At 38.5% G+C, this 144179-nt stretch overlaps 2 protein-coding genes across 2 annotated transcripts; both read left to right on the top strand.

The window, feature by feature from the left end:
- Positions 1-1716: 1716 nt before the first annotated feature.
- MSANTD1 (Myb/SANT DNA binding domain containing 1) lies at positions 1717-35056 on the top strand (the record flags this gene model as incomplete). Its single annotated transcript, XM_082315470.1, is given in 5 exon segments — positions 1717-1788; positions 1790-1982; positions 15399-15663; positions 25039-25323; positions 34816-35056. Coding segments are annotated over 5 exon segments (1056 nt in total).
- Positions 35057-48730: 13674 nt separating this feature from the next.
- On the top strand, positions 48731-137867 carry RGS12 (regulator of G protein signaling 12; the record flags this gene model as incomplete). Its single annotated transcript, XM_082316018.1, has 18 exons — positions 48731-48919; positions 55189-57131; positions 72940-73059; positions 93943-93964; positions 101779-101948; positions 104912-105004; positions 106144-106287; positions 110672-110851; positions 112105-112258; positions 113570-113649; positions 115428-115628; positions 116561-116634; positions 119425-119551; positions 120511-120607; positions 122135-122211; positions 122732-122885; positions 125500-126117; positions 137506-137867. Exons 2-18 carry the CDS (start codon positions 55275-55277, stop codon positions 137865-137867), a joined length of 4530 nt encoding a protein of 1509 aa, XP_082172144.1. The 5' UTR covers positions 48731-48919; positions 55189-55274.
- Between the last annotated feature and the right edge of the window lie 6312 nt (positions 137868-144179).

The following is a 144179-nucleotide window of genomic DNA, read 5'->3' as shown; positions in this document are numbered from 1 at the left end:
ATAGCTGCTACTCTTCCCGTCCCCATGCCAGCTCTCATGCCGCGTTCCGCAAGCGGCTCCCACACTGCAAGCTCCAAACCTGGCCAGGGGAGTCAAACCTGCCCCTGTTGCCAAGGCCTCGGCTCACAGCCTTGCGCTTGCTGTTTAAGATACAAATGATTGGTGTGGTGGTTTTCATATAATAACTTAATGGTTATAATACTTGTCTCAGAAGTGGTCGAGCTTGGGTTTGGGTCCTCCTTCTCCCAAGGGATATTCAAATCCACCTGTCCCTTCCCAGGCTGTAGGCAACCTCTCAGCCCTTCCTATTGAAGTTGTGCCATGGTGCGGAGAAGGGTTTGCAGAGCCGGAGAGGAGAAGCAAGTGGGAGCCTGACTGTGGCCTCCTGGTTGGGACCTCCCCTGAAGGGAGGTGGGGAGCAGGTATCTGGCGGCTTTCCCAAGGCTGCTTACTACACGCTTTGCATGAAAACATCGCTGGATAAAAATCAAAACCGGCCCTGGAGGCAGAGTCCAAACCCAGCACTCTCTCCACAGGGAGAGGTTGCCACCACCTTGCCCTGGCGGCGGGTGCTATTTTTGTGCCACCCCAACCACACCCTCTTCCTCCAGCCACGTCTTTAAATGAAAGCCGGAGCGGCTGCTCCCTCGTACTGACGCCAGAGCCACGCTGAGGAGCGTTAGCCGTGCTCGCAGCTTCCCAGTCTCGAGTGGGCTTTCACGGGTGTTAGTGCTAAGAGGTTCAGCTCAGCCAAAATGGCGGGATCACAGCACGGAGGAAGAAAAACTTGAGGTACCCAAATACCTTCTTTTGGTGAAAAAAATGTGTTCCTGTGGACCGTTAGGCACCTAATCAGTTATTTTCTTGGAGGAGCAGAGAAGTTATGGCTAATTTAGCTCTGCGTCTTAGGCCTGGAAATTGTTTCCCGTTACGATACTCTTTAGGTACCTCTGTGGCTTTGAGGACGTTGCCTTCAGTGAATTGAAAGCACGTTTCATTTTGAGATGTGACTGAAGGACATGCAAGGTTGACTTCAGCTCTGGAGTGTCCAATTCTCTTTTGAAAATTACTTCAGTTTCACAGTCATTTAGAAGCTTTTGAAATTTTTTTCTCTTGCTATCTCTGGCTTCTCCTTGTGTGAAATATAGATAACAATACCTTCAGGACTCACCATGTTTTAAAAAAGATTTGCGATCCTCTGAAGGACGGCACACTGAGCATTGAACATTAACTCACTAATGGAAGAGTTTGGCAGATGAGAAAAAAGTAGGGAAAAATCGCGTCTGCTGGTGGCCTGGGTGAGGCTGGGATGTCTTTTAAAGAGACACCTTTTGCTGGCACTGGTAAGAAGTGTGGACGAGGATGTTTGTCATGTTCTTTTGGCTTAAACTGAATAGCTTTCAGCACACAGGAATGAGGAGACTGAAGGCTTATGGACCAAATCAAGTCATTTATGATGGGACTATATAGCACGGGGAATGTATTTGCGCTATTCAAAAGGCTAGAGTTCGCAAACTAAAGTAAACTAAACCCACCTCACCTAGACCTTTAAGAGATAACCTGGGCTAAGCACGGCTGACCTTCCTCCTCAATTGCTCTGAAATGTTTCCTTGCTCCCCCCCCCGTTGTTCTGCCAAACTCTCTCTCCCCCAGACACGAAGTTCTGCTCCGGGTCGGTGGTCTGCTGTGAGGACTCCTGCGTTGACTTCAAGGCTCATGGAGGATCTTCTGTTCCTAGGACAGCAGGTACCAAACATTTTCTTCCACACCATAAACCCCCCAAAGCTATAAAAATGTGGGTTTGTGTGTTGAGCCTGTGCTTCCCTTCTGCTCCACCTCTCAAAAGCAGGGCAAGGGAACGGGCCCGAGTGTTTCAGGGCTGCAGTTTCTGAGTGTGGAGAAGTTGCTGTGTTGTCTTCTCTTCAGCCAGAGGAGGCCGAGCTGGTCACTGTTTCAGTCCCTTGTAAGGAGTCGCTTCACAGGTTTGTACCTTGTGGATAGAGGAGTCTCTGTTACAATACCTGCTTTCCGTGGTGATTGCTGATTTGGGTTATTATAGGGCTTAACTGATCAGTACTTTGTCGCTGAACGCGTTTGCTTTCTCCTGATGCACTGGCTCTGAGGTTGCTGTGTGACTGAACCATTTCAGAGATATTAGCTAGTAGCCTGGGAGGGGTGTATTTTAAAATTTGTTTACTTTTAACATTTCTTCACAGTTTTGAGAGTCCAACAACTTTTTGTGTCTCATGGTGGACATGCCTTCTTAGAATCCCATATTGGACTGGCAGTCGGTCTTATTATCTCCCCAAGCTTTTACATGCAGAATTTTCTGATGAGACTATTGCTTAAAGAAAGACAAAATAATTTCTCTTTTTGGTGATTCTTATGTAAAACTACAGCATACAGAAAAATAACTTGTGGCATCCAACCGTGCTTTTGATTTTTAGCAGTCTTGGATTTGTCCTGAGACAGTGCGGAGTCTGTAGGGACATGCAATGCATTTCTGAATTTTTGGAGGGAAAATACGATGCTCTTCCATGTCCTGAGGGTTATTCTGCACGTAGTGAGGCTTCCCTGGGCTCTGCTGTGAGGCCTGGTCTCCCTTCAGCTGTCCCTTCCTCTCCTCTTCCAAGACTTACGTTGGAATAGTTGCTATTAGAAATCAGCCAGATAAAATAATGCATGCGTGTGTGTGTGTATATATATATATAAAAATATATAAAAAGCATGTGTGTGTATGTATATATATGTGTGTGTGTGTATAAATAAAACTGGCAACAGCACACATGTTGGCTCTCTGACAATAATTAACACAGTCAAATGTAAACAAAAACCTTATTCGCAAGATTTACTTACTGTTTTACTGTGGTTTCATACAGAATTGAGCATTTGGGACTGAGAGTGAGTTGATTTTTGACCACTTCTGAGTGCACTGCAATCATATCATGTTAATAATCTACAACAAAGCTGCTCTTGCTATCCCATTGTAGCATGTTGAAAGTAGTGGGAAGCATCTAAATTATTTTAAAAGTGAGAGTGATTCCAGAAAATTTGACTGATAACTCACACCACCTGTAATATTTTAAATGCTTAGACGGGAACTTGCATGTCATACCTGCCTTGAAGGAGTTCTACATATGGAGGCAGAGTAGAATAGAGCACAATAATGTTTCTACAACTTTTACAGTAATGAGATGTATTAACTACTCGCAAAATATTCCCAGTAGTTGTGGTGACCAGTGTTCAGGATTCTCTTCTGCCTTTACAGTAGAAGAAACCTGAAAATGTGTATTTCTGTCAAAGCAAACACTAGTAAGGATATATCTGATCCTGCTTTTGGGACCATGGATTTTATTACTGAGTGAAGCGTCTGGTTCTGACATTCCAGAGGGTACTTTCTGTTGCTTCAAAACATTTTTGGACCTTTCTTTCAGCTTTCATCTCTGGTTAAATGACTCCTTAACCCTGCAAGGCACTGCAGAAAAAGCACGTTAATTTTTTTTTTTTTTTTTTTGTCTGGGGTCTGCCATGACCCAGCATTATGGCTTTTACCCGGAGGCTAGTGGAAGTCTGGATGTCAGTTGTCGTTATCTGATAGCCATGTACAATACCCAGAGAGGCGCTGTGCAGATCAGAGGTCAGGGATGGAGCTGCAGATCGGTCGATGAAAGGATTTGGTTATTGTGGAAGCAGGTTAAAGCAGGGATCGACACGAGTTATGGTAGCTGGGTTTTGGCTGGGCATCGTGGTATTCTCCAGATTTCAGGAGGCAGAGAAGATCAGAGAGTCTGACAGGAATATTTCATGTAATGTCAAACAGCTCTTGTCAGACTTGCTTCTTTGTTTTCAGAAAGGCCAGATGATATTTTGGAAAACGTTTACTATTGTGGTTTTGCTAGACTGGTTTTTACAGCCAGAAGAAATGTATAAGGGTTTGTCTTGTCCCATTTATTAGGCATGTCCCAAGTCCTCACTTCTCAGATGTGTGTGGGGTTGTCCAGCCACTCCAGCTCGTGTGTTCAGTGGTCCTGCCAGATCAGCACTTCACCGAGGTTCTCCATAATGTATTCGCAAAAAGTGATAAAACACACTCCGTAAGAGGCCTCAAGGAATGATTAGTTTAATCTTCAATTAGTTCCTGCTGAGACTTGATGAGAAATCATTTGAAAAGGTATGCATGAGCTTTAATATAATCTGCCCGTCCAGTTGTCATGAAGCATAGTGTGCAGAGAGGAAAGATGTTGCAAATGGAGAAAACCATGGCATTAGGATCGAATATTTTAGACTGCTGCCTGTGATGCATTTGTGGTCTGCTTGAGTGTCTTCAGCCGCTGGGATATTGCTACAGGGCGTTAAAGACAGCGTCGGGGAAGAGTCAGTGCAAACAGTATGTTCAAGCATGCAAGCCATCACTGTTGGGTTACAGCTACGGTATATTAGCAGAGAAGAATATTTTCATTTATATGGCTAGTGAGATGCTGATGAGAAGCAGTCGTCCTTGTTCCGCCCTTGGCTGGGAAGGTTTGTAGATCAGGCGGCTGAGCTCTTTTTAAATCCACAGCAAAACAGGAGCTAAAGCCAGTCCAAGTAGTTTTTACAATACCCCTTTACAGTAAGGTGAGTGAGGTGGGGGGAGAAGAGCAGTAACTTCCTAAGTCCTTTGGAGTTGGCCGATTGCCTCTGGTAAACAGTTGCACAAGAGTGCTTCCCTTGGGAAATGCACTATTGCTTTCTGTTTGCACAGCAAATGAAAAACACTGGCCGGTTTTATTAAAGAGAATGAGATACTGTGTTGTGAACTGGCTTGTTTTTTTGTAAATTGTTTAGTCTTGTTTCTCTGCAATCAGATGGTGGTTCCTTGTTGCTTTGTTTAGAAGGTCCCTGGTCCTACAGTCATTAAGGCTGTTTTATATAACCAAAAAATCCCAACCTTCTGAGCAATTGAAGATTTGCTTAGAACACGGGGATCCAAAAGTGCACCTTCTGGCTATGCAGAAATCTGTCAATTGAATGTTTAGGGATGAAACAAAAGAAGAATTCCCTAGTGCCATTCACATCTGCCACGCACTCCCGTCGGACAGCTTGTCTGGACTTGCATCTTCATGCTGGAAGTCTCCTGCATCTGTGTGGTTTTAGGTTCCATACATTTTCTGTCCAAATCCCCCCTCGGACATCTGGGTTAGGTTGCTTGTTTATGCTGGGTATGCCCAGCCCCCTGTGGAGCTTGGCTCGAAATAGGTAGGCTCTGCTGTACCGAAAATCAGATCTGTAGCTCTTCAGTTTTGTTACTATTCAGAATAATTTTTGCTCACTTATTGGAAGCAGCTTTGCTGCCAAAAAAGAGTCGTTTGAGTGCTCGCTAATCTGCTGCAGGCAAACTGAGTCCGCTTAATCCATAATTTAAACTAATCTTGTTGATTGCACTTGCATGATCTACTCAGCAGAGAAATAGATGGTGGCAGGTACTCTGTCACTCCTTTTGCTAGCATTAGCTTTGCTTGCCTCCAAATCTGTGTCAGGGGAAGTTCAGATTGGATGTTTGGAAAAGCTTCTTCACTGAGAAGGCAGTCAGTCACTGAACAGGCTCCCTAGGAAAGTGGTCACAGCACCAAGCCTGTCAAGAGTTCAAGGAGCATCTGGACAATGCTCTTAGTCATATGGTTTAGGTAGCCCTGTGAGGAGCAGGGAGTTGGACTTGATGATCCTTATGGGTCCCTTCCAACTTGAGATATTCTATGAATGCCCACGTTGTGGTGAGTATTAATAGGCAAGCAAATCATACTGCTTTTCCCTGCACAGGCCTACACTTGGGGCACATCATCTGGTTTACAACACGGAATGCCACAGTGAATGAAAAGCAACAGGGAGGATTTTAAAATCACTGGTGGTATTGGACAGCTGGTGTTGGACGTGGAAAAGTTTTGCATCCAGAAGTGGTTTGTGGGTTGCATTACTTCAGGAGAACTTACGAAAGGAGGCAGACAGACTTCCTCAGGCTGGCCAGAATGTTCCTGTATGCGACAGCTAGAAAATGTTTCTTTGATCTGTAGGCTGATGGGTTTGCTGGCAGCATTTCACTGAGGCCAAGAGAGGAAGCAAATAGACACTCCTTGGTTTAGCGATAGCCGAAACAATAGAAGCTAATGCCCAGATCGGAGGAGCATGCTTAGGCTGGAACATAAACTGAACTCTGGGGGCTGGAGAGTGGTTGGAGCAGAGCTGTGTCTGATAAACAGCAGAGAGCCATGGACAGGAGAAAAAACAGCTGGAAAAAGCCAGGAGTCAATGAGGAGCATAAAAGCAATTGCAGTACAGCCTTACGGTGAAGGCAGGGAGAGGAGACGCGGCATGCCTGGGCAGCAGGCCGGGCCGGGGGGCACGCTTGGATGTGGGAGCGGGAGATGACCCCTCCTGGCTGTCCCTGGGATGTCCAGGGAGCAAGACTGTGCATGCTGTAAACCAAGAGGAATCATAAGACCCCATGTACTGCCAAACCACTTTGTGTTAAAAGGGGCAACGTTATATGCATATCACAATAAACCTTCCTACGCTGAGACAGGTCATCCTCCTGCCTATCACGAGATGTGAGAGCTAACGCTTAAGTTCCCAATACTGTGTTTGTCCTGGAGCTGCAACTCAGTGTCCCAGTAGCTTGCTACTTGCATAGATCGTCTGCACAAAGGCAGAAGTCATCCTTTCAGGGGAAGCATTTGGAAACACAGACAGTGCAGGACTTCACAGGCCATATGGCTGCACAGTCTCCGTGGGACGACATGGAAACACGTGCTTCTACTGAAAACCCCATGTGTTTTCATTGGGAATAGCAGTTTTTTCATGTAGCTCTCTGACAGGGTACTAAACACCCCTGAAACACTTTGAGCACAGCATTGGGAATAAAGTCAGGACCAACTGCAACCTGCTGTGTGATGCTTCCAGTTCGGTCCCTTGAAAGCCGTATGTTTCCCATGCAAGGAAAGGGAGATACTGTGGGATGGCTGACATCGCTGGCAGCCTGTCCCCGAAATGGCAGCTACCCCTTGTACCATCTCAACTTCCATTAGCCACTACTTAAGCAGATAAGCTCTTTGGCTATCGCAGCAGTGCTGGTGAATTTGGTTTTACTTATCTTTCTGGCAGCTCTCAGATCAGGCAGTCTTTTACGAGTATCGTCTGAACTTTATAGGTTGAAACACTTTTCTTGAATTTCCATTCCTGAGGCTGCCTCGCAATAATACCCAAAACACCATTTACATTTTAGTATTTAAATCTTTTATGAACCGATATGAAAATCTCCTGTGTCCTAAATATTTTATCTGAAAAATTTTTTTTTTAAATCTTGTAAATTTTCCTCTGTGGGGCTGGAGAGCGGAGCGAAACCTTGCAAAGGGAAAAGCCTGCAGTTGTGGGTAGTCTGGAGTCTCCAAGCAGAAGTGCAGAAGGAGAGTCGGAGAAGCTCCTGCCTTTCTCGACTTGGCAGGCATCTTTGATCTTTAATACTTTTTATTTTCAAAACCTGTGGCTGATTAAACTGCAGAACAGCAGGACCTAATCCTGCCGCCATCCCCCACCGAGACGCACGGGTGCAAGGTGTTACCCCGGCTGCCTTGGGGTAACTGCTGGGCTTGCCTGGAGCGCGGCTGCGGGCGGAGGGCACGGTACGGCAAGGGACCAGAGCCTTCCCACATCCATCTCCCGTCTCCTCCGCGTCCCTTGGCAGGGAGTCGGGGAGAAGCAGCGTGGGGATGCAAACAGCTGCTAGGTGGATGCAGCAGGCTGCCAAGCTAGTAGCAAGCTCCAAGCGGCGAGGCTGGGCTTCTGGCAGGGAATTGCCAAAGACTTGCACTGCAGTTTCTCTGAGGTTGCTGGAAAAGGGCCCAAACTGCTCTCCTTTCTGGAAGCACAGCAAGCTAGAACCCATTTATGCAACATATCTCTAATGCTTGCTACCACAATGGTGCAAAAACTTGCTTAGCTGGAGTCCTGTGCCAGTGCCAAGCTCCCTGCGCTTGGCTCGCTCTCATCTGTTTGAATCCGAGAGATGGCTTCTCGCTAATGGATCAATGAATCAATAACCTCCTTCAAGCATTTATTTAAATATTGCTACCTTTTATGCGGCTGTTAGCAAGGGATGACACCAGCAGCATTAATTCTTCCTGGGGCAGAAACGATGCTGCGTGCAGCCACGACACCACCACAGTCAAACCAGCTGCCGTCATCTGGTTTTTCGTGACATGGCGTTTTTTCTCCTGCCCCGCTGAGTCGTGGGAACGTCCCTCCGCACAAGGCAGACTTCTGCGCAACAGGGATTATTTTTCTTCTTTTGTGATACGTCTCAAATCCAAACTGGATTAAATCATGGTCTACGTCTAAAGTGAACTGTTTGGAACAGGTTTTCAGAGGAATTTACTTCTGAAAGAGAAATATTTGCATAGCATTTTAGGAGCAGTTTTTAATGAACTAGACACTTTCCAGCATGTAGCTTGCTAAAATGTGCTAAAACCTGAATATGGGCAGGAGGACTTATTGACTAACCCCCGTTAGTCCAGGAAAGGAGTATGTCTGATACTACGTACTGCAGGGTTGTTCTGTATGCTAAGGACCTGCAAATGATTTTTTAGGAGGAAGCAAATCTCAGCAATGATCTGTTTGCTATAAATTGAAAGAGGAGTGCAACACGTGTAGAACTGATGTCTTTGCTCTCTGTACTATATAACTAAATTTTTAAGAATATTGCCTGTCTCTCGCTCTACACCTGAAAATTTAGGAACATGTGTGACTTAAAGTCCATCTAGTCTGCCGTACTGCCTCCATATATTTAAAGTGCCAGATGGTTTGGGAGTGGTTATTTGTAACATTTGGACAGAAGGGATGTTCTTCCCCCCCATGTGCTAAACTAGGGTCTGTAGCATGAGTGTTCGTGTTTCTGCTAAACTTAAAAAAATACAAAGTAATTAAAAAATTCTTAATACTGTCATTTTTAATCTAATTACTACCACAATACCAGTCTATACCTGGTTTCTCCAAGGAGTGAATTCCTTGGGTTCCCTGCAGTCCCTGAGCTCCTCCTTCTAAAGCCCCACACAACTCCAGTTCTCCCCCTTGTCTGTGCTGACGCTTCCCGGTCTGACCATGAAGACTGCTGAAGCCCCGTTTCCCAGCTTGTCTGTGTTCACCTCGCTGTCTCTCGCCATCCTTCTCTCTCCGACTGAATGTCTGTGCAAAGCTGGCTTCCATGGTTACTACTAAAATAGGCAAAGGAGATATTTTTGGTCAGAATCTGCCAGTTCAGCAAGATCAAAATGCTTTTGGGAAATGTTCTGATTACAGTGAAATTCAAGCAGGATGTGGTCTAGCAAAATGAAATCAAGAACCTCTCCAGCTTCCTCCAGCTCACCTGCATCTTCTCAGATCACTGTCCTCCTGGGCTGGCTGGTGCCCCGCTCTGCCATCAGGGAAACCTGCCACACAGATAGCCTCGTGGCAGGGCATTTGTGTGGAAATGTTCATTTTTCTTGTTCTTTTTGTTCCAAGAATTGACATATCAAAATCTTCTCTGCCCCGTGTCAGCCAGGATGCCTTCCCCTCAGCCAGCTTCCTCCAGAGCACCCATTTCTGTTGTCAGACTTCTTTGCAGGTATTATTTATTTTAGATGTACATAAAAGCTATTCAACCATGCGATGGGCTTTGCTCATTAATACATTACTGTCACTTGTCCCTGTGGTCTGTCCTGTTTGTTTCCCTTATGGCATGTCCCACTTAGGTTGCAGACCTTCGGATGAAAGGGACTGGGCTTCTTTTATGTACTGTGAGACACCTACTATAGTTCCTCAGCCTGAATAACTTTTTCTTTTTGTCTTTGTAATAGGACCTCCTACATTTTAGATAGCTTTTTGCTCCCCTTACAAATGGTGTGGTACTGTTTCTCTGTTAAACTTCCCTCACAGGTATTAGGACAGCATGAGCTGTGGTTCATGTGCAGTTTTACAGGACTGACCCGATGTCTCCGTGCTCACAACCCTTATGGTTTTCTAAACCTTCTGAGCCTTTACAAACCCATGCGACTCCATCACCCAAGGCGACCGGCAGACCAAAGGCTGCATGGACCTTATCAGAGTTCCCAAGCCCAGCTCCGTTGTCGGGAAGCCCCTTGCAGACCTTAGGGTGAGCTCCTGGTTTCCAGCACTCTCCTGAGCACAATGGCTTTGCTGCCGTGGACCTGTTGGTTTAATGGAGTTGAAAAGAAGTCTGTCTCCTCTGGCCAAGCTTTTCAGAAGCAGTGGAAGAGTATTGCTTCTCTCATATTTATCTCTCTTTGCAAATTGCAGTGTGCGGTGATCAGAGACACTAAAACCATCATTTTTAGTAAGACTTTAGAAAGTGGGCATTTTAGCCCAGTGGATGGCAAAATGTGGGGCAGGAGACAGCCTCCCAAGGTGTGCAGACAGCTGTTTTTGAACTTAAAACATAGTATCCTACTGCAATGCAAAACCCGAATGCTTTGGTTTTAGACACATACATACTTTTACACCCTTTTAAACAGAGTTATCAAGGTGTGCCTGCACTGACATAACCGGAGGATGAACACGTGCTCTGCAGCCACCATCCAATTTCAAGATTTGTTATTGCCCGCACATGTGTTACGCTCCTGGTGGGCCAGATGGGAGGATTGCAAGGAGCAGGGACAAGCCTGTGCTTTGGACAACCTTGCTTTCAACAGCTTGCCCCAAACACAAAAGGGTGCAAGCAGCTTTGGTTTTTGAGTTATATGTAATCAAGACGTTACAGGATGCTCTACTGAAATACCCATGTGTTTTAGAGAGTTGGACCTGTGTCTTTGAGGGGTGATGCGTGCTTCTGATGGCCTTCCAGTGGGGACCTCCTCCTTCCAGTGTCACTGCCCAGAGTTGTTGCCTGAAGTGGTGTTTGCTGCCAGTAGTGCTAAAACTGGGACCAGATCAATTGGTTTCAAGACTTACCTGAACCAAAACTAATGTACTTCCATTTCTGAAATCCAAATAGGCAGTGACCTGTGTGTCAGCACCTCAGCAGCTGCCCATCTGGGTTTCAGAAACAGAAGCACATTTAGGAGAAGTTGCAGAAATGTCTTGCATCCTAATGGAATAAATTCTGATTTGCCAAGGAGGTAGTGCTTGACTTCTCCTACCACAATCCCCATCAGCAGGATCAGACACGTTCTTCTGTAATCAGAGTTTAATGGCTTACAGTTTGGGGGTTGAGCTCTGGTAATTGACTGACTAGAGTCGTTATCTCCCTGCAAATGCAAGGGAAAACGCCTTTCCCTAAAACTTGGCTAAAGGAAGTTTTATTTGGCATGTGTTAGCCCCCACTTGCAAAGCTGAACACTGTGTACGCAGTCGGTTAGCACAGATCACTTGAAGTATAGTCAACAACTATGTTAGGATTAATGGAGTTGTCTGGACTCTGTGACAGAAACATCTATAGGCGAACTTCATTAGATCCATGTCTGCAAATTAGAAACCCTTCTACCCCGTTTGGGGTTTGTTATCTTTAGCAATCACCATGAAAGGTGGAACAGCTGTGAGAGCTATTATTCAAGCTGATATATAATGATTGCAAAAAAAAGGAAGGGTGTTTAGACAGATGATATACAGAACAGATTTGCAAGAGGATCATTAAATTCATGTTCCTCTGAGCTCTTAGGAGCAGGTGTGCATTGAACGGAAGGGCATGAGTGAGATCCTCAGGCCCGCTGAGGTTGGTGTTCATAGGAGCATCTTCTAGATAGTCATTGCAGTGCCCGTCAGAGGAGGGAGTGGGGTGAGCAGGAGAGTGGAGGAGGAGAACAGCTTTCTCCTACAGAGAGGTCATCTACAAAAGTGTCCTCAGAAATACCATTATGTATTTCAGTGGTTTCCAAGAGAAGTAGCATCCGTATTGAGGAGAACAGGAACAGCTTCAGTTGTTTGTGAGGTACTTGGTGCCAGGCTGGTCCTCAGTCTGGAGGAGGCTGACGCTGGAGGACTCTGCCATCAGCAGAGACGTCAGAGCGGAGTGTGTGAGGGATGTCAGTGCCAGGTGCATCAGTGCCTTGGGTCTGGCAGGGGTAGAGCTCATCATGCCAGCAGTTATTCTGGGTTTGGTGACCAGCCAGTCTTAATATAGATGACACATCGTGTCTGGCCTCTAGCTTGAGAGGGGCAAGAGGCAGCTGAGTGCTAATGCAGTATCTCCTCCGGACGCCGTGGTCCTGGGGAGGGACAGGTCTCCTGCTGTGGCAGGGCTGCTCTTCCCCCAAAGGTTTGCTGGTCCTGTCTTAGCTGTTCCTCCTAACTCAGGGGCCGGGACAAGGGGTTAGCGACTCCCAGGGACTGTGCAGATCTGCAGAACATCAGCAGAGAGAGGCACAGCCTGGAGAGGTGGTTTTTTTCCTCCCCTGGCTCTGGTGAGGACTGCAGGGATTATTTGGGGGTAAAAAAGCTTTCCTTGCTTTCAGCTCCGTGTAGGAAAACAGTCACTTTATCAACCACTTGGCCCATGTGCTTCAGCGAGGCAGAGGAGGTATGTGGAGTCTCCATAATTGATATCAACGACTTTCTCAGAGGAGGGGATAAAACTTGAGTCGTGGAAACTTAGATTCCCTTCTGGTGCTGAGGGAAGGGGAATAAGGGAGGTATTATTAGAAAGCATTTCTTTTATTTAACAGATGTTAAATAGCACTATACCACTATATCAATCTGTCAATTACACTAATAGGAAACAGTGTATAGAAAAGTTGAGATGTGAATTGTACAGGGAAACAACCTCCCCCCTTTTGCAGGATGCCGGGTTCAGGGCCGGGCACGGCCCCAGCAGAGGCTGCGGAGCTCAGGGAGCAGCCGCACATATGCCGGGCACATGGGGATGAAAAGGGGAAGGAATAGTTGCAGACCATCGCAGAAAGAACTGGTGGCAGCTGGACAGGTTCTCTCCCACACTGCCCTGGGTTGTCGTCCTTGAAGCCGGATTAAAAAAAACCTTTAAAGCAGAGACCATCTTCGTGTTTTTTACAATGTATATATTTCATGCTATAGCTTTCAGTGGTGTTAATCAGCGTTTTCAGAACCTAGGTGGATTAGAGTCTGGAGGGGAAAACCAAACCTCTAATGGATGATTAAAGGTTGAAAAGCAAGCTTGGCTTTGCATTGGTCCCAAGTAGCGTGCATTGGTCCCAAGTCAGACCCAGCACCGTAACAAGACAGACCAGAGGTGTTTTTCTCTAGGACGCTGTATTGCTTCCTTAAACTTGTCCTGGTGATCCCCGGCCCCTGCAGCCAGCCGAGTCTGGTATGGTTTTATTAACATAGCTGCATGGAACCCAAGGTTAAGTGATGGGAATTTCAAAACAAAATAAAACAATAAATTAATAAAATGAACGTGTCACCAGCTGATCCTCTTCTGACCACCATCTGTCCCCGGATCATGTGATGTCTCCCAGCTGGCCACCCAAGAGACAAACCATGCAAGATCATCATCACAACATATGCTGCTATTTACACATTTTTAAAGGTAATAGTTGCTAGGCTGTCATATTAGTAGTTAAAAGTAGTTGTTTTGGAAGCTAGGGGATTTTTTTCTTTTTTTTCTTTTTTTTTTTTTTTTTTTCTTTAGGAAGCCAGTGACTCAGCAGGTATATTTCTGATAGAGACATGTTCAGGGTTGGAGCAGTGGAAGTTCCTATGTATAGTATATGTGATTCCCGCCCCCCCCCCCCCCCCCCCCCCGCATTCTATGGTATGCCGTTGTGCCTTTTGTGATAAACAATAGAATAAATAAAATAGAAAGACGACAACAATACTACAAATTTTACTAGTGTACCTTTTAGGAACATTATGTGCTCTCTTTGCCATCTTCAGGATGCAAACCAAGCTGTGCATTTTTAAACTATTGTTAAGATCAAGGATGTGGTTATGAGAAGACTTACAATTTATAGGATACTTAAGCATTAAGGATTGAGGCACAGAACATTTCCTGGGGATTAACGACTGACTGGGTGAGCCTCAGGCCATTAACCCCTGCCTGCCATTAATCTTCAGGAAAGGCCCTGCAGTGAGGTCCTTATTGCTGTTATATGCTGAAACAGAAAATAATAATAATAATAAGGTCCGTGGTTTATTTATTTATATTTTACATAACAGGGTTATATTGGGACTGTAGGAAATTAACATCTTTCTCTTCAGCTGCCAGCACTGCTTGGATTGCTGCAGTTCCTGCATCTCACTCTTTTGTGAAAGATTATTGTCAGATTGCACGAGTGTGAGCGGGGGCAGAATTTGGCCCACTGCTTGTGTTGCACAATGTTTAATACGATTAATAAGTGGTGCTTCTCTGGTATAACTGCTGGCAGAATTTAGCCCTATGTAGAAACCAGCTCCAAATGCTTGTTTTACAGCAAAGCAATTTATTCACAGTTCTAAGCATCTCGCAGCCTTTTTTTAACTCATTGAATAATCCTTTTAGGTTCCCCATAAAGCAGGTGAAATGCTTCTGCTGCAGTCCTAAGGCAGAACACAGGCTGCATAAATAGCATCTAAATTACTAGGAATACAAAATACACATACAGTAATACATACCTACAAAGGCAAATTCATACTGACAGGACTGCAGTGTGTGCTTATCAGCAGCAAAACATCTCGGGGGAAAAAAAAGTGGCTTTATATTGAAATCGTATATACATTTCTCTCTATATTTAAACACTTAAATACTATTTTGTGCATGTTCTTAAACCCAGATGCAGGCTCCTTTTTAATGAGCCTGCCTGCTTAAACATTTATTAGCTTAGAGATGTATAGTTTTCATAAAGCTGGCTGAAGCTTTTTGCAGAATATCTTTGCAAAAAAAGCTTTTTTTTGTGTACATGGCCTCAGTCCTTGCAACCTCCTAGAGAGTCTGTCAAGGCGCAACTTAAAAGCTCGTTCAGGCGACCATGACCCCCTGCCAGCAGATTGTCTGCCTAAAAGGTAAGGGAAAGCTAAAAAAGAAGTAGAAACTTAAAAGTAGCTTCTCAAAGGCTGCATAGATCTTTTTTTTGTTAAACCTAAAGTGTTTAAAAGCTTTAATATTGATGGCCTGTCAACTTTGTCCTGATTCTTTGGCTTTCAGTTAAAAGGTTTTTGTTGTTGTAGCTTATGCAGTTGCTCTGTTGCTATGGAAACGTGACATCAAAATGACGTTTCTCTGTTTAAAAGCTTTTAACTAAATTCCTGCCTGTCAGATGTAGGCCCCATTTTGTGCACTCAAGCTTCAAGCTGTTGCAAAAAGGTTTCATATGTTCTGTTGTCATTCAAATTCTTTATCCACATATGCATGTCTTGCACTACAAAAAACCTCAACTAAAAACTCAATCTATATTAAGTGTCCTCTTTTAAAACCCTTTTAGGTCAGTCAGCAATGGCTGCAGCAGAAATTCCCAGTTACATTGTCTCTTCTCAGACTGAGAAACACAGGAGGGCCAGAAACTGGACTGATGCAGAAATGAGAGGTTTAATGCTGGTTTGGGAAGAATTTTTTGATGAGCTGAAACAAACTAAAAGGAATGCCAAAGTTTATGAGAAAATGGCTAACAAACTCTTTGAAATGACTGGAGAAATTCGCCACGGAGAGGAAATAAAGATAAAAATTACAAATATGACATTCCAGTACAGGTAAGCTTCAGTTAATTCTTTTTATTTTAAGAGATTTTAGCAGGGACAACGCAGTGATTTTTGCCTTTCAGAAAGAAGTCTCCTAGAGGAAATCTGTCGATAAAAGATTAAAGATTGTTCATATCGCTTTTAAAATTCTCTCTTGCCAGTGCTGTTACGTCATTGTTAATTTTTTCCCCCATTTCATGGCAAACTCCGGGACAACTTTGTTTCTTTATAATTAGCTACTGTTGTTATGATGCAGAGGGATGGAAATGTATTTAGTGGGAAAAGAGATTTATTTTTTTTTCTCTTTGCTGAGGGGACTGATTGTGTTAGCTTGGCAGCAGTTCCTTGCAGTGAAACTCCTGCAGTTTGAAGTGGCCAGTGAGAATCGGTATTGCAAGGCAAAGTTAAAAAGAAAAAAAACAGCAGAATAATGTTTTGGGGGGCTGAAGCTCCTAGATTTGGGTCTCGTGAGTTGAAGGGTTACACTTCACGGGGCCAAGAATAATTGAATGTCTTATTACTGAGTGACACACATTGCTATAATTATAAGCAGCAGCAGGGAAAGAACTATTCTGTCTGCAGAGAGAGGATCAATGTGCACCGTCAATACTGCTCCAGAGGAGCCGGGGGGAGGGCGGAGGTGTCTACAGGGGGATGATAAAGAACAGGCAGTGGCAGTCAGGAGGGGAAGTTGGCTTTAGAAAATGCCAGGCGTTCGTGCATTTGTTGTTTGCAGGGGAAAAAATAATTAGAACTTAACAGAAATATTTGCATGTCTTTTTTTTTTTTTTTTAAATTCTTATCTCTGTGAGGCACAAACTGCCTCATACTGTAAATCCTGAGTGGTGATTTTAGCTATGTGCTTGTAATGCAAGAAAATCAAATATGTGACTCTCTTATTTAATCTCTCCTCAAAGCTCGTATTAATAATAAAAAAGGTTATTACAGCAGGCAACCATGTTAAAACTGCTCGCTTTTCTGTAAGGCACCCTCACTGTATTTCATGCAGAGACTACTCATCAAACAGAAAACTAGGGAAAATCCTGTAAACCCCTTAACTTTGAATGTCCTTCTTCTACATTTGTATGATCCACAAGCGTAATCTTTAACATCATTTCCCATAACATTAAACTTGATGTTTTGTAGCAAATGCTGATCTCTCCAAAATGTTGTACTAACCCTGCTGTAATCCTTAAATTTTCTTCACCCAGACTGTAAATGAGAAAGCTGGAAATAAGATAAATTTTTGCCCAGCATCACCCAGCAATCACACTCGGATGCAGATTGAGAAGTCGGGAGTTGTTGGCTACCAGGCCTTTGCTTAGTCTGCTAAATCTGCAGTCCTCCCTGCTGAGAAACACATCGCGTGGCACCGAGATTTTACAGGTGTCTAGCAACACTGCACGATATTTAAGTGCCGTAATTGCCAAGTGGAATAGGTTATTTCTGTCAGCCTTTGTTCTAAATTTTCAGTGTTGTCATCAATCAGACCGTCTCAGTTTTTCTAATTAATGTTTTTACTTTAAAGTTGCATTGGGGGAAGGGAAGAAATAAAATCACTCACATACGCGCACTCGGGGGGGGGGGCGGAATGCAGCACTTTTTTTTTCACATTCTTCTTATGTTCTGTGAACTTCTAAGATTGCTTCTGTTACGTGTTGTCATGCTGCTTTATCTGTTTTGCAGTGCATTGCAGCTCCCTGCGTATTGATTAAGATGCTAATTTAGGAGGGTTAGAAAACTGCCTTGCGCTGTCACGGTGCTGTTTCATTTTGTACTCTTGAATATGAAATGCATCTTTCTTATTGTTTGTTCTTATCCAAAGCATGACTCTGCTTCGCTTTCAAGGCGAGGTGATAGAGAGAACAGGGACAAACAAAAGCTATGACTTACAGTTTCTAGTTTTCTGAGTACTTTTTGCTGGTGTGTGAGGATAGGAAACGTTGTGATGAAACTGTAAATGATGTGAGTTGCCACCGACTGCTGGCTTTGCTGTGAGGCAGCTGAGTTTTAATGCACGTTTTGGTGCCTGGAGGGTACTTGAGGAAGATGCTTTACCTTGGTGTATCTCTGGGCATCATCGCTGCACTGTGGCATAAACTAAAAAAGAAGATCCTGAGAGTGGGAAAACGCTCTATTTTGAGATGATGTTCTGCAATGATTACGTGGGGTTAGTAAGCGTGACGTGGGAGAACGTAGCACCAGCAGCAGGAATGAGGGGGGTGTTCTGCACCCGAGCGGTTATTTCTTCCCACCACTTCAGGACCCTTTACTTTTTTAGGCAACTGTTTACAGTGTTGCAAAGATGCTATGGTCTGTAGCCTTACTTTGATAGTCAGAAATTAACTGCATTGGAATATTTAATCAGATAATAGTATTATTTAGTGATGTGCCACAATTTCATAAAGGAAAATAAAATTTCTGTCCTACAAATTGCTGTACATGTGTATATGCATGTATACATATATTTTTTTTCTATAAAAGAAAAAGCAGTACTTGAATATTTCTACTAGGCCTTTTAACCAAGTTCAGTGTTAGAAGTGGCATGTCTTATCTTGGGACAACTCTTGAAACAGATATTAAAGATCTGAAACATTAAAGGATATAAAATAGAAAGCAGTGCACATGTTTGTAATGGTGCTTTCCAGGCTGAGGATCCCATAGCATTTTAAGATGCAGTTCTGTAAATATCGTTTGCTTATTTTGCTCAGTGAAAGCCATTACCCACTGTGCAGAAGGAGTCAAAGTCTGCCAAACATATACATAGGTAGGGGAGGAGTGTTTCTTAGCCAGTAATTATTGCTGTTGTTGCAGCTAATACAACTACCTGCATGCTTAGGGTGGCACGGAGCTCCGTACAGGCTACCAGCCCAAGTATTCACCCTGGTTCTTGGGTACGTTTGGATCCCACGTGGAATTTCCGCTGCCAGATAAGGTTGGTTCAGGTGTAGTTCAGTGCACGTGAGCATCTGTCACAAAAGCAATTTTAGGGTGATCATATCCCATTCCTCCGTATCTGAGGTAAAAACATTATTCGAATGTTAAAATGCCATTATATAAATCTATTTTCTGTCATTATTTCCTCCTCGAATTCTTGTGTTTATTTCTGACTGCCCTGTATTTCAACGAGGTGACAAGAGAATGAGAAGATGTTTAGAAAACACAATTAGGCTGAGATGTGGGAAGCTTGCTTTATTAAGAGAAATGGAAAAGTTTGTGACTCGCTTGGAAAGAGGGCAAAGAAATATAAAGGAGTTATAGAGGTGCATAAAAATATACAGTACTATTTTTCAGAATATAAAGCAGATATTTCTTTTGCTGTAATACAAGAAGTTATTTATTGGAATTGCAAGGCAAGAAACGTAAAACTAGTTAAAGTCATATAAATTTGTATTACACTGCATAATAAGCATGTGGAACTCATTACCACTGAAAATCATTGACACCAAGAGAGCGGTAGGTTGGTTTATTATTATTATTTTTACTAAAGTTTAGATTTATTAAATGAAAATACAGACATTGTTTGTCTTCACATTAGAGTTATAAAAGACAACGGGATTCGGGATATTACTAGCTGTCAATGGAAAAGTAAGCGAGTGTCTTTATGGGTGAATGGCCCCCAAAATATGTCCATCAAAATGATTCTTGAAGTATTTAGCACTGACCTTTGTCAGAAGTGAGGCAGCGGGCTGATGGGCTGATGTGGGAGCAGTTCCTATATTCCTCTGCATTACTGTGGTCCAAGGGCATTTGGAGGAAACTATTCAGGGAAAAATATACCATGACCTGAAGTAATTCTTGCTGGAGTCTCAGTATATTAAAGGATCTTTTCATCCACTGTGGAAATTGGCTGGGTGGAAAATCCTGCACAGCACCATAGGTGGAAGGAAAATTATTTTGCAGGTGCATTTGAGTAAAATTCTGCTTTTAGGACTTGCAGTAGAGCTTGAAATGTCTGTTGTGGATAGATCAGCCACCAGGTTTTTAATATTCGGTTTTAAAGACACCTGTGCGTTGAGCTGCGTGAACCTGCCTATTTAGCCGTCGTGGAAGGAGGAAGGGCCGAGTCGAGCCTGCTAGAATTCGAAGTTAAGCTTTCTGATGTCACCAAGAGTTTTGCTGAGATTAGCACGCCAGCTCTTGCAGTTTAGCATCACTTGGCATATGTGCTGAATTCTGTCTATTATGTAGGCTACTTGGGGCATTCAGCACATATAAACCTATAATTAGTCCTTCTAGAAGAAAGCACTGTCCTGCCACTGCTAATACGCTGATCTTAATGTGTAACAGTGCACCGTATCTGTTGTTACAATATTTCCACTGACATAATACACACGGGCTTAAAAAAAGGAAGCAGGGTTTGTAAAGCCTGCACAGTGGTCCACAGTTTTGACTGATTCCTTCTGATGTTTAAAAATAAGAACTGTGTGAATGCAAATTTATTATTTTCAAAAACATCACCCTCCCCAAAGCCTAGGAAACAGGATGCAGCTGTTGCTTTTTGATTTGAATCGCAGTCAATTAATGTTAATGATTGGTAAATTTGAATCAGTCTTATGATTTGAATAAAAGATTAGGCTAATTTTTTATTTTCATGTGTACATGATAGCAATTAAACATTGTTGCTTGTGTAATCCCTTGCTATACTCTATGACATTAAGCAACTGGAATATTTGACCTCTGCTACAGCAAATGATAAAATGTAAGTGCAGCCAAATTACTGCAGAAAGTTAAATTTGAATATTTTACCAGCTTTCTCTTTAATTTCAATAATTTATAGCAGATGCACAACTTAGTACTGTACTTTCATACATGTTTCTTTTCCTCACCATTGATTGGTTCATGAACAGTTGCTATTTATTATTTATTTTGAAAGCTTTTCTCAGAAGCCCCAGGAGATGGATCTTGTATCCATTCCTTAAGGCACGTAGTAATATCAAATACTGTAATAATAATAAAAAAGCAATAGTGTTTTGAGCAAAAAGTAAAAAAAAAAAGGCAAGTTAAGGGTTGCTTGCTTTTTACTGACTAGATAATGACAATTTAAAAAAACTCTCTAGAACATAATATTGTAATAATTTTATTTTAGAAGGTGGATTAATAGGCACGGAGAATAAAGTCTGAAGAAAGGTCAACGGCAGCACAAATTACTCAACTGGTGTCTCGGTCCATTCAGTGGAGCGTTTTGGCAGTAGGATCTCAAAGCCCATTAATTTATTCACTTCTCTGCAATAACAGAGGCAACCACCTTTCAGATTAACCGAGTGGACAGTGTATTTCATACTTCAGATACCACTGGAAACTCGACTTTGATCCCTGAGTTTTTGGAGAGAGTTCTCAGTTGCCTCTGCCCTCAGCTGGATTTTAATAGCGCCTCATGAACCAGCAACAGGTCTAGATAAACTCAGTGTGAATTTATTTTGCAAGCTCTGCTGACTTTCTCACTTATCTCTTGTTTCTTACTTAATTTTTCTGCCTGGCTTGTTCGCTCAGGCAGTGATTTGCCCGAGTTCAAAGCATTGAATGTTTGGCCCATCTTCCTCTCTCATTTCTGGACTATTGCATCCCAGCCTTACTAGTGTCCTGTCTCTTTTTAACTTCTTCATTTTTCATTAAAACAAACAGACAAACCAAAACCACAGAGAAGCAACAAACAAAAACCCCAACTTTACATTTTGGATGCAACTAAGACCTGCTGTGATGAGTTACAGTAATGACTGACTTAGAGCACTAAATTCATCTTTGCTTTAGGCTTCAGTTCTGCCAGGGTTATGCTTACCTTGGTGCAGGCAAAACCTCTCAGCTGTCTCACTAGGTTTTTTGCTCTTCTAGCAGTTGTAGAAAAAAATATTTAAAAAATCAGTGAATCCTGAAACTTGGTATTAGTATTACCAAGTTAGCTATTTGGTTTGTTTTTACCAGAAAGCTAAACCATCACCACTATGCCAGTGACTGTTCTCCGTGTTTGCCTCCACCTGCAGCGTTCCTACTTCTTTTCCAAAGGACTGACACTCCCTTCCCCCTTATCTTCTCATCTCTCCATCTATTTCATCCTTTTTTTCTTTATGTGTGAGCCAGACTCCATGCAGGTAGATGGTTGCTGCTGGTGCTGCTTTTAAGCTAACAAAGTTCTCTTGTCTACCTCCTGGTAGTGATCCCTTTTTTTAGCCCAGAGCTATGGTAAGCAGTCAGAAGTGGAAGAATTAGTATCCATTCAGTGCATTCAGAGCCAAAGAAATGTCTGGTTTTATATAGCTGCAACCCTACAGCTGTGTGGGCAGATAATAAACTACAGCTTTTCCTTCAAAATCATGATAGTTTTGTCAAAATGGGGTCCGGGTACACAGCTGAGCTCAAACATCAAAACCAAGGTGCTGACCTACTCGGGCAAAATACTTACTCCTCAAAACTTCTGCTAAGCAGTAAAACAATAAACATGGAAGATGTGGGCCTGCTGGTGACTGGGGTGGGTGATGTAGTGACAGCACATGCAAGTAATTAGGGTGAGGATACTTGGTGCCTTTATCTCGGTCTTCATGGCCCAGGTCTCTCGGGCTGGTGTGCCTGGAGCAGCGCTAGAGGAAACACCAGTAGTGGAAAGGATTCAGTCAGGGATCATCTCTGAAAGTCTGAATAGCGAGGGAGGTCCCTGGTGACTGAAGAAAGGCTGTTGTTGAACCCATCTTCAGAAAGGGCAAGAAGAGGTGTTAAAAGTTGATCAACTTCCCTTCAACTCCTGGGAAGATCATGGAGCAAAGCATCTTGGAAGCAATTCCCAGTCACCTGAAGGAGGAGGTGGTGACTGGAAATAGCCAGAATGGATTTGCTAACAGTGAATCATATCTGACTGATCTGCTTGCTTTCTGTGATTAAATGACTAGATCTGTGGATGGGTGTAGAGCAATGGATGCTTTATAGCTTCACAGTAGAAAGCCTTTTGACATGGCCTCCAAGAACATCCTTGTATCCAAGTTGGGATGTTATACTCCAAATGGACAGACTACCAACTGGTTGAAAAACTGGCTGGATCACTGGGCTCAAAGAGTAGTGGTTAATGGCTTGTGTTCTACCTAGAGGCTCATTCCAAGTGGAGGACTGCAGGTGTTTATACTGGGACATGCCCTGTTTAATATCAACAGCCCAAAGGAGGAGATGGTGGAGTGCACGCTCGCTATTTTGCAGGTGACGCCAAAGTGGGTGGGGTGCAGTCTGCACATGCGAGGGCAGGGCTGCCATTCAGAGGGACCTCGACAGGCTGGAGGAACGGGCTGATAGGGACCTCAGGAAATTCAACAAGGACAAATGCAAAGTCCTGCTCCTGAGATGGTCAAATCCCCTGCACTGATACAGACTGGGGATGGACTGGCTGGGCAGCAGCTCTGTTGAGGACTTGGGGGTCCTGCCTAATGCTAGGCTAAACACAAGTCTGCCCCCAGAGCAGAGTCGGCAGAATACCAGCTTTGAGCTTTTCCTATCCTTTCTGGCACAATGTTTTGCAGTCCTCAAGGCTCAAACCGTGTCTGGTGAAGTCTTAATGCAGCTGCTGGACTTTGCACTGGCACGGCTGAGACGTGCTCACGCATGGCTTTTTGCTCTCTCGCCCGTGGGGTGACCGACCGTGGTGAATGCATTGCAATGAGCGGCTGAGGATGGTAACGTTTTAAACCCCATTGCTTGAATATACTGGGGGTTTCAACATGGGCACACAAATGTGAAATGTAGACTTGCCTAGTAGCTTATAATCGTTTAATTGATATGTTTTTCATGCAAATAGCCTAAACAATTGAACTAAAAATAATCAATATCAAGTGATGGTTCCTGTCAGCCCTGTATTTAGCTATTTTGTATCTGTGCTTGATGGATATGCATGTATTTGCTAGATATGCTCTGACTATGAAATTGCAGCAGCAGGTTGTGAAACATGTATGAAATTAAAATTTTGAATGCATAGAGGGCATAAAATCCGGATGGCTGTGGAGGCTTTGCTATGCAGGACTATGATGTGCATTTCTAAATAGCTGGAAAAGCTCATCAGACCTTGCAAGGACAAGGAAAAAAAAAAAAGAGGAATCCTTCAATGGCTTTAAAATCTAAGCAAATCTTTCTGCCTTCTTTCCTCACTGGTGGATTTCCCCTTACCCTAGGCTGAGAGCTGTTTAAAAGGAAGAACTTCAAGTTCTCACTTTAAAGTTTGGCACCCTTTTTATCGTGTTTACATGTTATTTAATTCTATCCTTTGCAGGACCAGTGTGGGCACGATGGATTCTGAGGAGGAAAAACCTGAAAGGCTTCAAGAAAAGGGGGTGGGCCAGGTGTCCAGGAATAGTTTTTGTCCTTTTTTCTGCAAATGGAAGGCTCTTGCTAGCTGGGAGAATCACATTTGGTTCAGCTTTTTGTTCATTTGAATGAATCCGGTTTATGAAAATGAAGCATAGTCTTGCCTTTCCTGTTGTGTTCCCTTGCTGCATTTTGATTTAGAGTAACAAGATCCCAACTGGGAAAGGCAAATGAAAAGAAAGTTTGGGACTGTAGCTGGGCACTGGAGTTTCCTTGAGATGTATAATTCATCTATACACCTCAGCTTTATATTTCTCAGTAAAAGTAAATAAAATGACAATGGGTACCAAGTGGGATAGCAGTGAACTTTGTGTTAGGACTGAATAATAGATCTCATGATTAGATGCATGTGAAAGACAAAGTCATGGTTGATAGACCTTTCACTATAATGTTTTTGTGCATGCTGTTTATAATGCATTATTAACTTGTTTTGTTGGTGGTTTTTTGTAAATTAATGGAATTCTATACTTCTTCCTACACTGATCTTTATTCTGTAACAGATGAACAGACATCTACATCTCATGGTTTTTACTAGGATGTTCACCTGGGCAATTCAGAGCTTTTAGGCAGTATTAGGAAAAGGATATGAATTATATTTATAGCCACTTGTATTCATCATGGAAAATAAATATTCATTCTTCAAAGCATGGAAGGACAGGGCTGCCCGTAGTTTGGTAAAGGCTGCGGTGTGTTGCGTGCTCTAGTTGTCAGGGACCACTGTCAGATTGATTAGTCTGGCACAATGTAAGGGGAAGAAAAATTATTTTGCAACCAATGTACTGTTTCCATTAGAAGTTGTAATGTTCTTTATTTGTGTTGAATTTCATTTGGGGTTTACATGCAACTTTTAATCACAGGTCAAAACTAGGAAAAGAAACTGAAAGGCTTCATTGGAGATTAAAAGGAAAAAAGTGTCTAATTTTATTCTCATTTAAAGCATTCAGTTCAACTCCTAAATGTGACCAGAACAGATGTATTGGGATAGAAGATCTGTATGAAACGTACTTTTACAGGAAAGCAAACTTTAATGTTGTATGCCTTTTCTTCCAGGAAATTAAAATGTATGACTGACAGTGAAACTGTTGCACCTGACTGGCCTTACTACAAAACCATTGATAGGATCTTATCCAAAGTGACAGACCACAGCGATGTGAAAATGCATGAAAATCAGCAACCAGGTCCTTCTACATCACAGACGGAGGCCTCGCAGTCTCCATCAGCTAAGTCTACACCTCTGTATTTGCCATATAACCAGTTTACATATGAAGGAAGGGAGGAGTGCTTTGAAGATGAACATTCAGAGAGCTCGTCAAGCTTACTTTCTTACAAGCTGAGGTAGCATCTGTTTTACCCCCTTTCTTCTATTTCACAGAACGAACTGGATCTGCTATGTAAAGGGGACACCCTAGCACATTTTTCTCTAACAGCTGTTGCATCTTTTCTGTAAATCACAAATGAGATCTGTTCCCCAGTCTCAGCCACTTTGCTGAATTAGGGGTATTTTCTTTATTCCTTTATGAGAGGCTGGAAGGGAGTAGGAAGACTGGGCAAAAAGTTGTATAATATTGCCAAAACTCAGCATGCATGTCACTGCTCACATGAGGTGGAGTGTTTGTAATAGGAGTATAGGCATGTTCAAGAGAGCCCTGCCGTGCAATCAGAGATATAACATACTGCTTAGATGATTTTTGGCTTGCTCTAGTTTTGCTTTTGGTACGAGTATGAAATTTCTCTGGCTTCAGCTATTATTAAAATGGTGAAAAGATGCAAACTAAATATTTCTGTGGACACCAAAATGCTATTCATGCAGTTTGAAAGTACATTGCAACATTTTAAATACAATTGAGAATGTCACTTTTTCAAAGTAAATGCTAGTTTGAGAATGCAAACATGTGTTTCCTTTTTTGATAATATTGGAGTTCTCTGGAAAGCAGGATTTTAACAAAAGGCAGGGTTGTACACTTGATACAAATTGTAGACTTTACTGGTCTCATTTTTCATCCAGAGTGGTGTGAAATAAGGGTCAATTACAGTTTTCTGGCAGGAAAAAAAGTTGGTCCTAGAGATCCTTAGCATGAGTCTGTGAGGCTTTAACTGTAACAGTAAAATTATCTGTCAGTCATGCAACTGAGAAGGTGTTGAGCTGGAAGAAGAACCAACCTAACAAGTTCGGATTATTGTTTCCAGGCTTGCTCTTAGATGAATAAAACTAGGGTAAATTCATTCAATCATTCAAGCAAATACCCCTTGAATAGCTGATTATTTTTTAAAACTTGTTTTTTTAGCCTTCGGCTATATATTAGAGTGTATAATTCTTGAACTGTAGCAGCCTTTTTTTTCACAAGCAACACTTTTTTTCATCGTAGTTCATTGTAAGGGGTTGATGCCCCTGATATGCACAGTCTCTCTTGATTTAGGATCCACAGACTCCAAGATCATATTTCTGATGCAATAACTTTTTTCCCAATTCATAATTTGATTTCCCATAATATTATTTAATATTTAATTAGAAGGTCACTTTTCCACAAACGTGAGGTATAGTTTGTTCACTGGACTACTTGATAACATCAGACTTTTTAAAAATGCCAGATGTTAAGTTTCTTCAGCTTAAGGACAACACAGATTTTGTACCGTAGGTGACTGGTAGGGGAGGACAGAGGTCACCACACCAGGTTTCATTACAGAGTGTAGACAAGTCACCCCAGAAGTCAAGCTAATCCACCACAAATACTTATCTATTGTGCTTACACTTTGCACGTGGACTCCCACTCTCATGTAGATGCTTTCATTTACAGCTAAACTGGACTTAAGCCACTCTAACTGAATTATTTCCACAGTGATAAGATCTGGAAAATTTAGGCTAGAATGCATTTTAGCCAGCTTCAGGTTCAGTGTTTTTTTTACTTTGTCCAAAGTAATTACCTAACCTGTTCTAGTAAAAAAGATTTTAACTTTACTTGGCCGATTTAGAAACTGCAGATCATTTAAGCCTAGCCTTTAATGGCACAGGCTGGCTTTCAACTGGCTGCAAGTCCATATGGCAGGTAATGACGCTTTGTCCTTGCGGTAGCTCAGGCTGCAGTGCTGCTGTTGCCTGGATGGCTGTGCAACAGGGTTTGGGAGCTGGAGGGAAGGGCAGGCCAGCTCTCGGCGCGGCAGGACCTCCGTCATACGTTGCTCCCTCACTTACGAATGCAGCCATGCTCTCGCAGTCTCTACTGTAAAAGAATTTTGTGCAATAGAATATTGTGCATGCCATTTAATAGCAAGATCTGTACATATTCACAAGTTAAAATACAGTTCTGTGTTTAAAAAAAGAAAAAGTTGAGCGGTAGATACCACTTGAGAGATTAGTATAACATTTCAGGTGAGCATTGTGATCAAGTTAAAAATTAGAGGGTGCTTGTGATATTAATGGGGCACGTATCTGGAAGGAGGAAAAGTGGTATTACAGTAGACATAGGGGGTTTTGAAAAGCTTGTACAGCTTTGACCTGTTTAGTTTAGCCTGATGAATGAGAGAAGAGTAGGGAATGCTTTTTTGGCTAGAAGGAAATACAGCACTTGCTAATGATATCAGACGGGTTAAAATCACTTAGAGCTGCCATGGTAAGACATGGAAGATAATTCTTTTAGAGTTACTAATGGAAAACTATGAACTGAGAAGCAGTTTTCAGCTTAAGCAATTAGTGTGTCATCCTGTATTTGAAGAACACTTTGAAATAGCCAACAAGAGAAAAAAGAATTAGCATACAAAATTTGGGTGCATCTTGGCTTTTTTGTAAAAGCCCTTGCCTCTAAACGGTACACAGGTGATCTAACAGATTCAAAAAAGGAACTAAAGACAATACTGGGATTTGAAATTGAAAGAACATTTCAGGTCCTCAATTTCCCTCTCAATTTTCATGCTTCATGGCTACGTAAAACAATTATTTTGAAACATATTTTGAAAAATATACGCATGTATCTATATGTAAATATAGATGCACTTTACAGCTGTATATTTTACAACTGTATATTCCTTATTTTTCTGTGAAGCAGGCCATACACAGAGCAGTCAACTGTACAAGGTAAGCTTATGCTGTGGGATTTTTTTCTTCAGTAATAAAAATCATGATGTTATGGCAACAAAGGATAGCGAAAAAAACCTCAAACGGTAACTTTTTTTAAGTCAACTTTTAAAATTCTGAAAACTTTACTGTTATTCCCTGAAACTCTCAAACACAGCTTTTGAGTGTCAGTTTGTATTTTCCACAGTATCCTTGAACATAGCACGAGGCTACTTGGCTATATAAATTACAACTTAAAAAAAATTATTGAATTTAATGTTTAGCTTTCATGATAGAGAAAAATGTCAAGATTTATACTTCAACAAATACATACATAGTCTCAAGCTAAAAATAGTTGAAACTGGGTTTGTTTGCATTTTATTTGAAATTCTTTGAGTTTGGAACCTTCTTACAAAAAACAAATTTTGCTAGTTAGTGATATACAATTAACTTGGGATAAAATTAATTTCTATTTTTGTTGCAACTTGCAGATGAGAAAAACGTTTGGAATCCCCATTTCCCTTTAATGGGGCATCTGCTATTTGTTTAGTATTGTTCTAAAACTGCTCTTGGGCTTCAACAAAGCTTGTATTATTCTGCAATGTCCATAAAACATCTGACCATAGTAGAATTATTCTGTTATGGTCAGATAATATAAGGCAATGTGGTGGAGTCTTGTACTGCAGCTTAAACTTTTAAAATCAAGATTCCTGACACCACTACAAATGACTTTTTATCTAATTGAAAATGGTGTTTTTTCACCATATGGATTAATTTATACTCGTTATTTTCATTGTTAAATTAATGATAGAACATAATTATACAGACTGTGAATGTGGTTCAGACTTCATATGTTCTGCCATTTCTATTGTACTGAAAATGGGGGTGAAAGAGTTACTTTCATAGATTAATACACCATAATAAAACCACCATGTCATCTAGTCTGACTTCCTGTTAAATAGCATCCATGTATTTGAATTCAGTTATTCTGGTGTGGAGCCCAGCAATGTTATGGAGAGGGTTCTGAGACATGCTTCCCTTCGGCAGAGGACTATTGCACTCAGGAGCCCCGTGTCTTGTTGCCCTCCTCTTCTCTGTTCCTGTGATCCGTTTGAGTCTTCGAAACTTTTTACTAGATATCCAGTCTAGATCTGGTATATTTAGAAGATGGAGAATTCACTCTTCTCTACAGGACTCTGTTGCAGTGATTAATCCCTTGCTTAAACCAGTGTCTTGTTTCTAGTGTGAATATAGTGAATTAAACTTTCAGATGTTACTTCTATTTATCTTTCTTTTCACTATATTGGAGACCCTTTCAGTATTTTTCACTTTTTGCCTCAAGGTAGTTGTGTACCGTGATCATATGGTCTTTGGTATTCTTTAATTTTTAAATGTAGATGAAATAATTTGGTATAGAAGGTTTACGCATGGAGAAAGAGTAAGAATTAGTAACGTGAATTAACCAAGGTATGAGTTGTTTAATAGAATTGCATTAAAACTTGGTGAGGATGCTAATTCAGGAAATAACAGTTTTGGCAAAGCCTTTAATCTTTCTAAAATTATGCCATGGCTATTTAAAATCTGAATGGGCAGCATCTACAAAGAAGTTCGAGCTTTAGGCTATGCGCATTATGTAGTGCATCTTAACTCATTATGCAGACTTGTTATCATAGCAAGATGTTTTGCCCAGCCTCCAAGACATTTTTGTGGTTCTTTTCTACACTTTACTTCAAGGATAAGCCTCATTAATTCCTGAATGCATTTGGCTGTATTTGAATGAGCCTAGTTTACCAGAAGATCCAGGTTGCCTGATCCTCAGTCCTCAAACTCTGAAGATATTTGTGCCACCTCTACTGTTAATATTACTTATTTCTAGATCATTGCTAATTATTTTCCACAAAGATATGGGTTACGGAGGTCTACTCAGATTTGTACATAGCTAAAAAAGCACAACCAAGTCAGAAACAGCTGTTAGCTGTTGAAAGCCATAAATTCCAGAAACCGATGGTACTGGAGATCCATTTGCCATGAAGTAATCAGAGAGGAAGAATTGTTTTTATGGTTTTGAGGAGGTAACACATTTTGGTAGACAGATTACTCTCTGCATTCAACTCCTGCTTCATTAATTATTCACACATATCCCTGAAATGAGCCTTATTGGGTGAGTGTAGGCAATCAGTGAAGGAACTTCTAATTGAACAGTGAATTAAATTGATCTTAGGTAGACAGCCAATGTGTTTGAGACTTGCCTAATATCTTGCCTAATTATATCTGGAAGTTTTGCTTTGTTCCCCCTGGTCTCCAATATATACTGTCATCTCTGCTCAGCCTCCTAGATGAGAGGGGACATTTTTTCCCTCGGTGTGCTTCATTTGAACCCTGCTGTCTGTTTTAGAGCATAGTGTGGAAATAGCTTTGCAAGGTTCTGCTTGGAACATGGTCCCAATTCCAGAGCTCTTCCACACTTTGTTTGCGTGGTCAGGGGAATACCAGTGCCAATTCTCTTGGAGGGTCCCTGCCGTAGACACTGGAGGCCCAAGAATATCAGCAGATTGTATTTGAGGTCCTGGATTTCCTAGACCCCTCTTTCCTCCAGATTTCAAAATCTACCTTCAGAGACTAGACTTGGCAAAGCGTGGAGATGCTTCCTTGGCAGAGGCTGTGGATGCTGTCAGGATTTGTCGCACCCCTATTGTCACAGAGGTGTTGGCTGCACAGGAATACAACATGGAGAATCAGCAACAGGAACCGACTGGTGTTTGCTACAGCAAACATTGATCATTTCTTATGCTCATGCCTACAGATTGGCAAACTAGACATACTCCTAGCTGAAACTATCTGAGGATACTGATGCTGGTGGGTTACTCAGTGCTGAACCCATATTCTTCTCTCTGCTTCCCTCTTGACTTTGTTATAAAAAGTTACTGACACTGGAGAGGTCTCTCTGATGTGCTACCTAGGAGACCTAGAACTTCTCAAGAAAGATGGCTCAGTATCTGAGGAAACACTTCAGTATTCAAATAACTCCTTCAGGCATCACTGGACATTTTACATTGTTTCATGTTGCTGAGGGTTCTTTATTCATAAATTAGATTAATGAGATCCTTCTTTTGTAGACCACTTCTCAAGAGCTCTCCTTCAAGAGCGATTCTGCAAGAAGAGACTTGGATTGTAAATTCCAAGTCCTTACTACGGACTTGTGAGTGATCATAAAACCCTCTCATTGATAGCCACTATGGCTGGAGAGAAAAGGAGATTGGGAACACCACCAAAGCTAGGGGTGTCTGAAATAAGTATTTCTTTTCAATTAAGGCTGTCTAATTACCAAGTCTTGTTTGTTAATTGTAAACAAACCTAGAGAGTACTTAGGAGACCTTGAAGAATCCTTGTGCCCTGGCTTTTGGGGGGACTTCTCTGTGCTGAAACTTGATTTTGAGCAAGCACTTGTCAGCCGGTACTGTCTCAGTCATTAGCAGACCGCAGATACTGCTGACGCAGTTCCCCAGGTAGCTGCCATCACCACCAGATGTTTTGCCCCTCTTTCCTCTCTGGGGCTGCACAAGACAGTTATTGTCTTGGACGGAAGGTTATACGTCTTACAGGTTTTTGATGGACCACATTTGTTTAACTGAAAAACAGATAAAATCCTATACAGACTCTAGGACAACACTTCAAAGATTTTTTTTCTTCTCTTAAAAATAAGGCTTATTTTAGATCTTTCAATCCAAATCACTCCATCTCCTTTTTTATGGCGTTTGTTTTTTTTTTTTGGTTTTTTTTTTTTTTTTTGGTCCCAATTGAAATTAAAAACCAAATGGCAGCACAATTGCCAAGAAAGTCAGGCAATACTCAGTGCAGCTCAATGCCATTGACATGCCTCAGATTTTCTCTCTCATTCCTTATTAAGGACCACTCTCACCAGGGCTTACTTTGACAAGACGTAAGCCCTCTTGTGGCTCTAGGAGCCAGTTCTTACTTGTTTCAGACGAGGTCTTACTGTAGCAACTTTCTAGTACTGTATAGGGAAGAGGATAGAGATCCATCGAGTTTTCAATAATTAAATCCTCTGTGAAGACAAGTTTAAACTCAAAAGGTGACTTTGGCTAAAATAATACCATAATATCAGAAAGTTTCTTGCTCTGCCTACCAGAAAGCATGCATTCTTTGTGAATATGAGTGCAGTGATGGGAACCTTGGAATAACAGATTCAGTGCTGTCCTTAGATGGCTGTAGACCTTTTCCACTTGCTTGACCTCTTTGAGAACCACATTTCAAATAATTCTGGCCCTTAGAGTTAATGGAGGCAAACAGAATTTGCCATCAGCCAAGACCCATTCTTGCAGGATTGTCTGGCTGTGATAATCTCAGTGATCAGCTGCAAGCTTGACCCGCAGTTTGAGCAGAGCAGCATGTATTTATTTGATGTGCATTTATTTGATGCCCCAAATCAAATACGATATATAGAATCTGCAAAGGTGAGTTTATTTTCTATATCTTCCAAAGTTGTGTTTAGCATAAAGATGATGACTTCTCCTTTCCCTTAGCATCATTGTAGCAGTGTAGTGGTGATAAAGCCCTTTGAATTGTACAAGTAACTTTAAATTCTTGGATAATCTGAAAGCCAGCGGTCTTTGTTCACTATGTTAGTGTACATTTATTAAGGAAGATTGTTGTTCTTTCTTACCTATGCACAGGGGAACGGCACATTTAAATGACTAAACAGTACTCAGTTTCCCTCAAGACCAATTCTAAATTTTTTTCTCTAAGATTTTAATAGCATTTACTTTAATCCACTTGTTTCTTTTCACAGACCTCACCCTTTTTGGGTCATTGTGCTCTTAAATGTCAAGGGGATTGTGTCTTTTTGTTATATTTTCATTAAGTCTTTCAGGTGCTTAGGATTGTTTATTTCTCTTGCTGAGAGATCTGAATGTCACAGTCACTGTTGCATAAAGCCTGTCAAGTAGGATAAGAACATGAATGAAATTATGATACAAATCTGCCACGCCTGAGTGACCTCCCTCCCCGCTCCCCTTCTTCACATTAATAAAACACGTTCCTCGAGAGTTCAAGTTATCCGTATTCAAGGATGTCTTGAAATCTGCAAGGTGTTGACATGGCATACTACTCACAACTGTGCTATCTCGTTATTGAGTTTCACCTGGAAAGCACACTGTGTTTGCAGAGCACGACTGAGATTGCTGTTTGTGTGAAGGGACTTCAAGACCCATTATCAGATAACTTTGATGTTGGGGACCCCAGTCCGGAGTTACAAACAGTATGAATGGACACGGGGACTGTCACTTGAAGTTAGAAAAGCAGTTATCCGGCTGTACCCGGAGGTTTTTAAGATGTGTAGTTCACTTGCACATTTGCCTTCTACATGCCTTTCTTCCTCCTTCACAGTTCAGCATGCTTCTTTCTGAGATTACAGGTTAAGAGAAACAGATCTCTGTGAGTGTGTTCTGACTTGCAGGCCGTGTAGGCTGGTTTTGAATTCATCCATTGCAATGTCACCCCAAGTTAGGACGGCCATCTTGAGAATGCTGTCTTTACTGCTAGGTTTATCTCTTTCTTCCAAAACAGAAACTCAGCATGATGCAGCATAGAGAAAACTCTTAAAATATTACCCAGATTGCACATGGCAGTTCTATAGATTTCAGCTGAGGATGTACAATTTGATACATGCTTGTCTAACTGTTATACCCTGAGAGAGCTTAGAGGCGTTCTGCTAGACTCATCAACATGACTGGATACATAGACAGCCTTGGCTTCGGAAATCTGGTGTTCTCCAAGGGCTACAAATATTCTTTTTGAATTGCAGAAGACCTTTTTTTTTTAAACCCAAATAGCAATTAATTACTACATCAAATACAGAGTCTTGCCTTTATGTTATGGTGAAAACAAAACTATTGGCAGAGGGTTATAGTGTGCTTCAAATTGTCGTTAAAATGTTAGGAGTTTGAAGGGAAGTATGGTTTGGTTTGTTAGCTGTCCTACTTGATAAAACTTGTCATTAACCTAAATATGAGAAGAAGGTAGCCATAGCATCCTGTGTTTGTGACAAATACATTTAATTAAAAAAAAAAAAAAATCTTAAAGTGCAACTGGCAAATGCCTCTAAAAGCAAGTATGAAAGGTGATCAGTCTGTGACCTGTAAGAAAAGAAGCTTGTAAGCTGTATTGTGCTAATCTTTTAGGTTGTTTGTAATGTTTTGTGATGGAATATATAAATAAGTTGTCAGTGCAACTGCTGTGTCTCCGTGCAAGGGCAAATCCTGAGACTACTGTGCTGTAGTGGGATCAGCCTTACTGATGCGATGCTTTAAAAAACAAGCTGTAACTTACCACCGCACGTAACAGTGCAGCGCTTTCTCCGGATGGGACGGTTATTGCAGCTTTAGAATTGGAGTTTTAACGGCCAGATGAGCAAAATGTCTCTCCCAATACAGTTTATAAATTGAATGCGTAAGAAATGTCAAAATTAAAAAAAAAAAAAAAAAAAAAAAGAGATGCCTGGTATTCTGTAGGGAAAATTCTCATTAAAAAGAATGAGATTTAAAAACTTCTTTTTTTACAGTCTGTAACACTATGAAACAATACAGTAAATACTTATGTTTTGGCTTGAACTTGAGAGGGAATTTATTGGAGAACATAGCGGGGTTTAAAAATAGGACTAGGTTGTAGCTTGGCCAAGAATGTAGTATAGAATTCTAGGTTCTAACATAGTTTTTTTTTATAAATATGAGTTTAATTGTTAACAAATATTCACATTTCAGAGCTGAAGAAAGACCAGTTAAGAAAAGAAAAATGCAAAGCTGCAGCTTCCAAAAGAAGAAGCTAAAATTAATGGAGGCCATGTTGGAAGAACAAAAGAAGTTGAGTAGAGCTATGGAAGAAACCTGCAGAGAAGTGCGCAGGATTCTGGATCAGCAAAACATCATTCAAGTTCAAAGCTTACAGTTACAGGAGAGAATGATGAATCTACTGGAGAAAATGATCTCCAAATCTAATGTGTAGTTTCCTTTGTGAATGCCTCTGAGATTACTATTGATATTATAGATATCCCTTTATTGCACACCATATGTGTGTCCGTTGCCCTATTCCCAGGTTTTCCATGGAAATTAAAACCCTAGTGTCATCTTAGTTAAGCAAAGAGAACAGATAATGCAGGGTGAGAGCTATCCAGTGTGATAAAATTAGTGCAATATATGCCCAAGTTGAATTATTTTTGTACGGAAAGGTTAAGGGATGAATAGCTCTGGGAACTTCAGTACTATTTATGCCTAGGTCAGGTATTGTTTTACAAACAGCGGTGTTGTATATTGCTTCACATCAAGGACTGTAGCTTGACCTGTTGTAGGAGAACGAAATAGTGCATTTCTAAACGTGGTAATTGCATCTTGACTTTGCTGATGATTAAACCCTGTTTTGAAACATACGCCATGATTGTACAAGTGACCTATGGTTCTTGTGAAGAGCTAGCTGGGACCATGAGATACATCATTTTAAACTCCATGCCTGATATGCATAGTACTCTAAAGTATTAGGGTAAAAATAGTCTATTCAAATACACTTTTGATATAAAAAGAAAACCCCCAAACCACCTTACTATATACTGAATACTAAAATGTATAGAAGATACTTGAAGTTGCTTTTGATATTAAATGTTTAATTTTTTTCATTATTAACTGGAATCTGTTGACTTAATGAACAACCAGCAATGAAAACTCCATTTATTCTCTATCACAAAAGAAAAATATTGTACTGTGTGTATATACAAATATATATAATCTATCAAATGAAATAAAGAAAAAGAAGAAACTTATTTATTATTGCTGGGCAGATAGTATGCTTTGGGACAGTGAAAAATACTGGGAGAGATAACCACTGTCAAAGGCTTTTAATTCTTAATTGCAGCGTAAAGATCTCCTCTACTGATGCCCAAAATATAGAGATGGCAGTCATGAAGAACATTCAGCACCTCTACAGCAGGATTTGCTGGTGGCACAGCCTCGGTGTGCAATTGGATGTTTCAAGGTGGGGTCTGTAAGGCAGATCAACATCGGTACACCACAAGAGGGAGCCGGAGGCATAAAGGATGGTATTTAAGTCGTTAAGATGAAGTACCAGCAAGCGTTCTTCAGTGAAACGTGACATTGAAATAACCTTTAACATAAATTAAAAAAATTCGTCAGCTGAATTTCCTATATACTATTTCTTTTTGCGTTCTCCTTGAAAAACATATTTCTGCTGCTTTCACTGTATTTCATAGAATCATAGAATCGTTTAGGTTGGAAAAGACCTTTAAGATCATCAAGTCCAACTGTTAACCAATTATTTTAATTCGCAAGACCGAAGGTTAGATTCAGATATAAAAGTACAGAAAGTATAGAACTAGTGTTAGTACTGGGAACTCAGGCCGTTTTCCATTCCAACTATTAAATAATATCCCCTCCTGGAGCTTTGTTTTTGAGGGCATTTGCATTTTCCGATATAATTTAACATATTGTTGTCTAAGCTAATGTTAGCTAAACTATTTTAAAACCCAGACCCAACCAATTAATCTGTAATTATGCTTGGTGTTATACTCACCAAGCAAATTAATAATTTGTGGAAATATTTCTTAGAAGATCCTGCAGGTATGAAGATTAAGAATGATTAAGTATGTAAATGTGGCCCATTCCTTCAGAGTTTAGTTTGTGATAACAGGATAATGCACATGGAGTAGGAGACTGAACCTGCAGAAAATGGTGGCTGCTGAAGTATAAACGCAATAACTTTCCTTCACTCCGCCTTTACTACAGTGATTGGGTGACTGGAAAAAGGGCAAGAGTCTGGTGTCATTCTGCAAAGACAGGGTGACAGCTGACATTTAGCAAAAGTGAAATTCCAAATACTTTTGTGTATGTAAACTGAATTAGTCATATCTGAAAGAGAATCATGAAACCTTACTATATCTCTGCCTGCAGAACTACTGGTAGCAGCAGGACTGTTCCTAATGTCATATAGGTGATCGGAATACTTGCAAGAGCATTGCCATGCAGGCATATACGAGAGAGGGAATACGTCTTCCGTGCTTTGTCATGGTTTTGCACATTCCAAATGTAGATCTGTCACAGACTCAGGCAGGCTGATGTATCCATGTTGTAGCGCTTCCTGACACTTTAACTTGTTTACAGTAAGATATAAAGAAACTCTCCCCTGACTCCACGGGAATTCATAATATTTACTTATATTATCTACTTGAACCTTATAGCAATTAAATCCAATTAATGAGCAATAACAATGGCAGCATATTTGAACTTTGTATCGCAGAGTAGGTAGCCCCTGGAGGAAATCCACTGATTCCTTGCCTGCTACCACAAGCAACTGTGTCATATAATCCCTTTTGTAACTGTGTGGGCCTCTATCCTAAAATGAATTAGGTGTTTTGTCCCCAGAATTATAAGAAGAGCTGCATTACAGATGGGTAAGCTGCAATTTAGAAGATTGCTTCTAGGATTATTTCTGGTGAATTTATACCAATTTCTTCTTGTATCAACACTGTGATTTTGCCGCTTTCTGTAGAGTTTACTCTTGAGAGTCAGAGGCTATGTCCTGTGCAGCCCTTCTTCAGAAGACTAACACTCTCTTACAAAGTAGGGATTATTCTGATGACTGTTTGGCTAATTTTGCTCTTTGAGTTCATCCTTTTTAAAGATGAATGACCAGAACGATATACAGCATTCTCGATGAGACTCTGAACGTTGTCTTACATAACTGCATTAAAGGAAGTGGTGTTTTCTGGAGGTTGTGAGATTTTATTTCTACATAAAATGTCATTTTCTTAGTAGTTAAATTTAGAAGTTCAATCGTAAAACCTCATCTCTTTAACAAAAGGCTTTATTCCCGTCCATTCAGATTATCTGTGTTGTAGCTCTGTGTCCAGAGAGTGAACACAGCACTGCTCTAGACAAATATAACTAGTTTCATCTATGACAGAATTTTTCTAATGTTCTTTTTGACAACAGGTTGAAAATTCCTTACCTACCCATAGTTTCTTTGTGCTGCTGTTTCATTTGTTTTAGTAAAGAGCTAGCATTTACTTGAAAAAATAGGTTGAGTGATTTTTCTGTTTGGTTTTGTGGTTTTGTGTTTTTGTTTTTGCTTTTTTAAGGTAGGCACAGATTTCTCATCTATATGGGACAGTTAGCTGCAGGTGAAGATACTTGAATGCTTGAGATATTCAGACTAATTACAACTTGAAAGACCTGCCTGGAATTAAAATGTTTGGTAGAATTCCTGGTTTTGCAAAACTGAGACACTGCTTCTGTATCTGTGTGAGTAGGGAGTTTAGAGTGTAATAAGTATTCAAGGAGAGCAGACCAGGGGTTACTCAAGTTTATCACTGTGACTATGACATTAAAGGAACTCCCTCATGGCTTCTAGAAGTGTAATCAACAAATAAACTGTAGCACAGGAAAACAAATTTCTTATTTTCAGGGCAGTAACGGGGTCAACACAGTACGATACCACTTCCACTAAATGAAGCGCCTGTATTACATATACACACACAGATGGTGCAAATGGTAAAAATAAATAGGGGAGGAAATACACTGCCTGGAGGCAGGTGACTTTGAAAGTGAGGTAAAAATAGAATGAAAAGGAACCTGAGGAGGCAGATGAGAAAATGAGAGAGTGAGAAACATCCAAGCAATTGAGGAGCGGATTGTGATGAAAGGAAAGATGGGAAAAAAATATGTTGGGCAAAGGGGCAAAGTAAATGCCTCCAAAGAAAGCTAGTAATTACAGGGAAGAGAAGGAACACAACCTTTTAAAAGACAGAAAAGTGCAAATGGAAGAAAAAACATAATGTTGAAGGAGAAAAGTTATGGTATGCATATGAAGAGCTAACACAAGTGAAATTCTGTATATTTTGAATAGACAGCTCCTACAGATAACTTAGTCAAGTTATAAATAGCATACAGCAAGTACTGACCTTTTTTTTCCCACCAGAGGAAAATAAGTCTCTGGACAAATATTTCAAAGCAAGAATGTTTTTCACAAACTAGAGAGGTTAAGTAATTTGTAGGAGGATCCATTATAATTAAACAGCATTTTCTCATGTTGGTAGTAACAATTTGCTGGTTAAAATAGTTTGTAAGTATTTTTTTTTTTTCCTTGACTTCTAGTTGGAGAAGCATTTCAGTTTATTTCGGGCCTTGCCAAGTTTATCAATTATCCACAAAACCAGGCAATACATTTATGGACATGTCTTTTATCATTTTCGCCATAAATGGCTCTCTCTTTTGCAAAGTACAAAACCAGCAGAAACACACACTGTATTGGGTTTGTGTGGCAAGGTTTTGGTAGCGGGGGGGGGCTACAGGGGTGGCTTCTGTGAGAAGGTGCCAGAAGCTTCCCCTGTGTCCGACAGAGCCAACGCCAGCCGGCTCCAAGACGGACCCGCTGCTGGCCAAGGCCGAGCCCATCAGTGATGGTGGTAGCGCCTCTGGGATAACAGATTTAAGAAGGGAGGGAAAAAACCCATCCTGCGCAACTGCAGCAGGAGAGAGGAGTGGGAATATGCGAGAGGACCAACCCTGCAGACACCAAGGTCAGTGAAGGAGGAGGGGAGGAGGTGCTCCAGGCGCTGGAGCAGAGATTCCCTGGTGAAGCCCATGGTGAGGCAGGCTGTCCCCCTGCAGCCCATGGAGGCTGATGGTGGAGCAGAGATCCACCTGCAGCCCTGGAGGACCCCACACCGGAGCAGGGGGATGCCCGAAGGAGGCTGTGACCCTGTGGGAAGCTTGTGCTGGAGCAGGCTCCTGGCAGGACCTGCAGACCCATGGAGAGAGGAGTCCAGGCTGGAGCAGGTTTGCTGGCAGGACTTGTGACCCCGCGGGGGACCCACGCTGGAGCAGTCTGTTCCTGAAGGACTGCGCCCCGTGGAAGGGACCCACGCTGGAGCAGCTCGTGAAAAACTGCAGCCCGTGGGAAGGACTCGGGCTGGAGAAGTTTGTGGATGCTGTCTGCCATGGGAGGGACCCCAGGCTGGAGCAGGGGAGGAGTGTGAGGAGTCCTCCTCTGAGGAGGAAGGAGCGGCAGAGACAAGGTGCGATCAACTGACCGCAACCCCCATTCCCCGTCCCCCTGCACTGCTCAGGGGGAGGAGGTAGAGAAATGGGGAGCGAAGTTGATCCCGGGAAGAAGGGAGGGGTGGGGGGAAGGTGTTTTAAGATTTGGGTTTATTTCTCGTTACCCTACTCTGATTTTGATTGGTAACAAATTAAATTAATTTCCCCAAGTGGAGTCTGTTTTGCCCACGACGGTAATTGGCGACTGATCTCTCCCTGTCCTTATCTTGACCCATGAGCCTTTTGTTGTATTTTCTCTCCCCTGTCCAGCTGAGGAGGGGGAGTGAGAGAGCGGCTTTGGTGGGCACCTGGCGTCCAGCCAGGGCCAATCCACCACACACACACACGCGCATACACACACACACACACACACACACACACACACACAGAATTTTTTAATTGTTTTTCCACACTTAGTCTGCCCAATTCAGGGCAGGCAAAAAGAGTTTACAACTCTGTAGACTTACCCTAAGCTGACAGCCTGGGCCTGTGAACAGTCTCCTGTACTAAAGTTAATGGGACTGCTCAGGTGAGTAAATTTATTGAACTGTGTATGTATATGTTTGCAGGATCACTTTCTGCGCTGATAATGTAATGTGAAAGGCAAATTTGAAAAAGAAATTTAGGAACATTTGGTGGTGTTATGTCAGCAAGTAAATACTAACCATCTGGTCTCTAGATTGCTAATCTATTTCCCCTGATTTTATGGGTAGCATACTTCCTGTGTGTGCAAGCTTGAGACTACATCATTAAACTTTTGTATTGATCTTTTTTAGTGTTTTAACAGAAACATTTAAATTACTTTGCCATTTTTGGGGTGAAATTTTGTTTCTACGCATAATTTTTCTGGTTGGAAATTTTTCATTCTCCTACAGCTTATTTTTTAGGGTGTTTTATTAAAACACATTTCTAATAAAGATGAATAATTTCAGGTATGTTCTTTGAAAAACAGGTCAGTCATCTGCAGTGAACGACATCCAGTTAGCTAGAGCTGACTAATTACTACTGATAAGATCTCAGTTTGATCCTGGGTGAAAGTTACATCTTTGTAAAATATCTGCAGTGTAGTGAAGGGTGTTACTTGTATTCCAAATTTCTTGTTCAATACTAAAATATTTTTTTAAAGTAGCTCATATAAAAATATCTTTCAAAGTAGCTGCCTTCAGTCATCTGAAAATGAATCCTTTTATAATTCTGTTTTCTTAAACTGTGCTTCTTCTATCGGGTTCTAAGATTTTGGTAAGTAAATAACTCTTAAAATGTTTAAGATGCTAAACCATACGTATCTGAATTTGGATTTGTAAATGTGTTGTTAGTAACATTTTCAACGCAAGTCCAACTTCCTGACTGTATGTTGTTATCTGAGGGGTAAGATTGCTATGCATTGCAAGAAAAAAATGAATTGGTGCATACTATTAAAGGTATAAAATTTGCTACATGCTTCAGTGTTGAGAAGTACTTATCACAGCTTGAGGAAGGCTTGTTTCACTGAGGGAAGCTATAGGAATATCAATTTTCTATGAACGGCAAAGTAAACATATTTAGAAAATTAATTAAAACTACTTTAAAAACTCTCCATGATCCTCATTCTTCCCCCTACAGGTTTAACTATCATTTATCTTTAATTCAATATAATTAGATCAAATGCAATCTCCTTTATGGATGCATAAAACCTTGCCCACATGAATTTGTGTGTTGTTAACTATAACAGTATACGTTCTTTAAACTTATATGAATAAGATTCTATATACTTCTTTTTCAGTTAGCTTAACTTGGAACTTCACTAGATGAAGATGAAATACATCACTGTTAAATCGTTCACAAAAATAAAACTGTCCACATAGGGTTTAAATCTACATCTCATCTGTATTCAAGGATTTAAGCCTATTTAGAGCTGGTTGACACGGGTTAACATTCAGTGAAAACTACGACTGGATTTTACCACAGTTCAAATGGCATAATGCAGATTACAGTGCCTCCGTGCTAGAAGAAAATTCCTCTCTGATAGTCCTTATAGTCAGTCATCTGTCTCCAGATGTAGCTATGCCTCTGAGTCTCTCAGCTGGAGACACAGCTAAGTCTTGTGATCTTGTCTTGCCCACTCCAAATAAAAAGTAAGTATACTTGACGTGTAAGGTATGTGGTGCAGGCTCAGTCTTAAGAATAGTAGGGCTTATGAAAAAAAGCATGGGCTCATTTTCTGTTTCAGATGAAATTAGGATGTTATGCTAGGCAATAACTTGGAGTAAGCCAGCTATGAAGGAAAGGGTGTTTCTGGAGGATCAGCCACAACGACCAGGATTTCAGCAGGAACCGCCTGGGTCACCTGGCTCACGAAATGGCCACCACAAATGTTGTATCCCCAAAAAGGTGAAAGCGGAAGTTGGCTGCCACAGGTTCAAAGAAATAATCCATCAGCGTTCGACTTTTGCCATGGAATAGAAATTTCAGTAGGAGGCAAGACCTTAACCTAGTTCTGAGAGGAACCTTAAGAAGCGGTGGTGAGGGCACTGAGAAGACTTCCACACATGCTGTCAAGGCCAAAATGACTCTTAACAAATGCACTTAATGGAGAAATCCATTTCTTTTCAGTCCAAAAGGTCATTTAGAATAACTGCAAGGCTAGTCTTAAATGAAACCAAAGTTTTGGTGGAGCACAAAGAAATTATTCTACTTGATGTAGGTATATCTTAATGAGTTTTTATACTAATAATCAATCATGAGGATTTTTACCCAGAATGAGCAGGTATCTTCTAATCTTAAAAGCCATTCAGAATCTAGTTATGAGGTGGAGGAAGATGAAGTCAGCCTGAGTTAAATCAGATTTGAGAGCCAGGGCAGAATCCTGTCATTCTGCGTTATTAGCCATGGAAGCTATTAGCACCAAAACCGCCTCTGCCGAGGTGGACCTACGCGTCACTGCGGTCATGCCGCGCCTTTCCAGCTGAACTTCGGGAGAAGAGATTGCCACAAGCAGAGCAGTGCCTCTGGCAGGGACCCTAAAGACAGGCTGAACTTGGTCCAAAAGGACCTTCTGTTTTCTCCAAAGTTTGGAGATAAAAAGCTTGGATGAGGAAATGGGAAAATGCTTGGACTTGACCTTGTCACATCCCAAGTGGAGAGGTGGTAAAATGCATTCTCCCAGGGTTAACTACCGGGAGTAGAGGATCCCTCCTCCTCAGGCTCTCATTTTCACTCCGTTTCTTTTCATGGAATCCTGTGTGAACGTGGAGAACTCTTAGCGTGTTTTTCCTGAGGTTTAGGGATACAAGTGGCACTTTCATACTGACGTTTGTGCCTCATCACTTAGGAAATGTGCTTAGCAATAAACTCAGCCAGCAGAGTCCTGGCATGTCACTTGTCCTTGTGTTGTGTGTGAACCTGAGAGCCACACTGAAAATGGCTTCAGAGAGGAAAAAAAGGGAGACTGGAGCAGAGCACTGGGCGATGTTGGTCGTGATCCTAATTCAGCTCGCTGTTCAGATGCAAGCACAGAGCTTGCTCGCTCTATGAGAAGCTATGGCTGAATACGATGATAACGAATGTTTTGGCATGGTGCTTAGAGCCACAGGGAATACCTCCCTGAGAGATCCCTTCTCCTTACAGCACCAAAAATACACAGCGCTCCTTCAGAACATGTAAATTCAGCTGCTAGACGATACACGTCTTTAAGCCTAATGGGACTGAAGACGCTGTGCTTAAAGGAGCCCAGTGGGTCAGCAGACACGGCTTAAATGGAGCAGCAAGGCCATGGCAGGTTAATTAGTCAGGCAAATTTGAATTAGAAGATTAAAGCTCCAAGGCTTAAAGAAAAAACCCAAGCCCAAAAAAAGCCCTTCAGTGATGTCTCAGAGATATCCCTTCAGAGCAAAAATAATAGAATGAAATACACTAGAAAATGATATTTTTTGGTGTATGTTTTAACAATAATAGAAGGTGTCCATGACACAATGTGCAACTAAAAGTTTAAAATCATTCTGGCTCAGCAAGGTATTCCTCAGGAACTCAGGGTATACGCTATTTGACCACAAGAAATGGTGGAGCGGAGGTTTCTGTGCTTCCACTGACACCAGCGAGGCCAAACCCGGTTCTCTGGTCTCCAGTTCTTGGCAGCAGTATATTAGGTATGCTTCTGTACTTGAGAGAGATGTTTTGGTTATATATACCCCAGGGCTGCTCATCAGCATTGGAGGTTTAACATGACACCAACTTTAATCACGTGCAGTCACAGGTAAGGGAAGAAAAATGGAGATCAATGAGCAATAATTTGTGTTTCAATTTTTGTATACAACGACACGCTTAGATTTATGTTAGTGAATTTGGGAAAATAAATATATCACATTCTATTGCAGGGACGTAAATTTTCTTAAGCTACTAAATCATTGCATTTGTACTGCAGTGCTACCCAAAGGAGCAGTCAGGACCACGGCCTAGCTGTGCCTGTTCTCATACAGCCAAAGATGTTGCAGACTCTTTACCTTGTGAACCTTCAATTTTGCAAATGGTACCATTCACATATTTAAGAGTAAGTGCACGCAAGAATCTTTCAACACAAAACCTATTTAACTCTATTTTAATGTCTAATCAAATAACATAGTAGGTAAGGACACCGTTACCAAGCCAAGTAGATGCACAAGGTATATAGATCAATCCTTTTATGTCTGAATAGGATTTGAGAGGATACGTCGTCTATTGGCCAGTCCAGATTTAACAAGATCAGTATCCCTGTTTAGTTCTACTGCTTCACAGCTCCTTGCAAAGATTTTTTTTTTTTTACATTGGTATGCTAGGGTGGGAAACACCATCATCCAAACCAAAATGCATTCATGTAAAAATATTTTCTTCCTTTTCCCACCGCCAAGAGTGTCTCCCACCGGGGAGAAGATGATGTTTAACATAAAGGAGAAGATATTTCCGAAGATTGGATTAGCTAGTAAACCAAGGTAGACATTGATGGCTGTGTTCATCCTGCAGTCCTCAGTGCGGGAAACATGATCCTCACTGATCCTTTGGAATGGACTCTGATGGTTAACTGAAGGAGGACGAGCTTTTGGAATTTAAGAAATAAGTTCTCTAAGAAGGATTTTGCTCCCAGCTACGTATTAACTGGCCAGCACAGGCTGACTGTAATGTATATGACACATAATCTTCCCTGATGTTCAGAACAAAATTAAACTAGGAAAACTGGAGTGAAGTTTGTGTACCTAAGAAGCATTTAATGCTGACAATTATATACAATTTTATTATTTTGAACATGTTGAAAACATGAGATGGGAAAATTGACATTTATGTGAGGATATTTCTGTATGTCTAAAATAAAACCTTTTTGGAGCAACCAACACTTTCATTCCTTTAACCAAGGTAATTAAACAACGGTAATTAAAACCATAGACTTTGCATCAGATGCTGGCCTAAGTTTATTTTCTGACTTCTCATCTGGTGTTTGTGACAGCAATAATCACGCTTCATTACAGTATGCGTTGTAAACCTCTCCAGATCAAATCTGACAAGCTGTTTTGTGACAGCCACCCTCGGTGTGATTGAGATGTCTGTACACCCAACATTAAGCTACTTAGGCTTATAAGCTAAAGCTTTTACAGCCCAAAAGCCACAAATCCTCATCACTTTGTTTCACACCCTTTCTTCCTTTATTGTCTCCCACAGCGGTGAAAACAGTAAGAGAAGTTACGGTTGAGACCGCATGTGGATTTTTGGGGGGCCATTAATCACCTTGTCCAGGTTCTAACATAAAGTCTCGATCACCGTTTCCAAAAACGCTGAAGAAAAGCACTAAATTAATTCACGACGAGTTGGGTATTTCTGACTGCAAGCAGGCTGTGTGAGCACACCTGTTTCCGTGCCAGTCTGGGTGTTCACTTCTTCCTTGCTGAGCAATGCTCATGTACGAAACTCCGCTCTACTACAGTGAAGCCTTCTGTGACGTCGGAATAATTACGTTCTCCCGCGCTATTACAAAAGGCCTATCAGTTCTGTTGGCTATCACAAATAGGACAGGTTCGGTATCTGTGGAAGAGGTAATCTGACACTGCCACGGAGTCATTATTTTATAGTCAGTAGATGCTGATGCCACTTCCTAGCATCCCTCCTCTTTGAAACAAAATAAAGCAAAATTTCTTTGTATTAACTTCATAAAGGCTCAGTGGGAGACCTGCAGATACCTCTGTGGAATAGTTACAATTCCCCTGTACTCTACTTGTCACTTTTAGAGAGATTTTCTTCTGTTAGAGCTGTTTACAAGGTCAGACTGTTTGAAATACATGGTTGACCAACCTTCCCTTCTGTAGGCAAGGAGGCAGTGCAAGTCAATGCTAGATCTGCTGAGGTAGCACGGGCAACAGAAATAGTGGCAAAAGACATATAGTCCTGATAACCTCATATGGAAGCTGGAAATAATTGGGATATTAAGGGATGGCCACCCAAAACAACACCTTTTTTTTTTTTTGTAGAACACAATTCTTGTCCCTGTGACATCTCCCCAGTCAAAGGGATAAAGAACTTAAGCTTGTTTGGGCAAATTTAGATCTCCGGAGTACTTTTTAGAATTATTGTACCACACCTGAAAGAATCAATCAGTTAATTTTCTTTTTCATGTTTTGAATTTTTATCCTCCCTAAAGGATCAACAATTACTTTTATAGGATACGGTATGCCTGGAGAAGTTAGGAAGTCTATCATCTTGTAATTTTACATGGATCTGCCAAGATGTCTTCTGTGAGGATGAGGAAAAGAAATCATGCTTATTTTATTCAGTTATTTTCTCCTTCAGAAGCTTTTCCCGTAAAACCTGGTGAGACAGATAACAACACTGGGATTTAACTCGATCGGAAATGTTTCATGTTGGTAGAAATCTCCTTGGGATGGAGTGACAGAAAAACCCCCAGCAGACAGAGAAGGCGGAGGTAGGAGTGGAGGAGCAGGATCCTCTGTTTTTCCAAAGAGCTTTTCTTTTGGCCTGTGTTTTTGGTTTTCCTGAAGACTCCAGAATACTGTAAGCATTTCAGAAAGTAAAGAAGAGATTAAGAAAAAATTTCGTGGACTGGATAAAAATTAAACAAATTACTGAAGTTAAACCATCAAGCCACATTTTTAAAATTTAGAAGTTTTCTTACAGACCTAAGAGCAGCAGTGAGATGTGGGATATAGATCCTGCTCTGGAGATTGAAAAAAACTTAAAGAAAAGGTAAGCATTGCCCTTCACCTTGTGACTGGTAGGTTCGGTTCCATTTCAGGTTCTAGTGCATAGATAGACTGAAATAAAGAAATCCCCTACATAAAAAGGATTTTTGCCATTCCTTGTTCACAATTAAAGATTACAACCTTCTGCAAAGATCACAAAATCTTTTTGGGTTCTGTAGGAAGTCAAATATGTTTGTTTAATTCTTCCCTTGTTCTGAACCTTATATTCCTTGGGAATCTCTTAACTGATGTTCATTTTTATGTGTACCATCTTCCCTTCTTCCTATTTCTCCTATTTTAAATAAGGTTTTCTAGTATTGCCCTTTTTGAAATAAAGAGCTGTCCGCAATGTATTTTGAAAACTTGTTGCCTGCACCCTGCTCCATCTGGGTGGCAAAACTTCCCCTTTACACATACTCCTGCCCTTTGGATGCTTAATTACTATGAAATGCCTCACCTACCTCCTCACCCTCATCGGATGGCTTAATGTTTGAACCCTGCTCCCTCCCACTTTCACCTTTACCTTGTAAGGCCTGTCTCACTTTCTTCTATAAAGACACTATAAGGGCAGATAGCGATAGGACAAGGGGAATGGTTTCAAACTGAAAGAGGGGAAATTTAGATTAGATATTAGGAAAAAATTCTTTACTCAGAGGGTGGTGAGGCACTGGAACAGGTTGCCTAGAGAGGTTGTGGACACCCCGTCCCTGGCAGTGTTCAAGGCCAGGTTGGACGGGGCCCTGAGCAACCTGGTCTAGTGGGTGGCGTCCCTGCCCATGGCAGGGGGGCTGGAGTTAGATATCTTTAAGGTCCCTTCCAGCCCAAGCCATTCTCTGATTCTAGGATTCCTGGGCTCCAAAGCCACAGCATACCTCTGCACCTCTGAACGCCCCCCCGCCTCTCCTCCCTGACCAACCTGCCCCTTCCCCTCAGCACCGCTTCAGAGCCGCAGCCTGTTCTAACGACTCCCTCCCCTGCCAGCCCACTTCGCAGCGCTGTTTGTTTACGTCCTCAGACGAGGACCGGCTCCGCTTTGTTCTCCCGACTCCGAGAGGACCGAACAAGCCCCCGCTGCTGTGCGACATCGATCATTTAATTCCTCCCCTCGCCCCGCTTTCGGCCGCGGGGCCGCTCCTCCCTCGCGCCCCCTCAGCGGGCGCCCGCCAAGCCGCGTTCGAACGGGCGCCGGCCGCGCGCGCCTGCGCGCTCCCCCGCCCGCCGGCGCCAGGGGGCGGGGCGCCCGCTGCCCACCGCGCCCCGGCGAGGCGGCTGGGGGAGAAGCAAGAACTACGAGGCCCGGCATGCCCCGCGCGGCCCGCTCCCCACGGCCGCAGGGAGCGGGCCGCTCGCAGGGCAGGCCGGGAGCTGTAGTTCTTCGGCGCTGGGTATTGTCTCTCCCCTTTCTCTGTCCGGGAACCCGACCGCCACCCCTGCCGGGTGAGTGCGGTGACTGACAGCTCCTCGCAGCCAGTGGCCGAAGCGCTGTGTGGCGGAGCCCGGCGCCCGTCTCCTCGGTGACCGGGGGAGCTGGTGCCTCAGCAGAGTAGCCGGAGCCCCGGGGGACGGAGGTGAGTGGGTCCGAGCCGCGGAGCGCCCGCCCGGCTCTCCCCCAGCTCTCGCCGCCGAGCGCCGGCCCGGGACCCCGCTCGGGGTGTGGTGGGAGGAGGGGGCAGCAGAGGGGCGGCGTGAGGGGGGCCGAGCGGGGGAGGGGAGCGGCGCGGAGCGCGGCGGAGGGAGCCGAGGGGGAGGGCAGCCCCGGCCGGCGGCGCTGAGCGGCGGGGGGGCGGCGGGTTCGCCTTGCCCTCCCCTCCGTTTACCGCTTGATTTTTCAAACCGTCCCCGCGGGCTCAGGTGCCTCCCCGCAGCTCCACCCTCCCGGGGAGCGGCTGCCCCGCGGGGCGGTTGACGCGGAACCCCGCGGACCGTTGCTCCAGGCGGGGAGCGCCGGCGCTGACCCCGCCGCCCGCCCCTCGGCTCCGCGGCCTGCCGGGTCGCCTCCGCGGGGTGCCCCCAGGTGCCGGAGCCCGCCCCGGGAGGGGGGCTGCCGCTGGGTCCCCTGTCCCGCCGAAGAAGCCGGCAGCGCAACTTTTCGAGCGGCTTTTTTGCAGCGGGAGCCAGTCGCGCCCCTCCCGGCTCTCGCCTTTGCCTGGAAGCGCCCGGGAGTGCAAACCATCCCAAGCCTTTTCCCGACCGCTTTTATTCCTGAGCAGATCTCGCGTATCGCTGCTTCGCTCTGAAGTGCTGCCCTTTCTCGCGGCGTCCCAACGGCTTTGGAACGTATTTGCAAGAAAAGAAGGGGGGGAAAAAATGCCTAACTGCCAACAAAACCTTTTAACGTTCTTAAATACAACAAATAAATTAATCTGAATTGTAAACACATGACTGTTTATACAGTAGCTTTAGAAAACTTTGTCCTGAGTTGCATAAGTCTTGTCAGACAAAACAGCAAATGTCCTGTTTGTGTTCTTTACACTTTGTACACTGGCTTCAGTGTGAGAAGAGTTTTTATTAACAACTATTTTTTAGCCTGCTGTTACTAATTAAAGTCAGTATTTTTGAATGATGGTGCTAGGTACGCCTAATTGTTTTCTGGCAAAGCAGTTGCTGCTTATACATGAAACATAATGGTATGTTTTGCCAATTGTGAAATGCTGATAAAATTTTTTTATTAAAATATTGTCCCACCCAAGTTCTGAAACAACTGGTAGCTGTCTTCTACAGGTTGTGCTGTTATATTTCTCGTGTAACTTGTCTAGAAACATGTACTGCATTTGAATAGTGAGTGGAATTCAAATTTTATAACTTCATTTGATCTTTGCAGTGGCATCATTTGCAAAAGTCAGTTCTGCCTTAATGAGTGGCACCCATGCTGAAGAGTCTCTTGCAATCAGTCTCTCTCCTCTATGTGCTTCCACTTTGCACGCTTGATCCCCTTACAGTCTCACTATTGAAAAACAAAATGAAGCCAACCAGTTCTCTGCTTTAAAAAAAAAAAAAAAAAGCACATTAACATGGATACTGTAGAGCTGAGTATCAGCTCATTTCCAAAGGCTTTTCCAAATGAACTGGTGGTCAGTAATGTAGTCTTAAACTTCACGTGCTCCCTCACTGCCCTCTATAACTGTTACGGTTGTAGTCTAACATAGAATATAACAGGAGTATGCCTCCTGTTTCTGTTTGCTCTTTTTGTTGCTATGAGTTAACAAGAGCAGAAGCAGGAAACAAACCACCTCTCTCCCTTGAAAGTAAGCAAATAAGTATTATTTTCTCTGTAGTAGAGTGTTTGAAAATGACATGAAAAGTGAGCATGGATATGTAAAAACATCACATAAAGAAATGCAGTGTTTGTGGGATAAAGTACAGTTCAGCTGGAACTGGTATTTTTGGTGCTTTATACCCCAAAAATAATGGATTGAAATGGTAGACCAGAATCTATGCTGGCAGAAACCTCAAACGTTTATTTTTGTTTTGCACTTCTGGGACAAAGCTGATGTATTTGGGCAAATTATGTTATTTCACATATTTCAACAACTCTTAATTTGTATGTGTTACTGTTTCTGTCTGAAGTGTCCTGTGAAATATTTTGTAGTTATTAAACTGTATTTGTTCTGTGTCATATTACTAAGCTGCGTTGGTACAAATTTTGATGAACTTTCTGAGATCATAGTGGTAATTTTATATTAGCAGTGTTTTTCAAATGGTAGTAGGAATTCTTTATTTTCAGTGCTTTTAATAAGTATCTTGAAATGTCACAAAACTATATTATTTGCTTAAGATTTAATTACCGTGTATTACAAATTATTCTGCTTTTATAGGCCTGTTTTCTTCTATAAAATGCACGTATCCTGACTAATACCCACTAATGTGCTTTGGTATTGTACAGGCTTTTTTCTTTGAGACTTACTTTATCATACTTAGCGATAGCAGAAAGTCAAAGTAAGCTTGGCCATGTGTAGTATTGTGGTGTAACAATTTTTCTGACCTACTGTATATGACTGAATATAGTTATCCTATCAAATTAATAAAATTCAGTGCTATAATTCTTAGATGTAATTACAGTAGTATATTGTTGGTAGGCTCAGTAGGACTCAGTATTTCATTTGTACTGAAGATCAGCAGTTCAAATCACTTTATCTTTGGTTACTCATAACAATTAACACAGGTTATATAGTTCACTAACAAATTTCATGTTTTAGTAAACATGCAGACACCTGCAAAACTTTATATCAGTGCAACTTAAATGATTTCTTTGTTTCACTGGATGCACTGCACATTTTGTAATCTATTACAGGAAAAGGATATTCAGACATATGATTACTTTGAAACTGTGGAAGTTTGTGCCCTTTTTGGGCCATATCTCTTTAGCTCCAGGTTTCAAATCTGCCAAGAAATTGAAAGAAAACTTAGGCAATTAGATAATTTGGTAATTTGAACTAGTTTGTTAACAGTTTGTAACTCAAATAATCTGTTGGAATCTCTCTGGTTAAGAGAAACACTATTTTGTAATTTTTCCATTTGCCTGTTATGCCATTGTTGCAGTAAAACATATCTGAATGCTGAGGGTTCTTGCAGAAGAGCTACATTTGTCCTTCGTTTTGAAGTTTCCTCAATAAATTTAGTGAGCTGTTATTTGTCATGGGTGTAATTGGCACAAAAAATGCACAATAATATTCAGCTGCTGAGGGAGGGAAGAGATGGCTTTTCCAGTGATGTAACTCAGGTGTTTTTTGGTTGGTTGGTTGGGTATTTTTTAGTGTATATATACATTAACAGCAAAAAACCCTTTAATGTTGAATTACTTCCTAACTTTACACTCACAAAAATTACACAAATAAATGAATAGCTGGAAGTCTTTACACCTCTGGAGCTTCATCATTAGAGAAAAGTAATGTATTAGCAGCCTGCTGTTTTGTTTTTATAATGGAATGACGTTCCCTTATCAGTGATTATCATCTGGAATAATTCCTTGATGTGTAAGGGGCATAGGTTAGGAAGACAGATAGGTAAATTGACTTGTGAATAGAGTTAAAAGGAATCCTCTCATAGCAAATATGGAATCATGAGGTAAGACAGCGCTGGGGTTTGCTTCCTCCCAAGAGCAGCCTAACTACACTTTCATTGTGTGTTTTTTATAGTTGCATTTAGGGTATTTTTTTATAGATTAGAAAGATAGTTGGAAAAATGTGTTTTTTCTTATCAGCCATTTCAACATTACAATATTGAATCTTAATTTTTTTGTAATGACTGCTTTTTATTATATTTTTTGATCAGATTGTTTATAATGTAATACTCTCTGGATTCTTTCTTTTCCTCTTGCAAGCTAGTAGCACACTTTTAGTTGCCAGATACTATAGTGCTTTATGTTGACCAGGTTAGCAGCAGAGTTTTGGAGGGTACCCAAGGGACACATTAGGCTATTCTCCAGACAATTGGGAACAGAAATATTCACTGTAAGGCAAATTAAAACATATATATATTCATGCTCCCAGATAGCAGGTTTTTATTTACTGTTGGGCATTTGTTAGTGTGTCTTTTTGGCTGAAGAACTATATCTTGAAATGTTTAATGATTATCCTCAGAAAGTACCAGACCTAATTAGAGATAGCTGAATGCACAGTGATCTCTTGGTTCACAAGTTTAGCCTCCTCAGGAAAAGGTCAGTCTGTGCTTAAGGTATGAGACTGGATGCAAGTTGACAGGGGTCTTTTACAGCAACATGTGAGTTTGGTTAAATGTTTGCAAAGCATTTCTTATGTTATGATTTCCATTCAAAGGTTAAGTGTGAAGTTTCATAACTTCTTACAGCTAAGTTATTTTCTCAAATTATAGAGGAACTGTTGTTATTGAAGCTAGATAATTGCTATATTAAACCAATTTGCAAAAAGCAAATATTGAATAGTCACAGCTGCACCATGGAGACATAAAAACATGATGTCCCTTTGTTCAAAAAAATGCAAACTAAAACCCACAGGTAAAGCCAAGGGAATGTCTTCTGTAGTATCTTGAAGGCTGTGCTATTTAGGGTTTGGAAGGGTCCTAAGGGAATCGCATCCTGTAGTTGAGTATTTAGCAGAATATTCAAGAAACACCAATGTGTTTTTTTAAAATTTGGTAATCAGGCAGCTCATATGTAGTTAAGTAGTTAAGACATTTATCCTAAATTGTATTTTAGGGTTTGTTTTTGTTTTTTTGGTGGAAGTTTGAAGTCATGGCCCTTCTGTTTGTTCTATCCCAGGCAGAAATGCTGTGAAAGTAGTGTGCTGTGGGCTGCATCACATTTTGAGTGTGTTTTTTTGGTGTGGGTTTTTTTTTTGTTTTTGTTTTTGTTATTTCTGTAGCTAAGAGCGACATCAGAAGGATTTCTTGGTTATTTTTTTTCCATGCAAGTAGTGGGTTGGAGTCCACTAATTTAACACTTTAGATACGATAAACAAGTGTGTGTCTGTGTGTGTGTGTGTATGTATATATTTAATGTGTATCTATTTATCTAAAATGTTGCCAGCATTTTGCCCACATATACAAGATACTTGATTTCAAGTCCCTTATACACTTTTAAGTATGTTACAATGTGACTGAGTTATGAATAAGCTTGTGGAACAGCTCAAGAAGAAATTATTTTCAGATTAATTCTCACTTGCTGCACTGAGTTTATTGCAATTTTATGTAGCTGTAGTCCTCCAGTTATTTCAGTCAGTCATCCTCCAGACCTGTGGAAGTTAGAGTTCATATCATGCAACAAGGGGATAGTTTCAAAGCTGAACAAGTTGTCATGTCTATTGTTTGCGTTAAAACATTTGTATGCATTCGAACCTGCTTAGTGGAGGAAACCTCTCTAAACCAATGAAATTTACCTGAGTATAATTAGAATGAGACATCCAGACTTCAGTGTCAGCACCAAAATGTACTGAAATCTATTACTTCTTGCTGTTCATATAAAGCTGCTTTATTTTAATTGTAAGTCATGACTAGATTAATACTGGCAGCATGTGGAGTTCCTTCTTTTTCCTCTTTTTCGAAAGTTTTTATCTAAACTAAAACACATGGATGTTGGAGTGACTGACTGAAATGCATTTTTGGTAGTGTTTGCTTTCTGACAAGTTATTTTTGAGTAGATTAATTGATTGGTGTAACAGAGTAAATCTGATTTTGGATCCCTTTGGTCTAATACATGACTGAATGTCCATTTGTTGTTGCATATGTAACTGAAATGTATGTGTGAAAGTTGAAGTTTGAGATACTTATTTTAAGCTGCTTTTACAGTCAGTCAGTGGAGAGATACAGGCTACTCTAGGGGCAATTTATCTAACCTGTTCTGTTTCTGTACATTGAATATAAAGGGGGGTGGGCTATAGCTGAGTAGACACACTTAAGCTCTAATTTTTATGTTGCTGGGAAAGGATAGATGAGCTTCATCCAGGATTTTCACTGTGCTGTGAAATGTGGTGGTATTGCAGTGGTGCAGTAAGCCAGAAGTCAACTGAATAGTAGGTAACATGGTGGAGTTGGGGAAGATGTAACATGCTGTAGTATAAAAGCACTGGCTGTATGTTAGAAGACTTAGAGTCTGTTCTTAGCTTTGTCCTTCAGTTACTTTCCCATTTTGGACAGCCACTTTATTTGTATTTGCTACTGCTTTCTCATCAGTAAAATTAAGACTGTGGTACGTGTTCTTTTCAAATTGTTTTCAGAGCTGTGTTCATTCTCTAGCTATAGTTTACTGTAGAGTTCACTAGCAATATTTCTGAACAGTAAAGGGAATACTGGGTACTAAAATCCTGAAATATGACTGAGAATTAAATGTCTTTTTTTTTTTTTTTTTTTTCTTCCCTTTCTTTAGAGCTTCATCAGATGGAGTGATACTGTGAAACATGACAAAAAACTGGACTAATTAAAAGTTTTCCTAGTTTAGGAAGAAACCTGAAAATGTATAGACCAGGGGAAACGGTCAAACGTCGACTTAACATGCATGCTCCTCCTCGGATAAGAAGCGTGGAAGTTGCTAGAGGAAGAGCAGGTTATGGGTTTACCCTTTCTGGACAAGCTCCTTGTGTTCTCAGCTGTGTTATGAAAGGAAGCCCTGCAGATTATGTTGGACTGAAGGCAGGAGATCAGATATTTGCGGTTAATGAAATCAATGTGAAAAAAGCCTCTCATGAAGATGTAGTGAAACTTATAGGAAAATGTTCTGGAGTCCTGCACATGGTCATTGCTGAAGGGATTAGTCATATAGATTCATGTTCAAGTGATGAAGAAGTTGGTTTTTATGATGGAAAGGGGTGGCTGAAACCCAAACCTGACTCTAAAGCTCTGGGTATAAACAGAGCAGAGAAAGTTGTTGAAGAAATGCAGTCTGGTGGCATTTTCAACATGATCTTTGAGAACCCTACTCTTTGTGCTGGTAGCTCAGATAATTCTGTACCAAAGCAAAGATCGTTTTCAGATTCTGCTGCTATTAAATTTGAAACTGGAAATGAAAGTGTAAGCAATCCAAACCTACTGTCAAAGGAAGAAATATCCAAAGTCCTGAATGATGATTCGGTTTTTAGAATTGGACTGGAGAGCGCAGAAGACTTTGCATTAGATGCAAGCATTTTAAACGTTGCCATGATTGTAGGTTACTTAGGCTCAATTGAACTTCCTTCGACAACCTCAAATTTGGAAAATGAGAGTTTGCAGGCTATTCGTGGATGCATGAGACGTCTACGAGCAGAACAAAAAATCCATTCGCTAGTGATGATGAAGATAATGCATGACTGTATTCAGCTCTGCAGTGAGAAATCAGGTGTAGTGGCAGAATATCCTGCAGAGAAACTGGCATTCAGTGCTGTTTGCCCGGATGATAGGAGGTTCTTTGGACTAGTTACAATGCAGACAAATGACGATGCAAGCTTGGCTCAGGAAGATGAAGGGGTTCTGAGGACATCTTGCCATGTTTTCATGGTGGATCCTGAATTATTTCATCATAAAATTCACCAGGGCGTAGCAAGACGTTTTGGACTAGAATGTACAGCAGATCCAGACACAAATGGCTGTCTAGAGTTTCCAACATCATCTCTACCTGTTCTTCAGTTTATTTCTGTCCTGTATAGGGATATGGGGGAATTGATTGAGGGAATGCGTGCGAGGGCTTTTCTTGATGGTGATGTAGATGCTCATCAGAATAATAGTACAAGCAGTAACAGTGATAGTGGAATTGGAAATTTTAACCAAGAGGAAAAGAATAATAGAGTTCTGGTGGTTGATTTAGGGAGCAATCCGACTAAACACGTTCCTAACAGCATATGGGAAAATCCAGTAGGAAGGGGACAAAATCAGCCTGCTTCCCATTGGAATGGCTTCTGTCATGAACAAGAAGGAAACATTCCTTTAGAAGTAATTCAGAATGATAAGTCCCAAAATGTTAGCAAACACTTAAGTCCTTCTGCTCGCATTGAAGTTCCACTGGTTTCCTCCCGAAATTCAGTACCCCCATCAAAGAAAAACGCTGCAGGCATAGGCAATCAAAGATGGTTGCCTGTGCATGTTTTACAAGAATGGCAGCATGGAAATGCTAGCGACCAGGAGTCGTACACTGATTCTACGGACGGCTGGTCAAGTGTTAACTGTGGAACTCTTCCCCCGCCAATGAATAAGATTCCAGCTGACAGATACAGAGTCGATGGCAGCTTTGGTCAGCCACAGTTAAAATCTCATAAAAATGAATGGTCTAAGAAGATGTTTTGCATGCAGAACAAATTTGGCCCTCCGCACAGTATTAGGAAGTCTAAAGAAGATAAAAAGGTAAGAATATGTTCATACTGGTTCCTAAAAAACAAAAAAAACCCCCAAACCCAACAGCCTGTGGTATTATTACACCATGATATTTGCATACTAAAATTTAAACGTGTATTATATAATTTACAAAATTTCAGATGAAGAAAATAATATGGTTCTTTCTCCTTTGCAGAGGCTTTGCATATTCCTGTTTAATTGAGTGCAGCTCTGGAATTGTACTTCTGCTGGAAGTGTTGTGTGTTAGAGCTTTCTCACATTTCTTCTTGTCTCTTCATTGTTTCCAAATGTTGCAGTGGCATTGCAATAAAAGGAGACATGACATTCTAGAAACTTCAGTTCCTTCTGACCTCCAGCAGCAAAAGAATGGAAACAGTCTGGATCTTCAGTCTGGTTCCTTTTTTTATAGAAGGCTGGCTTGCAAATGTTAGCGATATCTATTTTTGTAGAGATGTAGTCTAATCATTAGTCAAAAACTTGTGTTGTACACTTTTAACTTTAACTGAATAAGATAATTTTATTATAAAAAGTCACTCCAGCAAACCTCTCAGTACAAGTAGCGTTAAACCTACATCAAAGGATAGTTGTTAGTGGTGATTATAGTGTCCGCTATTAGGTCACAAATCTAACATTCTGGCAGTAAGCTGTAATTCAAATTTTATTCCAAATTACTGCTTCATCTACTTGTTTTGTCTACTACTAGGCTTCTATAAACCAAAGCGAGAAGATTAAAAAAAAAAGTGTGGGGGGGTATCCAACATAATTACATACCGTTCCCTTTGTCACATACACGTTTTGCTGTTGAGGGAACTAATCTCATGGGAGTCTGTTGTCGATAAGTGGGATTCTAGTAAAGTGGAAGTCATTGGTCTTACACTAAAGGAGTTAGCGGCAGAGTCGTATCTAAAATGTTTGCTGTCTCCCGGGAAAGACAGAACCTTATACTCCAAATTAGGCTTCGAGAAGCATTGTCCTTCCATGAGGAAGCATTGCTTATATGATTGATTCAAGTGTCCATCATGCTATCTAAATCTGTTTTGGAAAAAATATTATTTTCATCTGATTAAAAATATCCAGCTGCTGCTCAGGTGGATGACAGTAGAGATTCATTAGTTGTTTCACACTTACAAACAAAATCTTTGCATTGGTGAGACACTCAGCATAGACTTTTTGGGGATTAGAATGCAGAACTTAAGAACATTTTGATTTTGTTGTGGAAAGTGAAATTATTTTTATTGCTTTTCTTGCACTGTGAAGCCAACAGTTTTCATATATGTTCTTTTGTGCGCATTTCGTGCTGAAAATAACAAAATTAAACTAGTATATATAATAGTTATACAGGAGTGTATTTTTAAGGTGAAATGACTGCTACAGGCAGCAATGTTTTCCAGACCCACAATAATGTATCACATTTCAAGTGATCTTAAATACAAGGTGATTCACACTTTTCAAAAAACAAGCAAATTATCCAAACAGAAACACTTAATTTGTAAACATTGCCCATGTAAGCCACCTAACAATCAATTGTATCTGCTACCCTGAAGACTACTTGCTTCATGATCTCTTTGCTGATGGACCAAGGAAAAGGCCTCTTTGTATGCAGCACCTGGTGCAGGTGCATTATGGATGTTGGTCCCAAGTGCTCTTTGGGAACAGGACCAACTGCCTGGGATGCTGTTGAAATTCCTTAAAGTCTCTGCAACAGGTTTGTGTCTGTAGTGTTGTCCATGATAGTAATATGGCTTAGATTTTTTTTTTTCCAGAGAATTTAAAACTAAAAAAAAATATTTTTGAAATGTTTGAAACGTTTATTTCATGGAAGTCAAGAATATACTAATGAAAGTCTCACAGAAGATTTTATACTTTAAGATGAAAGGTGTTCTGTATGTGGGTAATGGTAATACTATTTCACCTACTGTATCATTCAGATCAGCATATACCAGAATATGTGTTCCAACACTAAATATCTCAATTAATCTTCCCTTTTAAGTCCATTTACTAATAAAACAGGTATTCTGTTCTTTGATTAATAGCAAATTTGTTTGCAAGACACATTTAAAATGTTCCTACATGGCTTTAGCATTTAGTCTCATTAAGGCTACAGAACCTGTTTTACATTTTAATTTTGTTTGTCGATATTATTGAAGGCCATTGAAACTGATGAGAAAAGCTCATGAAAGTCTTGAAATCATTTGCAAATGTGAGTTGCAAGCCCTTAGCGTTATTTAGAGTAATCCATAAAGATGAAGTAGTACTGTGTTCTCATCTTAAATCTTTAATGAAAATAGTCAGGGGATGTTGTTCTTGATGAACGTACCTCTGTACTTCTTTAGGTACTGTAGAAATAGGGAAAATCTATGTTTTTGCATATTAGAGCACTAATTCGCTTTCATAAGAGAATGATGTTCAGAAATTCAGACTCTCTTTTGGCTTTGTGTGAAGAGAAGAGGTAAGACTGTCTATTCCAAAACATTATTCAGATGGGTTAGATGCTGTGTTCTAGAAAACTATACGTCCTCAGCTTCCTGTGACCTTTTTATGTGGTAAGGACTGATTTTACACAGCATGCTCCGACACATTCCAGTCATGGAATAAAGTGTATGAAGTGGCCACATGGGATTACATTCATATTTTTACAACCGAGTGGCTGAGTCTAATGCTTCATTTGGCAGAGCAGTTATTAAACTGCTTTTTAATTAAGGTGGTTTTTTTTTGTCTTTTACATTACTACTGAAGGGTAATATATCCTACAAGTGGGAATGTGCAGAAGCCACTAGAGGGAGAAAAGGTTACCAATGCTAGAGTGTTTTTGTGATGGACTCTGCACATCCATATTATGTACCATCTTCCTTGGAGCTTTCATTACACACTGGGGAAAGGACGTCAGTTCCTGGATGCAATTCTGATCGAGCAGAACTGCTGTGCAGCTAAACAGTGATGATCACAGCATGTAATACAGGAAAACGTGCTGTACTGTACAGTGCTAGTGGGGGGTAAGAGGGGCATAAACTCTTTCCTGATTTTATAGCTGCACTGATAAAACATTTGTGAATTGTACAGAGCACAAGAGTAGATGTGAGAAAGCTGTAGTGAACGTATCTATTTAAAATTGCACTTTCAGAAGGGGACCTGGGAAGTGTTTCTTGTGGGTAGGAATAGGTATGGTGTTTCAGACTTCAGGTTACAAGAAAGTAAACATGTTTTCTGAGCTTTGTTTTCCCTTTCGTGTTGTAGTCCCTTTAATGATGATGTTTTCAGCTCACAGATTAGAATTGTGGTTAATTTTGTAATAATTGGCAAAACCACTTTTGAAATATTAATATTCTTCACACTGGTACAAAGCATTTTAAAGTTCAATGTAAGTGTGAATAGTTGAAAAAATTAAAAACACCTAATTTGATTAAATGTTACTGGATAGCATGAGGTTTTTTGTTTTGCTTTAAAACGTTGTAAGGAATTTAGCCCTAAATTACTGAACTCATACTTTCACAATTGCTGTATTTTTTTGTTTTTTTAATCTTTGGCTTTTAAAATGGTTGTTGTACGTGGAAAGAGGAGAACCAAATCAGGGAAATTTTGGTTCTATTCCACCTCTTCTGACTGAGATTTACTGGAAGGTACCTCTGGCCCTATGCACCTCTAAAATTATTTCCTGTACTGAACTTCGTGTTTCCTCTGTTTCTTAAAAGTTTCATGTGAACGGATTTCTATTGAAGCATCTTATAAAACTTTCTTGGTCTCTTTGTGGTCTCTTTTTTTTGGGGGTCTCCTTGACTAGTGGGAGGCCTGATGATGTTGCTGAAATTTGCTTAAGAGGAAGATCATGGAAGGTGGCTTTGAATCTCAGAATGACTAAGGATGATTTCTGGCAACGAGAAGCTTCTGAATTGCTGTAAGACTGATACTGGGTAGGGGTGTGTGGTCTAAGGACGTCTCCGAGACTAGCAGCTGAAGAGACTGGTTATGGTTTCAGTGGGAACAGAATAATTCCTGCTTTTTTGTTTGTTACTCCTTTTGCACTGTACTACCTTTGCTGTTGCATTGGTATTTCCACCTTCTTCAGCCTCCCACTAGGTTCCAGTCACTTACCTCCTCACTCTTTTGCATGATTTCGGGTTATGCAAAAGAAAAGCACCATAAGCAATATGAAAACATCAGGGGATGTTAGGATTGGCAAGGGACTTGAGAAATTGCTGAACAGGGAAGCATTCCTTTCCCTCTAGACTAAATTAATTTAATACATTTGATTTTGTTCAACCCTCACTCTGTTTTCAGGCTAGCGCCTGGCCAAAAATATGTCTACCCATTACTGTTTTAAATTAAGTTTTACTGGGAAAATACTCCTTTTTCCATTGGAAAGCTTCATAACAGTCAGTTTAGTCTTTGAGTTTTCTCTCTATGAGGACACAATCCTAGGCATTGACCTCTCACCATTCTTTTTTTTTTTTTTTGAAAAGAAAGTCTGTTCAAATATTGTGGAGGTAAGTATAACATTTAAGATTTATAACATTTAAGACGTTTTACAACCTGAGCTTAATAATTAGTATTTAGGTACTAGGTTTATTCCAAGTGAATATGACAAATCTATTAAAAAGTAATTAAAAAGCCTTTTAAAATTTTGGGTATTAATTTTTAGAAACCCTTTTCTTCTTCGCATTTGTTGTAAGACTTCTATCTTGACCACATTATTGCTTGTGCTCGTGAAGATTGTGAATTTGTAAACGGATCCTATTTGTAGATCTTAGAGGAAGAAAAAATAGATAATCTCATTGAGACTCGCTGGAAAATAGTATTACAAATACTTTTTTTTATTTTAAACCAAAAAACATATCAATGGCTTTGTAACCTTCATGACTTAAGCTACTGAAAATACTGTAAAAATGTAGAAGAGAGAAGACAGGTAAGCAGTGCTGTGGGTTTCATTAATGCATCTTTCCTTGCTAATATATTTTCTGGGTTACTATTATTGTTACTCTGTTTTGATCAGAAGTTTAACTGTAACTACTTCAGAGTTGTCTTTGTTTCCAAAGCAAGTATTACTGAAAAAGATGTGCTGTTCAAGTTAAAAATGGAATAGGTTTTTTTTTGTGAAAATTTGTAATTTGCTTCAAATCCAAGCATTGCAGTTTTTTATGTTGGTAACTGGATGGTGAACTAACTGAAAGGCAGATATTTTAGACGCAAAGACAATGTTGGCAAAGCTGTGTGGTTCCCATATTTGTTTTTTGCTGTATAATTAGATGTTTTTTTTCCCTTTCCTCTACAATTCCGTTTGCTCAGTAGCTTAAATTGTTCCACCCCAGCTGTTTATAAAGCAGAATTAATGGCAGCTGGATTGCTATTCTTACACAGTACAATTTAATGTTAACCTTTGGAATTACAGGCTTTGATCTGATTGAGATGTATGTATATACCTTAAAGAGAACTCAACTGAAATCCCAAACACCAAGCTAGATCTGAGAATGTGCTAATGTGAATTAATCTGCAAAGACACATGTCTATGAAATAGATCCTCTGATACGTTTTGCTATGAGAAAATGAAAAGCAATTAAATGTTTAGTAATTTCATGCAGCCTTTTCATATGTATTGTAATCTTCTAAAATAATGATTTTTAAAAAATGCTGAGTTCTAGGATCTTTAAATATGCATAAAAAGCCAAAATAATGCTGGGTGCTTTTCTCTGAAAAAGAAATCAGATAAAATCTGGACAGTAAATGTCTGTAGAGCAATGTTGACTTTGTGAAATTTTCTCATTTCAAACTTATGTGCTAGAGATTTAGAATTTTTAATTACACCTGAATTTAAATGTTTTCTAGATCAACTGTACGTTTGGACTCCAGTTAACATCACGACAATTAAAGGGAGATACAGGCATCTAAATATTTCTGAGCCAGTTTTGAGTTGCAAAGTCACAGGAGAAGGTAGCATCTTGAGAAACAATGAAGAAAATAGCGTGGAGAAAATAATTAGCACAGAATGAATTGAAATAATGAAAAATTGCTTTATTTTAAGTTTTAAACATAGAAGCTTTGAGATAAAAGTTTATAAAATTATTGTCTGAGCTTTCAGTTGTACAAAGATAGACCCCAATTCCTTGCAGTTGAGAAGATTTAGAGAAGAAAAAGAGATGTAATATACCAGTTCTTCACTGGAGAAGTAATAGATCAATACAGAATAAAGGTCTTTTTTAATAAAAGTAAATATGGAATTGCTAAAACTAATCCGAAGTGTCTAAACAGAAACATGGAAAAATGAAGTCTCAAGAGAAAGATTTGAAAATTAATCCCATCAATAAAATGGTCATTAAGACATCCATAAGTTCACAAAGATAGTACCAGAGAAGGATATTCTGCATCATCAAACCAAATTCTAGCTCTTTTAGGCAATCATGTATTATCATGCCTTCTATACATTTAGCAGCTGTACCTTTGAAAAAAATGCGTTTGCACCCTGCCTTCCCTTCCACTCTGCCTGCTACAGGATCAATATCCATCACTATTACGATGCTAGAAACTTTGTTTTATTTTCCAGTTTGAAATCTAGTCATGGCCCCCTTATACCCATTTCTTCTGCTGCTAGTGTCTCCTTTAGTGAAAGTGACACTTTCTTTAGTGTTTACCTTTTTGTTTATGCATACAAATTGTATTCTCTTTTGGCTTTCATTTTGTTTGATGTAAAGCACTTGTCTTTTAGTCTTCTGGGAAGTAAAGTTTTCATTCTCTGGATAACTTCAGTAGCCCTTTTCTGAAGCTATTCTAGTTTAAATTCTTTCTTGGAGCTGAGTGACCAAAATGTTTTGCTGATTTCCTGGTCAAGCTTTTGTGTAATTGTAGTGTACATTTTCCTGTCTATATTGTTAATAATTCATACAACACCTCTCATATATTATTTACTTTTTTCATAGCACATAGCATTGATGGTTAATACTTATTTTGTAATTGATCAGTAAAAACATCCATATATATCAGGTGAGATATCCAATATTGAGGTCAGTATCCTATTTTGGACACTGGCCAGGAGCAGCTGCTTAGAAAAACCATGGAAAAGCAGCGAAAAATACATCCTTCTGATTTTCAGCAGCACGTGGTGTAGAGACTTTCCTCCGGTAGAGGCACCATCCACATCATTGTGCATAATAACCTTTGTGAACCTTTGGTCTTGAATTTGTTGTTTCTTAAACTCAGTTGTACTTTTGGCATTTCTGGTATCACTTGACTTATACATTCTGCAGTTTAATAGCGTGGAAAGAAAATGGTACATAATTGTGCTTTCCATATAGTTTAATTTCATACTTGATAATATTTGTCATGAGAAATACTGAACAATCTTACTCTGTATTTATTTCCTCTTTGTCATTTTATTTGGTTTTAAACCTCAACCACCAATCACTTATTTTCCAAGCAGAAGTCAGCTTAGTCTCCTCCCATACAAAAGTTTTTTTTGTAATTGTAATCTTCCTCCCTGAGTTGTACTATATTACTTTTGAGATGGGTTGACCAGAACTATAAGCAGTTTTTAAAATGTGTGGGCAGGCAATGTATTCATAAAGCTTATTTCTTGATTTCTTTTGCTTTTCCAATGATTCTTCATTTGCCTTTTTCATTGTTACTGATTATTGGGCCATACCGACTTAATGTTCCCAGCTAATGCCTACCTAATGTTCAAGATGATTTGGAACCAATTATTATGTGTGTACTTGTAATTTTCTCCACGTTTTCCCCTAGTGTACTCAGGTCTTTCTATTCCTCTGCAATTTCCAACTAATAGGCTTCCAATTCATACAAGATATTATTATCTAATTATATTGAGAAAATGATCTTATTATTCCATCTGCATTAATACCATCAACATATGTGATTTTTTTTTGTTTGAAAAGGGATTAGGATAGTACTGAAATGTAGGTGATCAGTGTTTTGTGCCTAGTATCCTTAGTACAGGAGACAAGCAATAAATTTCATTTCCTTGGATGTCCAATGTGAACAGGACAGCCTCTTTTCTATGTCTTCCCAGAGTGCAGAGAGATCTTACATGAAATTTTATGTCATTCTTGATTATATTATGGGCCTAACTGCCATTAAAAATGCCACTGTGCTGGTCAGAAGGCAGTGAAATGTGTCATTATCATCTGATTAGTAAAGAAGTTTTCTTAAGAGTGATCAAATCCATTGACCAGTAACGGTGAATAATACCATTTGAATCCTTTGTCATACTGGTGCCAAAAAAAAAAAGAAATCATTACAGTAATTGCAGTGTCATTAAAGCCTGTGGAAAAGCTGTCTGTAAAGTCGGAATGATGCTAGTCCTTTTTTAATTAACCCTCCCCCACCTAATCCAATTTTGTGAGGTGATGTCACTCCATGATTGGCAGTGTTAGGTTTACAGCTGGACTCGATGATCTTAAAGGTCTTTTCCAACCTAAATGATTCTATGGTGATGGCAGCAACGCGGTGCAGCCTGGAGGGTGTTGCTTCATTTTCGGTTCCATAGCATATGGAGCTCTCTCTATCAGCATGCCTGCCTGTACCCCGGGGCTTACTGCTTCTGTTCTTGTATGGTCAGGGGGCTCGACCACAGCAAGCTCTTTTCCCATTTACCTCCCAGATTCTTTTATCTCTTTCAGGCTACGAGAGACCCTAACCCAGCATACCCCATTTTTTAATCTATCCCTTTCTCAGGCCCCATAGACCCTCACTTTCAAGTCCTGCAAGTCTGCACTGTCAGATTTTGGGTGGAGGCGCGTGTGATGCTGGCTGATGGGATGAGGGGGAAAGGGAGGTCACGGCCCACAGCCTTGCCTGCTCTGCATTGCTATAGTGGGGCAGTCGCTCAGCTGACAGGACCCATAGTCAGGAGAATGGGCACTTAGGGATAGTAGTGGACAACGGGGGAAGATTAAGCCAAATGGTCCAGAGCAGGATTTCAGACTAATATTGATGACAGAATAATATTTGTATCAACTACCCTGTTCTATGATCCTCCAAGACTTGCAGTATTTTTTGAGATTTTGAGCACTGACTGTATTGGCGTTACTGTGGCATCCCTGTTTCCCATCCCTTTTCAGAAGGGTCTAAATTAGGAACTTTCTTTCTGAAGTCTTAAACCTGCATTTTTTGTAAAGATGAACTGCCGCTCCAGACTGACCCTCCTGTCGTTTAACATCCAAGAGTAAATTTGGCGTATTTTGAATATCCACAGAAGTTTCAAATTATTATTTTCAATTATATGATCTGTGTATCTGGGTTCTGAACTATTATGCACTTTACCATACAAAGTCATAGAGTCAAACCTAAAAACACTGAGAGTTTTTAAAAGCTGCAATAGCTGGAAATAGGAGTAGGACAAATTAAAAGTTGATGATTTTATAGTTAGTATGATTAAGCTCTGAACACATAGAACATGGCAAATTCTGTATTATTTGAGCCCCTTAAATTGGGGCTTTGAAATGGTGCTGTTCCTTTTTTTCTTTTTTTTTTTTTTTGGCGATAAAATCTGTGAATATAAGCACCCTCCTTTCGTTATGTGCTTTTTAGAGGCAATTAATCAGAAATCAGTACTCGAATTGACACTTATTGTACTGACACTCATAGACAGAATTTTTGTTAAAAGAATCTAATTTATTGGACTTTTTAGTATAGGGAGATGCTTACCTGGGGAACTGGCTCTCTGGAGCAGGATGGCCGGTTGCAGTCCGGGTAGTGATGGTTGTTTTTGTTGGAAGCGCGGTTTAGCTGGATTGTATAAAACTCCCCGAACTGTTGTTCTGGCCAATTTTTGTAATCCAGCTGCCAAGCGGTCCTATGTGACCATCCTAGCATCTGCGTGGTCCTTTTGTATTGTCTTAAACAGTCAGGACAGAGGATAGTATGCTTCTTCCACCTGAACTGGAGAAGGAAAGAATTTCTATCAAAATTACTACATATCAGTAACTATATTTTTCGTTTAGAGCCCTTATAACTTTGTTCATGACATTCAGTTACTTTCTTATGCTTTTTTCCTCAAACATTTTAAAAAAATTAAAAAATATTTCACTCACATGCCTGTGAGATTAGCTTTCATTGTGAAACAGTTTTGAAAGCATCCTGTTGTAGATGTAGATGATCAGGCTTGTTACTGTTTTTTTAACTTTTTAGATTAGCTCCCCTTCTTATATTTTGTCTTTCCCTCTTCCTGCTCTTCCGCACAGCAGCCAAAATCTCTGTCCCATAAGATTCAGCCCCTTTAGTTTCCCCTCAAGGCCACAAACTGTAATGTGTTTTTCATGAAAAGGTTAAATTTGCTAGATGTTGTAAAGCTGGCTTAAGCCTCACAGTTTTTTTTTCTTTCGCCTTTCTTCCCCTTTCTGGATTCCTGTTGCCAGCTCCCTGTATTTTGTCCTTCTCAAGGATGCTTAAACACCTAGGAAAAATCTCCTACTTCCTTAGCCTCCTGTACTCCAAGAGCCGCTGTCCTCTCCTTGCTACCTCCTTCCTGCTCCTCCAGCTTTACAACTGTTGTACCAGAGGGGAGGAATCTCATTGATTTATTAGTTATATCCAGCTACTTGGATGAGAGGACAATATATGTTTAACTGTAGAGAGACACAAAGCCTATGTAGTACAAAATGGAAATTTTGGGTTGTTACGTATGATAATTTGTGAAAAAGTTATAGTACTTGATAAGTGCATTTGCTAGAATATGAAAGAGCATGATACAGCTCATGCTATAGCTGGGAATTTCTTTAAGCTAATTGAAGGTGTTTTCTGAAGGTGTTTGGTTTCTTTGGGTTCTGAATAATTGATAAGGTTTCATCAACTTGCTTCTGTGCGCTCAGGCTCCAGGTTAGAGTACCGTATTGACTATCATAGTTTCACATTGCATTTCTTTGGTAGTGCCAAAGGTAATTCCTGTCACACTCAGGCCGGAGTTGGCAATGAGCATCATCAGTTGTGTTGGCGTGACTGTCTGTGGATCTGTGTTAGAAAGAGGATTATTTCATTTTGTAAGCTATAGTTTATTGTCAGTGGAGAGGAGGGGGCAGCCTGCTGCAAATTGGGAGCTGGTACGAATGGTCAGAGGTACATGCAAAGTCCTTTAAGCCAGCACAGCTGCTGAAAAAAATGTATATGGAACTACTGCCTAACTTGTTTATTAGTTAAAATTACTTCTAAGAGCCCATCCTTTTTCTTTCTTTTTAAAGAACTGGATTTGTGCAAGTCACCTTTTATTGGATCATTTTTGTTCTTTCTGTCCCTCTGTTTGCAGTCTGAGTCACGTGCTTCTTCATTCCCTCTGTCTTGCTACTACATGAAGTACAACATTTTCCACTTTCTCATTTGTACTTTTCTTGTACATCTTTCTTGTTATCGGACAGAAACTGTTCTCACTTGGACACATTCACAAACTGCTGCTATATCAATCCTCCTCTGGTGACTTTTGTTTTTAATGCTTTTCTTGATGAGTAGATTAGGAGGTAGCTCATCCCCAAGGCCAAATAAGCAGGTTAAAAATTAAATTTAAAAAAATTATATTTGAAGGGAAAGAGAGACTATAGTTTGGCCAGTGATTGATGGTTATTTCAGGGCAATGTATTTGCCCTTGCCGTTTCCTGTTAGCCTAAGGAAAAGGGGAGATCTAGCCATATATTAAAAAAAAATTATGCAGACCCATTCATTGTCCTGCTTTTTCTCTTATGATTATACATCTAACTGGCATTTCAGTCTACGCTAGTTCATAATTTTTACTTTGTTATAAGAATAGAAAAAGGAATAGATTTTTTAGAGCATCAGTGTGTTAATTCCTTTAATCCTTTGTTGTTTTTCCTCTCCAGCTGCCAAATCATAATAGGATAAAGGCTTTTAGAGATACGTTCTTTGTACTTTCGCCATGATAGATAGTAGTAGCAAGGTTGTAAGTATCCGTATTGCAAAATGCAGAGGATGTATTGCCGTAGCACATGCTTTTCACTAATCAACCTGTTTTCACAAATTTCTGTGCTTTTCTGTTTGTTTCTGGATTCCTAAAATGAAGACACTTAGTGAAGTATCAGGTGGACTTTTGTTTCTAATACCATTCTGTGATAGGATTTCTTAGATTTTCTTGAATGTCTAGCTATTTTTGGAGTTCTCTTTTATAGATTCAGCAACACTGTGTTTTCCGAAGAGAATCCTGAAGATATGATAGTAAATAGTTCTAGGGTTTATAGGCAATCTGTATTTAAAAAAACCCACAGCCCAATGTTCATGTAGCAAATTTCAGTGTTTCAGTTTGGCAGCTAACAGTGAATGAGAAAGCATTTTGTTGGTCACACAGTGTACTGTTTTCAGATTTTTTTAGGTTCATTTAATGGTTTTTAATATCTGTTTAATAGTGTAATACAGGCTTTTGGAAGTATGATAGTTTCTTTATGGCCAACATTGCACTAGCGATCTCTCTTTGCTCAAATGCTGCAGATTTCTTTAGCCATGCTTAGTACATTCAGTTGCAATGGCTGTTCTCTCTTCAAGTCATGGATGCTTTTATTTCCAGCTCTTCAGAGTCCCATGAAAAACATTTGCCAAAATGTTGCTGCTATTTGCTTAAGCTACGTGATTCTTTCTTTATTTGTGTGCGCGTGTGTATGCAAGGCAATTTTTTTAACTGATCTGCAGAAGGAGGTCTGCCTTCATAGTCTGAATGTCTGGAATAGAGTCAAGAAAAGATGAAAAGTGAGACTTCTCAGCACCATTACCAGGAAATTAAATACTTGGTGAATGGCAGTCTTTTTTTTTTTTTTTTTTTTTTTTTACCAATGTCTTTCTTAATTTCCTAGATTATTAATTTGATTCTTCAGAGCAAGGAAGAGATTATTGTCAGTTGAAAACGTTTTCCTAATGGCAATTGTTATCCAAATGGGTTGGGGAAATGGTTAGCTCAGTGAATTTTTATATTTTTGTCATAGTTTCTTAAGCGCAGTTTTATTCTCAGGGTCTTTTTTTCCTAGCTCTTATCTTTACCATTCCATCCAGGGCTCAGTAGTGAGTTTTGTATAACAGAGTAAAAAATTGTAAATAAAAATTTTGATTGGATACTAATTTACTGTTCTCTTTTCTACTACCGCACAATCTGCAAGTGGTTTTTGTCCAGTCTCCCTCTTTCTCTTTGTTATGTTTCTGACCACAAATAGGTAAGCAGCATTTACTACAATGGGGCATCTGGTGATAATTAATCTTATCTAGAATCTGCTTGTCAGTGGAATCTAACGATATTTGTCTTCAGGCAGTTCGTTCCTCTTCCTTCAATTTGTAACGTTACTGTTTCAAAATTTTTTTGCGTGTATGTTCTGTAGTCGTATGTTTTAATCTCCCACAATTGTACACGGCAATCTCCACTATTTAAAAATATACTGGACAATTTATATTCTTTTTGGGCCGAAGTAGAAAGGAAAGTGAAAATGTATTCGTTATTCAAAATAGATATGACTGCTATTGGTAGTTTTTTAACTTTGTTTCGTTTCACCAGTTTTCCTTTATGAAAGATGAAGTCTTCTGAGGGATGCATCTTGTTCTGAGAAATACATGAAAGACCATTAAGCAGAATCCACACTCTGTAACTATTTCATTAGTTTCAAAATACCAGTTGTACTCGCACTAATGATGTCATTAATTCCACTAGCCTTAGAATTTGCTGAGCTGTTTGTAGTCTGATAGCTTTTTCACTAATTCACAGATTAAAAATTTTAAAATTGCAAAACTAGTGTGGTCATACTTGACCAGTGGTGAAACCTAGTAGCTGTACACGTGTATTCGTGCTGCTTTAACAGGAACATACTCGTATAGGAGGAGCCATGTCAGTGTTTTGATATGTTATGCAGAAAGAGTAATGGATACTGCTGAATTTAGCCAGGGGCTAACGTGGAGCTTGCTGTTTGACACGGATTACTGCACTAGGTATAAGCTTTCAGCTTAGACGGGAACGACTGCTGGGACTCTTAAGATATGAGCCAAGGGTGAACCACCCCAGCGGTACCTGCCTGGATGAACAGATGATTTTAAAAGTGGCTCAGAAAGACAGGAACTGTCCTCATTCCGGTGGGTGCTATCTGTGAACATTTACAGAGAGCAACCTCCCTGTCTTCGCATTTAGTTGATCATTTTAGCAAAAGCCATCTTAGATTGTTTATACTGCGCCTTTAAATGTTCTCTTAAAAACCTTAGAAGCTAATCTCCATTTGCCAGATTTCCAGTTTTCCTTGGCAGAACCTCCCCAATTTTCTTCTCGGCCAATAAAAAAAACCTTTAGTAAATTGAAAATTGGGAGGGAAGGAGATTTCATATAAAAGTGGATCACTTTTAATACTGAATGAAGAAGCTGGAGTCTCAGCCTGTTGCAGTGATGAACCCTGCTACATACGTTGGATCCAGATTCCTGTATACTGTGTTACATCTTGACATTTCTACGAGCTTGTAAACAGTCTGTTGTGAATACTGGTGATAGTCAGAGCCCTGTTGCTAAAGAGTAGTGTTGACTCCATAGGAATAAGCAAACAGGCAGACATCTTCTGCTGGATACCTTATCTTTTATTGCAGTAAGGAGGCTGTATAATATTCTCGATGCTCTTCTCTACTTTGTGTGAGTGATTATTAGCATGAGATTATAAGAATGTGAAATTTATGATTGTTCTTTTGGTTAATGTGACGTATATAGACTTTCAAGCAAGTGATCAAAGGGATACCAAAATATTTCAGAATTGAGAGCACAGCAACTTGCCCAAAGGAAGAAACAAATACAAATATAAAATTTAATAAATATTACAAAGCTGCCAGTAAGCAACCATAAAAGTACTAGTAAGTATATTTTTAAGCTTACTGTGATGAAGAAAGATGCTGAAATGAAATAGAAGAAAATTTACTCTGAATTAAACGCTGTTATTTTCTAAAGCGAAAAAGCATCGGAAGACAGGGAGGAATTTTCCCCACATTGAATGTTACAGTGAAAGGAATCCAAAATTTCAGGCACATAATCACAAGTTTTCATAATGTAGTGAGTTTATGTACATCTGCTTAGCACCAGTCACTGACTGTGTGCCTACTCTTAGGTTTAAGATTACACTTTGCCATTTGGCATAAACTAGATATGTACATGCTGAGCTGTTGTAGCTTAACTGACATCTGGTGACTTTTTAAGGAGAAAGAGTATGATTATGGGGAAAAGTGAAAGCCATTAGATTTAATTATTGCAGCACCAATTCTAGTCATGGAACATCCGTGTGAGGTAGTTTCTTTCCTCAGAACAAAAGTTCCTGCTTTTTGTACTGTGGGATTTAAAAAGTTGGACTACGCAGCAGCAAGCTTTTAAAAAAAGAAAGAGTAGCGAAAGTAAGATTTTTAAAAGTGTGGAGAAAGATTTCAACAGAAGCTGGGTGAGATGATTCCTAGGATGGTAGTTCCCTGTAGAAAGAACAAATATTTTGTCATTGTAAATATTTTCCAGTTAAGACAGTAAAGAACTAGGATTGTCTTGCTTTTAATTAAGCTCTGTCTACTAATTCTGACGTGTAGCATGTGTACACTTTAGCAACCTAACTGATGACTCATGCTTATACAGTAACTTAATGTGGAATATTTATGATAATTGACTTGAGACTGGAGAAGTCATAACTTTAATGATTTTAATACGTGATTTTACAGGGGTACGGCAAGTGACCAATTTGTGTTGAAATTATGGTCCTGTTACAGGGTTGCAAATCCATCTCCTTGGAATTCTGTACCTACTAATGCTTAAAATTCAGATGCTGTTGCTATGATCAGCAATGTACTAAAATTAAAGAAGTAAAATAATAACATTTTCTGTTTTGTTTAGGGTGCAAAATTTGGACATCCAATGGGATTAAATCAGGCTCCTCCCCCGCGTTCTTCTGTTCGAAGATCATTTGGAAGATCTAAGCGATTTAGTATTACTCGTTCTCTGGATGACCTTGAGGTAATTAACTTTTAAGTAAAAGTTAGAAGTGAGTCCTAGAGACGAACTTACAGTAGTTAATGCTGATCATTAATGAAAGAAAGTAAGTACTATCTGTAGTGTAATAAAGTTACTAATCATCATATGACATTTATGTGAGAGGAATACAGATTTCAGGTATCACCTGACTTTTTCAGTGTTTCTTTAATAGTTTACATTGATGCCAGCAGTGGCCATTCTTTCTGTGAGGAATTTTGACTAGTTTACCCATGGCAGCTGGTCATGTAAGGCAAAACAATACAGTTTGCTGATCAAAATGTTCATCATATCTTAGAAATCATTGTATCATGATATCATATAAAAAAATCAAATGCTCATCATGTTCTTTTTTTTCATTCAGCTGATGATCATTGCATTGAGAAAATTTTGGGGGGTTAAATTTGTTGCTGGACCAGGCTCTACATAACTTCCTAAGGAATCTAGCTTACTGAATATGGAAAAGTTTTTAAAAATACTTAAATAGGTTTTTCTCCTTATATGTCAGCAGTTGAGAAAAGGGAAGTCCTAATCAACTTGGTGTTGGTCATTGGTTATAGTGATTTTGGGTCTTTCTGAGTGTAATATAATAACACTATTTCACATCTGGTATAACATCAGCTGATGCCTGGGCCTCAGTGGCCAGACGTTATTGATTTTGGTGAAAACAAGAAATGAAAAGCCATCTGAATTTAAAAAGCTGCTCCTCCTGCTCTGCAGAGAGCTTCCCTCAACCAGCTGTAGGAATACGGCTTCGCTGTTATCTTCTCTTCTAGTGTGCTTCCTCAGGAGAACCTGACCCATAGTGACGTGAAGGTGAACTTTTCCCTTACCCCTTTATCATGCTTATCTGGAGGAAGATTTGTGGTTGAGAAGAAACAAAAATATGTGCAGAGCTCTTGGCACAGGAACTATGTAATACATATTATACCACTCTTCAGCATGGGAGGGAATGTGGCACACCGATTCCTCTAAATGGGAAGGGGGTGTTTAAAAAGCGTTTGAGATGGGAGGAGGAAAGAAGGAGATATTCTGAGTTTCCTGCTGTGGGAAAATGTAGGAAGAACGGCATTTCGCTGACTCTGAAGTAAAGGAGAGGGGAGCTCAGTGCACTGGATTTTTAGGGAGCAGAATATATGGAAGGAGCTTCTGGTGTGCTTAGGGAATGCAGGTAGGAACTGTAATTACTTATTTCTCAGATGTTTTAAAGGACATTTTTCATTGTGGTCTATTTCTTGTTGTCTGAAGCTTTTAAGTGTTTTTTTTTTTTTTTTTTTTCTAGTCATGGAAAACACTTTTTCATTTCTTTGCCCTCATAACTTTAATACAGTAAGTGCATAACTTTAACAAACAGAGCAAGAGCCTCTGGATAAAGCTGTTTGGGAACCATCTAGCTACATCTTTCTTCATCAGAAAATGGTGATTCTTCTAAATTAAAAAAGCTTGGTACTATATATTACCAATTTTGACAGAATTTCTGGTCACAGTAAAAGAGAATCCTCTCAGAATATCTAACAGCCTACTGCTAGTAATTCACGTGCAATAGGAAAAACATGCTTCACACCATGTTCTTCCAGATTGAAATTTCATACAGATTTATGTGCACATCTCATATTTTGAAAGAGTGTTTTAAACACCAAGGATATAATTTAATTTCTGTTGTTGGAGCTGTTTTACATTGCAAAAACATTCATTAAAATAGGGACTTGGTACTTTCCGTTAATTTCAGAAAGATGCCATAGTTACTGGCCTAAAAAGTCAATTTTTCTCTCATTATGTCTTAGTTGGTATTCATTCGTGTATATAAATCGAGTAGCACCAACAAGAGGGATTGAGAGGCTCTCTGTGTTACCCAGTGTCCTAATTGTTAAAGCTGTTACTTTGGATGGGGAAACTTACATTCTAGGTCATGATATGAATTGGACAAAGAAACAATCTGTCTTAAAATCTGTATTTGGATGAATGCCCTTACTACATGTAGCTATTTGGGTGTGGACTGCTCTCTGTCCATTGCTTCTTTTCACTTTGAAATCTCTTTTTTTTCCCTCTGCATGCCATAAGAGAATGATATCCTAGTCACCAGGAGAAATACCAGCAAAGAGAAGAATTTAAAAAACTTCATAAGTAAAAGTAAAATAATTTTGAGGTGTTTTGATTTCAGTTCTAACTTTAACGTTGCTACGCAGCACTTTTCCCAAGTACTGTTACACTAAGTGTAGTAGAACACAATGTTGTTAGTACATGTTTAGATTATTTCAGGCCATCTATTTAGAGTTGCTGGAAGAGGAAATAACAATACCAGGAAATTCTTAGAGACTCCACCTTTGGAATAATGATCATGAACGTATTATATAGGCTACTCAGTTGTTTTTGTGTTCTTTCCAGTTATCTTGGCAGAATGGATAAGGTACTAACCCAAACATGAAGTCTGAAAATTAATATGCTTCTCTGAGCTTGTGGGTTTGATTCCTGCTGGCATCCGACTTAGTCTTCTAAACTGAGCAGTATAAGTAGGTTCCATGCAGTTTCTTTTATGGGCATATGCTGAACACTGTTCATTTGCTTATGGGTCTGAAGAAGGCTGTATTTGGATTTTTTGTGAAAGTCTGAACTTGCTCCTCTTGTCTTTGGAGCTGTAGTGTGTGAAATACCAGACGTGAGCTTTGCTGTCTTCTGCCATAAGGTGGCATGATTTCTTTGCAGTTTTTTTTTGTTTTTTTTTTAAAGCTATCCAAGAATAAAACATTTTTTTTAAAATATATTATTTTAATACATAAAAACAATGATTGCAAGAGAATATTTCACTTTTTCTTTTAAATTGTTCGATTATGGCTGGCTATACATGCACAGACAATATTCTTATAAGATTAGAATTAGCTATAATGATATAGTTGCCACTCCTTAAGCATTTTCCTCTTACCTGCAGAAGCTGTATTATACATAGAAGAAAACAGACAAGTTTGTAGGATTAACCTCTAGGTGCTGTTTTTACTAATAGAACCTGTATAGAAGATTATCTTAAATCTTCAGGGATCAATATAGGATGAGAGTGTAAAGTGAATGAATGCAGTTATGCTACAACTATGGTGCAGAAAATGTCTCACAAAACACAAAATACATCATTTTGTTTCTGCACTGTGGAAATTGTGCTTGTTCACACCAGGGCTGAATATGATTATCTTGCAAGTTGGAACTGAATTCAGAAAATTAGTGTGTCTAGTATATGCCTTAATTATGTTGTTTTCACAAGAAATTTATTTAGAACTTTTTCTTTGTTAAATTACAAGAAATCTGTTTTTATTAAGAACAGATTCCTATTTTGCATGTAGTAATAAATTTTCCTATGTGAATCATTTGTTCTTATGAAATAGTGTCGATTAACAACTGTTAAAATTCTGTGATTTCCACTAATTTCACTTTATAGCATGTTTGCTGGTTCATATTTGCAAGGTGTAGCTTAAGCTAAATGGAACTTGCCATGATTTAGGATTACTTCATATTTGGATTAATGAGAGAGCATGATCCTATCTTTCTTCCTACTTTTCTTCCCTGCAGGTAAGTGCCACTACTCCCATCCTCTTTCACGATTCTTTCCTGGCAAAGACATTGTTTATAGATTTATAAACACAGTAAAGGTGACTCTGTGAGACTGCAGAGACTAGAGCACTGTCTTTGTAAAAATTTACATTAAACAGAGTAATCTTTTTACTCATCAGCAGTTTTGGAATGAGATTCCATAACACTTTCAACCATAGCTCATTCCATTAATTTTTCTTGAGGTCTGTAAAAATGGGGGACCCTTGCAGTGTTCCCTTGAAGTCAACAAATTTAGGTTCCTCCTGGACAAGGAGAACATTCAAAGCTGTTGTGTTTCCTGAAATTCATTGTGGCACTTCTACTTCTGGTATTTCTACGGGGTTAAAAATAGGGCAGAATAGTATCATGAAAGACATACTATCTTAGGCAAACAACTGTCAAGCTCTTTGAGTATTGTTAAATAATCTTTTAATGTAGAGATCTTTTTAAAATTAAAGAGTATTTAATTCCTTTAATTAAATATCAGGACAAAAAGATGGCTATTGCTGCTTTTCTTCTTGTCCTCATCCCGTTTTGGTAGCCTTAAAGCTATATCCTATATGGAAAAGGACATTTGTTGGATCACATTTCTAGAGTTTAGTAATGTTTTCAAAGTTGGAATGTATCATAAATTCCTTTTAAAAATCAGTATGAGGAATTTTGTTAGAATGTTCTATCTTAATTATAACCATTAATAATGTAGTACTATTAGCTGTTATTTTAGATAATAATGCTTGATTTTTTTTCTGTTTTGTTAATTCCACTGAAGCAACTTTTTTTGCATTTCATCTGCTAATTGAAAGCATACAACACATCTCTTTGGTATGAGGTTTTTATACTAATGAATGACATGTCTCTGCTGGATATTAGCTTTGGCATCTGTGGGTGGCAAAAACCCCTAAATGCTCATTTGACTTAATAATGAGTTTTTAAGTGGGTACCTGTCTTTGTTTGACTCATTTAAATAATCAGACAAAGCTTACACACGGAGATAATAACTTATATTAGACGAACTAGTATACTAGGAAAATCAGACAAGAAGAGCTAAACATGCCCCAAACTTTTCCCACCTTGTCAGTTGATCCAATAAAAAGTATTAACTCTCCCAGCAGAGCTTGCTTCTCTGACGTTCTTAGATCATCACCACGGCCACAACGCCACCACTATGGCTAGTATAATTACATGATTTAAATCAAGAGGCATCTTCATTCTCAGCTTATAATTGTGAATTTAAAATTTGAAAACAATGTATATTTTTGTCTTAGATTTCACCAATTTTTTTAAGCTATGATAACTTGTCATGGGCTGCCAGTATACACGGGTTCCACTGTGTACTACCTTTAAGTATTGCATCTTCTGCATGTATTTTGTCCTAATTTTTATCTAAGATGTAACTGACCAATTGACAGTTTTGCTGTCTGAAGGTGGAGAAAAGGCCAGTTGTGAAATAAAACTGCATGCAAGAATAAAATCTCCATTTTTGTATGTAAAAGGTAGTCTTGTACTTTTAGCACGCTAACAATAGAGTTCTTAAAGGGCTGCTCCTGTCTCATATATGGATATTCTGAAGTCTGAATGCTAACACAGTCCAGCCCCTAACTGCTGTTTCGGAAGCCTCGTGGATCTGTGACCACAGAACAGGTTCTTTTGTTTCTCTTTTCCATTTGCTAGAACCTGCCTGGAGTAGCAGTGAATGACAGATCCCGTTTCTTGGACCGTGCCACCAGGGGTCAGCTTTTGAAACAGTGCAAAGCTGTGTGCTTAGTGATTTTACAGTCTCTTGCTATAGTAGCTCAAACCCTCTTGCTGAACTGTAATATATAGCTTTAAATAGTTTAAGTTAGTCATGACATTAAACATTTCTTTACCTTGAATTACTGTAGCGTATGTGGTCATGGGGCTGATCCGTAAGGCTTTGAAAGCAACCAGTGGTTTCTGCCAGGCATTCTGCTCTGTTCAGACCTTTGACAGTTACGGTCCTGGTTGGAGTTGTTTACCCACTGTGCTGCGTAGTGGCCGCACACCTCCGCTGGTAAATGAAACAGTGCCAGGACACGGGGGCAGGCAAGGGATCACAACGTTAATACTGTCACGTTGTTAGAGTTGTCATTTATGTGGCTTTGTCCTGGGCCAACTAGTGTATTTTCTCAAATTTTGGACACGGTTTAGAAGTTAGCCCTAATAGCTAGCATCACTGTGCCCAGCAGGCAGTTTGCATGCAACCAACTTGATTGATAGGAGGTTGGGAGAGCTTGGTGGTATGATAGTGGCCAGAAAGCACCAGCTGTCTTTGGAATTATGCAACAGCTTATGGCGCTATTTATTTGACTAGTACAGATACAGCTAGTACGTCTGTAGGTTACCATCATCTCATTCTGGATGATGCTTGTGTTATCCCTTAGACTTTTTTTTTGGCTGTCATCATTCTTAGTGTGTCTTAAAGACTTCCAAGAGCATCATTTTTTCACATTGGGTTCTCTAGACTCCTCTATTAACAATTTCAAACTCCCTTCAGAGTACTCTGGAGGATCTTCTCCAGGCTTTTACTTTGGCATGTGTGATCTTATCAGGTACCTTAGTTATATCCATTGTTACTGCCTAAAGAAGGAAAACATTATGCTAGCAGTATACATTTATTTATTTTTTCCACAGATTGTGCACTAGCATTAATGTTAAGCCTTTGCTGGTATTTTATACTGTACCATAATTTTTAAAAGATTACCAATATATGCTCTTAAGCTTTCCTTACATTTATAGACTTTATCATGCAAAGTTCTTATGCTCTTCACACTGTTTTGTAAAGTATCTGACAAAGGTTGATTGGTCAATAGATGAATACAGTTGTGTGTAACCTCTTCATCGTGAATTGGAGATACTTGTTTCTAGATACAATCCAGAATGTTAAACTGTGTGATTTTTTTCCAGACACTGAGAAAAATGGGATTTGTTTTCTGTTACTGCAATTGGTAAAATGACCATACTTTGGTAATTTTACTGTTTACTGTTTTCTCCTGCTTTTGGATTATTTTCTTTATTTTAGATTCTGGAGAAATTTGCCATGTAAATTTGCCTGTAAAAAGCAGAGTAGTCATAGAATGTGCTGAGAGCTGGCTCTCATCTCTGCTTTCTTTGTGAGGTGCATATGGCAATGCTCATCACAGCAGCATTCACCCCATACTTTGGTGCCTGAGAAGAAACCAACAGTGTTGCCTAGGATGGATTCCATAGGGAACTCAGTCCCCATGTGTGCAAAGACAGTTGGCACTGGATGGAGAAATTTCTCCCTGAGGAAGCAATCAGTACATTGTCTGACCCTGCCACTCAAGTGCTGTCCAAGCCTTATTGCCTCTGGGCTTGGCTGTCCAACACAAGCCAATTTCTGTCACAGAACCAGAGGCACAGTATGTGCTTTCAGGGACTAGATACTAACTTGTATTCTGCATAAATCCTCAGGCAGCAGGCCTTACTTCTTGTCAGTAGCCAGTACCGCCGTTCTTGAGATGTGTGATGAAATGGACACAGGTGAATTCATAAGCTGTCAACATCTTTGATGCAGTCCTATTTGTGGAACTACAAGGATCAGTCAGGGTGAACAAGTTAAAGTAACCACCTGAAGCTACAGAGGGGCCGTATCCTTTAGTTCAGCAATATAAGGTATCAGACCTTGGTTTTGGCTCTATTCTTTTGGTTCTCGTTTCCTTGAGTAGTGATGAAACAGTCAGTGCTCGCAGAACTGGGACTCTTGGTAGGTGGGCAACTTCTCAGGGGTGTCTTTCTCTGTAACCTTTGGTACCTAGCGTTCTTTTAAAATTGGGGTTATTCTCTTTGAACTAAAACTGTTCGCTCTTTGAGTCTAATTCATGAGGCACATGGCTGGGATCTGCACTGGGAACTGTTACTGAAACCCAGAATTATTTGCTGCTTAAGGCTGGTCCTTGCTTCAGTTTCTTATGTTACACTTGTTGATTCAAGAGCACCTTTTAAGGCTCCTCCCAAGAAGGTGAGCAGTGAGGTGATGTTGCTCAAGGTAGTAAGGAGAAGAGCAGTCTCTGAAGATGAGAGCAGGCTGCTTTCACAAGACTGAGTGACTGGACAAGAAAATGGCAGATGAAAATTATGCAGATAAATGTAAAGCAATGCAAATGAGGCAAAATAGCCCTAGCTTCATATATCAAATGATATATATGTCTCTGAGCTGACTGTTTCTTCTCAGAAGTGAGGTCTTTGAGTTATACGGGACAGCTGCATGAACACATCAGCGCAGTACAGTAGCAATGAAGCAAAATCCCGCATTATGAATTATTAGGGAAAGAATAGAGGGGAAAAAACCCACATAATGATTCCATTGTATACATCTGTGATTTGCCCACACCTGGTCTCTTTATTTAAAAAATGTTATGATATATTAGAAGTAGAAAAGGTTCAGAAAGGCGTAAGCAAGAGTACAAAATCATGGGTGGCACAGAAAAAGTAGTTGGGATTGACTTGCTCACTGTCTCCTTCGGGACAAGAAGTCAGCACCATTAATTAAAGGTTGCTGGAGCCAGGAGCAAAACAAACAGCAGAACACGATTGTTCATGCAGGAGGTGAGTCGATCTGTGGGACGCCTCGCCACCGAGTGCTGTGGATGCAAGAAATTTGCATGTCCTGGGGGAAAAGTGGACAAGTATTTGGAAAAGAGAGCCACTGGGGATTATTAAGGAGACAAGCCACACCGGGTTCAGGAAATCTCCTGAACTAAAAATACCTGGAGTCTGGGAGAATGTAATCAGGGAAATGTCCTATATGTTACCGTGTGCTACTCATCGGTAGACATCCATCCGTGTGTGGCCGCTACTGGAAACGTTAATACTGGGTTTGATAAACCCATGTTCTCAACTGATTATGTTCTTAGACTCAAGGATGGATGTTGCTTCTCCTTAACTGCGGGATTCTGGGTTGTTCTCTCGGCGCAGGAAGCTGCATTACCTTTCACTTGGTGTAAACTTGTTTGTTTGTAAAGTAGAGGGCTCGCTGACCACAGCATCTCCCAGTGTAACTGCCGTGGGCTCAGGGAGCGCTTACTGTTTGTGCTACAGCTCTCTGAGGGAGAGGGCACCTGCAGCTTTCCTGGTTAGAGCTGCTGCTGCAAAACAGATTGCCCGTGCAATTCCTGGATGGGAAGGAGGACCTGGGTGACTGCTTTCATGCCTCTCTGTTCCTGCCCTCCCTCGGCTGCTCTTCCCCTTACCTGGTATGTCTTTGTGTTGTGTCACCTGCTAATGGGGGTAAGGAGGGATTTTTGTTCCGTGAGACCTGGTTAAAGTTAGGGAATGAATGAAAGCCTTATTGAATGAACGGAATTTGTATTTCTAGAATATAATCACAGAATACCTACGGCACAAATGATAGCACTGTAGCTGTCCTGAATTGCTTCTGACCCTGTCTCCATGCTTAAACTGCTGGGATTTTGGCTAGGAGTTGGTACCATTTAATTTTCACTGTCATCATGGTTTTATCAGTCCAGTGAAGTTCTGTGGAGCTTCTATTAGATGAGTTACTGCTTTTTATTCAATACTAAATCATCAAAACATTTCTTCTGTTCTGCTGATACTTAAAAAATACAGTAAAAATCCTATCCTCTGTTTCCCTCTGGACCGAGGAACTGCAGACGGATGGTATTTCAGCATTATTTGTTGGGCAGAAAGCGTGTGCATTTCTCCCTGAAAATACACAGATATTGCTGGTCTGTCTGCAGAGTAGGTGTGGTATTGAAAATTACAAGAATCATGTTTCACTTGAAACACGATCCCTGTAAATGCCAATGCCCTGCTTACTCAAAAGAACACGGAGCATTTTGGTAGGATGAGATAGATTGCATAATATGCATACATGTGATTGTAATCATACTGAGACACGTACCTACATGCCAGAAACTGAAAGAAATTTGCTGTTAGTCTTACAAGTTTTAACAATTTTTTAAAAAAGTATTTTTAGATTGTATTTTAAGTATTTTTAGTAGGGATTGATGACCTAGTTAATTCAGATAATATACTCATCAAAGGGCAATGTATTAAAAAAGGGAATACTTTGGAGGAGAAAACAATGTTGACTCAATGCTTAAACAAGTTTGGACAGACGTTTAAGACAGAGTCCTGTAGGCCCTTACCGACTGCATTGTGCAGTAGCAGATTCCTCAGCAGCGTGCTGTTGTCTTTACAGAAGCTTTATTGTTACACAGGACCTGCCTAAACACCATTTCAAAAGCTGCCTGTTCCTTTTGATGGGAAGATACAGAACCAGTATTGAGGGCGGAGAATGTGCTGGGGAGGGAGGAGAATGGGAGAGGTGTTGATAGGGCAACAGAGAGAGAAGCCTCATTTTTTTACTGGACTCTGGAAGAAGTAAATATGTGTTCAGAAAGAACGTAATAATAAAGTTGAAGGGACTGTTTCTTAACAATGAGCTATTAAACTATTTATACATGGAGAAAACTTTTACTGATAGTCAAGTGTCTGTAAGTATAAAGTTTTGTTTGTCTAAAGCGAACAGAAAACAGGAATATGGTTTAATGAGTAGTCTTCCGAGCTAAGAAATCTTGCAGTGAAATATGATAAATAATGCTTCTAAGGATTCATTGAGGTTTTAAAGAGACAAAGTTCGTAAGTATAAGTATTTAAGTTGACTTTCTATTTAAGCTCTATGATGAAATTAAGAATACACCATTTTTATAGACTTGTTTTAAATCTCTCTTTAGCATTGTATTGTTTTTAAAATGTTGAGTGACTTTAGTAGATATACAGATACTTCTCTAATTAAGTTTTTTATAAATCTTTCTGTTAATTTTCACTATACTTGCACGTTTCCGTAAAGCAAGAATGTCATGTTAAAGTTATAAGTTACCTTCAAATTGTTACAGTGGTTTTTCAAGGTGTGCGGCTAAAGCGATTTTTTTCTTCCAGCTGGATTTTTATCCAATAAAACAGAATCCAGATGGTATGAGTTATTAAATTAACTGAAAATAAAGGAAAACTATTTATAGAATACAAAATTTCTGAGGTGCAGAGACTTCAGACCAGGTTTAGCTTCTTGTTGCTCAGAAAACACATAGTAAATAAAGGTCCTAGCTGTATTATCAGATTTTGACATTGTAGTCTTATTCTTTATGTCTGTATATCTCAGAGTATAATTGCCTTTAATGCTGAAAGTATAGCAACAAAACTATCAGTTTTTAAAAATGAAAAGGGAAAGAAACAATTACAAGGCTTAGAAAGATATATATGCATTGTTTATTGTTTACTTAAAAATTAGTAGTTTTCATGCTCAGCTTTACATTGATTTCCTCAAAATCTATTGATTCTTAGAGGCTCCATCTGCAGTAGTAGGAAATTCAGAAGCAGCTTAATATTGTTTCAGTGATCTGTCACTTAATCATATCCTCCTTAATATGTAATTTAATTTTAATTCACTTTTGGGCTGCGAGTCACCTTCCGTCTGGATGTGCAAGTTACGCTGTTTCTGCAGGTTTTTATTACTGGAGAGAATTCAGTTGTCCTAAGATGTTGATCAACAGAAGGAAAAAAATAGTAATTATTTAAAAACCATTTTTTTAAGAAGAGTATTTTTTATTATCCGTGTACAGTCAGGCTCTACAGAAGTATTCTTCAAAGTTTACAATACACCTTTCAAAACCAAATATTTGTTTTTAGAGTAGATTTCTGGATGGCAAATCTGCCTGAACTTAACACTTGGAAACGTGTGCGTTGGTCCCGGCAGGGCAGGCAGACAGCAGGGGGCACTCGGCGCAGCAGTTTGCATCCGCTCTCCTCGCTGAGTTTAATGTATGGGAAGTCCTGATGTTTTCCAAGGCGGCTTGTATTTCAGTTATTTATACACCAACAAATTGCAAATAGTTTGGCTTGAAAATATTTTTCGTTAAGATCACCTTGGAATAGGAAGGACTTTTATCTTTAAAATTGATAGAGGGACACCACAACGTTGTAAATAAGAGACTCTTCCCTCTTTTAAACAGTAGCACATATAGGGTCTGTTTATTGTTGAGTAGCTGACAAATCATTGACAGAATTATATCTAGACAGATAGTAGGAAATTTGGAGAATTAGGAAAAAAATCCATTTTATTTTATAGCAAACTTTCCTGAATTTGTGCGTAGGCTTTTTGATACTCCTTTTTATTTCAATAAGTAAGGTCAGTGAGCTAAATCATATTCTTAACAGATATTTTTTCTCTGGCTTTCATGCAAGTAGTTGTTACTTTATTTAGTATGAGATAAAAAAAGAAATACTTGATGAGATTTAAGATTTTTGATGGTGCATTCTGCTAGTGTCAAATTTACTTTAGAAATTTGTGTGACCCGGAGCCGGTCCAGGGGATTGCCTCTTTCTAGTTGCCTGGCGTTTTTTGTGTGGGTTTTCTTCTGTTAGGAGTCAGGGATCTATTAAATCCTATTCATCTTTTGACAAGTTAAAACTTATCCAGGCTTCCTGTCATTCTGTCTTTCTCTTCAGCTTTTTCTGCTCTGCAAACAAATGTACAAAAGAAAATATGAGCAGGAAGTGGAGGGAGGGTAGGAGAGAAAAACAGATCAACCGTATCTGGGGTCTGTACCCCTTCCCACAGTTTAGCTTCTAAGCAGATGGATGTGGGTTTACAACTGTTGTCTTTGGTATATCTGAATAAGGTTTTTAAAGCTGTTGTGTCATATTTTAACACTTCCCATTAATAGCTTTGCAAATTAACATTCCTTCTGCTTTTGACCTTTGAACTTTGAGTTGCCTGCCTGGTTTACAAATATGGTACACAAAATCACAAGATTTTGAATCTGGCAGCTGCTGCAATAACCTGTGAAAATGTAGAGGGATATGAATTTTTTTAAAGGGCTTTCAGAGTCACATGACATTTCATAGCCATTATCATTAACTGGTACTGTCTAATTGGTAGAGCTTGTTTGCGGGGCTGCTAGAGTCACTGTATGGAAAAAATGTGGACGTGCAATGCCGAGTTCAATGAAATAAAATCAACAACTCTAAAGGTCTGTTTAAACTAAGGGTTTATTAGGTTTGTAACGCCAAGTATGAGTGCCTAGAATGTATAAAGCATTGCCCACACACAGTGTTCCTAACAATGTTCACTACGGTTGCTCCGGTGAACTGCTAGCCTTGCAGCTACATCCTATTGCACGTGGGGTTATTTTTCTCCTAATCATTCTTGTGTTCTTGTGGGTAACATCCTCACCTGCTAAAACTCTGCTAGTACATTTGGTCTTTCTAGGGCATTCCTAGAGGACTTAGGTTGGGCATTAAGTAAACAGTACTGATAAAAGTCCTTTTTTGTGTAACCCCAAAAGGCTGTTCACAGGAAAGTTCTCTAGGTGTTTCTGATCCATTTGTGCTTTTTACTCTTTTACACTTTTTACAGTGTAAGGATTGTTATGCACCTGGTCAGCTGCATATTTGTGTTGCTGTTTGCTTAAGGTATTGACAGTGAAAATACATTCTGCATCCCACTTGGTTTAGTGTCAAGCAAAATGCAGTATTTAAACAGCTCTGTTTGGCATTTTTTCTTTATAAAATTATAATTTTTTAATACTTAACCACACATAGTAAAACTGTTCTTCTGTGCAAGTATTATAGGGCATTTGCTTCTTAAGTCCTAAAATAATGGAGGGTGTGATTCGTAAAACACATTTCATTCCTGTCTACCAACCCATTTGTTTCCATTGCATTTCTTCATGGTATTAAATACTTGTAGAAGACAGCACTCAAAAGTGCAGCAATGCCTATTCAAACAAGTAATCAATCATAAAATGAACTTTGTCCATTGCAGCAATTTGCTTATGTCTCTGGAATGCTTGTTAAAGTATGCTTCCTCCATTTTCATCTGCAGTTAGCTTAAAACTTCTTCTCTGATCTCTCTAAATTAAATGAAGAAGACTGAGTTTTCCTGTTAACCAAGTCTCTTCATCCTAAATCCAAAAATGGGAAGATGTGCAGGCTTGGACTGTCTTTTGCAAGCCAGTCTTATAAGCCATGAGGTCTTGAGTAAAGGCTCTTAGCCTCTTTTTGCCTCATTTTCTCTCTCTATAAGTTGAAAGTCATATTTGCCTTCTTCATAGGGTTTTTTTATGTTAGGGGTTCAACCTAGGAACTGTATGGCTGTGGGAGATTCCACATGCTGCATTGAACAAGGGAGAAGATTCCTTTTTCCTAAGCTACTACTAGTAAGTCCACCTTGGCTTTAAGGACATCCCACTAGCATCAAAATGCCCACTAATCATTCCCAGTTTGCAATTCTGGTGTTTCTTTTTGGCAGAAAATTGTATGATTGCTTAAAAAATAACAGCAATGAATGGGTTAGGTACTATCGCTATTTACTTGTGAACAGCAGCAAACTTCATGAAATCCTATACTTTCCATATACAGGCTCTTGAAGACACTGCTGTCACAGGCAAGGTAATAGCACTTCCCTCTTACGTTACAAGTAGCCTATTTTGCTCTCTGCTCCTAAGGCGCTGTGCACAGAACTGTCTTGACATCAGTTGAGCATAGGCTTGGGTAGTGAGGAAGGAAGGGCAGAATATCAGTTGGTTTCTGAAAGGAGAATTTTGTCTTCAGTGACAACGGGCTGCTCCTAGGTTTAACCAAATATGCCAAGTTTCCTTGTAGTGCGGATTTTTACATGCAATTTATAGTGTTAACCACTGAAAAGTTAAGCAGAATAGACCGTTTGAGGTCCTACTTTATTCTGGCTTGCATTATGTAAACCTCTGAAAATAGTGGTTTACTATGTAAATGTTTCTGTAACTAATGTTAGGGTGATTAACTAATGTTTTTCTGAAAACTGTCTTGGAAATCTGTTTTATTGAATACAGGACTATCACACAATTCAACGTCATTTTATTTTCCTGATTTGTTATAGGAAACGTTTTAAAGTACAATCAGCATGATTTATATAAAATGATCTAGCTTTTCTGGTGAGAGATAATTGAGATCTAATCTGAATCCCTGACGAACCACAGCTTCCTGCATTGGCCTGTTGCTATGGGTAACATAAAGGGAGTAAAATAGAACTTCATACGAAATGCCTTTAAACTTTACTGGCATGTACAGGCATGGAACAGGGTTGAATTTTTTAGTTTAATCTTTGAGAAGCTGATGTGTTAAGGAAATGCTTTTTCCATATTAAGTGAAGATGAATTTAGGAAGAGTGCTGTTAGGAAAAATAACTGCTGTTTCTTACGAAGAGCGGGTAAGTGCTATGAATTATATTTAGCTAAGGCAAGGCATTGTTGCAGTGAGAAATTAGAAGAGGCTATTGTTATTGGCAAGAAATTAGAGAAGAATGTTATCAGCTTCAGAATGCTTTTTGCTTAGCCTTTAAGCTTTTTTACTTTAAAGTATTTGAGTTAAAATTCCTTTGTAAATGGAAACATTGGGTTTTATTATCAGAGAAAAGGGAATCTTATTGTACCAACTAACATTTAGATTTTGAGATGTATTTATGAACTGTGCCAAATATGTGTAAAGCTAAAAAATCAGTGTGTTTATAATCTGTGCCTATTTTTAATTCTGTGCAATGTATTTTGTATGTACTTTCTGTGCCATTATATCAATATTATATCTTTAGGTAAAACTGTATATATTTTGTGTTTATCTTTATCAAAATAATTTTAGGGATGGATTTGGCATTTAAGGCACTGTGTTTATGTGTGATAAGGTTGGTTTTGTTGAACATTTATTTCTTAAAGGAATTCCAAATGTCACATAATTTACTGTTCATATGTTGTTTTTATAGATTCAAATATTTGACAAAAATATTTAACCTTCAGAGAAGAGTGTATTCAGTAAAATTATTGTACTGTAGTTATACTGTATCTTTTTTTCCTTGGGAATTCTTACATCCTAAATACTTTTGTATTAACTGTTATAAATGCACTTTGGTGGTAGAGAATTGAAAAGACAAATTATGTAATAGTTCTCCTTTAAGTGGCATTCTGGAGGGGCATCCTTCTCATAGAATTCTAATCATGAAATTAATTGCAAGAATATTTTGAAACGAGGATAAAAATACTATAATATTACTCTAATATTTAGGAGAGAAGTACATTTGAGATTATTTAGGAGGAAAATCTAGCAATAATTTATAAGTAATATGGCTTTATTTTTTGTTTAAAATGTTAGAACAGTGTATACCATATTTTGAGACGTAATCTCCCTCCCAGAGATCATTGGAGTTCATGGCATTTGTACAATGTTAATGCTGTAATGCATTTAAGAGGATAAAAATACATGTATGTAATGTAAGTCCTGGAGTAATGTGACTGAAGATCTAGGGACCCGCTCATAATTCATTCCTTGGCAAAAGGAAAAGTTGCTTCAGGTGATTTAATAAGGAGTTTGAACAAAGCTAGATGCAAGCAGACAGTCGACTGAGTGATAGGCTTTCCCTGAGCCAAGTGACAGAATGTTTGAAAGTTGGCTATTTGTATTCAGACTGTAAATCTTCAGTGCTTCATCTCTTAAAGAACACGACAAGTTTCCCAAACTTATTCTGTATATTGAAATCATACAAGAAAATAAGTTTAGAAGGTTGGTGGAGCTAGGTATGCTGTTCAAAACTGAAAGGCTTAATTAGAGGGGCTTTTATAAAATAGTGTACAATATAGTATTGTACTAGGTAAGTCTAACAGATTCTGAAAGCAGCAGTCAGGGAATTCTTTGGATGCAGCAAAAACTCAATGCCTGTATTGGAAGAAAGTGTACTTTAGAAAGGACACAGAGAGAGGTCACTTTTAATCCCTTTTTCTCTGAATCCTCCTGGATGCCCAGGAAAGAAGTAGATGTTCTGTTTAGTCTGTGACTTGGTCATTGTTAGGGTAGGAGAGAGGAATACGTCTTCACCCTCCGTATAGATTTTATCCCTCCGCATCTCAGAAGGAGTTGGAAATAGATATGTCTTTTTTGACTCAGGAAGGCACTCACCCACATTCTATTAGCACAGATGACTTCATGTTGCTTCATTTTATTGCTAAGGCCTGGCATTTCCTAGTATGTGTCACCCCTCCCGGTATCCACATCTTTCCCTTTGTTCTACTCAACTACTTGAGCATGACTTTGACTTGAATGGCAAATCTTGTGAAGAAAAAGGATGTTTTTGTATTGTGTTATCTGGGTAGTCTGTACACATGGATTTATTTGCTCAATTATTTGTCTGGGATATGGGTGGGGTATTTTTGGGTTTTCTGCATCATGGTATTACGGGAGATTTTGACAGCAGTTAGTTTCCTGGGACCTGATCCATGTAAAATGGAGCTAAGTGGATTTTCTGGATAAGAGTTTCTGTCAACTGAAAGATGTCATCAGACTAGTTTCGTGCAGTGGTGCACACATCTAGCAGGTTATAGACCATGAAAGCTAAAAGATATAGGCTGTTTCAGCCTTATGAATTATTCTCCTTTATGCCCTCTCTCCCTTTTTACTCTGTTTTTGGGTGCAAGATGCTATGTTGTCTTTTTCTATTCTGGAAAAAAAAATGTACTCACAAAGTAGTTTTCTCCCTGTTAATTATTGTAAGCTAACACTCTTTTAGATTTGTTGCAAGCAGATCCTGAACATGACATCAAAAAACTCATGGGCCCTTCTGGTTTTTCCACCTAGCAAAGAGAGATGATACAAAGAGAAATTTTACATGTTTTCCCTTAATCAGAACTTTATGCTATCTAATATATGCTAAAGCAATTGCCAGTTTACAGAGACCTAGAACATCTTTTATGGTGTATGGTAACTGGGAAGCCACTGTTCAGCTTGCTGGCCCTGGCACTGAGCTCCTCACTTGGATCACGGGCATCAAGATCTTGCCCTGAAGTCTAGGGAAGCGAGTTGCATCCTCCACCTCTGCGGGGTGTGCGTGTGTCTGTATACCTCAGCTGCTAATCCAGCTAGATGAGCAAGCAGAGTTCCCATGGCGAGAGATACTGGAAGACATTTTGGTTTTCCTAAACTAGATTTGTTTTCTAAATTTTGGTAATTTGTTACCATCAGACTCCTGGCATATACCATGAGATTTTTCCTAAACCAATTTGGAAGTCAGGGTAATTTGAAGAACTGATTTCAGTTCTTATCTGGTTGTGAAAGACTGGAGAGTTGAATGCAGTTAGATTTTTATCTCTGGGTGATAGTTCAGATGTACATTCACGAAATGAGTACATGTGTGTCCTGTCGTTTGGAATGAAATACTTAAATACTTTTTTTTTAAAATCTTCACATTAACCCTAACTGGCATGGGGTCATACTCTGCCCTTCCTCATCTTTCAGAAATGGCTACATACAGGAACTCCTCAATTTTATAGCTTTTTCATACATATGTTTTTTAATAGGTAGTTCTTAATATGTATGTCTTAAGTGTTAAAATTAATCAAATAATCAAACTTCATAGTAGATCAAATTTTGTCCTGAAGAGCCTCCAGTGGTGGTAAGCGTGAGTGCTGAAGAATGAAAACCAGCCCCCAACATATAGTGAATTTTTAAAATGAGATCATCATAGTATTTAAAAAAATCTGGTCTTGCAACTTATACCTTTGGACAAATCTAGACAAGTTTCAGCTGAACAGTTTAGAAGAGAAACTGCTTTGTCTGAATGTGGACTGCATGCAATTTCTGACAGGTTTATATTAAGATTTCTAAGTACTCACAAATGTGTTTTGAACATATTACTGTGAATTCTTACACAATAATTCCAAGCATTAGTTTCTAGCTGGTTTTGTTGAATTAAGAGGATTTAGTTCAGTTACATAGATGAATTTAAAGAAATGTTCTTAAAATAAATTTTATTCTGTGATCTACAGAAATAAACTGATAATGCTTGGAACATGCTGGGTAGTTTTAGTGACACTGTAATGTAATAAAAAAAACAACCCATATAGTTGGAATATATCAAAACCAACAGGAAATTTAGAATATCTTAATAGCACAGAAATAGGTGGTTGATATTTAGATAAGAAATTCTTCCTATAGGTACTATTTTTTTTTTCTGTAATCTTTAAACATAATAATTACTAAGGCCTTGCTTGGAGAGATTTTAAGATGTTGATACATGTAATGTAATGTGCATTAGCCAAAGCATTTAAACACACAAAACCAACCGATGGTATGCAGAAAGCTCACTGCATTAACTTATGCTAAATGGATTGAGGTAAAACTGTATCTCATTGTCCATAGAACTTAATTAAGTGGTGCTATTACTGTAATGTTTGAGCTTTTCTATGAAATCACACCATTTTTCCTTTAAAATGATATTTTACAATCGTTAACTTCCCAGTTTTTGAAGAAAGTAGTGTAAATATTCTTTTTACTATCGTGAGAATCCTATTCATTTTACTTGATAGCTTTCAAAAACATGAAGGAGAATTGTACTTGCTGTTGGAACCTAGACTCATGCAAGCTGCCAAAGTAAATGACCATTCCTAAAATGAGTGTATTTTGACAGTATTCTTATTTTTTTCTGTCTAATGTGTAAACTGATACTATTACTTTGAGTCATCCTTTTCTTTATTCTTTGAGAAATTACATTGAAATTGTTTATTCATCAGCTGTTCTGTACGGTATGTGAGTAAGAAATTAGAAGCAATCATATTTATAAAACAGATTTCAGTAATGTAAATTAAATTTCCTAAATTACAAACATGAATTAAGTTATGTCTTCTGAATGCCTAATACGCTTGCTAGACTTACGTGCAAAATAGAAGTAGAAAAGATGTCCTAAGCCTCACTGAAGAACTGAAAAACAGAAGTACTTTTTTGATACCTGAAACAGTGCTATTAAAAAGAGGGGCCTGGATACACTTTTGATTATATTATGATGTTTCGCAGCTTCAGAAGCATTTATTTTTGTGTAGTTAAACAAGAAGTGACATCATTTTTTGGATCTTTTCCATGAAAGATGTATTTGTGTTTACCAGAACTAGCACCAGAGGGATGATGTCAATAGAGACGAGTTTAGACTTTGCAGGTTCCTGAATACTTGTATTAAAAACTAGGTCAGATCCTCTGCTGCTGATGTGAATGGTGAGGCCACAACAGTTTCTAACAAGTGATGTTCTTCAGGTAGTGTTAACAGTAGTAGGAGATCCTTCAGTGAAACAGAAAAGAGAAAGAAAGGAGAAGATACTATTCTTTTAAGGATTACCAAAGGTTTTTGTGGATTTTGAAGGGGAGAGGCAATGTTTGTTGCCAAGGCTGGAAAATACAGACAAACTATGGAGAGATAGCTTTTCTTTTGAGTTGTATATATATGTATGGCTTTTTCTTCTGTGTGTTTTCCGTCTTGAAGAAATTGTAGATAGTATAGGGCATTCTTTTCTAGCTTTTTAAAGAGCAGTACAAAATAAGAGAGTTTCTTTTTAACTATCTAGAAAGTTACTTAAAGGTTCAAGGACACTTTATATGACCAAGAAAAGATTCCCCAAACAATAATAGTTTTTAACAGCCATTAAAAATGAATACAAACTTAAATCTAAAAATCAGCTGTCCTTCCAGTCTCTCACTCAGCTGAGTGTCAAGGTGCAAATGCTGGAGTACGTGTTTGGGAAATGGTCACCTACTTGGTTTTATACAAATGTTAGCTGCCTTGAGGTAGTTTGTGATGAAAGGTGAGATGTTTAGGGTAGATAAGCACCTACATGTCAACATTTCACAAGAAGACTAATTGTCCCTGAAAATTTGATGTAAAATACTAGTAGAGATGGTGAGGAGTTCTTACTTAGCTTATTGGAAACACTCTTAACATCCTTTTGGCTCTGTGGAAGTCAGAAGCGATTGGCAGGGGAAGTTTTCAGTCATCTGACTGACAAAATACTGAAATTTAATTTTCATTCCACATATCTCCAGATATTGCAGAAAAATAAAGTATATGAGGTGGTGTTTTCATTTTAAGCCTTTGCAGGTCAATTTTAAGGTATCTGCTTTCTCACATATACCAACCGATTGACTCTATTCCTCTAAGAAGGACTTTGGAAGCAGTGTAGCTACTCACAGCCGGAAGTACTTTGTCCAGTAAATCCTAGTGGGATCAAGTTCCAGGACAGTGGTTAAAAGGCCTGGGCTGAATTTCATGGTGGGGAGGAAACACTTGTGAGAAAGTAACAGCTGTTTTCTTTAGATTTTCCTCTGTCATGTTATCTGTTGATAATAGGATGATAAAAGTAGCTAACACTTCAAATATTACGTGAAGCTCAGAGATTTCTAATGCTTACCATGAAACTTAAATAACACTTATTTTTCTCTTTCTTATTGCAGTCAGCAACTGTTTCTGATGGAGGTAAGCTGAAGCTTGTTTTTACTTTTATAATGACAATCAATTTTCCACATTAAACAACATAATATGTGGTAAATAAGGTGATACATTACAAGATGTGAGTCCAAAGTGTTGCAGAACTCTGTGACTTCTTTGGGAACTGTGCCAATGAAAATATTGCAGGATTAGGTTCACATATGTTCATTGATTCATTTGCATAATTTTTGTTGTGGCACATCTCTCTGTATATGCACGTTTTTATTATAGCTAGACTTCTTCATTCATAATAATAAGGAGGCAGAGTTGGTAGACTTTTGTATAATTGGCTGGTAGCTAGAATCTTGTTCTCTGTTTTGTTGTCCTTTACACACCCTGTTTGCTTTTGAAGAGATATGCTCTAACTCCTACGTTGTAAGCTGTGTTGGTGCATTTGTTGAGGCTGAAATTTCTTTACAGTGTGATGCATTTTGGGAAGGGGTAAGTAATTTGATATTTGTAAAATCCCAGCATGGACCTTTTGCAGTTCTGGAGTACTTCTAAGTAAACTCCTCATTATGTCACCTAAGCTTGTTTGTTTTGATTTTAACATGGCTTTAATATTTTAAAGGGCGTCCACTCTTTGTTAAACATTAGAAGACAATTTCTCTGAACCTTTGAAGTTAATTGAAGCAGTTTAAGTATGCTTATAATGGAATAAAGGAATTTGTATAGTTTAGGGTATAGAAGAGATGGCTTTTCTCACTTGTCTTGCTCAGCAGGAGTTGGTTCACTTCATCCTGCAGAGACACTCACTTACATACATATTATTACGTTTGCTATTCTTTGACAACAGTACAAGACAATTTTATTAAATAAAAAGGGTACAAACTGTGTTGCTCTAATTAGCGCAGTGAAACTGAAGAAATATTTTGAATGGTAAAGGTAATTTTTTATATTACATGCAAATGTAAATGCAAAATTAGCAATACTATTCACAAAAGTCCATTGTGTCCTAATTTCTGATTCCTTGCAAAACTAAAACTACAGTTGATAGAAACATTACTGATTTGGTCCTTTTGACAGAGCCATTTTCCAATGGCTGGCTGACATTGTCAGATATTTTCCTTCTCTATTGCTGACACAGTCTGCTGCTGTTAACAGTGCTTCTATCTAGATACAAAGATAGACTCTATATTGTACCTGTCTTGTCTGCAAAGCGACAAAAGAAGGAAACGGAAAATAATTCTGTTTAGTCTGCTTTCTGTTTCTAAAATGTAGCCTATGTTTTGTGGGAAAAATATGTATTTCCCCCCAGATATTACCTGTTTGATATACAAATCAAGACAAAGCACAGGCTTTTTTTCTTTGTGTATGTAGTTGAATTAAGTTCCAGGTGCCAAGGGGCAAAAAATTTGATTGATCTTTTTTAGCTAAAATGGAATGTACTCGTGTCTTGTCTTCACGAGGGTTCTTGTTCCATGTTAATGAAAATTATTTTACTTCTGTTGCCTATCCAAACTTGGAGATCCCTGTGACAGTACTCATATAATAGTAATTTCAATCTTTTTATGCTTCCAGCTGAAAATATATTTTAAAGATCTGACTTATTTTCAGTTCTTCCAGTATGACTTTTGTATTTCATTCCAATTCTGTAGGTAATTGGGTTTTCACAATTAATTCTGTACAGTTCTGTGAAGTCCTGAAATCTAAGGGCCATGTAGGTTGCAGAGGTGAAAGAACAGACAATAAGTTAGATGCATTTTTCTGCTGAGTTGTATGGCCTGTTTTTTCAGCTACTGCTGAAGATTTGACATGGACTCTCTCTTCATTGTTAAATGCTACTTAAGAGGGGGGGTGTAATTTATGTAAAAAGTGGTAGTCGGACTATACTGAGTAGTATTGGATCAATGCTTAAATACTTAGGAAGTGGATTGGAAAAATAAGAACCAGAGAGACTGTAACCAGAAAAAGTGAAAAGAAATAAATTCTAATTCATTTCATTTAGAGCTGCATTGAGTAAAAAGCTCTGATTCATGTCTGAATTACATTTTCAGGCTTTCACTTTTATTGAATATGTCACAGCACTGAAATTTTTCCAATCTTCTCTAATCTCACCAATTCATTAATAGTTCAACAGATTTACACATTTTAGGGTGTGTCTAGAGAAATTTTCACCAGTGTAACCATTAGTATAGCACTGCATACTTCCCTTCCTAGACTAAATCTTAATATTAGTATTTGTACATATAACTAGATACTATAAATACTGTTGTTAAGCTTTAGTCTGGGAAGAGAAATTTATGTGTAAAAAGGAATTATTATGTGTTTATATGCATCCCTGCAGTATAATAGGAGGCATGACAGCTCTCTGTACGTTTTCTTTCCAAGGTCAACGAAGCCTCATGCCATATGGCTTTTATTACGTTAGAGCCAGGCACTGGAAACCGTCTACCCCTTGTTGCATTTATTTTACATGGTAACTCAGCTTGTGCAAGGCTGGGATGTTCTCAGCAGCCAAAACTGTGCACTTGGGCTTTGCAAGATAGGTAACATGTGAAAGGTACAGGTACTTGAATTAGTGTTGTTTCCAGAGATGCTGACCAGTAGCAACTCTTAACTGTAGTTTATTTGCTTAATGAATTGCAGACAATCAGAATGTAAACTGTAATAATGCTTAGATGCAAGGTCACTACTATAGATCAATTAATCTGCAGCACCTATGCTCTAGGAATAGCAGAAACCATTTTATGTTACTACAGTGACCTGTAATTAGCAGATTTCTCCTACTTCCCATCTCAGAAGCTGTCCGTTCCTGCTGACTGTAGGAATAGGGAGAGTGCGTACGCAGCATGCAGGCTGTGGCTGATGTTTTGAGCACTGAGCCATCTAAATCATCACAGGGATGATCAATAGTGCCCAGCTATGTCTGACTTCGACTATTGATACCTAGACGGCACTTTACAAAGGGAAAACCTTAAGGTCAAAGGACATATAATAGAAATGCATCATCATTCATCTCCCAGGCAGACAGGTGGTGGGGTAGCTGACCTATTGAGAATGTCTAAGTCAGTTCCTACCTGCTATTCCCTACAGAGATCAGTTCCACAAAGCTGAAGTCTATTATTTCCAAATACTTAAGCATAACAGATACTATATGAATGTCTTTTTCCTAAGATACTACTTTGCTGTAGTTTCTGCGGATTTTTGTTTTTAGTGTTCATCACCTGGAAAGAATTTTCATAAGGAAAAGTTCTCTTAAAGACTTTTTTGAGAGGAATCTGATGTTTACAATAATAAATAATCTAAAACTGTATTTTAAAAAGTAACTAAAAAAAGTAGAGCAAAAAATCCACAATGAAGTCCAAAATAAAACAAAACACTCTTTACACTTTTTACACTATAAATACAGATGGATTATTTTCTCCACCAGGTATATGACTTGTTTGTCAGTTATGTTGGCAATGCACACTTGCTGTAGCTGTGTTCCACTGTAACATAAATAATTCAAGTTCCTTTAGCAGCAGTGGCAAAAGGTCTTTTCTTTAAATTATTTATGTAGCATTTTATAATGCTTTGTGTTAAGTATACTATTGCTTTCCTCTGCTTGAAGCCATGAGGGTAAAGAATCAATTTGTTTAGAATGGTGTTAGAGGCTACCAGGAATTGCTGGGGGAAATGCCTTAGCTTCCCTTCTCCCAAAGTAGCAGAGGAACAATGTGCCGTACAGTAAGACTAATCCGCACCCAATGGGTTCCGGGACGTTACAGCTGAACTTGGTATGGATTCAGAAGGATGGCTTTCAGTGAATGGCTTGAAGTATTTGATTAAGTGGCACCACAGTGGTTCTTACCAGCTTTATCCAGGTAACGTACTTAGTGACTAACTGGAGTATCTTTATTATATGAATTTATGCATTTCGATGATTACAAGGAATACGTGTAGCTTCTCGCAATAATAAAAAGTATTCGTAGGTTGAAAAATGCATATGAATTTTATGAACAAATGCATACAAAAACTTCCTTAATTAATCGTATTCAGACTTACTGCTTTATATTATTTAAATCAAAACTTTCAAAGCCATCTTGTCCTGTATACTTTCAAGATCTTAGCTGATTAAATGCCTGCCTTCTCTTACGTAATGCTGGTTTTGTAAAACAAAACCAAGAACCGCCACAGAATGTGTGAATACAAAAGGTGTAAAAGATGTTTTTTCTGCAGATTTTTAGAAAACATTCTGGGTCAGTTCTCTATTTGAAGACGGTAATAAATGAAACTGAATGAGTTTGCACAGAAAGTGGTGCTTCCTCCCTAGGTACGGTGGTTCTTGAACAGAACAGACATAAATTTAGGTCCCTGGGATTCAGGATGCTTGAGTAAGGAGCATCCTTTTACAGGTAATGCAAGATGAGTCGGTGCTTCTACACAGTAAAGAAAAAGTCAGGCAGGCATTAGGAAACTTCACAATACTGCTAAGTCTTTTGTGCACCCGAGCTGGGGTTTTCACAGTAAACTCCTTTGTCATCCTGAGATTCCCAAGAGCTAATCTGTTTTTAAACACTTAATAAGAAGGAGGAGGCCACTTGGCACAACAGCCTTGCGGTTGGAACGTTTGAGGGTGGGAATCAGGGCTCTATGTTTCCTCTAATGATCATCACAGAGTGATGATTAGACGAAATATGTGGCTTGGTTGGAAAGTTTCTCCATTCCTGCTTTCCAAGGTGGGCTGTGTGTACCTAGGAATGCACGAGCTGTGAGCGTCGGGAAACCTGACACTGAAGTCTTACATTGGAAACATTCCTCTGCAAGGGGAGCGGAGCCAGAGTTACGGCTTATAGAGTCTTCATTAAGCGTGATTTGGATAAACTGTATACTAGTGTTATAGTTGGTGGGGGTTTTTCTTCCCATCTGGCCTTTCTTTTTCTCTGATTCTAAATGGTATACCTGTACTAGGTTGTAACTGTTTAATTGCAACTGTTGATATATGTGGTAAAAGAAACTAGAATAACCAGGCCTTTTCTGGGAAACAACCTTGTCTGTGTTGTTTTCAGCATGTCCAGATTTTTCATGTACAGATTTTAAAAGCAAACTGACTGCATTTTTGTTTGAGGGCTAACAAAGCAGTGTCAGGGTTAAGTATGAATTCAAAGAGTTCTTTCTGGAAAAATCTGAATTAGCTAAATAAAATACACCAGAACAGAGATAGTTTACTGTGAATGAGTAATCCCTTGATGCAACTTTAGCACTTTGAAGGACCTGTGCCAGTAGCTCTCAAAGTTGTTGAAAATGCAGTCTTATTTTGTTCTTTTGTTTTCATGGGACCTCCAGAGTCAGCAATGTATCAGAGGGACGAGAACCCCGTGTAGTTTAGAGCAAATGTGACTCTGACAAGCTGGAGAGAGCGAGCAGCTGCTAGCAATTAAAGGTAGTTAGCAGTCACCCACTGGTGTAAACACTCAGAGACTGTAATTGCAGTTTGGCCTTCCTTGCCTGCCGTAGGGAAACCGGGGAGCCGCCGCTTGGAGGGAGGAAGGGGAAGCTGACCTGCTAAGGACTGCCGTGCCTACCATTTTGCAATCCCTTCTGAGTCCTAAGGCACTGTGACTTGTGGATTTAGAGTTGAGCACTTCATGTGGCTACTCTCCCGATTTCCCTCTGTCAGCCAAGTAGGTTTAAATGGTTTGGTATGTGGGATGAGCTTACCTTTCCAATATTGCCTGAAAGGAACTAGGAAATTTTCATCATTCATCACTGGAGAACACTGGGGATTGAACCCTCTAGGAGTGAGGCAGTATCTGAAACTGTTCCAGATATATCAAGAAGTGGGTGTCTATTTATATCCTGGACTGTAAAATAAAATGTATCCACCTGCAGAGTTAAAGCAAAATACTTCAGATAATAAATTTAGATACAATTCTCTTCAGATTCATATTAGCTTCTTTCACAATAGTTTCACTGTGGTGACAGGTATTCTCTAATGAAGCTAACAGTTGACTCGGTTATACGCTTTCATGTATCTTAAAGGAAAAAGTGAATAAATAATTCTTATAAAAATTTGGCATTATTTGAGTGTTTTTAATTAGCTTCGATTAATATGACAGTTAGGCAAGGAAAAATATCTGTATACCTGATGTCCTATTATAGTCCTTAAATATTATCCCTGTTGAAAATATAGTTACATTTTCATTCCTCCCTAATCTATTTCTCTATCTTTGTCTTATTTTGTCTTATTTTTGTCTTAAACAATAGCTTTGCTTACAGAAATTTGCCATAGTTAACCTACATCTTAGTAAATATTTCTAAGCTACAGAATACATTTAAAAATGAAGTTTCAGAACTGTTTTTTTCTTTAATTTTTCTTATCTTTATAACTTCTTCCTATGTTCATAACTATCTTTGAATGGTCCCTTTTTTCAAAGTTCATACTTCCAGGGAGGGATAGTAATGTTTTGTAACATAGACTTTGGAAATGCAAAGTGCTTTGAAATATTTATAACAGAAAAGGAGAACTTGGGAGATCTTATAAAGTAGTAATTTTGGTGAAATTACTCCTTGCTTTAGTTAGTCCAGGTGATTAACTGAGGAAAATAAACAACAATAAAAATGTCTCTGTGAAGAACAGGTCATTTCTTACTGGTTGTGAATTCAGTTTTCTCAATCAGTTTACATTTCCAGTGAGCTGTATGAGATCAGACCAGGTAGCTGAGGGCTTTATTCAGTTGTGTCTTCACAACTAATTAAACCTGAGATCACCTCTGTGACATGGGTATCTGTGAGTACTACTATACCAATTTTACATTTATGTAAGCAGAGATGAAGAGAGCGGTGATTTGTAAAACGACATACAACAAAAAAATGACGGGTTTGTGAATAGGACCCTGTTGTGTACAGTTCCCTCTTTTGCTTAGAGCAGCCATTTCTTTCACCTTTACACTTCTGTGAACAAGTGGTCACTCCTTGAAAAATTTATTTTTCATGCTCTGTTTACTGTTATAGGACAAAGATGATCTGGGTCAATACTTGAAATTATTACAGTCACACTGCTACACAAGGTTGCGTTTTCCTGAATTCCCTGTGTTTTCTTGTTAATTTGTCTTTCAGAATACAAAAAAAAAAATCTGTTTTTCTGAGATCTAAAGAATCTGATCGTTCCTCAACTTGGGGTCCCTAGATTACTGCACTGTGTTGGCTCGAGTCTGGAAGGGAGTCACGGATCCCTGTTTTTGTCAGAAACCCTGATAAATTTAGGACCTATGGTTTGATACCTCTGCTTTCCATGGATGACGAAGGCATCCATTACTAGCTCAATTTCCTTGGTGTTCTTTCCTCATTTGACTTCTTTCCTAAATTTTCAGCATTTAATAGGAATCTCTCATTTCCATGAAAAACTTCACATAGTCCCTGTCTGCTGATTTAAGAGTGTATGAGATTTTGCTATCTCCCATCAACTAATAGATTTTTTTCTTTCTGTTGAATGATGGGTTCTTAAAGGCCTACTTGGATAATATTACGAAGGATTGCAGTCCATGAGATAAAGAATGTGAGCAGAAAATTTTGTCCAAAATATTTATTCTGTGAAGGAAGAAAAGAGATTTCTTTTTGTGCCTGCCCCATTTGTTTCTGGCAGGGGATTGCTGTTAAAACGCTCATTTAATTTTCTTTGCAGTGGAACAGAAGAAAATTGAGAGATGGTTGGGGTTGCTTTGTCTGTGCAGTGCTCCTAATAGAAATGGGGAGGGATATTTGGAAGTCTGCACTACTTTCAGCTTGAGCAGGAGGTGTGATAAATCAAGTAAACGATGCTGAAGAGTAAAAGTGAATAATATTTTATTGACAAATTTGTTCATTTTTTTTTTTAACAGAGCTCAATAGTACTGATTTAAAAGACTGCATCAGTGAAAACAGCCTCAGTAGCAATGCTAGTCTTCCCAGTGTACAGAGCTGCCGACGACTTCGAGAAAGAAGAGTTGCAAGCTGGGCTGTTTCATTTGAGCGTCTTCTTCAGGATCCTGTTGGTGTTAAATATTTTTCAGTAAGTTTTGAGGGACGGTAAGGGGCCTTTCAAAATTGCTGCAGTAATTTTTCTGTATTCTTTTTTCTTTCTTGACAATATCCTTACACAGGGCGAGAGATAGTTTGTTGTTACACAGTTGTTATCTGAGCATATTTTGAAGTTTAAACTGGTTCACAGTTGAATAAGAGTTCATAGTGAGACACATATTACCATGCATTTCTGGATAGCAAAAGTTTCAGATAAAATGAAGGCTATACTTTGCTTTGTATCTGAACTTTTAGAAAGCTTCTCCTTTTTATAAAACAATTACATTTGGTTACATATGCATCTGTAGCCTTTGAAAAAAGAAAGAGGCAGTAGTTTCCTAAGAATTGCTGATCTATTCATGTTTGCCTACTGAAATGTTGGAAGCCAGGTAGAACACTTTTTCAATGATACAGTGGCGTATCTTCCTGCAAAAGGTTTTTAGAAATACTTTTTGGAAATAATTAAGGTAGCTAACAGCACTGTTTAAAGCTGCAGCTTGCAGGAGTAGTGCTGAGTATTTGCAAAGCATAAATTAAGCTTCTTCGCAGCACGTTTATGAAGTTGTAAGTAGTGTCATCTGTTTTACATGTAAGGAAATAGAGGTTTATACGCTTCTGCGTTGTTGCACTGAAAGTCTGCTGCTGATTCTGGATCACAAGGATGTTTTGCGCTGTCCAAATAATTTTCAAAAACAGGACATAAAGAAACCTATGGTATAAGAGATGTAGATTATTGGACTCCTTTACTTGATACAAAAGTACATGAAAATATGAAATGATTAATAAGCAGACTTCCATATTAAATGGTGTGGGGACCCAAAAAAACATGTTAACAGTGAATACCTTTTTGAGGAAACAGAAAAGATGAAGGCAAAATAATATATCCTGGATATTATGTTCCCTGTCTTTCCATTTTTCTCAGTAGAGTAGCCTAAGAGTTATTAGTGTTTCTGCTTAGATACTGAGACTTCTTCTCAGGCGGAAAGAAAAATTACAGTTTTGATCTGATGTTAGAATCGACCTGAAAAATGATATAGTTTGGTAGTGCGCTACTGAAAGTTTAGTTGTCTTTTCTCATTACTTTTAAGCCACCAGTAAACTTACTTGGAATCTGGCATAAAGCAGAGTCATGGTGCCTAAAAAAAAAAGCCTTTTCAAGTGATAGGTTAATGTTCCTTCAAAGGGAAGCTCATAAAGCCCATGGACTGAGAAGGGAGTCACCTGTAACTAGCCAAAAGACACAGATTTCTGCCAGTATTCGAGAACACTGGGGCATCAGCATTTAATTTACGATTGTGTAGTAAGCATCTTAGTGCATTTGGGATTCAGCATGCATAGGCCTTTCCTGAGGACAGCTTTGTCACAGAGCAGGAATTACTCTCTAAGAAGAAGAGATTTTGCATGTTTTGCAAATACTCGCATTTTGCATAATAGTCGGCTGATTAGAGCAGTCATCCAGGAAGTGAGAGACCTGATTGCAGGTTCCCTCCTCAAGTGGTTCAAACCAACATCTCCAGCTTCCCAGCCGTGTGTGACAACTGCAAGGCTACATAATGTTCCAACTGGGGCACCACTCAGTCTTCCTGATGAAGCTGAATTGTTGTGCAGCCAGCTGTGCCCAAATCACGTCGCCAGAAAGAAAGCAAGCAGGAGATTGTCTATAGATTCGTAGTGAAGACACTGAGCGGGGAAGTAGGCAGTTGGGTTCCAGTTCCTGCTCACTAATTTGATTCTCTTTTAATCTGTAATTACATGTAAAATGCAGAAATGTTCCCTGACTGCTCTCTGGATTGTCTTTTATACATTTGGTGTCTCAGGTTAGGTATCTGAAGAACTTGTAGTTTAAATTGAGAGATTGCTAGTGTGTTTAGACTCCCTATATTGTAGTTTATCTCAATTGCTCTCTTACAGTTGGACTCCCTAAACTCTGTGTAAATCTTAAAAGCACAAATAAAGTTAGGTTTTAAGTATTTCTGTGAAGATTCCTCTTACACTGCTTTCTAAGACTGCCTTGTATGTTAAGGAAGCTTGAGTGATACCATTGTGACACTTAAATGAAGGTTGTGCCTTGTGGGCAGACTTAAAATAAAATTTCCAATTAAACACTGATACCTAAAGCTCTAAAGTGTAAACAAGCATTGTTCCAATTACATGCATGCCTAGATAATTTTTTTAGAGGACCAAGATAATTTTTTTTATATCTTCCCCCTGATGGTTAAAATGCTTTCAAGAAACGTATGCTGAGAGAATATTGAATTATACAGATTTGAATCAGGGGCAGTTTGTGGTTGTACAGTTTCCCAACTGAATGGGGTCCCAGTCTTCATATGGACCTGTGGATGCTATAATATAAATGTCCTGGTTATTGCGTGTTGTACTGGGAGATTTTTTTTTCTTTCTCTAATAATGCATTTTTCCAAGGAGAACCTATGTAACCACAGCAGCAAGCAGTGATAAATGTTTTTTTGTAGTTGCCATGTGATGCACAAAGGCGCTGTAGCGAATACAGAATTGATTACGGGCACTGATCGATAAACATCTACTCTATTATACAAGCAGAACTGCAATTAAAGACAGCCAGTTTACAGTGTGATTTTTAAATGTAGTTATAAATTATTTAAATTTTTATTAAAAGTTTATTCACTAGTTTATACACTACTTAACATGAAGCTTCAAACTTCATCTTTGTACATGCAAATGATTTGATTGTAACTTGATGGATTCTTCTCAATTGTACACATTTAAAAAGAACTGAGAAAGAGGAGAAGCACTGGGCATATATTGGCCATGCATTGATTTTTACTTTAGAAGAAAACTGGACTGTGAGACTGATTGAAATGTTAGCATTATGCAAACTTTAGTATTCTTAGCAAGCATTATAAATATGTTGTTTGAAATGGCAAGTAACTTCTTTTCTTTATAAGATATTTATTTATTTGTTTATTTCTCCCCTAGGAATTTCTGCGGAAAGAATTTAGTGAAGAAAATATTTTATTTTGGCAGGCCTGTGAATATTTTAACCATGTACCTGCACATGATAAAAAAGAGGTAAGTCAGTGTTGTATTTCAATATATGGTGTTGCTTAGTAAAAGTTGTTACTTCTTCAAGATTATTGAAATTGGAGCTGTGCTTGGTCTTTCTATTGTGACTTCACTAAAATAAGGTTGGAGCCTCCGTCTAATTTTCTCGGTCCCCTGAGAGTACTGTCCCAGGTTTAAGATGATGGATATATTTAGACTGCAGTGAAGTGCAGAGGTAGCTCTGTAAAAATGAGCTAAGGTATACTGGATGTTGAAAAATGGCTAAGTGCAGTAGCCCTGTGCAAGGGAGTGCAGAGCAAGTTAATTTAACATGTCAAGGAGAGGCGAAAATTAGCAGCTAGACTGCCTCCACTAGACAAGATAATGTGTTTATAACTAAGATATATCTGCTGCTGTAAATGTAGTCATGTTTTTTCACAAATTATGAGAATCTGCATCGCATCCTTTTAAGACAGTCCTATGTCGGTGAGGCAGTTTTGGTTTGTGCAGGTTGGCAACACTTCTGTCGACAGCCCAGCAAAATCTAGTCAGGTTTACACTGTGGAAATGGTTGCATCTTGCAAGTCCCTCTTTGGTCTTTTGTGGACCATTGAGGTGTTTTCCCCACTCTCTTCTGTCTTTGAACAATGTATTTTCTGAACACCACCCTTAAGGGCTATGAGCTCAGTTTGGTGGTTTTTCATTATTTCCAAATGTGGGTGTTTCAAAGTAAACAAGCTAAAAATAGAGCATGAATGTTTTTGACTGTAAATATTCATATATATACACTTAAGGAATTGAAGCTTAGAGGATTGATTTATTTAAATAGTGACTGTTATGTAAAAGGTCTAAAATCTAAAAAAATCTATTCTCCTTTGTAAGACAGCACTTGATGTGCTTCACTTTTATTGTTTTCATAGTTTGATCATTTTATTTTTTATTGTGATGGCAATTTTTACTGCTTAAGAAATACTTGATGACTATTTGTAATTTTAAAGTAAAGACCCTATTTATATGCCTTAAACTAATAAAAGCTGTTAAATGAAAAACGCTTGTATATTAATGGAATGGCTGTATATTTTTGGGTGGAATATATCAGTGTAAGAAATGCCTGTCTAAAAATATGGTTTTAAAGCAAACATACATTTAGCATTTGTTTTTGTTAGCTTTCTTACAGAGCTCGGGAGATCTTCAGTAAGTTCTTGTGTAGCAAAGCTACAACCCCAGTTAATATTGATAGCCAGGCACAGTTGGCAGATGATATTCTCAATTCTCCGCATCCAGATATGTTCAAGGAACAGCAGCTTCAGGTAACTATAGAAAACATGACTGCTGTACATGTATGTCTATTATCTTTTCCTTTGAAGTACTTCAAAATCTATAAAAGTAGCTTCACATGCTGTATATTTTACTATGTAGAAAAAGACGTTGACGTCAAGATCATATACATTCTGTTAGCAGAATAGAAAAAGGCTGTATAATGGAAGGCTGCTTGGCTGTTTTTCTGTACATTTGCATAAGTGTAGAAAATTGCCATTAACTAAAAAGTAATCTGAAAAATACTATTACTGAAATGAAGCTTTAGCGCAAGTAAATCCATGTGTTGCTACACCATTGCATATGGTGTTTGCGTACGGCTGCTTATTCTTTTCTTTAGTAGACAATTGTGTACACAAATAGTGTCTAATTTTGGTTAAAGTGGTTTGTAAAATACATCTCTTGTATTAAAGGAGTCCTTCCCGTATGCTTTAATAGAACAGTCAGACAAAGAGCTTGTTAAAACTGTTCGTGTCTGAAGACCTCTGAAGTGGATGTATTTTAAATAATTATTGATGTTCAGAACAGAACAGTTATGTAACAACAGGATACTCTTTACATTTTCTGTAGAATTTAAGTTTCTTTTTTCTCCTAAGTAATCTCTTTGGTAACTCTCCCACCCTAACAATTTATTAGTAGAAATAGTTTTGAGATCATGTTATTTAGAAATCAAGGCTATAGCTTTAACTGCATAAAAGAAGCAGGTCACAGTCTTAGTCTTTGTGCAACCTCAGATCGCATGCTTTTGGGGCAATCTGGGCAGGTGGGTATAGTACCTTCCATCTGTGAAGTGGAGATAGAAAGGTAGGTCTAACTGCTGGTCTGGTAGCTTCTAGCATTACAGCTACCCCCCATGCACCTACCAAGGCCTGAGGCTTCTGTGGCAATTACCAGCCACAATCTCCCCAGATGTTTTCTCATGTATTCCTCATCTTGGCTTTGTAGAGCCCATGCCTGAATTCCTCTTCATCCTCTCCCAGTTGGCTGGTGGAGCAGATGATGTTCTTATGAGTCTGGTGTCTAGGTGGATGCAGGTTTTCTTCCTTCTTTGAAAACACTGTGTCCTTAGGCTGAAGGGCTCATAAGGTGGATGAAAATGCTGATGTGAAGTGCTGCTGTGGGTCTAATCCCAGCCACGTGGCCTGTCTGGACCTGACCTGCTTATCTCAAATTGTCAATGCCTCTGTAGTTCTTCCGTCAGATCCCTCAGTCAGGCCCATTCCTCCCACTGGAAAATTAGGTGAAGCAGGATGAGCGTTACTTCTGCCAAAGTAAGTGGCCCTGGAGCTGGGTGTGCCAGTGGAGGTACTAATGGTGTGTTCGGTTGAGGTTGGTGCTGGGTAATCAACTGCTTTGATGGTCCTTAATATGTTGGTTTCACTAAGTGGTGGTTTTGCAGTGGATCGCTTTTGTGGTCCTGGTGGGTGGTATGACCTCGGGAACACAGAACTGTAGGTGTGTATAGTCAGCACAACACACCCGCAGTCTTTCAAAGTTCAGTTTACAGTGGTGACACCTTATTAATAATGCGAAGGCTGTGCATTTGTGGTCTTTCACAAGATTTTTTTAGATTTCAGCATTGAGCATAGAGTGCAAAGGTGCTGATCGGTGGTGGTCGTCGGGTAAGTGTTATATGATGCTAGGGAACAGGGTGTGTTGCTGTAAGGCTGCAGTGGAATTGCAGGAGTGTGTGTGGGAAAGTGCCTTGGAAGGCACTGCTGAAACAATTAGCGCTCAAGCACTGCCTGTTGGGAATGCTGCTGGAAGTTGCTTTCTGTCCATAGCCTGACAAATTTGCCCTTAAGCCTGTTGTTAGAGGTGTTGTAATATGACAATGTGGATGTAGCCAAAATGTCTAGTTAGGATTTTGCTGTTTCTTATAATAGAATAAGAGCAAGTATTTTGAGTGTTTCTGGATGCAAGACAGTATAGGTCACTTGAAGATACTAAAATAAGAATGAAATATCATTTACTTCATGTAGAATTGCATAAATGGATGTAAGTTTTACTACCCTTGTTTACATGTAAAGTTCAAATTATGCTTTTATAAGCTATATTTCTCTTTCGCATTTGTAAGAACAAGAAATAGCATCTGCTAGATTTTTCCAATATGCAGAAGTCATTAACATGTGTAAATTAATATGATGATAATGCTAAAGGTAGGAAATTGGGGACATAGTGTGGGCTAGCAACGTAGCAGGGCAGATGACGATCAGCTCAAGATAAAGCAGTGAAGTTGTCATCACTCTGTCCAGCAAAGTTAAAAGGTCGGAATGTTTTTTGCTGTATTAAGTATATGTAATCTGCAGACTTCATTTCTGTGGTAACTCTCTTTGTCTCTCTTAGGAAGAATAAAGGAAAATATTACAGAGAATTAACTAGCATGAAATAACAATTTTATCTTCTTTTGGTGCTAGATTCCGTGACAGGAGACAACTCTGAAAAGCTTTGTTTTTCATCCTGAAACTGTATTAAATTTAAGGTATTTAAGGTTAGCTGCATCGTAAAATAGCGTCTTATATTTTGGGGGCACAAATTGCATTTAGCTTAAAATATTGTAATTTGTTGAGTGTAACCTGTATACATTTCATTTCCTTGAGAACCTCAAGGACAGGTGAAGTATTTTGTATTTTCCAGTTAGCTTGGTTTTTGCATTCGTGTTGGTGTGTGCAGACTGCACTTACCATTTTTCCCCAATAACTGACTTTGTATCAGCAGTTCATCTGTGAGTCTGTGAGACTGAGGCGTTTGATATCTTGTAATTGCTCCTCTGTATTTTACGCTATTTTGGCAATACACCACAGTGTTATTCTTTGAGTTCAGCAGAACTCAAAAAACATTTCCGAGCTATGTGCGTTGTGTACACTGAATAATTTGTTGAGTCTTGACCTGAAGACTATGTGTGCTCTGAAACTAGTTGACTTTTTAAATTTTGGCAGTGTACCTGTGGTCAGAGGAGTGTATCTTTCATAGCATGAGAGAGAGATTCCCCTTTGTGAGCAGTTTTTCAAGTGGGAAGAGTCATTGACACCGGATTGCCTCTTTGACACTGCATTGAGGGCACATTAGTCTTCGTGCTGACCTGCGTCAGCACGTTAAGCTGGCAAAACTAACCCTACAAAAGTATTTTTTCCATAGCTTACCATGTGGAAAACAGTTTGTTAGAGGGCGAACATGACAGGTAGCACCTAAGAGGGAATGGGAATATGTGAGGGGAAGGCAAGAATGTGGAAGTCAGCACTCAGTTTGAATGAGGTTTCTGTGACGCTGCAGCATCTTGCTGTTTGCCAGAAAAATGCACAACCTGAAAAATGAATTCCATCTGCAACTGGGCCACTGTGGCTTAGCGATGGACTTCCCTGTAGGCTCTTGGGAATGCGGTAACCAGTTGGGTGGCGCGTACCGTTCTCTGCTTGTAGGGAATTTGTCATGTCCAAAGAAGGTGGCATTCTTACTGTTTTTTCAGATCAACTGGATCACTGGAGAAGGTGTAAAGGTAAAAGTATGGATTCACTTAAAACTATAGGTTTGCAAAAATGGAACAAGAAATTCAAACGTTGTTTAGCGTTTAAGAATGAACTTTTCTTCCTTTACTTCCATAAATTTAGCTATGGCTAAATTAGCCTCAGGCATTTGCTCCAGGCCTGGTACAGAGCTGCTTCCTTCCTATGTAGTTAAAGATAAATGTTGGTCTTGCCCAGAGCAGCCATTTTATGTAAACTGTTCTTTTTCAAGTTCTTGGTTTTACAGCACCTTGATTATTGAATCTTCCAAAGATGTTGATCTTTTTTTTTTACTTATGATTGGGCACATGAACATTATATAATACTGTAAAGGGCTCTTTGCTCCTCCCCACGTCAGTAATTAACCTTGTACATCTGGTATCATTGCATACTATTGCATATTGTGATTATATCATATTACTGAGTTTTAGACCACGAGCTTTATTCTTGTTCATAGCTACCTTAAAACACGCTTGTATAATTTAATCCTGTCACATGTAGTACTGATGTAATAATCTTTAATATTTAAAAAGGCAAGCTTGCTATGCGCTTCGCATAGAATGTACAAAGGCATGAACACAGTAAAAGATGGCTATGAGGATGGTGTTGTGAAGACTCTACAGCATCTCAGCTTCTCATGCACTTTGCACAAATCACAGCACTTTTCTGAACCTGTGCTAAGGGAAGAGGTCAAATTATGTTTCACTTTAAATTGGTGCAGTGTATTTAACTAGGTCTAAACAAAGTCACGCCTACTGCTGTTTACAGGTTAATGTCCTAAATTTTGTGGGAGTTGGCTGTTGTGAAATAGCTTCATTTTCTTGATGTGTTATTTAAGCTTATGTAACCATTATCCATTGCATTTTAATTTCAGATATTTAACTTGATGAAGTTTGATAGCTATACTCGCTTTCTCAAATCACCCCTTTATCAAGAATGCATCTTAGCTGAAGTAGAAGGTCGTCCCCTTCCTGATCCTCAGCGTGTTCCCAGCAGCCCCACTTCTAAACACAGTATCAGTTCAGAGAAGTCCAATATCTCAACACCGAAAAAGGTTATCTTTGTATTGTTGTTATCTGAAAACTATGTTCTTAAATAATGTTTTTCAAGTCCTTTAGAAGATCAAAGATAATATATGAAAAACAATGACAATGTTTGTTTAGTGGTGCTGGCAGATATAATTACAAAATCTTTATGTGCTCAGGAAAATACTTCTTTTTTTTTTTTTTTAATCCATACCTTTGTATCAGATTTCTAACTATTGACTTCCTGATTATAATTTTAAATCTTTGTTATTTTTTAAATACAAGTGTACAATCCTCACAAAGTGAGGATTATTCTAATGCATCAGTTCAGAAGCTTTTTTGATTGAATATTGGAATTAAGATGTGGTATTTTAACCTTTGCTGAGAGCAGACATTTTAGCAGAAGTTATTGGAGAAGGCTTAACCTAATCTAACTCATCTTTGCAGAGGATAGTTTTTTAATTTCTCAGCCCCTACTGAACTAAGATAATTCTGTGTAAACCAGTTGCTTAAAAATTAGACCTGTAGTCTTACTGATCTCCTAACATTATTTAGTTTATTTTTTCTTTATGTTGGTAATACCACCATAGTATTACATAACTGTATGGGTAAATTATAACTTTGCATTTTTCATGTCAATCACTACACATTAGCCCATCTGCTATTATGTATTTTTATAACTAGGAACCTTTTTAAAAGTAGCATTTTAAGGAATACTCTAATAATCTAACAAGAATAGTAGCTTGTTAAAAGCAAATTTAGTTTAATATCGAACATTCCTGATGTTTGTATTCTTCAGCACTAATAAATACTTTGATTATACTTGTAAATGTTAAACAATACTTTGTCATTGTCTTTAAATGTAGTTCATGTTCAAGTCTGGCCTAGGAAAAATTTCTGAAATACGGAAATGAAATTCTATGTTTTAAAAGGAAGGCAAATGGCCTTTCCACGTTAACTTAGGCATTACTGGTGAGCTGTGGAGACTTGTTTCATGTTTGCAGGAGCTCTCTGTGGCTTGTTTCCAGCTACAGTTTTGTACTCCCTACCAAGTAGCACGTTCCCATCTATATATTTCTTTTTGTTCCCACTGGATGTTTTTTTTTTTTTTTTTGATTGCTGCTGAGAGGCATACTGGCATATACACTTGTGAGTGGGGTAACGACGACAGCTAACCTGACCGTCACACTCTTGTTTTGGGAAGAAGTGTGGGAGGGTTTATTTTAGATGATATACTTAAAACTGTGATCCAACCAATGATTTAATTGTGTTTTTGTGATAGTTAAGTGGTAAATCAAAGTCCGGAAGATCTTTAAATGAAGAGTCAGGAGAGGAAGACACCGAGAAGAAAAAAAGGGGAACATTTTTCTCATGGTCAAGAAGTAAGAGTTTGGGAAAATCACAGAAGAGAAAAGAAAATGGTGATTATCCAAATGGTGAGTAGTCACATTCCACTTAGTTGCAAAGTTGTTTCAGCAATAGATGTGACTAATCTCATCATGTTTAGTTTGCATCTAAGTGACAGAGGGAGAAGAAACTGTCAAGTCAGAATGCCATAGCGGGGCTAGTAGCTATAAATAGATAAAAGTATGAAAATACTTGAATTTGTTTTTATTGACTTCCAAGAGACTTTTTTCCTGTTTTCCAGCAGACTCTGCATTTCTATGTGTTGGCAATTGCTTTTTCAAGCAGAGAGTTACTATTTTTATAGTAAGATAATTTCAACTCTACAGAGAAGTTCAGTAGCTGTACATGCAAATAGCGCTATAGTTACAGCTATTTAAAAATTCCTCCATCTGCGTTATCCTACGTTTCTCTTTTATTAGTACTGCACAGGTATGTTCACTTTTGAACGCGCTTACTACCTGTTTCCACCTTTCCTGACTAAAATGAAAAAAGAAGAGTCAGAGTTGTGGAAACCCTTGTAATCTGCTGTTTTGTTGCTTAACTGTTTTTGAGAGTTTAAGGAAGAGTTCCCCTATGAAAGCACCTCTGCATGGCCTCTAGAGGAAGAGATGAAAGTTTCGCATTAACTCATTCCATTGAGTTAAAAATGATAGAGAAATTCCACTGAAGCACCAAATTTGGACCATATTGTTAGTGTGGTTTCTTCTTCTGTATTTTGTAGTAAAGGCCCAGACCCAGAAGATATCTTTGATCAGATGGATAGTTTAAGTGTTCTCATTATACTCTTATGTGAAAAGACATCAGAGGCATTTGCTAAGATTATACACTTAAACTTCTGAAAGTGACTAGTGATTATCTTAGATTTTAGTTTTCTAACAACATACTTGCACTCTTCAAAATATTTATCTCTCTTCAAAATATCTGAAGAGGTAGAATAATTTTTAAATTTTTAAAAACATTTTAAGATTTAAAAAAAGGTTTTTAGTTTTTGGGTTTTTTAAAATATAAAAGCAAGTGGGGTTATTCAAAGGTTACATAACCAAGAAATACTTGACCAAATATCAACCTGGTGTAGTTGAAGATGTCCCTGCCCATTGCAGGGGGGGTTGGACTAGATGACCTTTAAAGGTCCATTCCATCCCAAAGCATTCTATGATTTTATGACTCTATATTGGTTTGGTTTTCCATGATTCAGTGCACAGTATGAAGATTTGGTGTTTTTTCCTTTAATGAAAAAAATTATTTTTCTGACCAGAGGAGCTAATATTTGAAATAGCTTTCTGTATTAGAATAAATAATAAAACTCAGCCTTTTTACTGATTGCTGATTCTTTCCACTAGCAGATTCTATGCAGTCCAATGGATTATCATACAGACGGGAATCACAAGGCTCCATGTCATCAACTGCTAGTCTTGATTTGGTAATGGCTGACTCTTAATAATGAAGAAGTGGGGAAGCAGTGAAAACAGTGAATTACTAATTTTCGAAGTAGTGTGAAGTAATTTGTTTGAAGTAATACTTTGAGAAAGGGTCTTTAAGTGCTACAGTTAGAGGCCAAGATGTAGTATTGAGCAATTTTAGAATACTAGAAATGTAATAGACGTTGTGTTCATATATTGCTTCTTATTTTGTCCTTGTAACAAAGATATCCTTTGCATCCTGTCTGTCTTAACTTCAGGCACCAGTAAACTTCCGGAATAAAAGTTTGCCTTTCAAAGGGAGCTACTGTAGCTCTTTATAAACAGCTTTTTCCACCTACTAGAGCTTTGAGATTCTGTTCTGAACAACCACATGTTAAAGCTTTCCCTCTGCTTGACGTGTGTGCAAGTTGTGTTAGGCTGATTTTTGTGGTGCCCATGTCTGCTGTGCTTCTTTCCTCTCCGTTTCTTTTAAAGTTGTGAGTTTTTCTTTTTGTCATTATGACTTAACTCTGCTCCTAAAATCTGAGAAAGGAGAGGTAGGGAATTTCATTGCAAACACTGTGATTTTTGTCATAGTATGTAAGAAAATAATCAGTGAAGACACTGTGATTTCTAACCATCAAGTTCTACCTTCGCAGTGTAAAACTAATGAAATGCAAAATTAAAACGGTATTAATAATAGAACATAAATGTAATACTTTTAAAATTTATTTTAAGTACATTGATATGGAGGAAGAATATAAAAAAGGAAATTTAAAAAATTTTTTTATACTCTTGATATCCCTCCAGTAGACTAGATTCTAGCGACTATGTAATTTTGCCTATGCTACAAATATTGTTCAGGGAAGCAAGCATGGCAAAGTCATGTTTATTTCAGTTGCAGAAAAGTCTTATCTTAAAAAACAGAAAACGCAAAGCCTCCCTAAAGCAACAACCCCTCTTTTTCTCTCTCACTCCACAACTGATTAAGTCAGAAAGTTACTGTGATTTGGATGAGAAGCAGCAAGTTAAAGAGAAAAAGCATGATGAGTACCCTAAAAGACTGTTGAAAACAGTATTTTTGTAGTGTCCTTTTAAGTTATAGGTGAGCTTTTTGTTAAATTTACGAAGATACTTTTGATATTTTGTAGTAGTGGTGCTATTCCGCTGTTAACTCTAGAATAAAGGTTAATGCTGCACTCTTTAGCCTTAACCCATAACATTATAGTTTTTGTTCCCTTTAATAACAAAAAAGCATGTTCATTAAGTGAATTATTTTAAAATTTTAATTTCTCTATGTTGTATTTCTATGTGTAGCATTCAGATTATGTTAAAAGAAGAGGAAATTTTCTTTGAGGAACCTGATGTTTTCTCATCACTTAAATGTTGATTCATAATGTGCCAATGGTAATTTTTACATCGGCAAGTCATTATTGAGTATAGACACTTAACTATTTGAAAGTTAAATAAGATTTTATTTGCATCTTACACTTTTTGATTAGGAGTCCTGTTCTATAGTTTGAGATTCTTGTAACCTGTTTTACACACTTGCTGTTTAAAACTTCATCTGTTCTTGAAATACATTTACATTTGTGCAGTGCTGTTATCTTTATTGAAACTTTTTTTTCCCTGGATTTAAATTTATCTGATATTTGTGATATTTGAAAGGATTTCTAAACTGTAAACATGGTAGAAAGTATGCTTCTTGGCTTGGTTTTATTTGTACAGACTCGAAAAGTTTATGTATATTCCTAATTTTCCCATTGGGCACTGACTTTTCTTTCTTTTTCCTGTCAAGTCTGAAGCCTCAAGATTACCTGCATTTGTACCAGATAAAGAGAAATCCCCCAAATACTGCTGTGTAAACCTTCCGGATGGTTCATCCAGCAAAATGGCTGTTAAATCCGGATTCTCTATCAAAGAGGTGCTATCTGGGCTCTGTGAGAAACATGGCATTAACATAGCTGCAGTGGACCTTTTTTTAGTAGGAGGTGATAAGGTATTGCATATTCCTGTGCTTTTTTTAAAAGCATTTTCATACTCATTTTAGTAACAAGGAATTAAGTTCTCTCAATAGTAATACGTATCTCCTGGTTCTACCTATAGCTTTACGTTGGCAATGCTAGTTAATGGAAGAATTTTAGTGAAACTAGAACTGCTGGAGTACTGTGATTGGTTGCGGTATCTACGTTACAGAAAGCAGAAGAAAGCTTATGACAAGGATTTCCTTATAATAAGAAGTTAATTTAGGTATCTAGTCCACATAGGTTGTCCAGAGGAATGGTTAGTGTGTACTTAATTGAAAGTATCCACAAAGAAAACAAATGTGTTGTAGTAGATGGTACTTCATTAAAGCAAAGAAACATAATGACATTCAGTTGTTCAAAGGTGAATGTGATGAATTCATGCTAGAATTAAGGTACGTGTTTTAATATTGAGGAAAATTTCCAGGACAGCACTGTATGTTGGTGGGAGGGTATGGCTCTTATTCCAACAGAAGTATCTCCAATTCAAAGAGAAGCTGTGGATGTGAAACGTTTATTGTCTTAAATTTGTGCTTATGATCAATCTAGATGATTACAATGACAAAAATCAATGAATGTGCATAGTTATGTGCCTGTTCTTTTAAATCTTTTAAAGGCTGTTAACTTGCCATGTTTTCTAATGCATCATTCTATGTAATAATTTATTTAAGTTGAAGGACCTAGGCTTGTTTTAAAACGCTGAGTTCCTGAATACCTGCGGACTCCAGTGGAAGTGGAAGTTTGGTCATTGTCTCACAATTGTAAATGAATACCCGCTAGAATGCATACAACCTATATTAATAATTTTCTGAGTTATCTGAAAATTTTTTTTAACCACTCAGCTGTTCTTTTTTACATATTTTAAAATTTGCTCTCTCTTGTTTTGTTCCTGACATGTGCTCTGTAGCCACTTGTATTGCACCAAGACAGTAGCATCTTGGAGTCTCGGGACCTACGTTTAGAAAAACGCACTTTATTTCGGTAAGAGTCAAAAACACTATCTTCCTCTGGCATTTTCCACCCCATTTTCCATTTTACTTTTTGTAAGTGCATTAAAGTATATTGTCAGTTACCTGTGGAGCAAAACAGTAGTTAATGCAGGAAATAATTTGTCTGAATCTAGTAAAAAAATCCGGTTAGTCATGCAATGCAACATCTTAGAGTGTAATCCAGAATCTAGCATTAGGGCATCTGAGGTTCCCATTAATTGTACAAGCACATTAGAAGAAATAGGCCTTAGTATCAAGCAAAGAGTGTCATGTGAAGAAGGAAGGTGATGTAATGTTTGTAACCGAAAATGATTGACTTCCACGTCTCGCAATTAACTCGCAGTTTGAGTTTCTATTAAAGTAAAAAATCCATTTTTACTTTAGATTGCAATAACACTTATGCAAGAGAAATGCATTTAGTATGGGGATTCTCCGAGTTACGCAAGTGCCTAGGCACTGATATCCCTTAGATTTAGAGCAGGCTGCTAAGCGCTTCCTCTTCAGGTAGCGGTGAGATTAGCGTACCACTAAAAGGTAATTCAGATGAGGGCAACCAGGGTAAGGACCGACAGGAGAAATGTGGGCCTACAGGAATGTTTCAAACTGAGTAGAGCAGCACCGCAGCACCTGGTGAGTTTTAAATGCTGCAAGAGGAAGCTTTTTGGATTGCTGTCTTGGGTACAAGTGGGATTTTGATGCCAATGTTCCAGTTTTGTCCTTGTGCTTGTTCACAACTGCTAATCTGCAGGGCCAGAGGGACCTTCCGCATCAGGAAGAGACGTGTTTAGTAGGTTGAAGCAGCACAAAAATGAGATGAAAGTTGAACTGCAAGTCTCCTAGTCTGATCCTAAATACAACAATAAAAAAATAGGCCTTTAAGATTAAATGGATATATTTATTGATTACATATTCCCATTCAGTTACATCTGTAATTATGTGCTTAACTGGCAGATTACAGTAAGACTAATTGTATAAATGTAAATTCATCTGAGTATAGATTTATAACCCTGAATCTTTAACAAGTCAATGTTATAATATTATTATTAATATGGGTATAATATATTTCAGTACGTTATGTATTTAATATTATGTAATATTATTTTATAGTATACAGTTTTTTTCAAAATAATCTGTTTCTATCTTTTTCCAAAATGCCAGAAAATGTTTTAATGTTCCTAAATTCTAAAAATCCAAACTAGTGCTATGAAAACTCCCGAAATAATTACTTCAGGAAAAAGTAGTGAAGTAGAATGTTTGTTACATTAAGGAGTTGCACTTTTGAAGTGAATAAAACTTATTTTGTCAGGCATTCTTCATTTTGGCTTTATATTACTTTTCTTTAGGAAGTAGGGCTAGTTTCTATTTAAGGGTACTTCAGATTAATGAATATGGTATAGCATATTCAATTTTGAAATTCGGATTGAGCAGCCTTTTATTAGGTGTGAGTTTGAGTTTCCAAATTAAAAAGGAACTTTAGGTAGGCAGTACCATATGTTATTTGTGTGTTAATTAAAATGCAGAAATGTTCTACATTGTTTCTTTCTGAGGGTAGACACTGTGTAAGCAAAAATACTCAAATATTTGGAATATTTTCAGACATAAGACAAATACTATGTGGATATACTTGAATACCTGAATGTCTGCCACTTCTGTGTCATTTACCAGTTAATGATTAAACTTGATCATTTCTATTTAGTAGCTGTTGTATTCAAAGAAAATATGAAAGACAAAGTTTCAGTTATTCAGGTTTCTTGTGGAAGGAAAAGTCAATGAGACTAAACATCTTACATTTAAGATACATCTGTGCGAGAGAAAAGATGGGGTTTACATTTAGTCGTGACTGACAAAATCACTAATAATTTTCATTTCTTCTGATGATGTACATTTCTGCTGATAATTTTGTTAGTAATAAGCCTGCCCTTGTTTTCATAATATAGTGCCATTGTAGTCAAATGTGGCTGTTATGGAGGAATCCGGGCACAGATGAAGGGCATTTAAAAAAAAACAAAAACAAAAACAAAAAACCAAACCAAACCAACCAAACAAAAAAAAACGAATTAGGCACAGTTCTGTCCAGGGAAATAGATATAAATGGAATAGTTGTTTGTGTTCTAAAAAATTTTTCTTATGTCATTTTTTTGCTATTTTGATGAAATGGTATAAAGTTGCATAATAGACTCTGAAGAGGGCTGTCTTTATCCTTTAAATTCCAACTGAATTGCTTTTACAGCTTTTGCATGTAAGTTTCTCTTACCGCAATTATTTGTGATATGGTGACATCTAGCCAGAAATTAGCATCATCTGGAACTCCAATGTATTTGTTCCTGTGCTTAAAAATAAAAATAAGAATTCCTGTCCAAGCCCATTTCAAGTAATTGAATAGGACATTGTGAGTCTCTCTTGTGGAAGCAGGAAGAAATATTTTTGTTGCATCCAAGGCTACAGTACAGGCATGGAGTCACTTTGGAAGCACTGCAGGACCAGAATGGTCAGAGCAAACTCACTGTAAAGATGAAAGTGCTATGGAATGTATTTAATTGGTCTGAGGATCACCATGCAATTAGGTTGGTTCACGCCTTCGCTCAGCTCTGTGGAACAGTGGAAGTTTTATTTGTATTAAAAGTGCTTTATCCCTTCAGGTTAGGGTAGATTTGTGCTGGTGAAGTTCCTGGGTCACTAGCTATAAACTGGTATAACTTTGCTGTAGATTGGATTTTATGTATTTTGTACATTTTGTTTATCGGAATATTTCATACTTAATGTTACAATTGATGTATTTCAGGCTGGATCTTGTTCCGATCAATCGATCAGTTGGTTTGAAGGCTAAACCCACCAAACCAGTAACAGAGGTCTTAAGGCCTGTGGTTGCAAAATATGGTTTAAATCTTAATGAACTTGTGGCAAGACTAGTAAGTATCTTTTGATGTAATTCAAGCTGCAATATTTTTTTGTCTGGAGAAGATCATATGGCAGTCCCTGAAATTATTCCTATCTTTATAATTAGGCGTTAAAATCTGTATTTATAATTACATGTTGAGATGAAAATGCATAGTAGTCATAACCATTATGCTTAATAGTAACTACCTCAAAGCTTTAGTCTGCATCTGTTTCATATTCTCCTTTAGAATAAATTCAACATCCTAAATAATAAAGCCTGAGCTTAGCTTCTTCCAGAGCTCAACTTTTCCCATTGTTAGCCAGGGAAAGTTGATTGAGATTAGTTAAAGCTATCATTCCATTATCCTGGGAATCATGAAAGTTGCCTCAAATCCCCTCACAGAAAATTTCTGCGGAAGCAGATTGTTTCAACTTCTCTACTGCTAAACACTTGGCTAGCATTTTCTGTATTCTATTATGATGGAATATCAAGGAATGGAAAGTTAATTTTGTGGTGTTTCTAGAATGTATACTGTCATGGCTGAACCAGTCCATGTTTTTAAAATAACTGGAAAACATGTTGGTATAAAGATAATGTCATTTAATAAAATTACAAAATTAACAAAGTACAACCAATTTAGAATATAAAATAATCTCAAACTTCCTCTGAAAAATATGATTTGCTGAACATACACACTAATGGTCTTAGAGTATTTGTGCACACTTGCAAATTGGATGATTCTTTTTCTCATTGTATCTTCTTTTCCTCAAATTCCATTCTCCTCACATAAATGGGTTACACTCATTGTAATCAAGGTAGTTTTACGCAAATGGAATAAATATTTTTAGAATGGCAGAAGAAAGATATATTGAGGCTACACTGAAACGTAAAAATGCTTTGCTCGTTTTCTTTCAAAAAATGTCAGACTGCATAAATTTATTCTGAAAACAGCTTTTTCTCTATTATATACAAACTGTGATCCGACTTTAGAATGGTGAGCAGGAACCACTTGATCTTGGTGTTCCTATATCTAATCTGGATGGTCAGCGGGTTGTTCTAGATGAAAAAGAGCCAACAAAGGGTAGAGGTAAGTTGGCAGAAAAGCTTTTATTTATGATGTCAAGTCAGTTTCATAAACCCTGACTTTGGTTAGTTTCTTCTGTTGATGCGAAGATGAGGTAAATGTGATTAGATTTGGATATGTCACATATACCATATATACTTTTTAACTAAAAAGGAGTGCAGTTTCTAAAGACTAAAGATTAAATTCATCTGTTGATGCCAGGCATTTTACTGTTGCTGTAAGTAATTTTGCACTAGTAATACTTGAATATTTTACTTGTACTCAGCCATAGATCCACACATATATTTAGGGACGTAGTACCCAGTAATAATAATGAGAATAAAATGCCAAATAACTTCTGTGAATTCGGCAATTAACTCAAAAGAAATATTCTGTATAAGTAAAACAGATGCAGTTTGTGCAGCAGCTATATGTACTGCTATGATAACGCCCTTCTTTAACATGAGAACGTAGCAGAGCCTACATCTCCAGTTTTAAGTGATGATTTCTGGAGATAATACTAAAAAGGATGTAACTTTTGATTTCCCTGGACAAAATAATTTGAAAAATGGAAGTTAATCAACCGAAGAGTTGACAATCTTTTTGCACAATTAACACGCTAGATTAATGTAAGCAGTCTTGAGAGTAAAGGTTCAGTTTCATTAGGAGACCTTTTTATAGATATAGAACACTTAGTTTTAAAAATAAAATTAGTTGTGGTTAAATTAAATTGACTTAGAGCAGAGATCCTCTTTGAGGAAGAACTAGGAGAATAAAGATGGAGGTGTTTATTGAGGGGAATCAGATTTGTCATTTTTCTAGGAAACAGAACCAATTGTCATTTTGAAAAAAGATATAAATCTAAATACTCTCACAGATAATTAGTTTAAGGATTACAAGTAAAACTGTAATCCTACGTACTGCCAGCTGCAATAAAAGCCTAAATCATAGAGGATCATTCTAGCAGTAGGCTGATTCTCTGGCAGCATACCAGTGAAAAAGCACCATGATTCTGTGTTTGCAGCTCAGTCTTCAGTTAGTATATTTGCTGTAGGCAGATGTAATTTGAAGGAGGCATTTAGTTACTTAGAAGTAGACAAGGAGGATATGGCAATGTCTAGAAAACAATTGATGCACGAAACAGGTTGGAAAGGATTCAGCATGACTTTTCAATGGTCTTTTCTGCTGAATTTTTTTTCTTGTTTAAATTCTAAATTTGAGAATTACAAACTGAAGTATTAGCTGAGATTTTAAAAGCTATTTGATCTAAATCAGCTGAAAATTTAGGAGAACTTAAATGAAACCTCAGCATCTTTAAACTTTAACCGTATTGCCAGTATTAGGAAAATTTGAAGATGAGAGGGAGATTCTATTCTGGTAGGTTTTGACTGAAAAGTATCAGGGATATCAACTGTGCTCACTCTTTATTTTCTGAGTACATATTTGAGAAATTTTAAAGCAAAAAATCTGTTTTGTGCATCATTGTCACTTAAATATTACTTCTTTGGGAAATTATAAATCTGTAGTTATAGAAGGTATGTTTATGTTCAGTGTTTACAGATAAACAAAAAGGTGCATCAGTAAAACAGAGTGCAACTGTAACTACTTCAAGAAATCAAGTATCTACTGTAAGTCTTCTGCAATGATTTTTGTCCCTTAGATCATCTTTTGTTTCCTTCTGGAATTCTGTACTAAAAGCTCATTCATCCATGATTTTGAATCAGCCAAATTATGTAACTAGATTGGGTATAGCTATAATTCATCTGATATTTTCCACTGTCAACAGCATTTATTTGTGAGAACTTTGTCTTCATGATGAATCAAATAGCTCATTCACTGTGTCGTATTTGTTGTTTCATGTCTTGTTGGCTTATCTATGTTTGAAAATGGTTGAATTACTCTGAAATTCAAAGGCCCTTTCCATAATTTGAATTCTTCAGAGTAAACAATATTATATTTATTTATACACTTTTGGGAAGTGCTATGGCAAATGTTCTTTGCCAAAATCAAGATTAAACTAAAACATTTGTTGTGGTGGTGTTAGAGAAATGTGTTTTCAAAATAACTTTTTTATTCACTTAGACCATACTATGTACACAATGATATAGCCTAAATGTAAGTAGTACCTTAACTTTCCTTCTAATGCAGGGAGAGGGAAGAACTCTAGGAAAGTCTAATTCTATCAAAATGAAAGGCGAAAATGGAAAAAATGCTAGGGAAGTCCGGCTGTCAAAGAGAGAAGACTCTATTGCAAAGATTGGGAAAAAAAAATGTCAGAAAATAAATTTGGATGAAGCAGAGGGTATGTGAACTTTATGTATTAACATAAGTAGTCTTAGAAAAATGAGAATTTTGTGTCTGTGTAGGAAAAGGTACTGTGTGTTTAATACTGCATTGTGAAAATCATATTCATGATCCTTATATTTTTGTTTCATACTGTGTTTGAATTGTAAAGTTTTTGATGCTGAAGGTAAAATTTTAAGAATCCCTAAAGATAGACGTAGGTGCCTAGTGGGATTTTCAAAAGTTGAAGCTACCTAATTCCAGGTAAAATAAAAAGGAATTAGTTACTCAATTGCAGTTGAATATCCCATTCAATACCTTTTGCAAGCCATGTAGATGCTTGCCTTTCTGTTCACCTTTACCTAAGAGTCTTTAACTCACTGAAAGGCATTCTGCACCATGGTGTAGACCTTAACTTACTCAGGTAAGAATTTTTGAAAATTTTATGCTAAAGTCTATAACAGTCAGGGCAGTACAATCAGATGACTGTGGAGGAGCTGTGATGGGCAAGAGTAAAAGCTTAGTTTACATTCAGTAACTGCTCTGAAAAGGTGATTAGAAGTAGAAATAAGCAAAGAGGTTATTGGTAATCTTGTATATTCTGAGTCCTGTTTTTACTTTCAATTATATCTTAATAGTTTTGGTGATACCATTGGAAAAGAACTCATAAGAGTTCTTATAGAAAGATGTCCATGGGAGAAAGAGGAATATAAACGATGTAGCAGTAGAAATCTTGACATACCACCCTCTGCCCTAGGGCATTAACTGAAGCAATTACCTGTCTTGTCAGCCCTGCACGTTCTTCCCTATTTTCTCAAGTAGAAAAAAATCAGAGAACATATTTTACCCACAGATTAAAATTTACTGCTGATGCTACCTAATATGCATATCCAAAACCTGGTTATGCACATTTATACAGCAAATGAACATTCATCTGTGAATAAATGTCCACTGACTGGACTGGAAAAAAAATGCTGTGACTAAAACTTTTATTGCAAAATAGATGTTTGTTAATGTAAGTGTTATTACAAAATATTAGAGCATTTTAAATTATTTTCTGTTGCTTACTATTTTGTTAACTTGTTTTCCATATTTTAATATTTTCATTTTTCTTCCTAGGGCTGAGTAAAACATTAACATAATTTGAAAACTTCAGAATTCGAGGCTTTCACATTTTATTTTGAATTTTGTGAAATTTGTCCAAGTTCGGAAAATACGTACCAAATGTTGTAGACTGTTTTTTAATGAAAAAAAGCAAACAACTGTTCTATGAAGTTTGAAATTTCAGAAAGGAACATTTTGTATGACATATTAGAAATGTTGCATGTTTTAATATGCATACCGCCATTTTGCAAAACTTTGGCAATAAGAAGCATTTTGAAGCTTCCATCTTGGCTACATTCAGATTTTATGGCATTTAACAAAGCATGTTAAAAAGTCATTTTTACAAATACATTGCTAAGCCTGCCAAATGTGAATAGAAGATTAGGAATAAGGTCATACAAATGCAAGTGTATGACTTCATATTATGCTAAGTTAAAACTGATACTGATGTTTTGTGCTTCATTTTGTAATGGCTTTTGCATCAAACAGTATTTATAAGCTGGGTTGGAACTGTTGATTTTAATTAATCTGTTGGAGATGGCCTTTTTAAGCATCTTTAATATTCTGTAGTTTCAATGCTCTCTTCTTGAAAAATTAGGACATGCAGAGACCCTATATTAAGAGTTACATATTTTTATATTTATATGTTTTGTACCAAAGAGTTTGTTTATTGTTGCGATGCTTCTTTTTTGAGGAGTGGTATAGTTCTTGGCTTATGATTGATAAGTTTCTTGTTGCCAAGTTTTGAGACTTTCTAGAACAGTGGTGTTTTACTATATTATTTATATATAGAAACATACTAAACCATTGGACATCATTAAGGACATGATCAGAAAATCACTTCTAATTGTGTTAAAAACTCTATAAAAAAAGCTGCCCCATTGCTTTTAGTAATGGCTCCTTTGATGGTTATTGACTACCTATATGCTACTGATTCATTGCAGCACAAAGTAAAATGGGGTTACTTAAATCGACGTCTGATCATGCCCTGTGATGATAACATCCTGGGTTAAAACTACACCATGAATTGAATTTAAACTGTGATAAAATATTATTAAACTGAGAGAAATTCAATACAAGAAAGAATTTTGCAACATTTTGAATCGTTGACCTTTCAAATGGCATGGCTATTTTTGAGTTAAGATGGGTTAAAAACATCCAGAATATAAAAATGTGCACCCATTGTCAGTAAGACCAGAGCCTTGTTTTGTATAAAGAATTTAGAAACCCTGTGTGTGTGTACAGATTTATTAACTGCATAAAACAGAAGATGTGTTCAAGGCTCAGTGAACTGCAGCTGTTCTAAACTGCAAAACTCTTACAATAGCAATCCTGATGGTCTTAATTATAGTGATGCTAGCGAACATTGCTGCAATTGAAAAAGTTCCTAATTAACATGGGATCTTATTTCAAGGCAGCATTGAAAGAATTGAAGATCTTCATGGAAAATAAATGTGCTGAAAATTTACATTTTAATGACATTGCACTTTCTGACAAAAACTTGTCAATTTTGGGTTTTTCCCCAATAGAATTTTTTGAACTCATATCCAAAGCTCAAAGTAACAGAGCAGATGACCAACGTGGACTGCTAAGGAAAGAAGACCTTATTCTTCCTGACTTTCTTCGTTTACCGCCCACTGGACCAGAACCATCCTCATCTACTCCTGCAGGCCCTAAAGGCCTCAACAGGCGAGTTTCAAAAAATGATGGCAAGGATGGATGTACATCACCAAGTGGAAAACAGGAGTCCGTACAAAACTTTAATGAAAATTCAGTTAAGAAAATGGGTTACTCAGAAAATAAACATAAATCTGCTTTGACAGCACTCCACAGTCAGAAGACTTTCAGTGTTCCTTTTAATACTGCATTGTCTCCAATTCCGCATGCACAGGAAAACAATGCAACGATATGGAAAAGGCAGTCAAGAGAATTACAAGCTGAAGGCATACAGATGGTAGATGATGAGAATGTGGCAGACTTGACTCTTGTGGCTGAAGGAGATATTAGTAGCCCTAACAGCACTTTGCTACCACCGCCACCACCAACACCACCGTCAGACGTCAGTAAACTCACAGAAGCCAACTATCCACCCCCAACTCCTTTTGCAGGTAATCAGGAAAAATCTGGATATCAAAGATCCAATTCAGGTATTTCTAGATTTTAATAGTCTTTCCTTTCATGTAAAACTACTTTTCCTTGGCACTGTTGATCGGTATTTGGCACCCATTAAAACAAGAAAGAAAATTCTCTCTGCACCTTAATTTTTTTACAAAAAAAAAAAAAAAAAAAAAAAGATTTTCATTGCCTTAGTCTGTGCTAACTGTAATATTTCTGGTTGCCTTTAACAATGTACTTTTGTTTGGATTTGGCGTGTGGCCAAAGCTGGACACATGCAGACAAACTTTAAAATCATGCATATGCTATAATTATCTCATTCTTTACCCTAGGAGTACAAAATAGGATATCAGCATTTTGAGCTGCATAACACCGTTGCGTTCCAGATTTTCTGATCCATTTGTCATAATGAGATACATGATTAGGGTTTGGAAGTTTAAGTGCTTTAGCAGGAACCTAATTATGTGTTGAAAATTGCAGTACTGCTTATGATTAAAATTTGAAATGGCTAAACAAGAATTTAAACAATAGTTCTCTAATAAATTAGATACTTTGACCAAAAATAAAAATGTTAGGTTTTTTTAACCCATACTTTGCTACGCAGAGAAATAGATTGCATCTATCACACTTTCTCCCAGAATATTCACATGTGAACTAGCTCTTTCTATTAGATAATTTTAGAGAAAATATGTAACATTTTTTAGGATGTAAGTTTCATGGTCTAGCAATATCACAGAGCAATATTAGCCCAAGGCTGAAGTATGGAATTTCTTTATAAACACGGACTCTAATAATAATTGCTATTACCAGAAACAAGAGTTTGAAGACAATGGGTGTTGGGACATTGATGTTTTACAGTCATTGTACTGTACATTTTAATGTAAAATATAAGAAGAGGTTATCTATGTGCTACATTTATTTTTGATGTTTCACAAACATATGGTGCCATAATTTGTATGATCACATTTCTTTGTGATGTGGGAATATACATTTTAATTATTTATCTTTTTACACAGAGTATTTGATACTGTTCTTTATCTGTATGGTTGATGATTTGTAAATACTTCTTTGGTTGTTGGATGCTTATAAATGGCAATGCAAATTATTTCATCCTCTTGGTATTTTAAAAACATTTTCCTTTATTAGTGGTATTTGAGAAATGTTCTATAAGTGCTACCACTTAATTTCTGAAACTGAGTATTGAACAGACTTGTAACCAGTGCCTACAAATAACAAAACCGCAAAATGTACTTCAGACATATTGATGTGTATATGCATAGATTTGTGTTGGTGTCTTTCTGATAATATGACAAGTGTACAACATAGGTATCAATTTGCATATTTTTCAGTGAGAACTGTTAAAAAAACCATTTGCACTTAAAAAAAACTTCATGAATTTACAATATTTTAATGCATGCCATACATTTCTGTGTAACCACTGAACTGTAGCTTTCCCTTTTCCCACTTTCTACTTTTTACTTTGTAGAAATCTTTGTGTAGTTTTCACATGTATTTTGTATCTTTGTTCTCTCAGGAGTAATAAATTCTAGACCTAGTTACGCAAACTGGTTTTAAGCTTTGATTTTCTTTGTTATTTAAAAACAGTTCTTTCAGTCCTGGATTAAGAATTCTGATTGAAATTATCTTCTAATAGCAAACAGATTAATAGATATGAACTAGCAATTACCATGAGACAAAGTTGACAAATGTTATATTTGTTAATAATCTAGATATCAAAGGGCAAATACTGTCTTGAGATGCTGACGGGTCACATGTGAAATCCATAGTGTTGACATGTGCACCAGAAGGCAGATAAGACAGGAGATTTCTTTTAAATGAGTCATAACAGGAACTCCTGAAAGGAGAGTCTCTTCTGTCTTTGGGTTCTTGGGCTGAACTTTATATTCATTACTTTCCTTCTTATTTTAAACTAAAGCAATTCTTCCCTGGTCTTTAAGAAATGAGCTGGTGATCTCAGTTCATTTGGTGTGGAGTAGCCAATATAACCACCTCTTTATTTGCTAGTCTTGGGTAAGAAACGAAGGGTTGGATGGGTGCCGGAGACCTCACAACCCTTTTCATTCTTAGAGATGGGTCCTACATAACAGTACTGTGAAGCCTAATTAAAAAAACAAACAAACAAACAAAACAAACAAAAAAACCAAACCAAAACAAAAAAAAACCTGCAGAGAGGCTTGTGGTGCTGTTACCTGGGTCTCGTTGTGTTCTGGGGGCTGAAAATGTAGTTTTTCCAAAAGTCGCTGTGTTCCCACATAGTTGTGGGCCTCCATGAAAGAAAATGAAGCAGTTGAAAGTCCTGTATCAGTTCCCCTTTTAAAATGATTCGGCCTTTTCCACAACAAATCATCAATATCCTACATATTGAATTATTTTTTTTTTACAGATTTTAATTTTCATGTGTTCCAACTGCTTGTCTCTGCTTAGTGATTGTGTTTTATTTTTCTGTCATGGTCACCCATGAGAGACCTTTAAGTAATCAAGCAAAATAATTTTGCAAAACTAAAATCGTAGTTTCTCTTAGATTTGTGACAAACCAGATTTTGTCTGGTTTTTTTGAGGAATAACAAAAATCTAAAAGAAAGATGTAAAACACCTTCCTTTTTGACTACAACCTTATTGCATACACTAACTCTATTCTACACACCTCTCACAGTACACTACTATTTTATGGGAACTGTATTCTACAAAAGAACGGTGATTTTATGGAAAAAGTGTGGGCCAAAATAAAACTTCTCTATTTTCATGATTTCATGGAGTTTGCATGGAAAGACTATTCAATGATGTACAATAATAAAGACTGCTGGAGACTATCTCCAGTCAATAATATTTCAAAGGACTAAATCATTAATAATGGTTGCTTTTTTAAGTGCTTTAATGGTTCTCCATTCATAATCTCCTATCAATGGAAAATGCATTTCTGATTGGCTTATTGAATTAAAATGTTGGGATAAAAAGAAAAATAATGGCTACATAATTTAAAATGGTCTATAATCTTGTTTTCAAATTGGTATAAAGCCAAATGACATGTATGCTTACACTATGCGTTGGGCTTTTATACATTGGGTTTTCGTATGCTGGGAAAAGGGCTGGGGGCGGTGAAGCAGTCCCTCACGTTCTGCAGGGGGCAATTCTCTAACCACAGCCTGAGGTAGCAGAGCCAGGCCAATATCCACCCCCGTAACAGGTAACTCTTCAGTTTTTTTTCATTTGAAGATCTAGAAAGCAAAATATGAATAATGGAAAACAGCAAAATGAGGTTTGCATCACTCAGAGCTTTTGAGAACAATTTTTCAAACACAGATCTTAACTTTCTTAAATAAGTGAAACGTGTTTATGCTGCAGTAGTATTTAGCCATGAAGTACATATGAAATCAGTTTGCAATATAAGAATCATTACTGATTCTAGTTGCATTACTCATCAAAAAGAAAATGTCTTTATTCTTTAATAAGCTGGCAAATTTCCCACTTTAAAAATCAGGGGTTTCTGGAATCTGAACACTAATTCTGAATTATGCTTACTTCATGTCTCTACATATAATAGCGGTGGTACCTATCTGTGGAAGAAATAATTATTGTGTGGTGTAAGTGTTCAGTGCTTGAAGTGATACGTTCATTTTTGAAAATGTTAAAATACCGATTTAATCTCTTTGGTTTTGTTTTTTTTTTGGGGGGTTGTTTTTTTTGTTTCTTTTTTTAAATTCCACGGTATAGTCTAGGTACTTCGAATGTTGTCCAGTTTTTCCCAGGGGGCTAGGCACATTCATTACCCAAGTGAAAAATAGCTGTCATGGGGGAGAGGCAAACCTTTAGTCCCCTCAAGAGCTGTGAGTATCAGGCCAGAGGCCTTGCACTCAATGTTTTATTCAGCCATATTGCACTGGGGCCAGGGAGTTGCTCACTGTGATTGTTGCCTCTGCTGCAAAGCAGGTGGGCATCTAGTCGTAGTCGCAGTTGGGCTTTTTCAGGGAGTACCATTTCATCCTTAGATAGGACAATTTGCAGCAATCCAGACTGAAGGTGCACAAGCTGTAGATTTGATTCCATCAAATTGTTCTTCCTTCTGTTGCTAAAAAAATTCCCCCCTTCTTTTTTTTTTTGCATTTAGGATGAGAAATAGTCTTGAAATGAAATTCCCGTTACAGTCAGTGGAATTATTGCCTACCAAATAAGAAGGTATTTTTTCAAGTAGACTTATAGACTGGATCCAGCAATTCAGTCGAATAAAGAGTTTATTCAAAACTCCCTTTTAACAGGTATATAATGTCATTGGTTAAGATAGGGAGACGCTAGGGAAAATAAAAGCATGGTGAACTCTCTGGAATTATGGCTGAATAAGGCTATGGAAGATAAAGGACGAATTTAGACTATAGAAACAGTTACTTAATTCGTTCCGAAGATACTGCTTTGTTTCTGAAATAGATGGCAATGGTATCCTCAAAATAAACTTGCTTCTTTTCTTAGTGGAAAGAATTCTTTCACAAATGGGATAGTTAGTACCAGTGCTAGGATTTTTTTGCTTTGAAAGATAAATTATGCAGGAAAAAAAATGCAGGGTGGACTCTCAGAGGCCGGGGCCGGCTATTGTTCCCAAAGACAAAAAAAAACCCTCCCAACTGCTCTTTTTTATTATTCACAGAGCGGACGCAGTACGCTGCAACCAAGGAATAGAGATCAGATAATAGCAGCAGTATTTCTGTGATTTTCGCTTCTTAGCTAGTAAACTTTTCAGTTATAAAGGTAATGAATTCCAAGTGCAATTTGTGATAGTTAAGGAGATTAAAAATGATCATGCATACGTCTTCAAAAATTCAAAATAAACCTTTATTTTTGTAATAAATGCTATAATATTTTATGTAATTAAAATTTTACAGAATCTCTTAATTCACGTGGCATATTTTAGAGAATGTCCAGCAATGTTTCCTATATAAATCAAGATAGCAATATAAGTGAAAACAGAAATAAAGAAAAATTTAAGAAAAGGAGGGGATTATGACTACAAGACGTAAAAATAACGTAAAGCATTATTTTTAACAAAGGCTGTTGTCCTGCAATTAATTATATCCTTACTGGCTCTGTGTAATTTTATAGAAGATAATTGGATTCTGGATCAATATAAAGGGGGTACTTGTGGGGATCCAGTAATACTAAGGCCAGAATCTGTTAATCCTCTTCTAATCAGAGCATGATTAAATTGGAGAATTACATGTAGTACATGACTGAGATCAATAATAAACAAAGGAGAAGGGGAGTTATGTTAAGAGTAGGCAACCGGGACGTGAAAAAGGCCTTGAGGGATAATTATTTGAAACGCACGCTTATTTCAGTCAAACGGCAAGATAGGCATTTTAGAGAGAATTAGAAATTTTATCACAGACTAGATAAAATGTTAGAAAAATTACAACTGCTCTTTGAACCAAATGCACACAGGCTAAAACCAGGTCTATTCAAATGCATGACTTACATTTGGACGGTGAAATGAACTTAGTTGAATTATTAGTTGAAATGTAACTGGTAGCCCTGCTAAACCACATTTCAGAATTTCTTAATTGAAAAATAACATAATGAATGGCAGATTAAATTAAAACTGATTCAAGTAATCCAATCCACTCTTTCCCAACGTATTACTCTCCGCAATAATTAAACCTGCTGTTACCGACTCCTGACGGAAAAGCAAAACCAATGTTAACAATAAATGCTGGAAGCTCAAACTGAGGGCTGGATACTTTTAGACCGTTGCAGAGATGTTTTGTCACGCCTATTGCTTGGAAAGCATTCAAAAATTGTTTCAACTTTAGCAGTGGAGAAACAGAAAGTTTAAGCCAAGTGGCCGGCGTTATTGAGGGTACGCGTATCACTTTGGATCAAAATTCAGAATTTCTTGTTTTATTTCTTCTCGGACTGTTCCTGGCTCTTACGTGACGTCGTGCGCAGTTCCCTTCAGCAGCTGTTGTAGCCGTGCGTAGGAAAGGTCGCTGCCCACAGCAAACACGCTTTGCAGGGTTTCCTTTTTTGATCGTATGTGCCGCTGGTGAGCCGTAGTTGTCATACCAGCTGCCTCTTCTATGTAATATTCAGAATTTGTCTTTCCAAATAACATTTTATGCTTTGTTCTTCTTGCAAATGCTTTTGAGATGAATGCAATGGAAGAATTTCTATCCGCCTTGTGTTTCTAAACTTAATGCTGCAAATGTATTCCAGAAATTCCCAGGACAAAAGTAAATAGGCTGATAATGCAGGGTATTGCTGCTTTGTAGAATAACCCATTTCCTAGCTTGATGCCCTCATTGTTATTGAGCCAGATTTCAAGGCCCTGAGCATATGCTGCAGTTGGTGTTTCATCATGCAAGCAAAATACAGCATATAAAGACAAATTTCCTTTGAAAAGATTTAGCAAAAACTGTAGGTAGGAACCTTTTATTAAATCCTCTTTCTCCTTGGTCTTGTATCAGTTAAGAGACAAAAGGAAGGAAACTTTTGAAGGAAATTTAACCTGCAGAATTCTAAACCTTAAATGTAAAGTATCCTTTTCCCTTCAGAAGCATAAATCACTTTGCAAACTAAAAAGAAAAATAAATGGTTACAGTACTAACAGTACCTCAGCCACTGTGGAAGTCATTTATCCACCACTTAAAAGAATCCACATCTGGGAAGCCTAAAATTCTCAAGTACCATTTCACAACAGTTGAGGACAGGAAGGGAGAAGTGTCTTTCCCAGAGTGAAACTGCCGGATTACACCTGTCTTAAGGCAAGAGTTACTCATGCTGAAATATTTCCAGGACATCGAAGTGAACACCACTGCAGAACTGACCATCTCAAAGCTCCTTTTTTTATAGTCTCATGTGAAAAAATGTTCTTTCAGCCAGCATGTTACCACCTTAGGACAGGTGGTTGGATGGAATCGGAGATGAGAACAGTATCTGCCCAATCTCCCGCATTAAAGAACACACCAGTCTATGAGCTTGGGGACTGACAATGACTGATTGCATTTGGAGGTGGTATAGGCCAGTAAATAACCAATTCCAGGAGTTGTTCCTGAAAACTTTGGTGGTTTCTTTTCACAAGAGTTACAATATAAATACTTCAAAGACATTCTTACCTGCTGTAAGTCAGCACAAAATCATTAAACTGGAGCTCTTTCTTTTTAACTGAATATCTGATCCTCTCTGATATTAGAAGTCGAATGCCTGGAACCAACGGTATAGAAGTCAGCAGAGTGTTCTTGTTATCTTTCAGTAGAACGGAGAGCCATCGAAATAGTAAATGGTTTTGACAAGAACAGTAGGATTGTAGCAAAGGTAGAGCGCTCAGTGGAATGCTGAATCTATGCGGAAGAGGTGTCTGTCTATATGGAAAATTATGCTGGGAAAATTATGGAATAGAATTTAACATTCTGTCATATATGAAATCCGCTAAGCATGGACTTTTAAATACAGAGCTCATCTCTTACAGTGAAACTTAATAAATGTCTACGTGCTTTTATAAAAAAAGAGAAATATGGTGTGAATGGAAGTATATCAAGTATTGATCACTTAAAGGTGCTGAATTTCAGATTAGATCTAAATTATGCTTTAACAGGGGAATCATAACTAAAATTAGCACATTGAAAATAAATGGATCTAACAATTATGGTATAGAAATAATATCATTGCAAGATGTTGTGGGTGGACCTTCAAATCCCAAGCGTCTGCATTGAGTTATGGTTATTTGATCCTAGCATTTACATTTGACAGATAGTGCTGTTCCTGAAATTTCCAGGCTTTTGTAACCTCGTCTTTGCCTGGAATTTGGCCAAATGCTCCCTTGGTCCTAAACTACTTGGAAGATGATGTCTTCCAATATCTTTCTTAGATCTTACTTAGAGCTTGAGGAATATTTTATACAGAAGAACAAAAATTCCCTTTTGTTTTCCTCTGTAAAGGTACCTTTCCATAATCATAATGTTAAATTCAGAGAGCTTGAGAATAATACACAAAATCAAAATTTCAGAAGAAGAGAAATATTGGTAAAGGAAATCAGGAGATCAGCCAAAGCGCTGCCTGATCATTTACCTTTTGAAAAATGCAGACTGCTACACCTAGCCTTCTAAGCAGTCATTTAGCTGCAAGTCTGTAAGGTGGCAGATCTCCAGTTTAAAGACAGAAGATGACATGCATCATCCCATCTTTAAATCAGCTGGAACATATTAATGGGATCAGATGCACGTGAAAATTCCCCTAGAGCTGCGTGGAATGCTTAGCGGGGGAGCCGAAGATGACCAATAGGCATGATTATGTTATTCCAGTCTGTTTGGAAATTAATCTGTGCAACTGCTGCTCTAAGCACTGGCTTCCTTTCTCTTCTGAAGTTAGGTAGGACATTTGACAGATTAGATTCAGGAAAATGTAATATCATTCCTGACATGCTTTATGCAAGGCAAAGCAATCCACAGAGATACCCATGGCGGTGTTCATCATTTCAGCACAAGAATATGCGAAGAGAAATTTTATCTGTGAAAGCTCTCTGCACCTTAAATGATGCCCTGCATAGCTAAGTTTGCTCAGGTATTTGTTACTCAAAAAGAGAATATGAGAAGGAGACCAGTGCAGAAGTGGTGTAGCCATCATTTAAGCCTCATTATAAAGCTCCACTGAGTACATACAAGTCTTGAGTCTTTTAAAACTTTCAGGATACGTTTATACACAAACTGGTTTTGGGAATCTCTCCTATTATTTGTGCTAAATAGCCTTGCTTCATAAATACTTTGCTTTTAAAAATGAGGAAAAAAAAGCAAATGAAAATACTTTTTCAGTGTAGTGCTACTCTTGAAATCGTCTTTCTGTTTGGTGTAGATGAGCCAAGATCTTTTCTACCCTGCCAGGAAAAAAGAAACCATCTTCACACTATCATCCCTTAGTAATTCCAAATTCTTTTGAACCAGTATTTTGAACAGTATTGAACAGTATTCTCTGATACTGTCCTGCCTCTAGCAGTGATGTATCAGATGCTTAAGAAGGATTGCTCCTGAGAAGGGCGTTAATAGAAAAAACTGCCCATAGTACAGATTTGTTCCTCTTCAGATGGGCTTATGTCTTGTGAAGCCCAAGAGCTAACATTGACCTTATTTTTGCTTTGTTCGTATTAGACAACTTGCAAGCCCAGTTGTGCCATGTGGTGACTCAGTGACACATAATTCCAAGACTTAATGACATTTCTTATATGTAGCTGTAGAAAGACTTAGCAACCAAATAAATGCAGCAACACTTACACCTTCCCTAGCGTTCCTCAGCAGGGGTTTCCAGCTCTTTCATCTGTTGTACCCTGTTAATGCAGGCTGTATCTTTTGACTGTGGAAAGTGTTTCAGTCAGCAGAGCTATGAGACCTTCCACCACCATCGAAGTAGTTTCTTTACATTACATCTAGTAGAAGGATGTATTCTCAATACTAGGACAGCTGGGTGACTCATGCTCCGTCAATGCAAACTATTTGGTGTAATTTATCATTAGTATGGTGTTTTTGAAATTAGTATCTCTTTTAAACAAACATGAAAGGAGAATCAGAGATCTTCCTCAAAGGGCATAGAACAGTAGATTAAAAAGATCAAGAGTACAATTCACTACATTCATGTTAAGATAAGCATTTTAGAATAGAAGAATAGCATTTTACACCACAGCCATGCAAACAGCAGTTAAAATTAAGTCAATGTTCGGCTGCAGTAGGAAGATGTAAACATGAAGTGTAATATAGTCCCATTAAATGTTAGCTGTAATTTAGTAGGCTGGAGTCGTGCTGGGCTACCAGGGCTGAGAAAGCTTTCTGCCTTCTCTGCTATTGCTCAGCTGATTTGTTTGCAGTTTGAACTAATTCCTCTGGATGTGAAAAAAGCAAGCATTACTGATGTGGAATATCCACATTATTAATGTGGGGCTGCACTGTAGCTAAAGCACCAAAATAATACTGCACTACTTAGAATTTTAACTTATTTTCATTAAATAGAAAGCTTTAACTCTTGAGAAGACCCTGGAGTGATTTGACTGAAACAGTATGAAATTGCTTTTTTGTCCTTTTCATTTGCATTTTCCCTCTTCTTCATATCAAAAAGTTCTTGATTATGGTGATTATACATTGAAATTTATTTTTCTTGCAAAAGAACACTGTACGCATCACTTTATGGAACAAACAGAAATAAAAGATTTCAAAGCCAGCTATGGGATTTAACCACACAAGTCTCATGGCCTTTGTGGGGCTGAAGGTGCTAGTCAGACACTTGTGTGTACTGCGGCAAAAAGTTTAAAATGGTTTAGGTAAGGCATGTTGGACAAGATGGTGCCTTTTAATAGACCAGCTGGTATACATGGAAAAAAAGAAATTAAATGTGAAATGGAAGCCCTTACTCAGGTCTGCCTTTGTGCCTTGAAAGTTGTTCTACTTTTTTTCTTGGATATCAGTTGGTACAATAAAAGCAGTTCTCTCTCCCTGCAAATTTTGCCCCTTTTTATATCATTATGGCGGGGGCACCTCGACTACAGAAATCATGTTAATAACCATGGTGCGAATCATGAAATCAGCTCATTCCTCATTCTTCCCTTCTTGTGGCCTGTTGAAACAGGCAAAACAGCTTTATCTGCGTTTGCTTTAACAAGTGCCTAGCAGTTTGCAGTGTCACACCTAATGCAAAACTAGCTTTTGGGGAGCTTAAGGTTTTAATCTAGGATTAACTTGGGATAGGAACGACTTTGTATAAGTAGTTCTAGAGAATAGGCCCGAATCTTAACAATTGTGATTTTAGAAGAACTGTACCAGAAAGAAAGTTCAAGGTTAAAAAAAACACATGTAACTCAGGTGTTTCTTGAATGTTTAAAGCCCTTCAGCAGATTAAGTTATTTCTTCTTGTCCTGTAAACTGTTGCCCGTAATTGCTCGGTTGCAGTTCAGGAGAGTGAACCGCAACTTCAAATCATCCTTTCTTAGTCTGCTGGAGAATTAATCTCTAGCCAAGTAAAAATAATATCTCAGTAGGGATCTGGTATTGGAGGCCAGTTCAAATCAAGGACCATCTCCCGTTCTGCCCCAGTGGAAGCTCTGTATTCTCCTCCTTCACCTTTCGGTTTGCTGGTGGGGAGGTTTTGTTCTAGAGGTGTAGAAATTTATACTAAGTAGTTATTTTTAATGGAGTCTTTTTAAAAAATTTTCTGAAAAATGCTAAATTAAGACAGATACACATTAACATTTACATTAATCTTTGAGATCTACTGTTTAGTTACCTACTTGGTACATCAATAAGTGTCCTTGATGGGGCAGAGGAATATCCCAGCTGACTACCATTAGGACCTCAGAGGAGGCTGCAATATTGAAAACTGCTAAAACCAGAAGATACATAACTCTCCTGTTTTGTGTTTTTTGTTTTTAATTCTTTTGTTAGGTGCAAACCACAGAAAGAAAAAAGATTCACAAGGAGCTTCAGGAAACTCTTGTGAGCAAACCTCTCAGAAAGTGAAGACCAGCAGAAGCTTTAATCCTGGTGTAAGAGAGAACCCCGGTACGGAGCTCCCTGTAAACAGGATAATCGACGTGGATGGAGTCAAACTGGAAGACACTGGCACACGCTCCTGTGACGATTCTGAAGGGAACCTGAGCTTTGAAGGTTACATCTCTGAACTGAGATCTTGCCAAGGGAGGATGAGGACTGGAGTTTATAGGACATCAGATCTTCCATCTCTGATTACTGTCAAGAGTGAGAAGAATAAGGGCACTGAGAATCAGTATAAAGCTACTTTTGTTTAAATCTCTGTTTTTAATTAAGAGTTCTGGTATTTTTGCTTGGCATCAGCAGCAATGGAGATATGCCTTAGAGACATGTTTCTGCAAGTTTTAAGTTGTTTTCAGTACCCGTTGCCTTCACTGAGCCTGCCTGACTGTCTCTTCTGATATGAGTTAGAACCTGTAGAATGAAGAAATAGTATTTCAACAAAAGTATTGAGCTATTTGTTTTTGTTACCATTTCTATATCATTTTCCCTGGGATGATTCCATTGCACAGTGCAATTAAAATTATTATTTTCATGGCTACCCTTCTTGTCTTTAATAAAGACAAACTCACTTTAAATTCCCCTATCTAAACTTTTTATTTAAGATAATTTCACTTTAATCGTCTAATGTTTTTTTCCTGATCTGCAGTATTCCCTGCGTGTCTGCAGACTTTTGAAGTGGAAGTAAAATCAGTTACTGGTGTAAAACGATTAGGATTATTTTCTTAACGTCTTCCTATCTGTCTCATAACATTTGGAAGAGGTCCAGGTGGAATTCGGTCTTGTCTAATGCACTACCTGGGTGGATATATGCAATAAGACCGTGGTTATACAAGCAGTACAAAGCAAAAAAAGAAAAGCTGTGCACTTCCTGTGCTGGGAACAAGGGCTGCTGCCGTAGCCAACGCTGGCGACGTCTCCATACCAGAAATGTATATACTAATTACAGAGTGGCGGGAGGGTCATCCAGGTCCCTCCTCACCACTGCTCTTGCTGTCTTTTAGCTTTGGGGAAGGCAAATTTTCTTATTGCTCTTTCAATAAGCGGTTAAGTACCCCTCATTCTTCTTGTCATTGATTCTAGTTTCAGTTAACCACCTAGCCTTGGGCAGAGTTTTGAGAAAGAAAAGATACTTAATACTACTGAACATGTTTCTTTTGCCACCCGCTCCTCTTCCTCCTTTCCCATTTCTTCAGAAGAGGTTGTCGGTCTGGACAAGCAAAAGGGTACACAAAGAAATGAGAGCATTGGGCCTCTGCTCATCAATGTGAAAAAATATTGAGTGTATATATTGAGACCTTCTGGTGGTTCGCTGCTTTGAAATCCACGCAGGCAGCAAGTCTTAAAGCATTACAGTAATTATTCATTAACTTTTTCTTTGGTCCTTCTTACTAAAGCCTATCAAGAATTGTGAATATACTGAATAGCTGAGAGCACTGGAGGCAGTCACTCAGCTTCTTAAATTTGTAAGATGAGAAAGAGGTACGTATGATTTTATCACAGTAAAGTAGGATTCCTAAAGCTTAAGAGTTATACATCAAATACTCCAGAGATATAAATGGACACAGCACCCATAAGCTTCAATACTTTAATTCTTTTCTACTGATAAGTTATTTTGCTCTTGATATTGAGGAAGACACTTGTTAACATTAGGCTCAACTCAGTGTGTGACTGAATGAGAATATATGCTATGAAAATAGCTGTTCTTTTAAAAACTTTCAAGATTAAAACCAATTCGAGAATCATGCTAAAATCACAGTGGTGTAACGACACTGGAGACTCAGGGAAACACAGCAGGCAGCAGCTGAGATCAGAACCAGGAGTGGGTGAACAGGCTTGGAAACTGATGTAAGCGGGTGCCACACTGCGATGGACTGTGCTGTTAAAATACAGCCCTAGCACGGTGCACACAGGCTGACTTCGCAAGCACTCGGACTATACCTGTGCTGAGGATAAAGGGGGAAAGCTTCTATACTGATCCATAGGATATGTTGTTTTGTGTTGTACTATATATCACCTGTGTGGGACACAACGTAACAAAACTGTCATAGTCCAATGATGTGAAAATATTTAAGTATCTATGTATTTTTGAAGTGTATTTTCCCATGTTTAGTTCTTTTATTTTTTGTAGTATTTGCTAATAATTGCCCATGATAGGATGTTTCTTTGCACAGACAAATGGCAACATTTTTTTCCTATCTTCTGGAAAATTAATAGCTTTGTTCTAATCAAGACCAACATTACACCAGTCAAACTCAGAGAGGGCCTTTTGACCTGTGATACACTTTGCGCTTTGTGTGTCTTGGAAAATAACATCCTAACGTCATACAGGCAAAAGCTTGAAATTCAAATACAATCATTACAGTCTTTATTAATCTCTGATCAGTATTTTAGATGAAACAAGGTTGCTTACCTTACATTATGCAAGTGCGCTTAAGTGACTTTTAGTGAGCAATACAGAATTCTTCAGCTGGAAAAGAGACACCTGAAGGGAGATGAGATATCATAAAGTCTGAAAAACCTTGAGTGCCATGGGAAGGGTGGATAGGGATTGACTACCACACTCTTTTCTAATACAAGAATTAGGGGGTCCATCAGATGAAGCTGGTAGAACCCAGGCTTAAATCAAAGAGTTGGTTCTTCACCTTCTCCGGTTTTCTTTCCACAAACTGCTGCACTCAGACAAAAAAGCAACCAAAAAAGCTGTTTTTAAATTCTGAGTGCAGCAAACTGGATTTGACTGTATCAAGGATTCAGAGGGAATTTGTCAGCATGGGAGAGTCAAGCTGTGTACAAGAAAATGAAGGATGTGAACGAACAGAGTTTTCTTAAACATAGGGAGAAATCTTGGCACAATGCCTGGAAATCCTGTAAACAAAGGGACATGGGAAAACCCGTTCCTCCCCACGCTGCACTGTTATGCCAGTTATTGGCATATTGTTTAAAAGAATGACTTCTTAGCTAGGACTCAGGGAAATTCATTCCTTAGAAACAATTAATAATATTAGCTCTCCTATTCAATATCTGTCAGAATGTAAAAGCTAAACCTGCTGGAATCAGTTGTCACAGATCATGGAGTTAATAAAAATGAATGTGGGCAGCCTGTCTCTGGCTGATGTTTTCCAAGATTTTACTAAGGATGTTGTCCAGTTTTAATTACTGTGTGACTTCAACGTTATAATATGATTTTAAGTTGCCTCATTATACTGTGATTTCCACTACTAATGAAATCTACTTACAATTAAAAAAGCAGCCCAATTGAAGCACTGCTTGATAGCTTGATCCTTTGTCTTGCCAGCTAGTTCCTAAAGATAATCAGATTTTATGTGGCTTTATTTATCTTTTACTTTTCCCAGTTTCCCCCTGTTGAAACTTGGCTTGTACAGAGAGTTACTCTTATGTCTCCTTAATCCCACAATGATAAATAAAAGGGGAATTTGGTCTCCCCATCCTCTTACATGGAAAAGGGAAATCCACTGACCTATATTAGTACTCAAACCTGAAACTGTAAAAAACAGTGTTATAAAAAAACCCCAACACTTAGAAAATCTTGCAGCATTCTACATCTTATTTAATATACCAGTTCTCTCATATTTCACTTGTTGTCATGGTATTTGATTTTCAAATGGTTGTGGTTTCAGCCTCATAGTCTCCGCAACGGTCACAGTTTTGTTGGTTTTCTGTTTTAAAGCCTCTGTGAAGAATAAAAAATAAACATATAGGCAAACTTGCAAAGGAACTTCCCCCTCAGCATTACTCTAGCATTTGTTGTCAACAAATTTGTGATATATCACACATGCAAAATAAACCACTGTGCAATTTAGCTCTTGGGGACTGCATGACAAATAACCGACGTTTTCTGAAGGCACATAAACAGGCTTTGCAAAGAGACTTTGCAAGAGATTTACTGCTCTGTGGGAAGGAGCCAATACCTGGCTGTGCCATGTCCTTTCTCATGCCCCTGAAAGTCTTCTGGGGGCTATTGAGTGTCTTTCAAGGATGCTGGGTCCTTCGTGCGCTACTTCTCTGCCTGAAAGTTTCACCACGAAACTGAAATCCTTGCCAGTAGTTGTTTCTCAGTAGTGGTGCTACTGCTCATCCCAGGCATCTCCAACACTGTATTGATAGCGAATGTTCTCATTTAAAATGGTCTCTCCTAAGGTACTCTTCAGCTGGGAGACGGAGCGAGTGTGCAGTAGTGTGCCGTAGTGTCCGCGATGCAAACACCCAGAGGCATCTTTTCACAATTTCTCAAAGATTTTGAAGTTTCCAAAGGCTCAGTTAGACAAAGGCCATGGCCCAGCGACAGCTCTTTATCAAGAGGTGTGAGAAGCCAAAACCGTTGCAGGTCCAAGCCACTCCTCCGAACTCTCAACTGCAGCTTGTTGTGTTGGGTTTGGAAACGACCGTATTTTCTGCATCAACAGGCAGATTTCCAAGTTTTGTGGGAATGTAGCAAACCCGTGTGACAACAGTATTGCTCTGTGGAGAGTGTGGGTGTTTACCCTGCAGCAAAAACAAGTGGCACATCCAAATACTTCTCTCTGCCTGTGCTGTTGGAACAGCATCCCAAGCTTAGCATTGTAGAGTCAGAGTAATGAACAACCGGGAGATTTGTGAACCCTAATCCCATGCCAATTAAAACACAGGACAAACTTCCATTGATCTTACTGAAATATTTCCTTGCTGTAGACCAACTGTCACTTTTAGCCAGGTTACTCTTGATTTTTTTCAGACCTTTATCTGCTGAGAGGCGCTGGATGATCAGGTGTGCAAATCTTGCCTGCATTACTCAAAATGTTAGCGAATCCAATATGTTACACATGAACCAACACGTTTGCTGAATTGTTTGTGTGGAAGATAAGAAAAGAAAATTTTTCATATTTTTTCATCCCAAGTGATCATTCTGTTGTACAGTCTAAAAATGTCATACAGAATTTGATTTGTATTCTTGTTTTATTTGTGGTTTTGTCTTTAAACTCCTATGTAATGACTTTATAATATGAAAACGCACAATGGATTTATTTCTCATGCCTTGTCTCCCCAAAGTATTGAGAAATCCTATACCGTACAATAATGTTGATAGAATCTTGTGTGTCAAACTCATTTAAAATGTTAATTGTGTATGTAGTAAGTAAATAATTTATACCACTGGAACGGATAATGATGTTTCATTGCTATCTAATTTCAATGGAGGGAGAAGATGTGAAAAAGGTTTTTTCAGTTATTCTGGGACCTGCTGCCATTTGGACATCACAGCTTCAATGGAAGTATGAGACGACGTGAAACTAGTCTGCATTTTATTAGATTTTGCAAAGATGTCTTCTTAAACCCAGCTTACATAAATTCCTTTAAAAGAGGGTTGTTAAGAATTTCTGCCAAATATTTATATACCTTAAAAATAGCTCATCTTCTGGAATTTAATAATAGTGGGTTAGGGTTTTAGCCTTTAATTAATTCCTTTTGCTCTATTCTAGCAACACAAAAGGATTGCAAACCTGAGGTGAAGCAGTAGCTGAATGTTTTCCAGGTACAGTGTAATCCTCCTGGCTTCCCTTCTACATAGTCTTGGTGGGTTGTCTAGCTCTGTGGTTTGTGAGTGGACAAATGCATCAGAACTGCTCTGCCCTTGCAGCAGGCACTGCTAAAATATACGAATGCTCTATCTACCAAAAAAACTGGGGGCCCCAACAGATCGGTGTCTGGGTACACTAACCTGAATCAGTGACATGAATCAGCTCCTTAGATGGTTCCCTTCTCCTTCACCATCCTCTTCATCTGTGCTTTGAACACTGTGCCAGAGCAAGGGGCAATGCAAAAGTTTGAGTGCCAATAGTAGAAAATAACAACGGATGGGAACGGGATGAAGAGTAACTCTTCCAATTCCATGCTGATACTCCCCATGATCATCTTGTACCAGTTTCATAGAATCGTAGAACGGTTTGGGTTGGAAAGGACCTTAAAGATCATCTGGTTCCAACCCCCCTGCCATGGGCAGGGACACCTTCCACTACACCAGGTTGCTCAAAGCCCCATCCAACCTGGCCTTGAACACTGCCAGGGAGGGGGCATCCACAGCTTCTCTGGGCAACCTGTTCCCGTGCCTCACCACCCTCAGAGTGAAGAATTTCTTCCTAATATCTAATCTCAATCTACCCTCTTGCAGTTTAAAGCCGTTACCCCATGTCCTATTGCTACATGCCTTTGTAAGAAGTCCCTCTCCAGCTTTCTTGTAGTCCCCCATCAGGTACCGAAAGGCTGCTGTAAGGTGTCCCCAGAGCCTTCTCTTCTCCAGGCTGAACAACCCCAACTCTCTTAGCCTGTCTTCTATCATAGGTGCTCCAGCCCTCTGATCATCTTTGTGGCCCTTCTCTGGACTCGTTCTAACAGGTCCATGTCCTTCTTATGCTGGGGGCTCCAGAGCTGAACACAGTGCTCCAGGTGGAGTCTCATGAGAGCGGAGCAGAGGGGCAGAATCACCTCCCTCGACCTGCTGGTCACGCTTCTTTTGATGCAGCCAGGATACAGTTGGCTTTGTGGGCTGCAAGCACACATTGCGAGGTCATGTT

This window comes from Platalea leucorodia (assembly GCF_965183815.1).
Source record: "Platalea leucorodia genome assembly, chromosome: 6".
In the NCBI taxonomy this organism is placed as follows: domain Eukaryota; kingdom Metazoa; phylum Chordata; class Aves; order Pelecaniformes; family Threskiornithidae; genus Platalea; species Platalea leucorodia.
Note: the sequence above shows the minus strand (reverse complement) of the source record. Positions and strands in the feature narration are given on the sequence as shown.